The 123,855-nt window shown below is 33.7% G+C and overlaps 4 protein-coding genes across 11 annotated transcripts in view; 2 read left to right on the top strand and 2 right to left on the bottom strand.

Annotated features, from left to right (window-relative positions):
• Positions 1–37,406, top strand: part of CTNNAL1 (catenin alpha like 1) — a 96,327-nt gene extending 58,921 nt beyond the window's left edge. For 6 of the 7 annotated variants that reach the window (XM_051966923.1, XM_051966945.1, XM_051966908.1 and 3 more), the window contains 13 exons: positions 919–1,119; positions 5,935–6,021; positions 9,505–9,663; positions 9,977–10,069; positions 12,997–13,147; positions 19,459–19,496; positions 21,182–21,232; positions 21,329–21,483; positions 27,618–27,666; positions 35,096–35,152; positions 35,277–35,390; positions 35,953–36,036; positions 36,788–37,406. In XM_051966923.1, coding sequence (XP_051822883.1) covers positions 919–1,119; positions 5,935–6,021; positions 9,505–9,663; positions 9,977–10,069; positions 12,997–13,147; positions 19,459–19,496; positions 21,182–21,232; positions 21,329–21,483; positions 27,618–27,666; positions 35,096–35,152; positions 35,277–35,390; positions 35,953–36,036; positions 36,788–36,952 — 1,404 coding nt within the window. In that variant the 3' untranslated portion in view covers positions 36,953–37,406. The remainder of the gene's footprint in view (positions 1–918; positions 1,120–5,934; positions 6,022–9,504; positions 9,664–9,976; positions 10,070–12,996; positions 13,148–19,458; positions 19,497–21,181; positions 21,233–21,328; positions 21,484–27,617; positions 27,667–35,095; positions 35,153–35,276; positions 35,391–35,952; positions 36,037–36,787) is intronic. The other variant, XM_051966930.1, reaches the window with a different exon arrangement.
• A 505-nt stretch (positions 37,407–37,911) lies between these two features.
• On the bottom strand, positions 37,912–47,470 carry ABITRAM (actin binding transcription modulator). Its single transcript, XM_051966956.1, has 6 exons — positions 47,298–47,470; positions 45,968–46,019; positions 41,762–41,891; positions 39,080–39,156; positions 38,924–38,993; positions 37,912–38,843 (listed from the first exon to the last, which is right to left on the bottom strand). Exons 1-6 carry the CDS (start codon positions 47,374–47,376, stop codon positions 38,706–38,708), a joined length of 546 nt encoding a protein of 181 aa, XP_051822916.1. The 5' UTR covers positions 47,377–47,470; the 3' UTR covers positions 37,912–38,705.
• A 10,260-nt stretch (positions 47,471–57,730) lies between these two features.
• On the top strand, positions 57,731–123,631 carry ELP1 (elongator acetyltransferase complex subunit 1). 2 transcript variants are annotated; one of them, XM_051966881.1, is made up of 38 exons: positions 57,731–58,109; positions 59,639–59,801; positions 62,300–62,452; positions 63,793–63,874; positions 64,827–64,907; positions 65,778–65,863; positions 67,773–67,872; positions 69,044–69,134; positions 69,763–69,886; positions 71,899–71,992; positions 74,326–74,556; positions 78,934–79,104; positions 80,031–80,130; positions 82,902–83,084; positions 84,451–84,557; positions 85,204–85,307; positions 86,266–86,319; positions 86,418–86,523; positions 90,228–90,343; positions 90,701–90,774; positions 91,155–91,233; positions 91,896–91,975; positions 92,505–92,642; positions 94,848–94,933; positions 95,425–95,573; positions 97,677–97,800; positions 101,170–101,267; positions 101,537–101,738; positions 104,162–104,223; positions 107,102–107,164; positions 107,563–107,623; positions 108,497–108,610; positions 108,923–109,034; positions 110,137–110,264; positions 110,806–110,960; positions 113,005–113,083; positions 113,728–113,824; positions 122,860–123,631. In XM_051966881.1, exons 2-37 carry the CDS (start codon positions 59,652–59,654, stop codon positions 113,793–113,795), a joined length of 4,005 nt encoding a protein of 1,334 aa, XP_051822841.1. In that variant the 5' UTR covers positions 57,731–58,109; positions 59,639–59,651; the 3' UTR covers positions 113,796–113,824; positions 122,860–123,631. The 2 variants fall into 2 exon arrangements, with proteins under 2 accessions (XP_051822841.1, XP_051822833.1); XM_051966873.1 differs by lacking the exon at positions 122,860–123,631 and adding an exon at positions 115,402–116,771.
• ACTL7A (actin like 7A) lies at positions 121,347–122,916 on the bottom strand. Its single transcript, XM_051966891.1, has one exon. It carries the CDS (start codon positions 122,819–122,821, stop codon positions 121,487–121,489), a length of 1,335 nt encoding a protein of 444 aa, XP_051822851.1. The 5' UTR covers positions 122,822–122,916; the 3' UTR covers positions 121,347–121,486.
• Positions 123,632–123,855: the final 224 nt, after the last annotated feature.

Here is a 123,855-nt window from a genome sequence, read left to right as displayed (position 1 = left end):
TATCAGGGCAGCCTCCTAACCAAGGTGACATTAAGTTGGGTTATGAGAATTATGAGTAATGATTCAACAAGTAATGAGAGGGAAGAAGGAAATTATAGACATAATTCTCTATGAGAACATTTTGGTTAGATACTACTTTGCAGGGGAATAATACAAAATAAAGCTGGAGCAGTAGGAAAGTACCAGTTTCTGGTCTTGATTATTAAACAAAGGAGGATATGCTTTACTTTGGAAGATAATAGGATTATTGAATAGAGAAGAAATATGATTTTATCTATGCATAGAGAAGATTCTTTTGACAGCAGTATGAGGAATGAATTAGAAAACAGTGTAGAATGATACCAACGTACAGAGAAGTTAAATTATAGGTGAGGGTACATAGCTAGCAAGTAGTCTGAGATGAGATTAGAATTAGAAAGTCCAGAACCCTGTGATTGATTCAAAAAGGTACTTGATGATATGAAAGATGTCCTTATAATGACATGAAGAGTAGGTATGTTCACTTGGTTAGAAAAAGTATCACTTTTTCCCTCTGTGACTAGAAGAAAAAAAAAGGAATATTATATTCATACATATATATAATGAATTTATGAGAAGCTAGGAAAGCTTAAGAAGAAGCTAAATCTTTAGCGGAGAAGGTAGAATTGGGGTCTTGAATAGGAAAAAAGCTTGGAACATTTATTGGGAAGATATGATAGCTAATAAAAGGTTTTTCTATAATGCAGTGATAGTGCAGTTGAGATTAGATAGCAAAAATTTATGTTGGACTAATCAATATAATTTGATAATTTTTCAAGTATTGTTCAGTAATATAAATATAGAAATAAAAATGAACCTATTTTGTTTTGTGCCTGTGATTTATTTATATAAGTACAGATTTACATAAGGTTTATATAAACTACGAATTCTATTTTTCAGATGACTATTGAAGCCCTTCGAGAGAATCTTTATTTTCAGTCAAAGGAAAATCTTTCAACAATGTTGAAATTTATCTTGGAACATACAGAGGATTTTACTGATTCTGCCTACACTAGCCATGAACACAGAGAATGCATTTTGGAACTATCAAACCAAATTAAAATTGAATTGCAGCACCTGGTTTCTGTGTGGATGCAAGCAGTAAGAACTTTTTTATATTAAAATAAATTCTTTGTAACAGTTTTTCCCCACTAAGTGTTATGGCATATAGAAGTTAAACTTCATTAACAACAGAATTGAAACAAACCAGAGGAATTATATCCTTTTTAACCCATAGTGGTCTAGAAAATTAAGTTAATTTGGAATAGTCTGTATTTGATGAAGTTATGACAGGTTTTTAATAAACAATGTTTACTTTTCTATGTGCTCCTAACTATCCTTCATAATATATTCTAGAATGTTGCTAGAAATTTTAAAATAAAGGTAACATGCCTATAATTAGAATACTACAATCTCTTCTTTTTTTTGAAATTTGGAATCTTGGGGCAGCTAGGTTGCACAGTGGGTAGAGCACCAGCCCTGAAGTCAGGAGGACCAGATTTCAAATCTAACCTCAGACACTTAACACTTCCTAGCTGTGTGACCCTGGACAAGTCACTTAACCCCAATTGCCTCAGCCAAAAAAAGGAAAAAGAAAAGAAAGAAATTTGGAATCTTTGTTTTCCTCCAATTCTGTGGCACTTCTTTTTTGTAAGATCTTTCAGAATAACTCAGAACTAAAATTTCATTTCTTTCAGTACTATAGGATGTAATTCATTTGTGACTTAACACAAGAAAGATGAAATAGTGTCTCGGTTTCTCTTATTTTGGATTTCTACTTCCTCCTGGTTTTTCTTTCAAAGTCTGTGCAAGAGAAAATAAAGTTGAGTGCTTTAGTCTTATCATTGTCCATTACTATCATTCCATATATTTCAAGCAATGGTCCTATCCCTTTTTGATTCTTCCCTTGCTCCTAACATTGCTATTTTAAAAACTCCAAATTGTTATGTTGTAGTTTAGTATTCATTGGCAGCCTTAGCTCATTCTGGGCTTTAATAATCCGGACTTAACAGTGATCTATTCCTTTTTCTTGCATCCATCCTCAATTATTTCCCCTTGATTACATGTTCTATACTTATATTTTTAAAAATCTGAGTGGATCAATGAACTCTCTATGCAAGTACATTTAATTCTTTAAGGAATTCCTGCTTTTTCTCTTCATCATTCTTACCTTCACCATCTTATTCATGAAATGGCTTCCCATCCTTCTTGTACTGACTTACTCTGTAAAATATTGGACTGTTATTCCCTACCAATTCTTATTATTGATCCCTTTGAAAATGCTGCTTTCCCAAAATATAGGATATGTGCCAGAATTTGTTTGGATTCCTTATTTCCTCCTCTTATCATGAGCTAGGATGGAGTGATCACTTACCCCTTAGGTTTCTGTCATTTGTTTCAGCTATTAGTATCTCTTTGGTTAGTATCAGGTCCAGTATATCAGTTTTTCCAGTTATTTTTAAGGATAAAATTATCATTAGACAAGTAGATAAGAAATTTGTCAATAATTCTGCTTTTGTTAGGCAGTAGATGGCAGTAATAATTTAAGTCTTCCGTTGCTACAGTATTATATTTTCATGCCAGATCTGTAATGAGTTTACCAAAACCCTCATAACATTTACTCTTCTATCCAAGTGATTTATAGTGTACCTTATAACATCATCACTTCTTTCTTCCTCTATTGATCCTCAACCAGTTGCTCTCTACCAATAGAGGATCAATAGAGCTGGGTTTTTTTTCCCCCACCTTGGCTTCCTGAATTTCCTTAAAGTTAGTATATCTTTTTTAATAAATCATGCTACCTAACCTGTTCCCTTTTCTTTCTTCTATTCCTTTTGAATGAAATATACATTTAAAAAGTCCTAGGCTAGTCCTGAACCCTATCCCAAGTTTCATTAATACCTTTGAGGCTGAATTTTCCTCCCCATTTAGGATCTCAATTTCATTCTTTTTATTATCCATAATTTGTTCATTTCTATATAAAAATCTAATGTTAAAGGTTGCGTAATATTCAGCAGGGAAGGGTAAACCACTATACTTACATAAAAATCTAATGTTAAAGTTGGGTAATATTCAGCAGGGAAGGGTAAACCACTATACTTACATTTTTGTCCTCTGATAGTTACCTTTATCCTAATGGAACCTATGGATCCATATCCTTTTGTAGAGCACAGAAAGTTACTTTTTTTCCAAAGATGGTCCAGTTCATACTTCTACAAGATGAACCTCTTCCTATTATAAAGGTTCTTCATTTTTTCTGTGTCATGCAACTCTGCAGTTTGGTTAAGCCTATGAGCCTCTTCTCAGAATGTTTTAAAATGACAATAAATACATAAGACTATAAAGGAATCTAGTTATACTGAAATGCAATTATAAAAAATCCTTTAAAACATAATTTGTATGCCCAAAGGGTTATATAACTCTGCTAATTTTTTGACCTAGTAATACTACTACAGGTCTGTATCACAAAATAGATCAAAAAACAAAAAGGAAAAGGACTTAAATGTATAAAAATATTTATAGCAACTCTTTTCTAGGGGCAAAGAATTGGAAATTGAGGGGATGCCCATCAATTGGGGAATGGCTGAACAAATTGTGGTATGTGAATATGATGAAATACTATTGTGCTATAAGAAATGATGAGCAAGATGCTCTTAGAAAAACCTGGAAAGACTTATATGAATCTGATAAAAAGTGAAACATTGACTTAACAAGGAAAAATATTATCTATCTAAATACAGATTAAAATATACTTTTTTTAAACTTTATTTTTTTCATAGTTTTTTAAGGGTGTTGGTCTGTGTTTTTACAATTTGACCATACTGCATATTGAATTGCTTGCCTTCTCAGTGGAGAAAGAAGAGAATATAGAACTTAAAAATTTTTTAAATGATTATTTTAAAATGGTTTTTAAAAAAACTGCGGAAAAACAAAAGGAAAAAAATAACATGTTTAGAGTTGTCAGATTAAGAGTCCCTGTCCTGTTATGTAACTTCAAATATTCGGTAGTTTTTCTCTATGGCACCATTCTTGCATCATACAAAATGTGGAAATCCCACTGTCATTTCATTTTGTTTTTTATTTCCTCTACAAATTGCTTCTTCCATTCTTTTAAAGAACATTTCAGTCTTAGAAATGTGTTTTTTACACAAGGTTTTATGAAGGTGAATTTTGAAAACTATCTTTACATATATTTGGAAAGATAAAATACCATTAAAAATAAATAAAAAAGAAATATATTCTTCTAGCCCTTTCATTTTTTTTCCCTGTAAGTTAGAGGAAAATATTCATTTTGTAGACAGATTAGTTTTTGTTACTTGTAAAAACACAAATACAGATAGACATGTCACTATAAAATTCTCCTGGTCTTTAATACAGGGAAATCCAAAAATTTTAAGCTTGAAAACCTTTTCATATAAATATTGAAGCTCTTTGAGAGAATCTTTATTTTCATTCAAAGGAAAAATCTTTCAACAATGTTGAAATTGACTTGGAACATATAGAAGATTTTACTGGTTCTGCTCACAACAGCTATGAGCTCAGAACATCTTGGAGCTGTCAAACCTAATTAAAAATGAATTACAGCACTTGGTTTCAATGTGGATGCAAACAGCAAGAACCTTTTGTATTAAAATAAAGTCTGTATAATAAGTTTTTCTCTCTTAAATTATTATGGCATGTGGAAGTTAAACTTTATTGCCAGAACTGCAGGTTTGGACCCCATAGTAAAACTACAGGATTTATATCCTCAGGTGTGACCCTTGGTGGTCTACAGATTGAGGCTGATTTGACATATCTTGTCCTTAATGAAGTCATGGCAGGCTTTTAAACTGCTTTTTTTTTTTTTTTTTTCACTGCTCTTCATTTTTGCTTGCCTTTCATTTTCCTGTACTTATCAGTTTCTGTTAAACAGGTGTTTTTTGTTGTTGCTTGTTTTTAAATATTTGGGAGAGGTTGTTCTTTGCCATCTCACCTCCTAGTTTTCTGTACTTACCTGTCTCAGAACATATCATTCTGTGTCATGTGACTTTAGGTGAAAAACAGACAGACAGACTCACACACACACACACACACACACACACACACACACAGAAGTAGGGTTTTTTGTTTTTCTCATTAGCAGTAGGACTTGATATTTTCTACTTTGAAAGAACCAAAAACTTAAAATTTCATTAAGATTTTTGGAACACTCTATTCTTGCTTGAAGCTGTTACTGGAACCCAAGTCTCAACTCTTAAATCAATTCTCTTTTCACTGTATTGCAATGTTTAGGTAAAAAGTTTGGATTTAATATAATAGATAAATTTAAGTTAAAATGTAATCAGAAGAATAGTAGAACTTTAAGAAGATTAATATGCTAATAGTGGATTGGATGGATTAATGTAATTTGGGAAAAGATAGTAAATAGGGATATCAGTCAGGAGAGTATTACAAAAGTACAGGTAAAATATGAGGGCTAAAATTATGGAGGTGATAGAAGTAGAAAGGAAGAAATATATGTAACAGACATTGCAAGAAATATATGTAAGAGAGAAACGTAAAATTGGCAGAATTTGACAAGTGAGTCAATTTGGAAAGCCATAAAATGGAAAAAGTCAAATTATTTTGAAGTGTTAAGCTTGGTTGACAGAAATAATGGTGGATAGTGATGCCATTAATACAAAAGGAGCAATCAGGTGGAAAAACTAATTTCATAAGGAAGATGAGTTTGGTTTTCCACATTTTAAATTTTATTATTGAAAATTTGAAAAATAATAGATTTTAAATTTTTTTAATTTTCTGGATAGCAACTTTTGTAATATAACTCACTAAATTCTAACTTTTAAAAATTCCAATCTCAAATTATATTTCATAGAACTAGAATTATTATTGGTTTAGAGGGCTAATTAGGAATAAGAAATTTTTTTTCCATTTTAGCAAAGCAAGAAGACAAAGAATATCATGGAAGATCTGGAACTAGCTATATTAAAAATAAGCCAGAGCATAAATGAGTTTAAAAGAGAGGTAAGTACAATTTAAAATTTAACTCCTTCTAATTCTTCATTCATGTAAGTTATATGCTGAATACCAGATGTACTAAAAATTTAAGTGGCTTTTAAGCCTTTCTAACAAAAAATAATAATAAAACTAGAGAATCTCAGAAAGGACCTCTGAAGTCATCTAAGTCTATATTGTCTAACTCAAATAGATCCTTCCAGCATTCACAGTGACTTAGAAAACCATATTTTTAAAATTCTGTTAAAAATTTCCTAATCACATTTTGATCTGGTCCTTCTTTCTGAAGTTTTGGTCTGGCAAGTTTGACAGTTCTGAATGTTAGAACAATTCATATCTTAATAAGAATCTACTGTACAAATTTTCAGGGTTTTTTTTTCTGTAAAATGAGAATAATATAACACCTTCCATGTAGGATGTTGTAGGGATCAGTGAAATAATTATTTGTATAAAGTGATTTATATTTATAGTAGCTCTTTTCTTAGGGCAAAGAATTAGAAATTGAGAGGATATCCATCAATTGGGGAATGGCTGAACAAACTGTGTTATTTGACTATGAAGAAATATTATTGTTCTATAAGAAATGATGAGCAGGATGCTATCAGAAAAACCTGGAAAGTCCTTTATAAGCTCAAGCAAAGTGAAATGTACTATGTACTTAGTAATAGGAAAATTGTGGGATGATTAGCTATGAATGACTTTGCTATTCTTAGCAATACAATGATCCAAGACTATTCTGAAGGATTTATGAAAAATACTGTTTATATCCAGAGAAAGAATTGTGTCTGAATACAGACTGAAGCATATTTTTTTTTCTTGAGGCTGTTTTTTGGGAGGAAGGGAGAGATCTCTTTTCTTCTGCAACATGATTTTTATGTGTTTTACACAACTTCACATGGATCTTCTCAGTGGAAGGGGAGTGGAGTCTGTAGAGGAAGTGAGAGAATTTGAAACTCAAAATTAAAAAAAATAAAAATTATTTTATACATAACTGGGGAAAATAAAAATATTAAAAACATTTTCTGAAATTAATAACATATAGAATGATATATATTTTTTATTATAGCTTTTTATTTACAAGATATATGCATGGGTAATTTTTCAGCATTAACAATTGCAAAACCTTTTGTTCCAATTTTTCCCCTCCTTCCTCCTACCCCCTTCCCCAGATGGCAGGTTGACCAATTAATGTTAAAGATGTTAAAGTGTAAGTTAAATACAATATATGTATGCATGTCCTTACAGTTATTTTGCTGTACAAAAAGAATCGGACTTTGAAATAGTGTACAATTAGCCTGTGAAGAAAATCAAAAATGCAGGTGGACAAAAATAGAGGGATTGGGAATTCTATGTAGTGGTTCATATTCATTTCCCAGAGTTCTTTCTCTGGGTGTAGCTGGTTCAATTCATTACTGCTCTATTGTAACTGATTTGGTTCATCTCATTGCTGAAGATGGCAACGTACTTCAGAATTGATCATTATATAGTATTGTTGTTGAAGTATATAATGATATCCTGGTCCTGCTCATTTCTTTCAGCATCAGTTCATGTAAGTCTCTCCAGGCCTTTCTGAAATCATCCTGCTGGTCATTTCTTTCAGAACAATAATATTCCATAATATTCATATGCCACAATTTATTCAGCCATTCTCCAATTGATGGGCATCCACTCAGTTTCCAGTTTCTAGCTACTACAAAGAGGGCTGCCACAAATATAGAATGATATATATTGTATTAAAAATACACCATTTGGATTTGTCTTAACAGTTTATTGGGAGAAAGTCAGGAAAGGCCCAAGCTTATTAAATGAATATAATCTGTCTATAATGTGGCTGAGTTAATAGTTTACAAACAATCTCATAGGACACAAAATGCATTTACTTTCCTGAAAAACAATCTGCTGCATAGCACAGAAGAGATACTAGAAGAGAATGTAAAGTGTTAGATGAAAGGGGGGTCATAACAATACTTTGGAAAATTATCACCTTCATTACATTAGGCAGATCAAGTAATATTTGGGGGTTTTAGTTTTTTCATCTTTAAAATGGAAGGGTCATATTAGATGACCTCTCAGGCTACTTCCAGTTCTAAAACTTATGGTAAGTAACATTTATCTCACTTTTAAAGTATACCAGATAGCTAGATTTAAAAAAATAAGATTCTGATGAAGCCAATATGGTGAAGTAGGAAAGCATTGTCTAGCTACATTTAGCAAATATAAAATCCCCTGCAGATTCAATGTATTTACTATGACTTGAACCGAAACTTTTGACTCAAAGAAGATTTTTACTGGGCTAGTTGGTACTCAGTATTAGCTCTCTTTTGTATCTCTATCTTATTTATACAAAAGAAAAAATACTTTCTGGTGCACATAGGTTGAAAAAAGCTACAAGAAAAATTATAGCCATGTATGTGAATATCATGATTGTGTCTCTCCCATGATATTTTTATAAACAAAAGAAAATAATTTCCACCATCAAAGGAAAAGGTTTTCCCTTTCAAATATATATTACACCTAGCAGTCTCACTGTCTTTGGACACCAGAGATAGTGATTCTTTTTTTTTTTTTTAAATGAACAAATAATTTAAAGGCTTATTTTCAACTAAATAAACATCATGACAGTGCTAAAGGATTGGATGATGAATCAGAAAGAACAGGTTTCAAATCCTTCCTCTAACATAGAATGACTGTCATCTTGGACACTGCTCTCAAGAAACTAAGATTATAGGCAGAATATTTGCAGTTTTTTTGATAGTGAGAGTTTATACTTTCATGGGGGGAGGGGGCGTCCCATTGAAATGAAATCATAGGTCTGTTCCCTGAAAAAACTCATCTCAAGGGTCTAAATCAAAATGTCTCATTAACTTTCTTTGAGGAATGTTTCATTCATGCCTTATGTTTTTTAAACCATAGTCATTTCCCAATATATTATCCCCTCTTGTATTCTCATCCTTGCCTTTTTATTAATTGAACTATCCCTTATAATTCATGGTTTTCACTGTGAAAGAAGAGTTGAATAGGCCTCTGTCACTGGCAAAATGCTTTTCTTGAATCTTAAGGACAAAAATCAATTCTTCCAAAAGAAGCAAAAGAATCTGTGAACTCTCCTCTCCTTTAGCTCTCCTTAAATTGTGAAAAGGCTCCTGAGAGGCTTCTAGCCACTATTATTGTTTTCTTGTCTAAAATAAGTGCACCCTCCAGGACAGTTGACCATTCCTCTATACTTATGTTTTGGCTGAAAGGTGAACCATATAGACTAGCTCATTGGTAATAAAATGAAAAGATTTTGAAACAATTGTGGGCCATCAAACTATACTTAGTTATATAACACTTAGTTTGACCCTAAGATGCCACTGCACCAATTTTCTTCCACAGCTTCCCTGAAATGTAGATGGTACAAAGAAATACTAACATATTTGGTTTTTTAAAATATTAATGAGTGATCAGTAAGTCTTACTAATCTGTCTTTCACCGTTATTCCAACAAATGAAGCTCCACAGCGCAGCAACATTGCTTGCAACAGATCTTCTAAAGCACCATGCAGATCATGGGATTTTGAAAGCATTAAAAATTACTGGAGTAGAAGGAAACTTAGAAGCTTTGGCAGAATATGCCTGTAAGCTATCTGAACAGAAAGAACAGCTTATTGAGGTGAGTTCCAATATTACTATTTAAGAAACTTTATTATTTGTTAACATTGCTTTCTGCTATTTTGTCCTAGAGAATAGTAAATATTTTAAAATTCAGTATTGTGTATTACTTTGGCATTTCTGTCTTTTTGTTGTAAGAATTCAAGCAACCTCAACTATCTAGAACACAGCCATGAGCTTGCTTTTATAATGTTTTGTAAGTTTATATATGTGATTAAAAAAAAAAGTTTACTTCATTGAACCAGATCCTCACAGATCAGCTCTTGATTCTCATTTGAATTTATTAATTAAGTTATACAAATGTTTTTTTCCAGACTTGTCGATTGTTGAGACACATATCAGGGACAGAACCCCTTGAAATTACTTGTATGCATGCAGAAGAAACATTTCAGGTTACTGGGCAACAGGTATGACTGCCTTTAGATTTTTTTTCTCCTAAGTATCATTTTTTCTAGGAATCAAAAGTTTAGTCTTGAATTTTCATTCTAAACAAATTAAAAATATTTGCCTTAAGGAGGGAAAATTCAGGTGTTATCTTTACCACTTCAAAGTAATTGGAAAATATTTTACTTTCAAATATAAAAAGCATTAGATTTTACTATAGCAGTTTGCATGGGTATGGTTTTGACATGGTTGACCATGGTTAACTGTTGCTCATATCAAAATTTGAGATTGGTATTTTTAAATGAGGGCTTAATTTAAAAACACTTTCTGATTTTTTTCCAGTTACCTTAGACGCCCCTCCTCTCCATGGTGTTTGTTCTAAGCTTGTCATGGAATCTCATAATTTTCATGATTGTTTTGATGTAATATGATTAATCAGTTGAAGTTTAAATATTTAAGGACTTGAAGGACTTAAATTAAGGACTTACTCTAGGTCAGACACAGTGCTAAACCTTGGGAATGGAAAAAAAAGAAAAAATCAGCAAGTCATAAACCGATTCTTGGGTCACTAAAAGACTGCATGACATTCTGAGAAGCTGAAATGGCTTTGTAATTGTTAAGCTTTCATTGTAATGGCCTTTAAATCAGTAAGAAGTGTCTACTATGAGTTCCTAAATTTATATAATTTTACACTTTTTAAGGGTTTTGATTATTATTGCCACATTACTTTATTAGAAAGTTATTTCAGCTAGATGCCACCTTGAAAATAATCATCTGAGATATAGCTCTAATGTTTTATTAGGTTAAGGTGGGGAAAACAGGTGTTTCAACACGGTCAAAGAATATAACTTAGTCCCAGAATTCTACCACCTCTCCTTAGATTCACAGTAATATAAAGCCCCTGTGTTCTCTTCCTTAGCCATGACCCAAGGAAGATTTGTTTTTAAATCACATACTATAGTATATTAGCATAAATTGCTTTCAGCTCTTACATAAAACCACTTCTTATAGGCTGTGTGCAGAGTTGGGATGCAATGATATGTTTCAGTCTTCCTGGGCTGGAATTTTTTCTTAATGGACAAGCATCTTAAGACCCCAAATCCATTCTCAGGCAAAAGATGCTCACCACTTTTAATTAGCCCATTTAGACAATAACCTTTTTTAAAAAAAATTCATTATTATTTTAAATAGCAGTATTTCAAGATTGATGGCATTTCTAGGAGAGTATTGTTTGGACCTGAGTTCTTATTCATTCATGCCTACCTCAGTTGCTTCAGACAGTTCAGTCAGATTAAGCCTGAAAATATTCAATTCAGTTCCATAAACTTTTATTTAGTCTGTTTATGAAGCATCATGCTAGATGCTGGGGATATTAATTCAGATAGAAAAAAGTCCCTGTCCTCAAAAAGTATGTTATACTGAAAAGGATACACCATACACACAGATAAATCAATACAAGACAGGTTGAAAAGGGAGAAAGCAATAACAACTGAGAGGACTCAGTTTCAAAGAGAAGATACCAGATGAACTGAGTTGACACATTAAGGAAGATATGGATTTTGAAAGGTAGAGGTGAGGAAGAAGTATATTCCCAACATGGGGAATAGCCTATACAAAGATACAGCAGTGGGACATAGAAATCTAAGTTCAGAAAAGTACAGTTTAGCTAGAATATGGAGTATATGAAAAGGAGTACTGTGAAAAGAGGCTAAAAATGTAGATAGGAATCAGATTGTGGAATACCTTAAATATAAAGCTGGGGAATTTGTGTTTTATTCTAAAGGTTATAAAAAATCACTGAAAGTTTTTGAAGAGTAAAGTCATGTATTTAAACTAGTGCTTTAGGAAGATTATTTTGGCAGCCATGTAAAAGACAGATTGGAGAAGGAAAGACTGGATCTCAGGATGGTTAATTGGAAGGTCATCCCAGTGAGAAGAGATTATGGCTTGAACTACAGTAGGGACTATGTCAATGAAAGATGAATGTAAATGGATGTTATCTTGTGGAGGTAAAATTGAAATCATGGAAGTTAATGATATCAACAAGGAAGAAAGTATAAAATAAGAAAAATAAAATGCCCAGAATAGAACCTTGAAAAATATCTAAGGATGAAAGACAGAAAAGAAGGAGCAGTTATGCTGTTAGAAAGACCAAGAGAAATAGTATCAAGAAAATAATATTCTGGAATTGGGACTGGTTAGCAATGTCAAGAATTGCATTGGAGGTCAAAAAGAATGAGGACTGAAAGAAAGGCTATCAGATTTAGCAAATGAAAGACAATTAAAGCAGTCTTTAACACAACGACTTCCAATTTCCAAAGAGTGGTGGAGTAAGGAAGTTTGAAGTAGTATTTAAAAGACTGTCAACTTTCCAACAATGAAATGATTGAGGCCAGTTCCAGTGATCTTGTGATGAAAAGAGCCATCTACACCTAGAGAGGGGACTAAGTGTGGATCACAACATAGCATTTTCATTCTTTTTGTTGTTGTTCACTTACATTATTTTCTTTCTCATTTTTTTCCTTTTTGATCTGATTTTTCTAGTGCAGCAAGATTATTTTATAAATATGTATACATATATTGGATTTACTATATATTTTAACATGTTTAACATATTTTGGATTATTTGCCACCCGGGGAGGGGGTGAGGAGGAGGGAAAAATTTAGAACACAAAGTTTTGTAAGGATCAGTGTTGAAAAATTATCCATGCATATGTTTTGAAAAGAGAGAGAGAATTATACAGAAAAAAAAAAAAGACTGAGGCAAGAATTTTGGCAGTAAGAAGAGGGGGAAATAGGATTATACTTTGAGAGGCTAGCAGGATCAAATAAGGTTTTTGCAAGTTTGGGTCTCCTTAATCATATTTGTAGATAATTAAGGAGAGATTAAAGATGAGAAAGTGAGAGGAAATTTTTAAAAATTCATTTACATGTAGTATATATTCTTTAGATAATTTCAGCTGCTGAAACCTTGACATTACATCCATCCAGCAAGATTGCTAAAGAAAATCTAGATGTATTTTGTGAAGCTTGGGAATCTCAGATTAGTGACATGTCAACATTACTAAGAGAAATAAATGATGTATTTGAAGGAAAAAGAGGTAAGTCAGAATACTGGTCATATGTTTAATTTTCAACTATTAAGCTTATGATTTTTCTTTCAAATTTCAGTTATAAAATGAATTATCATTTGTCACTTAGGTTAGCTATTAAACTAAAATATGTAAATTTTCAGAAATTATAGATTAGAATTATTTTTTATCTTTACTAAATCAAATATGGTATGAATGATGAGACATGATGGAGTGACGTAGAATTTTTATTCACCTCAGTCATTATTTATCCTAGTCTTTAAACAGTTGAAATCTTCATAGGCATAATTAAATAGAAAATTTTATCACTTGACTAGTATTGTAGGGCTTGCCAAACTTAGTATTTCACTTTTATTATTAAGATTCAGTCTTAACCAATTTTCTCTTATAACTATCCTTTATTCTTGGAACCAATCCCATATTTTAGTTTGGATTCTAGACATTTTATAATGTAGTGAATATAGCTATTTGATTTTTGAACTGCTATCCTTCCTCTTGGATGGAATCTCTTTCCCTGATGACTACACAACCTTAGAATATTTCCTGTGGTTGGTAAGTTTATTGGTATTTTTACCATATACAAAATAGCATCGTAAGAAATAAAATAAGAAATTGTTTTGATTCTTCATTTTAATTTCACCTGAAAGTTTATTTTTCATTTCTAGTATGTTACATTTGCTATCAGAAAAAAAATCTCACTGTAGTTTTACTCATATTTTTCTTAGGGAAAAACCTGTTTAGATAACCTAATTATATCACTTATTAGAAGAATATTATTATAAAAGGTCATTTAAAACCATGATCTCACTAAATTAGTGTTTATTCACTATATGCAACTATTACATGTTTTTAAATAATTACACAGTGAACAGTATGTTGTTATTCGGTTATATTTGACTCTTTATGACCACATTTGGAGTTTTCTTAGCAAAGTTACTAGAGTAGTTACTAGTTACTACTAAAGTTACTAAAGTTACTAGTTACTACTAAGTTACTAAAATAGTTTGCCAATTTGTTCTCCACTTCATTTTACAGATGAGGAAATGAGGCAAAAAGAATTAAATGACTTGCTCAAGGTCACATGACTACTAAGTGTCTGAGGTCAGATTTAAAGTCAGGAAGATGAGTCTTTTTTTTTTTTTTAATTTTCAGTTTTCCATAGGTATTTCCTATCATTTTCCTTCACACATTCTGCATTCCAGCCAAACTATTTCTAGCTTTTCCTTCAGATCAGCCTGTTACCTCCTATCTCTGTTTGTTCACATTCTTAATGTCTGGAATGCTCTTCCTCCTGATTTCAACCTTGTAGTGTCCTGTTTTTCTTTCTTCAACTTAAGTAACAATTCTCCCTACATATGTAGTCTTACCTGATCTCCATCCCCTGCCCATCTGATTGAAATCCTCACATCTTCCCATTGCTCATTCTTCAGATTTAATTGTTCCTGTCACTCTCTACCTTGTATTGTAATTATGAGAATAGTTGTCATATCTCTCCACCACATCCCTCATCCTAGGAACTATTTCATTTTTAATCTTTGTGTCTCCAACTCCTAAAAAAATTTTTTTATATGTAGTCTCTTAATAAAATAGGCATTTAACAGATGTTATTGGTTTTGATTTCTTTGCATTTTTAAAAAATGAATCTGTTCTGTAGAGGAAGAGAGTTTAAGCAAAAGTGCAGAGTTGAAAAAGGGCAGGTCATAAGGGAAGGGCAATGAGTAGTTTTTATATAGCACAGAAAACACAAAGAGAACTAGTGTGAAATGAAACTGGAGGGTAGTATGGACATGCATTATCATGGACTTCAGAATGCTTGGCTAAGGAGGTTTTTTTTTTTTAATTTTGTAAGAAATGAGAACCCAGTAAAGGCTTTTGAATAGAGATGTGACATGATTACAGTATATTGGAAGTGGAAAGAAGGGGACAAATTCAAGAAGATGGAAAGATTTTGGGGGTTGATGTACATGATTTGGTTTGGTTTAGCTTTTTGTCCAAACCTGTGTTTTAATTAAAATAGGGAAATCCCACTTCAATAGAAACTTCTCTCCACCAATACAGAATGGTAGTTCACCTGTAACTTTTAGTCTTAGAGAGTTGCTGCATTATTTAGAGTTTAAGTGATTTTTTTCACACAACTAGTATGTGTCAGAGTCAAGACTTAGGATCAGATCTTCCTTACTCCAAGGCCAGGTCTCTATTCACTTCCCCATAATGTCAGCCTAAGAGGTTTGCATTATGGCTTGACTTTTCCACAAGAAAAAAAAAGATGCTAAGCATACAGAAAAATTTCTTGCAAGGTTTTATGGAAAATACAAAGATTCAGTATGACAAAAAACACAAATAATCACAATACACTACTATGAAGATGCTTGCCACAAGAGACAGTCAGTCATTAAACACTTCTTAGGTGCCTGCTATGTGCCAGACACTATGGTAAGTACTGGGAATACAAAAAGAGACAAAAGAACGGTCCCTTCTTTCAAACATCTAATAAGCAAACAAATGTGTAAAAACAAGCTGCATACAGGAAAATAGGATATAATTAAGAAATGAAAGGCATTTGAATTAAGAGGAATTGAAAAGGGCTTTCTATAAAAGATAAGGATTTTAGTGGGGCCTAAACAAATCCAGTAGGCAAAGAGGAAATGTGAAGAAGAGGATAGGGGATAGAAGAGCTTAAGTTCAGATCTTGTCTCTGACACTAGCCATGTGACTCTAAGCAAGCTACTTGACCATCATCAGTTTTCATTTGACTGATCTTTACAATGAGTTAGTTCGACCAGATGGCCTCTAAGTTCTCTTCTAGCAATAAATCTATGATTTTATATGAAATATCCTGTATTGCCTTTTGGTTCCTATTGTTAACTCATAGCAGAGAATATTACTAATAGGACATATAATAATAAGAATTATAGTATCTTAATCTTGAATAATTAAAGAGTTGTCTCTAAATTCCCAGTTTTCTTTATATCAAGTATACTTCAGTGAATCCTGCAGTGTTTTCAAACTACATACTTCAAATAATCTCTTACTTTTTCCTCTGTAATTATACACTTAAGGATCCAAGTTTGCCCACACTTGGGTCATACAAAAGAGAGCAAATGGGAACTAATCTTTTTCTTGTGATCATAATTCATTGCATGTTTCTTCTTGCTTATAGTGTTGCCTAAAGCTACATGATTTCTTAAGACTAGTGTCTGCCCTGCCTTGATCTTTGGCTTGAACTAGATCTGTTTACTACTTTGAATTTTAACACTGCTCCAGTCTTTCTAAATTTGTTTAGCACTTTGGACTTGAGCCATTGATTTAGAGATTTTGCTTTGATTTAGAGATTAGTAATCCCTTATTTTGTGTTGGAGTCCAGAGATTCCCAGTCCTAGATTAGTCAGTCTAGTGATCTTCACTGCACTCCATGTCCCAGCATGGGTTCCAATTTTGGTTTTAAGTTAAGCAACAGAATTAGTTAAACAGATTCCCTGAGAGCATAGGCACATAGGTAGTATGCTTATACTTAGATATATCTATTCATATAAATAGTATGCTTATCAAGTTTGCAAAATTGAGAAAAACAGATGATTCATCTGATGATGGAATTGGGATGCCTGAATATCTCAAAAGATTGGAATGATGATTTAGATCTAATAAGTTGAAATTTAATAAATATAAATGTAAAGTACTTAATGTGAGTTTAAAAATCAAACATACATATATACATACATATATGTATATATATGGGGAAACATGGCTAGACAATGGTTAAAATGTTAAAGTTTAAAATGGTTAAAAGTCGTGAATAGTTTTTTCATATACTGCAAGCTCAACGAGTGTTAGTCCCCTTCTTCAAATGAATAAGTTACATCAAATAATTATAGTGTTTAGTATCAGAGAGTTCAAATCACATATGGATTTTTTTAAAGCGGATATTTATGAGCCTAAAAATAGGATACAAAGATTACAGAAGGACTCAAAATCATGATTACTATAAGTCCTTAACAAGTGCTTGTTGACTAAGTTAAGGGAACTGAGTTGTTTACAAATATTTGAAAGATGTCCATGTGGGAGAAGTGTTATTCTTTTTTTGTTGTTGTTGGCCTGACCTGGAAGTAGCAGAACTAAGACTAATGAATAGAAGTTATAGGAAAACATTTATATAAACATATTTAGAGATAGACAGACAGAGAGACATACATTTCCTAACAATCAAGAGTTGCTCAGAAGTAGAATGGTTTGCCTCATGAGGTTATAAGTTCTCTATTATTAGAGGTCTTCTGTTGTTAGAGGAATTACTATTGATTCATATATAAGTTGTTCTAGATTACTTCTGAGCTTCATTCTTACCCTGAGATTTATAGAATATTAAGGTATTGTTGTCAGTGATAAAGAAAAGCAAGGAATGAATCCAAGAAATACCACAAAGGAAGAAACCGATCATAGATATAAGGGATGAATTAGTAGTAGAATTGAAAATAGCTTCCAGATTTTGATCCTTCGTGATAGGAAGAAAAGTGAGACAATTGACAGAAATGGGAAAATTGGGAAGGGCAAATAGTTTACAAAAGAAAATAAAGATTTGTGTGTTGAGACTTGAGGACAGGACATCCAAATGGAAGTTCTCTAAACACAGTTTGAAGTATAAAATTATAAATAAGAATTGAAAATATAAATTAGGGACTCGATATAGATAAAATAGTTCAAAGATGACAATTGTGACTAATTTAAAAGTTAAAAAGAGAAGAACTAAAGGATCAAAGTAGGAACATTAAGTTAGATCCACAATTAGGTGTATGAGAAATAAGAAAAGGCAAAGAATCAGTGGTAGAGACATAATAAGAGAACCAAAACAGTGTCATAAAGCTGTGGAAATTTTTCTATACAGAGGGATAAATTAATAGCCAAAAGTAATAAAGACAGACGGGATCATTGGATCTGGCAAGAATTTTTACACTGACAATATAGTGTTTCAATATAGTGACAGGACTCAGATTACTTGGAAAGGACTAACTAGGTGATAAAAAGGTAGAACCACTGAGTCCAAAATATTAATCCATCATTTATTAGAATACTTGTGTACTAAGTTTTATACTAAGTTTTTATTGTACTATGTACTGTGAAGGATACAAAATAAATAATCCCTGATAAACCTATCTTATCAGGAAAACAAAATGTTATATAAATGATGAAAATGACTTAAAATGTTTTTTAAATACTCACATTTCCATATCTTATACAAACTGCCTTCTACATGAAGCTGAGGGGTAAGTAGGAAACATATTTTGAGAATCATCTGTATATTGGTAGTAGTTGAAATGACAAGAAGAAATATATAGGAGAAGCAGAATTACTAAAAATGCTTTGGAAAATAACAAAAAATAATAAATTGACAAAAGGATATTGATGAAGATTAATTAGGAAATCTCACATGCTTATTTATATATACTAATAGCAGCTCAACAACTATTTTATCTAAAGGAATACTTTTCATTGATAGGGTCAAAATGGTACTATATTGTCAGCACAAGAACTCAGATGATGGTAGGAAAAGCCAGACTTTATAAGGTCAAGACCAGAAATCTAAGCAAGTCCACAGGATTAAGGAAAATCTTATGGGAGTAGGGAAAGAGGGTTATTTTACAAATATGTGAGTTTTTAGGTAAGTCATAAATAGGCATAAAGAGAAGTGGGGGATAGGTGCTATTACCAAGATCAGAATATCAACATTACCTTTATGATGCTGAACTAGTAGCATAAATCTACCCTCCTCATACATAATTCTTTTATGTTCCCTCTTTCTAGGACAAGTATTAGTGCTCAAATCTGAGGAAATGCTGAACTGACAGCTGGTAGTTAAGTTCAGCTACTGTGATTGGGAGGATATGGAGTCAGGCAAACTATTACAACTTTCAGTATAGCCAGTGTAAGATTGTGATTGAAAATACTTGGACTTTGATGACGCATCTACATTTTCTTCTTTTAAGGGTAATCATCTGTTTTAGTTTCAGCTTTGGTCAAATTTTATTTAAGTAATGTAAGCTGTTTAAAGGTTGAGATTAAATATTTGATATATTTTATTTCTTCCCTCAGAGATACATTTTAAGAAATTAGCTCAGATGATTTAATATGAAATAATGCAACTTTTCAATTAACAGGTTCATAAATTAAAGAATTTTGTTTCTAAATGCATGTGATACAGTATAGCATTACTAACTAAGCATTTCTTAGTAGTTTATATAATAACATTTAAGTTATAATGAAAAGCATAATAGTAAGAAATATTACATTTATGAAATAATTTTGTTTACTAATACATATATTGATTGTAGGAGAGAAGCGTGCCTACCTTTCACTTCCAAAGCCAGTGGTAAGTGTTGGAAAGTGGTTTTGCATTATTTGAGCCCTTTTGCTGCAGTCTCTGATGGAATTAATTGCCTTTTAATATCTCAGTATAGAGAGTCAGTCTTGAAGTCCCCACTCTAACACACATTGGCTATGTGATCCTAGGCCAATCACTTAATATTATCTATACATAACTATGTCAGTGGGCAAACCATTCTTTCTCAGACACATTCTTTTTGTCTGTAGCCAAATGGTAGAAAAATGCAGTCTTTTAGCTTCTCTTCCTTATAATAGAATCACAGACATATAAACTAGAAGTTACCATAAAGATCAACTAGCCCAACTCCCTTGTTTTATAAAAACTAAGAGTCAGAGAGACTAAAGTACTTACTCAAAGATGTAACCCCGAAGTCAACCTGAGACTTTTAAATGCTTCTGAAGTTCTGTATCAAGAATTCTCCATCCCCTGAACACCCAGGTCATAGATGCCACCACCAGTGGTTTGGAAATAAGTGAATCCTTGTTCCCATTACCTAGAACCCAGCTTCTTAAAAACTATGGGTTATATCTCCATCTGAAGTCTCATGACTGTGGGGATTGCAAAATTATGATTTATTGTCAGCAAATGTTTGATTTACATACATATTTTATATGCCTATATACCTGGGGTCCATTTTAAAATTTCTCAGGTGAAAAGGGATCATGATTGGAAAAAGTTTAAGAAGCTCTAACATAAAAGATAGTTATCTTTGAGAAGATAGTAGGTTCCTAGTAATTAAAGATGGAATTCTTCATTCATTTTCTCCTAGAAACATTTTGCTATATAGTAATTAATTTCTATAGATCTTTATATTTCAGAAACTTCAGTGTCTCCAAAATATTTAATATCAGTAGTGTAGGAATTTGCTTTACTAACATAAGTAACAAACTTCTTATAGTTAGTAAATTATCTTCAAGAGTTGCTGTAGCAAAAAAAAAAAAAATCAGTCTAGTAATATCTTTTTGAAGCTAGATAAGTTGGTTCCAACAAAATGAGCCTACAGTACTTTAATCACTGGACCTATACTTGAAGCTTTTCAATTTATTAGGCAAAGCATATGATCTGTTAATATAACCTTCAAGAACACCTTCTCTCCACAATAAGGCTTCAAAACAAAATTTTTAGGGAGGCCAAAATGTATTTCAGATACACTGTGGGTTAAGTAGACTCTTGTAAGATGGCTAGAATTTTCATCATTACTTGTTGTAAGAAATGTACATTTTAAATTCCAAATAATTCACTTAAAAATGGGTTTTTAGAATATCATATTCATAAATTTGCATATTACTTTAATTTCCATTTAAATTCAATATTAGAAAATTAGAGTTACACAATACAAATGTAATCCTTTTAAAAATTTAAAAGATAAGATTAGGAAGAGTATCTCATTGAAATTTGACTTATTAATAAAGATAAACTCTTGGGTTTGGAAAAATATTTAATAAAATGAATTCCAAATTTGTAACAGTTAGGAATACATGAATTGTATATAAAATGTCATAGGTGTGACTAATTTCATAATAGCAATCATTTCATAGTATTAGTTCAAATATTAATATCTTATTGCAAATACCTTGTTTTAGGGAATTATGTTTTTATTGACTATTATATTTCTTTGTGATCAAGTGTACCATTTTAAAAATTACCTTAAATTTTTTTTATTACAACAGAAGAATAATACAAACTTGAAGCCATTTAAGCCAACCAAACTTGATTCTGAGGTGAGACCATTTTTTATTGAATTGTGTTGTATTTTATACTCCTTAAAAATTTTTTTAAAGGCAGTAATGACCAAAAAGTTAAAATTTAATTTATAGGAACAAGCAAAAATAGCAAAACTGGGACTTAAGCTTCGTTTACTTACATCAGATGTAAACTGTGAAATTGAAAAATGGAAGAACCAGGAGAACGAAATTGTTCGACATGGGCAGAACATGTCCAGCATGGCCTATTCCATATACTTATTTACTAGGTAAATACAATATCATTTTGATGTCATCAGTCCAACCAATATCTTCCATGTTAAGAAAAATAATTAACTGCTGATGATTAAATCTGTTAAACAAAAGTCATTATCAAGATCCAATAATTAAAATTTATCTAAATGAAAGAGAAAACTTTTAAGTGTTCTATGAATATAATCATCATTAAGTAGGAATATATTAAGACTGGTGAAGTGAATGTCATCCAGTATTCTAACTGTTATCCAATTACTCCAGTGAATATTATCCAAAATTCATTTTTCAATTGTGGTGAAATAAAGTTAGTGAATATGTGTAATTATAAGTCTTAAATTTCTAGGGTTTTATATTTCTGAAATGTAATGATTACTATATCTCCCTTGCATTTCCTTTCTGCTTACCTACTTTTTTGCAAATGCTGTTATACTAATAGCGCATTCTGGAATTTCCCTTGGGACCTAGATTAAGAAATACCTTTCTTTTCCTTCTTCGACATTTAGGAAAAATGAATTCATTTTAGTCATCTGGTACCTCTTCATGATTACTCAAAAATTATCCACAGTGGTTTTTACATCATATCTTACATATCTATAAGTTTTTATAGCACTCTAAGATGTAATTAACCTGGACCTAAAAACGAATTCATTTTTTAGAAAAAGGTATTCTATTACCATCTCTCCATTATGTTAGGTTTCAAGCCATTCTTCATATTTGTTATCTCCTTTTTACTTTCAACATCCTTCTTCTCTGTGGAGAAAACTAATATGAGTTATAGTGTTCTTTGTAGGGATTTCATTCTTTGTATTTCCAGTGCTTAGTGTACAACAGATACTTAATAAATACTTGTTGATTGATTGTTAAAGTCATACCATTATCCCTTAGGTGGTTCTTCCCAGCCTCGCCCATTGTTTTCTTCTTACTCTGGATACTACTTTTAGAAAGACTTGTCTTTAGCTTTTGTTATAAGATTTTCTGACTGGTTCTTACTATTCTTTTTGTATTTGTCTTTGGTTATGTCTTCTCGGCTCATGCATATTTTAAAAAATAATTTCATCAGAGAGCTTCATGTTCAACCATATTGGTTTCTTTAGATGTTTCTCTCTCTCTTTTTTTAAATCACATTTATTCACAATTCTGTGAACAGAATTTTGTCCTTAAGGATATTGGCCCCATCTTTGGTATTCCCTTTTAGAGTCTTTACCTGTGACGTCATCATATCTGTCTTTTCATCTTAAGGCAACTTTCTTAATTCTAATGTGCAGGTTGGACTGTGCCTAAGTTTCTTTCTTTTGTATACAAACACAATGACAAGGGCATTCGCTTCTATGATTTTTCAATTTCTACATAATCAGTGTTTCATTTTGGTCAAAATTAAGAAGCAAGAGTTTCCCCAACAGTTTCCTTTGCCTTCCAAAAAAATGAAATCAGCAGAGTAAATCTACTGCTCTGCTTTTAGAGCAAACAAAATCTTCTATCAAGACTTTTTTGCCTGTTTTAGTTTCATAATTTTTAGGAAAATCTCTTTCCTGCTCTCCATCCAGATGAATTGTTTACAGTGTATTTTCACAATTCTCTCTGCTTCAGCTGTTCAGATTTATTGGTTCTCATAATCAAGCCATGAACAAGTTGGATTGTCCATAAATTCTTGTTATGTGTTAGGCCCTAGAGATGGAAATACAAAAATGAATACTTCTACTTTTATTTGCATTTGGCTGGGGGAGATGATCAGGATATATTTAAATATATAAAAAATAAATAAATACTAGGTAATTTGAGGTGAGGGTAACATTAGTAGCTGAGAGGAATAGGAAAGGGATCAGAGCAGAGAAAGCATTTGAAACAAAGGAGCTTTGAAACAGACTAGAAATTTTATGAGGAAGAAGTGAAGAATGAGTGCATTTAGGGCATCAAGTGCAGCCTGTCCACAAGCAAAGAAGGAAGATGGACTACATTGTGTTAGGAACAAAAAAGCCAGTTTGACTAGACTTAAGAATATGTGAAGAGATATAAAATAATAAGGTTGAAAAGATTAGAGCCATATGGTAAAGGACTTTGTATTTTTATATTCATATGCCTATTTAACTTGGAATGCTGTTTCCCTTACCTGGTAGATATATTTATTTTGAAATACAAAGTTATATTTGTTCAAAGTAATATATTCCATATTGTAGTAGAGAGTCTTCCCCTCCCCACTAAGTGTCAAGTGATTCTTCTATAAAGTCTTAGTTACCTTCTTGTGTTAAAATTTCATTTGGTATCCTTGAGATATAACAATGCATAAGCATCCAATGTCATAGTAATTTTTCCCAAACCAATTTCCTGGTACATGACCTTCATCTTATAAAGTGTTTCTTTCTGTGTCATATTTGTGGGCCTTTATTTGTTTTTCAATTTTCTCTTGGCATTTTTCTTCTTCAGATTTTAATATAAAGTCCTCTTGGCTATATAACCATTATTCCTAGCCTATTCTCTCTTTCTCAGAAGACCATCATTCCACATTTGGTGCAGTAAAATTAAATTCTATTCAACACTGTCTTTATAACCATTTTTTTCCCCTCAGAGACATGACTTGGATTTCAAGGTATTAGAGATATATTAAAGAGAGTTTTTTTCTTTTGTTTGTTTTGTTTCTTTTTTCCTGTAGGTATCATTCATTCCCATATGAAACAACAGAAATGAATAGCAGTTAGTGAATTTGATGAGTCTTAAAAGGCTTTCTTTTATGCCTTTGATACTATATACCAGGAAAACACTCAATTTTTCTTAGTAGAAAAGTTGTTTACCATCATAAAGATATTTCCTCTTGGGTACAGGAACAGGATTCTTTTTATCTGATGCTGCCCCAGCATTCTCCTTGGTATATAAAATATAGAATATTTTCTATAACTCTCCAGAAAAGGAATTTCAAATTTCTTTTATATTTCCGGTAGTGTGGAACTTATTTTTTATCAGTTCCCTTCATTTTCTTCTTGGCAACCTTTTGATATTGAATTTGATTCTACCTCTCTCTCAGATCCGTAGATCAGTAGAATATACTATGACAAAATTTGGGAATAGATTAACTGTACAGATTGAACAGATAGTTCTAAATGGAATAATGTAGGAGGGGGGGGAGTGCCTTACATACAGAGCTAATGAATTGATAAACATGAGGTTATGAGCAATTGCTGAAGTTTTTTGAAGAGAGAACTCAGATTTGTACCTTAGGAAGATTATTTTGGCAGCTGTGTGCAGGATGGATTAAGAAAGGAAGATGCTGGAAGACTATTATAATAATTTTGGCAAAAGGTAAATGTACTAGTGTGGTGAGGGGCAGTTAGATGTGAGAAGAGAGATTCAACAACTGATCAGATGTAGAATGTAGGAGAGGAGAGTCAAAGATGACTGAGATTTTGATCTCTGACAAAAAATTATACTGCCATTAAGAGAAATAGGGACGTTAAAAGGAAGAATAAATTTTTGCAAATGATTACCAGCATTAAATGGTTGAAAAGAATGAAGTCAAAGAAATGATTTTTGGATTTGAGAATTATAAAATAATCTTCAAGAGATCTATATCAGTAAACAGAGGGGATAAAAAACAATTTACAGAAGACGGATTGAATGATGAGGCATTAGATGCAGTAAATATAAATTATTTCCTAGAAGCTTAATCTGAAGGAAAGACAGACACACAATGATAATTCAAGGTAATAGGAATACATATATAGTGTCAATTTTTGTTAGCTAAGTCCTGGAGGATCACACTCATACAACAGGCTAATAATATCTTGAAACTGTAGGTAGAAAATTTCCTATATCTTCATAGTTTTGCTCAGGCTTGTTTGACTACAAAATCTCACAGCTTCCAAGTTTCAGTTCCTTGTCTTTGTTAAGGCTTAGATAATGTCACTGGTGCACAAGTATTTCTTTCATGAAATTATTAGATTATTAGAGCCTGACATCACAAGTACCAGTTGGTAAAGGGGCTTTATCTGTCTTGCTTCTGTGCTTACCAGCTGGAATCTACAGATTCATATTCGCCTATTGCTCTTTAATTATCTAGCCATTCCAATGCTTCCCCAGCATTGTATATATATGAATATATATTCTTCATATACACTATGACAACCCCACCTTTTAATTTGGTCTGTTCTTTTTGAGTATTCTTCTCACAGAGTCATTTTTAGCCATGAATCTCATCCCAACAAAATAAAGTGATATCTTTGGGGCCAAATTTGTTTCTTTTGATTAGGATGTCTAATTTGCCCTTTTTGCTACCCAATGTCCATGTATTTATATATAGACATCTGAAATCATGAGTTATATTACTAGTTCTCTTTTTTAGATAATGACTTCTATGAATTACTGGTCCTCTCTTCGAAAGTTATTCTTATATTATACCCAATATTCTTTATGATATCTAAATTGGCAAATATATATAGACAGTTTTCTTCCTCCCCCATATTTTCAATTTTTTTCCCCCCTTGATCATATTTGCAAGACTGGGAAAATACATTTTTATTGGCTCTTATTAAATACACTATATTCTTGGACAAGAGCTCATCTTGTATTTTTAGATGGTTTAAAACTGAAATCCTATTTTCTCATGCTAACTTTTTAATCTGCATTTTACTTCCCAAGGGTTGCCTTTCTATTCTGAACTAGTACCTTCAACCGTCAGTGGTGCCAGAAATAACATCTGTGCCTTCAAGACCTTCAGGTTTTTTTACCCAGACACATTTTCTGGGAAAACAACAAATCTCTCTTGTTTCATCAGTGTTCCTTAGTAGGAAGTTAATAGCCACTATCACTTTTATTCTTCTCTTTCTTTCCCCCTTCTCATCAGCTCATTCCTTGAAGCACAAAAAATTGTTTCCTTCTAGCAGGATTTGGATACTTCTAATAAAAGAGTTTTATGTCTTATATTTAGATCTAAATTAAGGGCTTTTCTTTCCTTCCTTTTATGTATCATATTCTTTTTATCTAACCACAACCTAATATGAATAACAATTCTTTTTTTTTCTTTTGTTCCCATCTCAAAGCTTTTCTTTCACTCTTTAAAGGAAGATTTAACTCCATGATAATTTAAAGTGCACAGATACATTTATCCAGTTTCAACATGAAAAAAAAGAAGACCAATTTGTACTTTGTACATGTTATTTCGTATTCAAAGAAATACAAAACCTTTCATGACCTTAGTTTCCTCAAATGGAAAATTATGTGGTAGTACCAGATAACCAAAATAAGGTCCCATCTAAATCTGAAATCTATAAGCACATATATTGCAAAATTACCTGTTCTCTAAACTTCCTTGAAGCAAGAGCTTTAGCCTTATTCTTTGGCAATTTTCATGACTAATTACTTTGATAAACTGTCTGGATACTATCTACACCTGTTTAATTTGTCAGAGATTCACAAACAGGGCAACTAAACAAGTATTAAGGTAGGTTTCCTACCTTTTCTTGCTTTACAAGACTCAGATTTCTTTTGCAGTTAAGCTGCCAGGTTCTAAGAGAAAAAAAAATTGTTCTCTATGTTATGTGGATGAGATTCTTAAACAGTAGTTTAGTTAACTAAAGATTCCATGTAATTTCTTGTTCATTTATCTTCTCACTTTCTTGCTTTTCTGGATCTTTCTCACTTTTTTTTTCCTTAAGATTGTCTTAATGTATGATTGGCTTTCTACCTTTCCTTGCCCTTGACAACTAACTCTTTAGTATCAATACTCCTAAGTTCCAAGGAAAGGAGAAACTGCCCTGAATTTAAATCTGTTTAGAGTTTTCAACAGGAATTTATTTATCATGAAAGTCCTAATTACTGACAGCTCTCCTCTGCAAAGAGGAGATACTACTATTCTGGTACTATATATACTATAGTTAGTTTTTATTGCTGTAGTTGTTGTTTTAATAAAGGCATATAAGTGTTTGAAAGGCATAGGTATGACATGTAAAACTCAGATATAATTTTAGTTTATGACTAACTTTTCCTTGTAAAATGTACACTTAACTTTATGATTAATAGTATAATGGAATAATTAAACCCAAGAATTCTGTTGTTCAATTCATTAAGTTTTTAATAAATTAGAGGTAATAATGTATAAAATAGACCAATCTCCATACTGTAATTTTTCTTTTAAAAAAAAAATTAATGTTGTTTATTTCAGGGGGGAAGGGCTGTTGAAGAGTACTCAGGATTTAATTTATCAAATAGAGGTATGCTATGTTCTAGTTTATATTACTACATAATATTTTATGCTAAGAATATGTAACATCTATGTTCTCACCAATGACTTCCTGTTCTCTTGTCACTTCAGGGGATAATTTAGGATTAGCATATGGCAGCAGTCTTCTGTGAAGCATTTTTTAAGCAACATATTTGATGAAAATTCCTAGGAATAACAGAAACAAAACTTAGTGGGTTTTGCCAATTAAAACAAGATATCTTTAGTTTCTGGATTTCAAAGATGGATTAAAAATTCTTCCCAAAATTCTCCTTTCAAGTATCCACTTTAGCCAGAATTTCAGACAGTTTGGTCTCTATCACATGATATGGGCAACATTTATTCACAGTGGGGAAGTATTAATACTATAATGCTTTTTTCTCCTCCTTTTTCTGTTCCCTAGGACCAGAGCTGAACCTCAGCTATCTACCTTGCCACAGGGTCTCTTCTATTTCTATTATTCAGTGATATTTAGAATATTTAGAAAATTTTACAATGTCAGAGATGTTAACTTCCTTAGAACCAGTGGACCACTCTACTTTCCATTCCAAAACCCTTTTAATTTAAAAACAGGAATTATCTTTCAACTTGGAAATTCCCTTTAATCAAGAAGTACATAGTCATTGCTTCACATCCAAACTTCTTTGGAAAAGACGACATTCTTAGGTGGGATGAAGCAGGACAATTAATGACAATCAGAAGAATGAAAGTAAATCCCCTTTTAGACTTGATTTTTTAAATCGTCTGTATAAGAATTGTTTCAATTGAACTAAACCAAATTCTCTATTGGTTCTGAAGTTTTGGACTGGGGTACAGGCACTGTACTTCTACAAAGCATCGCCTGTCTATTCCTCATGCTAAATGATTAACTGTAGTATGCCAATTAATCAAAGGACACTTGCCAGTTGGCTTCTTGCATCTGTGACAAATATTAATCTGTCCATTTCTAATGCCAATTTTTTTTATTGTGACCTCATGACAAGAGGACTTTATCACTAAAAAGCCTTTTAAATTTCTATGCCCATATTCATGCTCCTAACACCTTGATATTAATAGCTGGGATTTTATTAGATGAGCTTCAAACATTTAGAACTCAAGTTTTTATCATGTACTTGATTTAGTAGCAGGTACAAATGATTCTTCAAGCAAACTGTAAGCTCTCAAATATTCCAGCAGGTACTAGATGAGTGAAGAACCCCCACTTTATCCAACTACAGTTGAATTTCATGTGGGCTTCTTTTAAGGAGAATTATAAAAACTTCTTCACTTCTGTTTGATACCCATTGGCAAAGTAATTGCTCAATTGCCCTACCATCTGACTTTATTGTTTGATCTGCCCTAACAGAGCTTGAGCTCTTCCTCTTTCTCTAATGCTGTTCAACATTCTGACCAAAAATCAGAGAAAAGAAATTAGTTTTCTTAGCTTTAAGAGCAAATTTGTCCTCATCTGGCCCAAATGAGCAGTTTCTCACAGTTTTGGCCTTATTTTTCATCAACTCATAATTTTAGAAATGGAGGTCCTTATTTTATAGTAGAGTGGCTTGCCCATTGACACACACCTTATTAGAGGCAAGCATAATTTTGTGAAGAACACTTTAGTCAAAAGATCTGAATTTGAGTTACAGATGACTTTTTCATATCTGTGCATTTTTGAGCAAGTATCCACTGAGTCTCAATTTCTACTTCTTCAAAATGGGCATATTATTGATTTATGTCATAGCATTATTCATATGGATTTTAGTAGCAAAGCTCAAAAAAAGACCACCTAGTCTTTTCATTCTTCCATATTGCCTTCCAGGATATCCTTCTCTTCAATTTGATCAACCCTACCTCTTTTACATAAATAAATTGCTTCACTATTTCCTCTAAACTAGTAACCCTCAAAAATCTCCAGTTCTCAGAGTTGGCTCTGGTTGTTTTTTGGTGGTGGTGGTGGTTGTTTTTGCCAAATTCTAATATTATAAATCTAACATTTCTACCAAAAATGTCCTCCTGTCATTTCAAATCCAACTTATCCAAAACTAAATTCATTAATTTTCCTCTGTTCCTCAAAAAAAGTCCCCTTCCTTGGACTTCTCTTGTTTTCTGTCATATTATCTTAAAATTTCCAGGCAATCTTGATCCATCTCTCTCCTTTTGTTCCCCATAACAGATTAATTTTCAGATCCTATTCATTCTTTCTTGTAATATCTTCTTTCCATACCTTTGTATCCCTGCTGCTATAACCCTGGTTCACCTCATGCCTAGACTATATAGCAAATTTCATTCCTTTAGTCTTTAATGTTTATTTTACCACTGCCAATTTATTTATAAATGTGGCCCTAACCCACCCTATCCCACTTTATTTCTGACTAAAATACTTCTCATTTTGAATCTCTTATTAAAGGCCAACATCATAATTATTAATTATTGGTTCTTCTACCCCAGTCATTTTGTGTTTATTTATTTGCATATGAATCCCCTAAAAGAATGCAAAAATTCCTGTTAGCTGGAGCTGTTTCCTAGCATAGTGTGTAGCACAAAATAGGCATTTAGTGCACCATAGTGATGCACCAAATTGATTGAAATTGCTTCAATCAGACCAATCTACCCACTATTTCCCAAAGACATGGCTTATTTTACACATGTCAATTTACATCTTCTCCCATCAAGAATACCTTCTCCTTTCCACCTCCTTCATGAAACTACATGACCATTCTGTCACAATTATCTTTCCCTTCTCATATCCTGAAGCATGTGCCTATCTATGCGCCTTGTCATTTAGAATCCTAAGTACAGGCAAACCCCCAGTTTACAAATAAGTTCCAAGAGCTTATTTGTAAGACAGTTTTGGAATTTAGGGTATATTTTTCAATAGAAACTATATTCTTGGGTGTAGAACATAGGATATAGATAATCATTTTGTATCTAATTCATAATATTAATATTGGCCTAAATTCTAAGGCAGGGGCCTTCAGTTACCTTCCAGATGTTTATTTTTTCATACAAGAGAATACTTTTAAACACATACTAATTGGTAGATATTCAGGCAGCATAATAAAGTGAAAAAAGCAGCAATGGGAAGATATTTATGGGGAGGGAGAATGGTGAGAACTGAGGCTGCCACAGAAGCAAGCCAGCACTGCTACATTCCCATTCTGGCCAGGGCCCATTTATCTAAATCAGGCAGTAATTAAATTTTGATGGGAACAAAAAATTTACAACTTAATTTCAATCCAATTGGTTTCCCTTGTAGTCCTGTATATCTTATCTTATGCATTTAAAAAATCATTCTTAGAAAGGATCTTTAAACATCCAGCACACAAAGCTAAGCACACTTGTTCCAAAATTGTTTTGCTTTTCACAACTTCTTATCTTTCTCTATTTTTAAACCCACAAGTTCCCTAAAAATTCCAAATTTTTCACAATAGTAAATGTTACTATGACCTATCACTATGGGGCAATGCAAAGATCCTTAATTCAAATCTCAGCCCAAATATTTACCTGCCTGTGTAACTAGGCTCATCACTTAAAGTCCCTGGCCGTAATCTCATCTATGAAATGAGAGTTGAATTAGATGATTTCTGAGGCCTTTTCTGATCCTCAATCCATGATATACCTAAGTGGGAGCAGCTAATTATATGAATTTGTCATTTTTGCCCCTTTGAACTACCCATATTGTTATACTGTATCTGTCATTGTGAGGTGAGGAGCTTTTCATAAGCTTTTTCAAGAGCAAGTATTTTACTTCCTTCTTTGTACAGCCCATACCACATTCCTCATTAAACATTTTATAGATTGATCTATCTCAAAGTGGAGATCCTGAGATTATCAATATTTCCAAGTAGTCAGTAGGATCTTTAAAAAAACAAAAATGAAAAATCCCAACAACAGAAATATCTACCAAGACTTCACCAATTGTAACATATTGTCTGATACATTAATTAGTACTAATAAATCCAAAATAGTATTGTGCTGGTCTTTGGAGATGTTTATGGATTAGAATAATTGAGACAGTCCCTTCTTGGGGGAGGTAGGAATTCAGATAAACTTGTAGAATGAGTAGATCTTGAATATTTTAAGGAATAAATAGGGGTAGCTAGGTGGTGCAGTGGATACCCAGCTGTGTGACCCTGGGAATGTTACTTAACCCCAATTGCCTCAGCCAAAAAAAAAAAAAAAAAAAAAAAAAAAGGAGAGAGAGAGAGAGAGAGAGAGAGAGAGAGAGAGAGAGAGAGAAAGAGAGAAATAAAGAGAGAAATAAAGAGTATGAGGAAAGACTCAGAGAATTGGAACAAAAAAGAAACGAGCCTGAGGTTGTGCATTTGGGGAGCAATGAAAAATAAATCTGGATAGGCATATACTGTTTTAATTAATAAGGCTGTCCTGGCAACAGCAAGTAAAATGGATTAGAATGGGCAGAAAAGAGAATCAAAAAGTCAGCCTGTTGAACTCATCTAAGTGTCAAGTGGTGAAGTAGCGATAGCAGGAATGGAGATGGGCAAAAAATATAGTCTTTGAAAGGAATTATTAGAGAGGACTGAATGACAGATTAGACCAGAGGAAGGTTAACATTAAAGCTCTTCTAAAATCCTTAATGGTCCTCTTGTCATTTGACTGTCCTGGCCTTAAGGTTTAATAAAGCTTTTGGATTGCCATTTCAAACTTCTATGTCCTAAACAACTAAAAATTAACCTATTAGCCAACAGAGAGATGGAGAGAGTTGAATTGTTAAAAGATGTTCAAATTAATCCAACAGTCTTCTCCCTTCTCTTTGCACCAGACTGCCACCTTAAGTTAAAGGCCTCATCTAGTTGGTTTTATCATAGCTATGCACCCTTCAGCACTTTACATGGAAGGGATTCTACTCATCAAAAGGACTAGCAAACTTGACATAGGAACTGTGTTTTAGAAGGTCCTAAAGGAGAAAAACTTAATTGGTTTTCATATTTTCTTTCTCCTTTAGAAATTCTTTCTCTCCTAGGGATATTGTCCGCCATTCTCAACTGAGATCACAATGACCATAGTTCATAAGATATTCCTTATTCAAAATGGAGTAGCCATTGGGCTAAATTCCTCCAAATTTAATAGTTATTTATTATTAAACAACTCTTGGCAAGTATATATTACTAAGACACAACCATCATTATTAAAGAGTTTATACCCTAGGATCACATTCAACTGAGATGATCAGGAAAGATTTATGGAGATAGTTTATGAACTATATCTTAGAGAATTGGTGAGATTTTAATAGGTTGAGATAGAAGTGAGGACATTCGAGGAGGAGGAGTCATTAACAAAGGCACAGAAATGTACTTTGTGGCAACAAGTCTATTTTAACTAGAAAATAAGGTTCATTCATTCAGGGGAGTAGGGAAAAATAAGACCAGAAAGTAAAATTATGAGGCTCCCTAAGTACTAGGATAAAGAGTTAAAGGGTTCTGAATAAACAAGTGACATCAAAACAGTCCTTTGGGGAAATTAATATGATAGCAGTGAACAGGGTAAACAAAATACAAGTAAGAGGAAAACCAGAGTAGCATAAAACAAGGGAGATTTCAGAGGGAAGGTAAATCAAAGGACCTTAGATACTCAGTCTATAGCCTCAATGACACAGACATAAAGAAAAATGATGAAAAGCCCACAAAGTACTATGGTTTTTTTTGGTTATTTTACAGTGTCCAAACTATCCTTAAATTATCTTGTCATACATATTTAATATGTATAGGACTGCTTGCCATCTGGGGAAGGGGATGGAGGGAGGAAGGGAAGGGAAAAATCGGAACAGAAGTGAGTGCAAGGGATAATGTTGTAAAAAATTACCCTGGTATAGATTCTGTCAATAAAAAGTTATTTTAAAAAAATTATCTTGTCATAATCCAGAGCTATAATCAACATATTTTACCATCTGGCAGGGATTATCCTGACCTACATTTAGGAGTTACTCAATTTAATAAGTGAGACCCAATTTAACAAGTGAGTTTGTTTTCTCTGAACAAGTTATGTATTACCTTTGACAGAAAGTAGAGCTTTTCTTCTTCTCCATGGTCACTAAATCCTCAGTCTTCCCTGTCCTTATCCTTCAGTTGGTAACAGGAACTGACATCCACATGGAGCCCTTAGATAGTCATTTCAGTGAAGCAGGGGAAAGCGATCCTCCCTGCAAATATTTCTTTTGAAGAACTCAACGGTAAAGATCACTTTCAAATTCTACACATTGAGAAAGAAAAAACATAATGTACCAGCAACTATGAATATTTCTTCTTGCTAACTTAGGATTTCCTACAACCTACAACTATTGGTCAAAGTTCATCCTTATTCTGGGTAGGCCAAGTCTAACTCAGGCAAATTAAGTGTTCAACTAGGGTTTGGAAGGAAACATGGAGGACCTTATGACATTTAATAAACAATTTTGTTAATAATAAAATGATCCAGTGAGAATACAGTATTGAGATGGGATGCAAATACCCTCTGCAATCACACTATCACAGAAGCAGTCTTCAAAAAATGTGTTGACAATAGGGGTTCTGATAGGAATAAGACTTTTTAAATTGGGCCTTTTCTGATTCAGGTAATCAGGAAACCTCATCAACCACATGAAACCCATTTCCCTGAGCCAATTATGTTAAGAACCATTTCCCTGTTTTTTAAAGATGACACTAACTTAACCCAAGTGAAACAAATGTTGCTCCTACCAGAGCAACACATTAATTTCATATTAGTCCAAATACAAGTGTATATAGAATTTTATACTCTAAGTCATATGTTGTAAATGAAGCTGAGTCTGATCTTCATATAGTTCAGGTAGCTCTTTCATGCCTATGCATTGTTCATCCTTTTTATAATTTGCCACAGGAATGTGGAAGGGCAATACATACCTCTCCATTATGACAAATAATCTCAGATTATATGCCCCCTTCTTACAGATCAATAATGTTGGGTGGGAGGGTTATAAATAAATAGGACAATATAGAGGCTTACCTTACCATTAAGGTTATGTCTGAAAATATCAGGCAAAACAATGTTACTGGAAACCAGTTAAGCATCATTGCTATCCATATTTTTTGTGTTGATCAGTTAAATGGACATTATTTATTCCAGAATTTTGTGACATTATGGTAAGATTTAGTTACACCACATAATGTTTAATGATGTTTTTTGTGAAATATATGCCTGTATTGCTGTAGATTTTGAATATGAAATTGATAACCCACATTTTGTTCATAAGTTGTTAGAAAAATAATAGTCTAATTTATAATAAAATTCACCTTTCTTTGCTGCTTATTATCTATCTTAATGGTAAAGATATTAGAATCCAATCACTTGCAACTTTTAAGCTTACTTGAGACGATAAAAATTAAATATTATAACATATTTACTATAAAATATCATTAAATACATTTTTAAGATCTAAAATAAACCCTTTTTCTCCCTTTTATCAGGTTTTTGCTACAGAGGGCTTAAAACTTGCTTCAGTTCTGCAAGGTTTCTCAAAACAGGTAATACATGTTTGCTGAAGAGTAAAGTAATTTATAGCTCATTTTTTAAAAGGATATAGCATTAGGTATAAAAACTGAAGCCATTATTTTGGGGGTTATTATAATTTCCTAATTTGCATTTCAGCTGAAAGATGATGACAAGCTTTTACTTTTACTGGAAATAAACAAGCTGATTCCTCTGTGCCAGCAGCTCCAACTGACAGCTAAGGCCCCTATTCAGAATAAAATATTTACAAAGGTAAAAGGGATGCATTATTCAGCTATAAAAATAAAATGCTTGATTCTTCTGCTTGTATTAGTACAAAGTTCATTCTTTGTGTTATTAAATGGGAGGCCAATTCCTGTCTCTTTGGGGACGTTCAGCTGCCAAAATAATTTTTCTCTTAATTATAATTAATGACAAAAAGCTACAGCAGATTGACTCTAATTAATAAGTAATTTCTCTAATTTAACCAAAAATGACTGCCGGTTTACAAATTATCCTCATAATGTCATTTACCCAACCAAAGCTAGGAGCAAGACCCTGAAGAGATTTCAAAAGAGAAGTCTCTTAATAGCCCAATGAGGAGAGAGCTTTGCTCTCATGGAAGAACTGTTTCATTCATATAGGCAATGGAGCTGCCCCATGGCTCTTCTGAATCCAGAATTTTGTAACAAAGTGCTTAGGATATTCAAATTATTTATCTAGTCAAATACCTTCATCCCATTTCCTTTACCTGCCTTAGATGTTTCTTGATTTCCTTAACGTAAAAGAGTCTAATGAATCTGGAGTTTAAATTGACAGTCTTTCTGTAATATAGGTTGACAAATGTATTCTAAAAACAAGATTTGTCCTGACGACATTGACCCAGCTTCTCCCAGTCTGCTATAAATTGATGCATAAGGTGAGTAAGTTCTTCCCTAAGTCTTTTATCTTTGTACACAGAGAAAGAATATACAGTCAGCTCTGGTGTAAAGTGAGTTTCCCTAAAAATCACCATGCTATGCAAAAAAAAAAAAAAAAAAAAAAAGACATGAAAACCACAGGACATTTAAGAAAAATGGGATAAAGCAAACAATATCCCAAAACCTCATCAGTGACACATTAAAAATAGAAAAACAACTGTTGTATACATTTTAAAAGGTCAAAAACATAAGTACTAAAATAGTGAAAGCATCTGTGACCTTAGGCTACTCTGCAGCCTGCACTGAGTTCACATAGGGTTCAGGACTACCAAAGTTGCCATTTGTGGTTGAGAGGATGACCTCATTGTATCATCACTCCAGGACCTGGAGCTCTGGCTATGGAGGACGCAGGGAACAGGAATAGGATGTGATTCTGGTGCTGCATTTACAACAGATTACCAAATGTGGTACTTTACCTTAAAAAAGATCTGAAAGTTTGCCTGTGTAAATAAATGAGTGCAGGAAGGGCTGTAACTTGTGAGCTGTTGTGAGTTGTAGTTTTTGAGTTCTTACCATTTCTCAAAGTTGAAACTACACATAAGCAAACTTGCAGACTGGGTTGTGTTCAAAATTTCCCCTAATTTATCAATTGCACTGATCACAAATTTAAGTTTTCAAAAGAAGTGTTTTGGCATAACTGATTGTACCCCCCCAAATGTCTCATTTAACTTTTTAAAATTACTTTTACAGTGCAAATCAGAAAATGATTGTATAAATTCTCTTCAACCCTGGATGGAAAGCAGATGGCAAACAGTTACAACTAAAGACAATATGGATGAAAAAACTGTAGAAGCTTTTGGGGTCAGATCTCTGGAACATAACATAGCAAACCTGACATTTTTAGAAAGCAAATAATCTGGATTCTTTCCTTAATTAAGCGTTTTTCTTCTTCCTATTAAGATTTCATATTGTTAAATTCATTGTGACAATTCTTAGCATTTAATAAATGCCATGGTAGTTTTCAAAACTTTTAAACTGCAGTGTGATTTTATAATGGGCATGTGTATAATACTTATTTAAAAACCAGAACCATTTATCCAGAATGTCTTAATGAATCTTCGAATCCAAAGAAACAGCTATGAAAATGTTCTTGAGAACCTCTAACATATGTTGGTTATGTTCTGCTTACATGTTTGCAGTTTTTAGTACCATAGTAAATGTTTTTGAAGCAGTTTCATTTCCAAAAAATTTCTCATTGCTTTGTAGTATCTTAAATCTCTACAAATCCTTTATTTTGGAATATGTCTATCTGATTATTAAATCAATGTTTACGGGTATCATTTAATGGAATAAATGTGTTTCAACTGAATTTGTTGTTAAGCGAAATGTTTTCCTATAGCCCGAGTTCCTCATTTTACAGCTGGAGATACATTTCCATCGAGAAAATCCATTAATAAAATTAAATTAATGCATTTGGCTACTAATAGGAAAAGATATGGGAGTCAGATCTGTGATCTTGTGGATTATAGAGAGTTGGCTTCAAAGTCTCAGCTACAACAAATACAGGCTTTTTATAACTCTGGTCAACTCACTTGGACTTTCAGGGCCCTTAGCAACTTTTAATCCTCTGAGCTGCAGGACAGTTGCCAGATATGCACTTGTAAAGAGAGTTTCTTCAACCAACAGCAGGAGTCAAGACCCCCAAAAAAAGAATAATCATCAAACATTACATATTGGATACCATTTTATACTTTCATAATGCATTAATAAATTAGTAATTTCATATCACTAAAACTTATTTGCTATCAACTTTAGTGTGAATTGAATCTCAGTGTCTCAGCTCTAGGCCAAGATGAAGGAGAACATCCCAGAAACAAGGGAACAACAATAAGCTTTAATGAAGATCAGATGACAAGGGAAACAGCATGATGAGAGTTGGCCTTAGAGGCAGAATGACCTGGCTTCAAGTCCTGCCTTTGACAAGATAATTTTACCCTAGGTATTTCCCTAATCTCAGAATACTCCAACAGCTTCTTGGGCCCTTTACTTTACTTTCTTTACTAAAGAACATGTGGCTATCTGCAATGGAAAAGGGAGATTCTCACCAAGAGCTTCCCACATTGATAAAATAATAGGTCTAGTCAAAAAAATAAGTAAATAAAGATAAAACAATTTAATTTCTATCTCCTTTCATTCCCAATCTTTGCTCTTCCAGATCAGGCAGTCAAGAAGTATCCTTGAGCAAAATATCTTCCCTGTCTAAAAGTTCTAGTGAAACTGGTGAAGGAAGCAGCCTGAAGGGTGTCTTTTTGTTTGTTTCACCAAAGTGAACCAAAAATAAAAACAGTATTTGGGAAACCGTGTTTGCAGCTTCCAAAATGTTTCATGTTGTGTTTGAACAAGTAAAAAGAACTAGAGAGAAACTGAGCATTCTTGGACAGAGCTGATCTAAGAGGAAGGGGAAAATGACACAAGCAGAATAAATCAAGATGGATTGACCAAAGATCATCGTACTGAAGTGGCCAGGTACTGAAGCAGAGCCATCCCACAGTATGGAGAGGATTTTTCTACCACTACTTTATTATTCAGTCATATGCTCTTCTATATTACTTAGTCCTTTAACATGTGTAGATTTTGAGGAGGAAGGGGGAGAGTTATTTCATTGTCTTCATGATGTTTCTGGTCTGTTATTAACTCTTTTCACCACGATTTCTTCATATTCTTTTTGTGTCAATAATCCCTCAGTAATGCTCTTGCTTTCTTCAAATTTGGGTAGCACAACAGCAATATATCCCTCAGTGGATGGCTAGAAAACAAATCCAAAATCTGACATAGCCAAAATGACAAAAATCCAACAAAAAGGTCTGAATAAGATTTTTTTTTTACCTTTTCCTGCAAAATGGATGGTTTATCTAGGATATTTTCATTTACTTCCATTAACCGTCCTCTCACACAGCTGTTAAAAAAAAGTTTGTTTGTTTTTTTTAAATCATTTCAAGAGAAAACTGCTCCCACCCAAGTTCTGTTTCAAAAGCAACTGACCTTGACACAGTATATTCTTCTCCATCTGAACAGGATATTCTACAAAGAGGTGCAAGCTCTGTTAGAAATTGTGCTCCCTGCATATAAAAGAAATAAAAAATTTCATTTATATTTTAATATTTCTTTAACATATAAGCAGTTCTTATATTAACTAAGAATTACTACAAAATATATTAGATTATATAAATGTTAACTATTCATATTATAAAATATATAAATATTATTTATTTGTGACTAGTTACATTCCTGAAAATTTTTTATGAAAATAAGTGAAAATCATTCAATTTAATAAACCTTTATTGATCTTATTCTATGTGCAAGACACTATAGTAGGCACCAGAAACACAAAGATGAAATTTTAAAGAATCTCTATACTCAAAAGAGTTGATACACAATTGTAGCGTAGGAAAGCCATTTTGAATCTGGCCTCTGCTAATTATGTGAACATTGGCAAGTTAGCTTAAATCTCTGTAAGCTTCGGTTTTGTTATCTGTCAAATGAAGGGAGTTAGATTAGGTGACTTCAAAGATTCCTTTTAGATAACATATAATTTTATGCTATGTTGACTACTAACACAAGTTAGGAATTCAATTCAATCAGAGAAAGGACATAACAATATCATTTTAAAAAATCTAAAGAGCAAGAAGCTATAGTGTTTTAAGACATCATGGAGGAAGTAACAGTTGAAGCTGGCCTTGAAAAAATGGATTTCTAAAGAAAAGACCAGAAGAAGAGACAACCCACTACATAGAAGTGGGGAAAATCAGGATAAGAATCAAGAAATGGTGAATGATCCTGTTTAGCTGGAGTGTACTATGTATGAAAGAGTCCCTGGGAAATAAGGTTGGAGACAAAGGAATAATCTTAGACTCCTTGACAAGGAGTTTCTACTTGAGATAAAAGAAAAATACTCAAGGTCTTTAAGCTGGGAACAAAAGTTAAATCTTATTTTCATTTCAAAAAAATGTCTAAACAGGGACAGCTAGGTGACACAATGGATAGAGCATCAGCCCTGAAGTCAGGAGGACCTGAGTTCAAATGTGACCTCAGATACTTAACACCCCCTGACTATGTGACCCTGGACAAGTCATTTAATCCCAACTGCCTTGCAAAAAAAAAAAAGAAAGAAAGAAAGAAAAAGAAAAAATGTCATAAATAAAGGGTTAAATTTATGACCAAGGGCATGATACTCACTTTTAAATGACCAAACTCAGCACACTTAATCATCTATTTTTTTCATCTTTTTGTCCTAGCACTTAGCATAGTACTTTCTAAGAAATACTTAATATTAGCTGAACTGAACTGTAATACTACAGTCTATTTTCTAAGATAACTTTCTAAAGTGTACAAAAATCAAAGCTGCTGTGTGATATTGAAATTTACATGTTGGGTTTTATACCACTATACAATTTTTAAAATTTTGCTTCCTAATTTCAGTTTTTTCCTTACTAAAACAAATCAGAAATAAAGAATATAACATCCACTAAATTTAGAAGGGTTTCCTCAACAGATTTTTTTTTTTTTGCTTAGGCAGTTGGGGTTAAGTGACTTGCCCAGAATCACATAGCTAGGGAGTATTAAGTATCTGAAACCAGATTTGAACTCAGGTCCTCCTGACTTAAGGGCTAATGCTCTATCTACTACACCACCTACTGCTCCCTCAAGAGACTTTTCAGACTTTAGGAAAAACATAATAGTCACATAGACCTTTTGAGAAATACATCCATGTATGTGTGCTTGTCATCCTTAAAAAAAATTTTGTTTAATTAAAAGCATTAAAAATTGTTTTAAAATGAACACTGAAATATCACATGAAACATAACTAATATATTAAGATACTTCAATGTACCATGAAGCAATCCTTTGTGTTTTAATATCCTTCATTTCTTTATGGGAATTTTTCACCAGGGATATGAAAGTTAAGGTAGTTGTAAAACAGTAAAGTGGCTGAGGTATGGATACTTGAATATATAAAATATAGTTGGAAATAAAAGATACTAGATTCACAGGTGGTTGGACTGGTAGGTGAATAGTAGAGAGATGAAGATGGGTAATTTGCTTCTCATTGTGCCTCACCTAAGTTCACAAATATGTCAAAATAAAAGTTTGATAAATACTTTCAAAATGTAGTAAGAAAAACTTGGAAACAAAGAAATCTACTTCAGTCAGGTTATAAAATGCTCCCAAAGTAAAGGCTGCCTAAATCTTGCAAAAAATTGGTTTTCATGGTACAAGAGGTCTTATAAGTTTGAGATTTAAGCTTCTTAAATAAGAAAAGCAATGATAACAATCTGCCTATTCCAGCAAGACTTGAAGACATTGGTTAGCACTTTTTAAGTCATAACACCCTCTCCATTGTGTAGCACTAAAAGCATTCAACCCTCTAATCATAAAAGATGATATGGGGAAAAAAAGGAACACTAAGACTAGCCATGACTAGGGATGTGCTCTCCAATCCCAATACCCCATACTCCACCCCATTTGCTTCCAAGTCAAAAGCCATTCCACTTACTTATTAATTACAAGGCATCAATTTTTTGTGTTTTTACCTTTACCAAAAAAAAAAAAAAAAATTGTGCTAGATACGGACAATACTCTCAAGAATTTGACACTAGTACAATTGTTTTTATATTACTATTAATGGTAAAGATGTAAACAGATAAAAAGAATGAAAATCCATACCCGTTTAAACTTCCCAGAAACCTTGTTCTGAAGTCTGCTACAGTTGGCACTGATTTGGTAGTTGATACTTTTAATTGTTTTTCCATTTTGAAGAAGTGGATGAGATTCTGCCAATGTGATTACACAAATTCTATAAAAAACAAAACATTCATTTAAAAAAAAAAATCTCACCCATGACCTACTATCTCAGGTACAATTTCACTGAGTTAACATTGTACTAAACACTTGGTCCAGAAATGATCATTTTTATTACCCTGTGGCTATTTCTGGGTGTAGAAAAAGAAGGAAGAATTAAAATGCTTCATATAAGATTGAAAACTGATGGTCTTAAGACAATGCAAAAATATCAGAAAACAGATTCAATCTCAATAGCTAATAGAATGGGACCAGAGATGACAGGGTTATTACTAAGAGATGGAAGGGAAAAAACAGAATAACAGTTGCTATATATAAGTAATTTTAAGCTTTACAAATTCCCTTACAGTTATCTTCTCTGTTCCTAATAAAACTAGGATAGATATATCTGCTTACGACAAATGAGAATCATACACACACATAAACACACACTCAGATATACATATACGAGTTACTCATCTAGAATGACTTTTATTAGTTTTTGTAACAGATCTCTATATAAGATATTCCCATCTGAAAGGGACTAACTACTTGAAGGTAACCTGATGAACTACTTTTCTCTTCTAAACCTGAAATCCTATTTCCAATATCATCATTCAATTGCAACTGCTCTTTCCTGAGTTCTCATTGAGATTTTAATTGCTAAATTTAGTGGCCTTTTCTCAATTCTGATACCTCTTGACCTCTTTAACATTTGACACTGTCAGTAATTTCAACCAAGCTTTCAGGGTTATACATTTCAGGGTTAAACTGGTCTATATTATATAAAACTTGTTTTTCTTTTTAAGTATATAATTTTGCTTTCAAACCTATCTTTTTTCCCTGATCCTCTTTTCCTTTCTATCTTTATTTGAGGGGAAAAAAATAGCTCAAGGGCTCCCTCCTCCCCATCCTCTTTCCTTGCATTTCTATCCCTCAACCCTCCAAATTGAGGAAGTAAAGAGTGAAACCCTTGTATAATAGTCAAACACAACAAATTTCAGTATTAGCTTGTCTAAAAATGTATAAAACCTGAGTAACAAGTATCTTCATCAACTATCTTCTAAAATCATAGTCATTGACTGGACTTCTCAAGTTTTTCCAAAGAATTCTGCAGCAGTTCATAAAAGTCTTCCCAGGTTCTCTGAAACAATCCTCTTAATTTCTTAAGAGGATTTAATGTCTTAAAGCACAATAATATTACATTATACTTATATGCAGTAATTTGTTTAGCCATTCTACAGTAGATGAGCACCCCCTTAGTTTCTAGTTCTTTGATTCTATAAAAAGAGTTGCTATATGAGGTGATTCAGGCCACTTCCAATGATTTTATGATGAAGAGAATCATCTGCACCCATAGAGAACAATGGGATCACAATACAGAATTTTCACTTTTGTTTGTTGTTGTTGGGCATAGTTCCAAACTAATTCATAGTTTTATGAAAAGAACATTTATATGCCTATTTCCTCATAGCTTCTTCAAAAATTGTCACTTTTTTGTAATCTTTGCCAATTTCATGGAGTAAGGCAGAACCACAGAGATAATTTAAATTTGCAGGTCTCTAATTATTTGGGATTTAGAATATTTTTTTCCAATTTTGTTGATAACTTGAATTTCTTCCTTTGAAAATTATCTGTTTATAGCCTTTGATGTAAACTTGGCTACTGGGACATGATTCTTAGCTATATAAATTTCAATCAATCCTTTTATACATGATATAAATATCTTGATATGATCTTTTTATCAGAGAAACCTGCTGCAAAGATTTTTCCCTCATTATGTTACACTTCTGATTTTAACTAAATTGGGTAAATATCTGCTCACTACCAAAGAAAAAAATATTTGATACTGTAGATGAACTTTTCCCTCCTGGACACTTTCCTTTTTGAGTTTTCCTGTTTCTTTCCTGTTTCTCCTCCACTGAGTCCACTCTTTAGTCCATCTTACTGACTCATTGTCTGGGTTATACCCACTAAATCTGGGTGTAGCCCAAAGATCAATCCTCCATCCTTTTCTGTGTGATTTCCCATGGGTTCAATTATCATTTTAATTGAGGAGATTCCCAGATCTATAGAGCTAGCTTCAGTTTTTCTCCTGAGCTCCAGTTCCACATGACTATTGGACATTTCAAATGACTGATCTACAAGTATTTCAAACTTAACATGTCTATAACATAATTTTTTTATCTTTCTCTTTAAACTCACTTCTCTGCCAAATTTCCCTAAAACTACTAAGAATACCATTATCCTTTCAGTCACCCAGGTTCAAAAACTCAGTATTACCCTCAATTTCTCATTTTCACTTCTCCTACCCTTATCCAATAAGTTGCTAAATTCTTATCTCTCTTTATTTACTTTTATGTCCCATTCTGTCTATTCACACAGCCTCTACTTGAAGTTTTTATCACTTCTCCCTTAAAACTACTAAAAGAGCCTATTAACTGGTCTTGATGTTTCGAGTCTCTACATCCTCCTCTACATCCATCCTCCCACAACTGTTATAATGATTTTCTTATATCTTTGTGCCTTGACAATGACTGTCCCCCATCCCTCCTTACCTTCTTTTAGAATCTATTTTTCTTTAAGACTCAACTCAACCACCACTTTCTACATAAGTTTTTTCTGATTCTTCCATATACCAGTGCAGTTCTTTACCAAACTGTACACTTATATTATGTGTATATCTCCTACATTAAGAAGTATGTTCTTCTATCCCCAAAGAGCTATAAAACTGTACATAGCCTTTGATCTAACAATGTCTCTACTGGGTCTGTAAAGAAATCTATAAAAGAAGAAAAAGGGCCCACATGTGCAGAAATGTTTGTAGCAGCCCTTTTTGTAGTGGCAAGGAAACGGAAACCGAATGGAGCTGATCAGTTGAGGAATGAATAAGTTAAGGTATATGAATGTAATGGAATATTATTCTATAAGAAATGATGAGCAGGCTACTTTTAGAAAAGTCTGGAAAGACATATGAATTGATGCTAAGTGGAGTGAGCAGAAGCAATAGAACATAGTACATAGCAACAAGATTATGTGATGATTAATTGTGATGGGCTTGGCTCTTTTCAACAATGACGTGATTCGAGGTGATTCCAATAGTCTTGTGATAGAAAGTGACATCCACATCTAGAGAGAAAACAATGGAGACTGAATGTGGATCAAAGTATAGTATTTTAACTTTTTTTTTTGGTGGTGTTAGTTTACTTGTTTTATTTTTTTTATCATATTTTTTATTTTTCTTTTGATCAGACTTCTAGCATAGCATGACAAGTATGAAAATATGTTTAGATGAATTGCACAACTTCAACCTATATTGGATTGCTTGAAGTTGTGGGGAGGGAAGTGAGAGGAAAGAGAAAAATTTAGAACATAAGGGTTTGCATAGCTAAATGCTGAAAACTATCTTTGCATGTATTTGGAAAAATAAAATACTATTTAAAAAAAGAAGGGTGGGAAGAACTTGGGGAGACTAATGGAAAACTAAATAATTTGGGAATTTTCAAGTTGGACATGTCATAGAAGTGATAATCATCCAAGAGAGAAGATCAAAGTGTAATTAAAGAATGGCTTTATTAATCTATTCAACATATTTAAGCACACACAAAAAAGTAAGTTCTTTGAGGTAGCTTCTGGTTTATCTATTCTTACTTAGCACAATCCTTGGCAAAAAGTGTAATAAATACTTGCTGATTAAGTGAATTTTGGATGAACTAATTTTTACCTTTCCCAAGAAAGTAAATTTTGTAAACCCAAAATGAATTGCTTGAAAGCTTTTATAACAATTTAGGGATTTAAGGAGCAACTATTTCTTTAAAACCTTCAAGCTGGATGAGGTATTATTAATGAATGACGCTACATGTAGATAAAATTATCACAATCATATCAAGACTCCCAATTTTTAACTACATAATCTGTATGTCACTTGATCTTTCTCAGCTATAAAATGGAAATTCTATAATTACATTATTTGCCTCTTAAAGTTTTTTGAGAAAAACAGTAAATCTTAAAAGAACATACAAATGCAAGTTACATAATTTTTTCAAATAACATAATTTTTTTCAATAATTAAAATAATTTAAACTCACTTGCCTGTTAGAATGTTGCAATATACAATGATCTTCACACGGCTTTCCCTTCACATCTGAGAAATGCAGAAGAATAAGAATATCACAGTTGCTAAATTAATACTTGCTATAATATTAAGTCTACTTAAAGAAAAGATTTATCATATCATTTCAGTGATTATTTTGACAGGCCATCTAAGAACACAGAAAACAGAACGGACAGGTTTTACCATCCAATTAAATTTCCTATACTGCATAGTTTCTTATAAAGTACTAAACTCCCATAACACAACAATAAAAAATAAAACTTAAATATTAAAAACTAAATATTTCTTCTTCTTTTTCTTTTTTTTGCTGAGGCATTTGGGGTTAAGTGACTTGCCCAGCGTCACACAGCTAGGCAGGGTTAAGCGTCTAAAGCCATATTTGCACTCGGGTCCTCCTAACTTCAGAGCTGGTGCTCTATTCACTGCACCACCTAGCTGCCCCAAACTAAATATTTCTAAAAGAGCATTTGAAGGGCTCAGGGAGGAAGCATCCTTCCATTCTCCCCACAATGTGGCTGACTGCCCCTTCTGTCAGAAGAGGACTGCCCCTAACTATTAGCAGTTCTGGACTAGAGGAGAATCCAGGATGACAGTTCTCTTATCTAGGTGGAAGCCTGACAACAGTAACTTCATGTTGACACATGAGACCTACTGAAGACCTTAGCTTTAAAAGGCATAGGTCTCCCATTGTATTCAGGGCCATCTTCAGTTGTCTTGATCTATATCTGGCCCCTGGACCCAGATGGCTCCAGAGAGGAAAGTGAGCAGGTGATCTTGCACGGCCCTCTCTTTATATACAATTCAATGCATGTCATGGCATCTCCTCCTTCCTTCCAGAATAAAGGACACGTGACATCCTATAGGAGAGTATCTCCGGCTCGATAACACCATCTTTCCACCACCAACGGAAAAGCAGAGACTGAATGAAAAGCCCGCAGCTTCCAGCAACCCCAAGCTTACCTGGCCGCAAAACCGGGCAAGAAAAAGCAAATACCAGCCGCTGGGCCCGACTCAGTCAGGGGCTTCCCGGTGACATTTGCCATTTATAACTTTAATAAATAAGGAAATCCCTCTTGGTGCCTGTCTTTGACTCAACGTCCCGCGTGTGGGATACTAGTTTCTCCTCCGGAGAGGGACTCGGCCCTGACCTTTCTCGGTATCCAGAGCACTGCGCTGGGCACACAGTACACGCTTCATACATGCTTGCTGCCTGGCACGATCGGCGTTCCGCGGCTCTCTGCCCTGGGCTTCCTCTGTCCCAGGGCCGGAGCAACCGCTGCCACACCAGCCCTACCGCCTTCCACCTACCGGCTTTGTACCAGCGGGTGAAGTATCGGTCCACCAGCGACGGGGCTGCAGAAGAAATGCCTCCGACCTCGGCTGCCATAGCGAGCAGATGCAAAGATCCCCGATCCAGGAGGCCGCGACTCCTCCGAGAAATCACCGCACACTTCCGCCTTCCCCCGCCGAGCGCGGGCCGGCGCGCGCACCCAGCCTCCTGTGCACGCTAGCGCCCCGTTCTGGCTGCCGAAGGCGGGCGCAGCTGTATCGCCCCGAGATAGCTTCCAATTAATGCGCGATACTTCTTCACTCAGCTATTCTCCAAGCGTTGTCTCAATAGTTATTGAGGTGAGGAGGGAGATCGAGGGGTTGCAATGAAAAAAAGTCCAGAGAACATGACCCGCTCCTTTAAAGGTGAAATTCCCCGTCACTCCTGCTATTATACTATGTTATATAGCATAATATACTATATTATATGAGCTATACACATAGTTTCAGGGTTTCCCATCTCCCTTTTTAAAATAATCTATCTTCTTCAGTGCCTTCTAGGATAAAATAATTGCTTCTCACCCTTACATTTAAGGGACTAACAATATAGCTTCTGCCAGACGTAATTCAAACAACTACTCCCCTCCACAAATGCTTACCCTCCAGCCAAACGATAGCTGTTCCCAGAACTCAACACACAATCTCCTCAACCCATACCTAGAACTAATTGTCTCATCTCTGCCTCCCAAGTGGCCCCTCTTCCTCGAAGCCTCAGTTTTTAAGTCACTTGCCTGGGATCCTACTACTAATAAATCCCTAGGATGAATTCAAACCTTCTGACTCTACATTGAATTCTCTGTGCCCATTAAAAAACATTAAACAAAATTCTAGCAATAGAATCACTGAATCAAAAGATATGATTAGTTTTCCACCTAATGAATGACATCAATATGAGTTTCAATGCAACTTTAAAATATTTAATAAAATAAAATTTGCCTTTCAACAGAGAGAAAGCAATCATACATTTCTATAATAGCAAAAGTACTAGGAGACGTACTTAGAAAGATGACATCTCTCAGATTCCAAAATATATTTCTTTACAAACACGTAAAAACCTTTATGAAGGTATAAAATATGGCTTACTTTTCCAAAAGAAATAAAGGTTAAGCTGCCAAACTCTACTGTAAAAGAGGGAGGATAGAGTCTATTTTTCTTCTTATACAGAAGATATATCATCTCTGCTAAGGGCTCAAGCAAAACACTGTCCAGAGAATATGTACAAAGTGAAATCACTGGGAGCTGCCTTTTTATGCATGTGCCATAATCACATGTGTATCTCTCATGTCTATGTCCTTTCATGGATGTACCCAAACATATCCAATATGTATGCTCCTTCCATTTATGTTCTCAAGGTGTTTCTACCCTTCCCATTGACAATAGGTATATTCTTGGAAAAGTGAGAGTAGAAGTTAACTCACAGGATACTTTGAACTTGGTTTAGCTTTTCTGGGGAGTGACCTAAATGGAGTGAAAGGATACTTCCAACTGCCACACTTATGTGGACACTTATGTAACAGTTTATCAGTTTTCAAATTGCTTCTTCCCATGCAATATTGATTTGTACAGCCTAAAATATATTTCAGTTAAGGAAAAAACTTCATTTCACAATAAAGACAAAATGAGTGAAATATAAATGACTCTGGAAGAGGGAACAAACTGATATGATTACACCAAAATATAATGATCGATGGCAGATTCTGCCTGGACATCATTCATTCATCAAAAATATTGGTTATGGTGTTTCTTCTGCCAGAAACTCCTCCCCTCCTCATCTTGTCAGCTGACATTCTTCAAGATCTAGGACAAATATAAAATAGAACAAAGGTTCTTACCATTAGAAGGAGTTATTTAATATAACTCCTTGGTTTTTTTTTTTTTTTCATTACTTAGCATTTTATTTTTCCCCAGTTACATAGAAAATAATTTTAAACATGTGTTTTTAAAACTTTGAGTTCCACATTTCTAAAATATATAGAGAATTGACGCAAATTTATAAGAATTCAAGCCATTCTCCAATTGATAAATGATCAAAGGATATGAACATTTTTCAGATGAAGAAATTGAAACTATTTCTAGTTATATGAAAAGATTCTCTAAATCACTATTGATCAGGGAAATGCAAATTAAGACAACTCTGAGATACTATTACACACCTCTCAGATTGACTAATATGACAGGAAAAGATAATGACTAATGTTGGAGGGGATGTGGGTAGACTGGGACACTGATACATTGTTGATGGAACTGTGAACCCATCCAACCATTCTGGAGAACAATTTGGAACTATGCCTGTAATGGGCTGAGGCTCGAGTTGATGCATTGAGGTCCCAAGCACGTGAGGCTAAATAGTAATTGGACCATACTCTATTAATATATATACTTGGAGAAAGAATGGCCCCGCCCACTCTTTGTGCAAGTCCTGATGTGTTGTATAGGAAATGACAATTTTGGTAGGTGGAGGCAGGGGAGTGGAAAGGGAAGCGGAAAGAGAAACTGCTGGCTGGTTTCGTGACACAGCTACTCGCATTGCTATCGAGACCCCCCCCCTTCACTTCCGATTCCTCCTTCACCTACAATCCCCCTTCTCCTCTGCTGGCTGTGTTCCTGTTGCAGCTGCCCATATTGCTATCACAATCCCCCTTCACCTCAAAAAGAATAAAGATTGAAGATTTTTCCCTTAACCTGAATTCCTGACTCTGGCTGATTTTAAATATGCGGTCATCACATATGCCCAAACAGCTATCAAACTGTACATAACCCTTTGACCCAGCAATACTTCTACTGAGCTTGTATCCCAAAGAGATCTTAAAGGAGGGAAAGGGACCCTGTATGTGCATAAAAAATGTTTGTAGCAGCCCTTTTTATAGTGACTAGAAACTGTAAATTGAAAGAATTCCCATCAGTTGGAGAATGACTGAATCAGTTATAGTTAATGAATCTTAAGGACTATTATTGTTCTGGAAGAAACAACTAGCAGGATGATTTCAGAGAGGTCTGGAGAGATTTACATAAACTGATGTTAAGTGAAATGAGCAGAACCAGGAGATCATTATGCATGGCAACCAGAAGACTATACAATGATCAATTCTGATGGATGTGGCTCTCTTCAACAATGAGATGATTCAGGCTAGTTCCATTTGTTCAGTGATAAAGAAAGCCATCTTCACTCAGAGAGAGAGGACTGTGGGAACTGAGGGTGGTTCACAACATAGCATTTTCACTCTTTTTGTTGTTGTTTGTTTGCATTTTGTTTTGCTTCTCTTTTTTTTTTTTTTTTTTTACTGGCTTGATTTGATTTTTCTTATGCAGCACAATAATTGTGTAAATATTTATGCATATATTGGATTTAACATATATTTCTACCATATTTAACATGTAATGAACTATTTGCCATCTAGGGAAGGGCATGGGGGAAGGGGAGGGAACTGGAACATAAGGTTTTGCAAGGGCTAATGCTGAAGAATTATCCATGCACGTGTTTTGAAAAATAAAAAGCTTTAATAAAGAAAACACAACAAAACCTTTGAATTCCATATTCTCTTCCTTCCTCCCAATCCTTCCCCCTCCAATGAGAAGACACATGTGAAGTCACGCAAAATGTTTCCATAAAAATCATGTTGTAAAAGAAAACATAGATGTCCTCCCCCTCAAAAAAAAATGCTCAAGAAAAAAAAAGTTTAAAAAGTATGCTTCAATCTGTATTCAGGTACAATTCCTTCTCTGGGAATAAACAGTATTTTTCATCATAAATCCTTCAGAGTTGTCTGAGATCACTGAACTGCTGAGAATGGCCAAGTCATTCACAGCTGATCATCTCACAATATTGCTATTATTTTGTACTTAGTACATTTCACTTTGCATGAGGTCATGGAAGTCTTTCCAGGTTTTTCTGAGAGCGTTCTGCTCACCATTTCTTATAGCACAATTCTAATTTCTAACTAAAGTATAAATCCTCTCTGCCAAAAATTGGTCCATCCAATCTCTACTTAAAGACCTCTAGTAAAAGGGAGGTTATTTTTTACTTTTGAAAGATCTAATTGTTAGGAAGTTTTTACTGAGTGGAAAATGTCTCCTTATAACTTCTATTCATTGCCTGTGTTCTCTTCAGTACTAAGCAGGACTAATCAATCTTTTTCTATAGGGCAACTCTTAAACTATTTGATGGCAACAATCTGGTTGTCTTCAAGTCTCTTTTTCATTTAAAAAAAAAAAAAAAAACATCCCGAGGTCAAGAATTTCAAGGGAACTAATAGAAAAAAAAATCAATGAAGGTGGCCTAGCTGTATCAGATCTAAAATTATATTATAAAGCAGTAGTTACCAAAACCATTTGATATTGGCTAAGAAATAGACTAGTTGATCAGTGGAATAGGTTAGGTTCAAAGGACAAAATAGTCAATAACTCTAATAATCTAGTGTTTGACAAACCCCAAAACCCCAGCTTTTGGGATAAGAACTTACTGTTTGATAAAAAACTGCTGGGAAAACTGGAAATTAGTATGGCAGAAACTAGGCACTGACCCACACTTAACACTGTACACCAAAATAAGGTCAAAATGGGTTCATGACCTAGGCATAATGAATGAGATTATAAATAAATTAGAAGAACATAGAATAGTTTATCTCTCAGACTTGTGGAAGAGGAAGGAATTATGACCAAAGAGGAACTAGAGATCATTATTGATCACAAAATAGAAAATTTTTATTATATCAAATTGAAAAGTTTTTGTACAAACAAAACTAATTCAGACAAGATTAGAAGGGAAGCAATAAACTGGAAAAACATTTTTACAGTCAAAGGTTCTGATAAAGACTTCATTTCCAAAATATATAGAGAATTGACTCTAATTTCTAAGAAATCAAGCCATTCTCCAATTGATAAATGGACAAAGGATATGAACAGACAATTCTCAGATGAAGAAATTGAAACTATTTCTGACCATATGAAAAGATGCTCCAAGTCATTATTAATCAGAGAAATGCAGATTAAGACAACTCTGAGATACCACTACATACCTCTCAGATGGGCTAGAATGACAGGGGAAAATAATGTGGAATGTTGGAGGGGATGTGGGAAAACTGGAACACTGATACATTGTTGGTAGAATTATGAATACATCCAGCCATTCTGGAGAGCGATTTGGAACTATGCTCAAAAAGTTATCAAACTGTGCATAGCCTTTGATCCAGCAGTGTTACTACTGGGCTTATATCCCAAAGAGATCTTAAAGAAGGGAAAGGGAGCTGTATTTGTGGGAGCCCTCTTTGTAGTGGCCAGAAACTGGAAACTGAGTGGATGTCCATCAATTGGAGAATGGCTGAATAAATTGTGGTATATGAATATTATGTAATATTATTATTCTGTAAGAAATGACCAGCAGGATGATTTCAGAAAGGCCTGGAGAGACTTACATGAACTGATGCTGAATGAAATGAGCAGGACCAGGAGATCATTATATACTTCAACAACAATACTATATGATGTTCAATTCTGATGGACATGGCCATCTTCAACAATGAGATGAACCAAATCAGTTCCAATACAGCAGTAATGAATTGAACCTGTTACACCCAGCGAAAGAACTCTGGGAAATGAGTATGAACCACTACATAGAATTCCCAATCCCTCTATTTTTGTCCTCCTGCATTTTTTATTTCCTTCACTGGTTAATTGTACATTATTTCAAAGTCCAATTTTTTTTGTAAAAATAACTGGGTGGACATGTATACATATATTGTATTTAAATTATACATATTTAACATGTTTACCATATTTAACATGTATTGGTCAACCTGCCATATGAGGGAGGGAGTAGGGGGAAAGAGGGGGAAAATTGTTAATGTTAAAAAATTACCCTTACATATATATCTTGTAAATAAAAAGCTATTAAAAATAAATTAATTCATTCATTTTAAAAAAGAAAAAGAAAACATCCTGAGTTTCTTCAACTGATTCTTGTTTGATACAGTTTCTATTTCTTTCACTGTTCTGGACATTTGCCTCAGAATATCAGAAAAATAACTAAGACAGAATGACTGGCACTTTATCTGACAGCATCAAAATTTAGAGAATGTAAAAATATTGCTATTCTTGATTGTACTTGTATTATACTTGATTGTACCAATACTTAATGATATCAACTATTACTGTAGCCTAAGGTCACTTTAGCTTTTCTGGCTGCCCAGTAACACAAGTGACTCAATGCATTTACTATTGTCAACTATATTCTTGAGGCTTTTCATACGAGTGTCTTATTTGGCTGGGACTCCCTCAACTTGTGTTAGATAGATCTTTATATATTAAACCTAGTTGAGGAGTTCACATTAATGCTTTTAAAATTCTTTCTTTTTACATTTAGCCAACTTTGAGCTTCAGATTTATTACAGGAAGTTATGTTCTCTTGGGAAACTAATTCTGCTATCTAGCATATTATCCATCTCTCTTTGAAATGTCTTTCTCTCTCTGCCTAGGAGACAGCAGCTGTAGTGGAAAGAGGGCTGAGTCTGGAAAAGTCAGAGAATCTGGGTTCAAATCCATCTCCTGCTACTTACTTATCTGTTTGACCAAATAACTTAATATCACTAGGCCTCAGTTTTATGATGGCCTGTGCAAATTTATAGCAGGAGAGTTGATGCTCCAAATCACAAGAACAAATCAAAAACAACAACAACAAAACAACATTGTTTCCTTTGTTTCAGGACAAATGAGAAATGGAAGCCCAAGAGAGGTCATACATAACTGGGTAAGCATAGAACTAGAGTTAAAAGCAGCCTTAGAAACCATAATCGTTCTAAAGATGAAGAATTTAAGATTCAAGGAAGGGAAGTGACTTGTCCTTGGTGCAGAGGTAGGAAAGGGTAAAACCAGGATTTGGACCCAGGTTCACATCTCCCTTTGTCCTTTCAATTACTCGTGATGTTCCAAGATTTGCAACATCATTACACCATCCTAGGAGAATGATTATGTTGAAAACATGAGGCTTTCCTGGAGGAAACAATTTGATGTAATTAAGAATCCTGTATGATTTTCTGAATGCAATCTTGTTCACTCTCCTTTCTCATTCAATTCTGTTCTCAATTCACTGTCTACCTATAGTCTGCCCCAAATATATGCTATAATCAACAACTCAATGGCCTGTCCAGCCAGTCTCATTTTGATGATACAGCATCATCTCAAAAGGGACCTGGGAATTTTTTTTCAGGGGGTACTACTCTCCTCACCACCACAGGACCTATATGAACTGATATAAAGTGAAGTGAAAAGAACCAGGAGATCATTGTGCATAGTAATAGCAATGTTGTATGATATGATCAATTGTGAAAGACTTGGCTACTGTGATCAGTACAGTGATACAAGACAAATACAAAGAATGATGATGAAAAAGTGCTATCTACCTCCAAGAGAGAACTGATTAACTCTGAGTACAAATCGATATGTAATTTTCTCACTTAAATTTTTTTAAATTATAGAAATGTTTTGTATGATTTCACATGTATAGTTTGATATTATGTTTCTTGCCTTTTCAATGAGTGGGAGAAGGTAGAAGGAAGAGAATTTGGAACTTAAAATTTGAAAAGAATGTTATAATACATTTTAACAGGAAAAAAAAAATTAGATCTTCCTATAAATGCAGAACTGACTATATCACACTCTCCCTTATTCAATACACTCCAGCGATTCCCCAGTCTCCAGCACATATATAAGATCTTGTTTGGCATTCAAAGCCATTTAACTTACACCTCTGCCCCTTTCCAATCTTACATCTTACTCCCCTCCATGTATAGTGTGATTGAGTGGCAAGGGTCTCCTGGATGTTTCTTGCTCAATCTAAAACTCAGTTTCCTGAATCCACTCATTTTCATAAGCTACTCCCTATGCCTGGAATACTCTTCCTCCTCAATTCTACTTCAAGGCTTCTCTGACTTCCTTCAAGTCTTGGCTAAAATCACACTTTCTTGCAAGAATTCTTCTTGCTGGAACTATTCCCAACTTATCTTATATAAAATTTTATTTAATTACATATTTTTGTTGCACTAAAATATTAGTTGACTGACTCAAGAAAATTATTATTTAGTAGGAAAGGTAAAGGTATGTTCACTAATTACTGAACAATTGCCACTAATGGGCATAAGCACAATCCCATCACTACCATTTCTGCTTATAACCCAAACCTTGCAGCCATCATCCAAAGAATCAACTCCAGTGGAAATGCCAACATCTTCACTGATTCCTGACCAAATGCCATCTCTAGGCCAGCCAAGGCTGAAGCAGGAAGCTACCATGAAGGAGGGACAGCCACATTAAACAAATCTAGCCTATCATGGACACTCAGACTTCAGAACACTGAGCCCAAGAACTCTAGGAATAACAGTATATACCACACTTCCTGCCCTGCTTTGAGCCCAGTCTCCACAGTTATTATCCAGAAAAGTCACTGCTGTTCATATAGTTCAAAATCAAAAACTGATATGGTTTTTATCAATGAAAATGACATTAAATCTGCTTTGCAATTGCATCCAGCTGAAACTTCCAGATGTATGTTGTCTCTCCTCATAAAATGTGAGTGAATTTCTTGAGGGCAGGAAGTGTTTCTTTTTATATTTATATTCCCAATGCTTAGCATAGAGTTTTGCACATAAATGTCTTTTAATTCATTTATAAGTCCAAAAAAATAAAGAGAGACGCAAAAAATTCACAAGTCAAAAAAAAAAAAAAAAAGATATAAATTGCTCTCAAAGTCCAGAGATGGCAAAGATTCTTTCTAAATAGGGTTAACAGGGAATGGAACATTTGAGCTGACTCTGAAAGGATTTCAATAGGTGGAGGGATTAAAGGGGAAAATGGGCATAGGAGTAGTGTGAGATATTATTGGAAAAATAGGTTGGAATTACACTATAAAGGAAATTCAATAATAATAACCAACATTTATATAATCTCTTTGCAAATATCATTTTATCCTAACAACAAACCTTGGAGGTTATTATTATTCTCATTTTACAAATGAAACACAAATGACTTTACCAGGGACACACAGCTAAAATGCCTGAAGCCAAATTTGAATTATTTAAATTTGTTGTGCTAATTTTCAGTAAGCAATAGGGAGCTGCTTTTTTTTTTTTTTTTTTTTTAAAGCAGTAGTGGGTGACATCCCAGATTCTTCTAGTTATCATGAAACGTTGAATTAGGTAGCTCGGTGTTGCCTAGACTTAGAGTTAGGAAGATTTTGCTTGAATTCAGTTATGTGTAGAGATAAAGTGAAGAACTTCCAAGAATGTTTAAATTCCTTTTCTGTATTTAATTTTCTCTAGGTCTCTGTGACCTGCATAAGTATGAGCATTAACCAATATTTACTTAGATTTTAGATATATGTACTTAACCTAAAATGATGACATTTATCACTGTTCTTAGACTACTAGTTGAAAGCTCTTAGCCTGATAATCTGAACTTGAAGGTCTGATAGTATGGTTCCTCCCTGAACCAGGGAATCTGCTGTTTTTGGGACGTATAATGTTCTGTTGTGGGGGAGAGGGCAACTATTTCTGAATGTTCCCCAACTATGATGTAATCCTTTGTAACTAAAACCTATAAAAACTGTGTATCTTTTCTAATTCTTTAGCCCTTTTACCGTGAGCTCTCTCTCTTTCCCTCCTCACAGTGGAATTGCTCATTCTCATGAGAATTTATTCAATAAACAACTTTTCTGCTTTTTTACTTCGAGAAGTCTCTGAGTAGTCATTTTTGGATAGGATTTTCTATCCCTCACAAGTATTTACTAACTTTGTAACTCGGGGCAAGTCACTTGACCCCTTTTTGCCCCGCTTCCTCCTCTGTAAAATGGAGACCCATTGGAGAAGAAAATGGCAAATCACTTCAATATCTTTGTTAAGAAAATCTCATAATTTGTCCCTATCGGACAGGGCAGATCAACTGTTGAGTTTTGTGTAAGAGCAACTGGCAAGATAGTGAGCAGGATGATGAGTGATAATGGGGACTTGAAAGACTGGAAGCAGGGAAACCTTATTAAGCTATTATGGTAAGAGTTCACGGGAAAATGTTTGATAATGTCGAACTGCCTTAGATTACTGAAATGGACCTGGGAGTGCGGGAGAGAGAGGTTTGCCATAGTGTTACGATCCGGAGGCTTGTAACAAACTTCTGAGCCCGCACATGCGTGGGAGATGATGGCCAGAAGACACGTACAAAAGAGGATGCATGCGGGGGAGAGGGAAGGGGGAAGTTAGTTTCATGGGTAGTTGTCCTGTGGCTGGTCCTTCGTCCCCACCCCAGGAGCTCGCTTCTTCCCTTCTCAGCTGCAATCTGGACACACCCTTCTTTTTAACTCTCCCGCGCTTTCCCTGGAAGCCACCACGTGTCTGGGCCACAGTCACGAGGTTGTGTTGTTGTCACGTGTACTTCCCCGTGGCCACGCTAGACTCGGGCTGGCGCACCGATCTCGGTCTTCACCACCACCCTAACTCTCTACACGGCTCTAACCGCGGCTTCTCGCGGCCAGGTCCGGGTGGCCCAAGAAACAGCGTAGACCTGGTGCGTATGCTTGTTAGCCGGAAACCAAGAGACTGAAAAATCCTAGGAAGCGCGCGCGCGCGCGCGAAGTGAGGGTGCCGCAAGCTCCGGCGCCTGCGTATTAAGGTTCGAGGCCGACGAAGCTCGGTGAAGCCCGTGGCTCGTCTGGATTCGCAGCGGAGAGCGTGCGCAGGGAAGAAAGGCTTGCGCGTGGCTAGGGTTAGGCCACCAACCTTGCCGGACTCCCCGTAGAGAGGGCAGCAGCAGGTAAAATGCATGCGCGGTTATTTCGGGGGATGGGAAGCTGGCCACTTGGATGCATTCCTGAGAATGTGGGGGCATGGATGCGTAGGCACCCCCATTGCCGACGTGCGCATTGTACCCCATCCCCTTCGATTCCGGTGAGCGGCTTTGCGCGTGCCCGCTGCTCTGGTTTCTCGGGGATCTGGAGGTTCCCCTGAATTCCACCAATTCCACTCCTCGGAATAACCTTTAAATGATATTTTGCCTCCTTGCCTCCGTGGTGTGCTACCCCCGGGAGGAGGCGGAAGAAGAGGCCACTCCAATTCATTGACTCCATGCTGCACTTGATGCAGGGAGCGAGGCGTGGTCAGGGACGCTGTCGGGGCTGGCAGGCAGGCCCCCAGCCTTCCTGGAGGGGCAGTAAGACAAGTACCAACAGCAGGCGGAGCAGGCACCGGAGGGGCACCCAGTGTAGTGTAAACTCAGGGAACGAAGAGATTCCGTATGCCCTGGGATTAGTATTCCTTCCGACCTTTCTAGCACCCTTTTAGTCTCAACTAAAATCAATTCTCCTACGGGAAGCCTGGCCCAGCTTCTCAATTTCAGTGCCTTCCCTCTGTTAGTCATTTCATTTTATAGTATCAGGTATATAGCTTGCTTCGCACAAATTTATTTGCATATTGTCTCCTTCATTAAATTGTATGCTTAAAGGCAAGAACATTCTTTTGCTTCATTTTGTATCCCCAGCGTGTAGCACGCGTGGGGCACTTAATAAATGTTTATGGGGAAAGTCAGTAGAGAGGCGAATGAGTGGGGGGGAGGGGAAGAAGATTATTATGAAACCTATATGGGGTAAGTAAGGGGGAATAATGGGGCAGTGTGTTTCCACTATAGTGAAAAGAGTATACTGACTCCAGAATCCAATTCCATATTTGACACTTATTCTTTAACCTTAGGCCTTACTTAAATCTCCCCAAACTTCAGTTTTCTTATCCAATCCCAAAGTCGTTTTCCATTAATAAGCATGTTGTCAAGCATTCACCATATGCTTGGCACTGTACCAATGCTAGATCTGGAGTTCAAGTAGGAAGATGGAACTGGAAACACTTGGGAGGTATTCGTCACATTAAGTGTGTTGAGTGAATGAATGATAAAGTATCCCCTTCTTTCTTCATAGTCAGTGCATCCATGAGGTCAGAAGAATTTCAATGGATATGTATTGACAGTGTTTGAGTTTTTTTTGTTGTTGTTTTAGTGGGTGGGGGAGGATGTTTGTTTTTGGTTAAGAAGTTTGGCAGTGACAGGGATGGAATGATCAATTTCTGGTTTAACATAGAGATTTGCTGATTTTAAATGGCCAAGCTAGAAATAGATTTCTGTTTCTGTGTGAATATGTATCTGTGCAATATGGTAGTTGCCTGATTTTCTTTTCTAATCCTTTTTTCTTATGCCCATTTATTCATAAATATAAAAAACTTATTGTGACTTAAGCTTTTCGTTTTCCTTTTTTGATTGAATGCAACTTAAGTTTGAAACTTTATTTCTCCCAACAGTTCTTTATTCACCATGCGCAACTTAAAGTTACTTCGGACCTTGGAATTCAAGGACATTAAGCTTCTTGGGAAACCCCAGTGCTTTTCCCTCCGGACTGAACAGGGGACACTGCTTATTGGCTCAGGATATGGACTTATAGAAGTGGATCCTGTTGCAAGAGAAGTGAGTCACTGGGAAAATTTTGTTATCTTGTCATAGACATTGTCTAGTTCTTCTAAACTTTCTCCAAGTATGTTCTAGTGGCATCAGTTTAATTATATGGTTTTCATTCTCCCTTTAATGAAAAATCCCTGCTGTTTTACATGTATCATAAGGTGTAGTTATTTTAAGTCATGATCTATTTCCATTCTTTGTAGAGTAGTTGGTAGAAGTTTAATCTCATTCAGGAGATATATAAATAAATGTTATATGTATAATACACACACAAACACACCATTATTCTGTTTCCACTGAACAAATTCTCATTTATGGTACATGTTCTTAATGTGTTTTGAGTAGTTACATTATTTCTTTTGTTCCACATCCCATAGGTTTTTAATGGTGGTGAGAGGGAGGAGACCACTTTCACCATTCTGGTCCCTTTTACTAGACATTTTCTGGCTTATCCGTTCCTGAAACTGAAATGCTTTTCATTTATTCAGATATATTCTAAATGTGTTCAGAGCAGTCTTAGAGTAGATGATTCACCTTCTTTGTATTAGATATCATATTTCTATTAATGTAGTCTAAAATCATATCAGGTTTTTTTTTTTTTTAAATCTGCTATATCACACTTAAATTGAGTTTGAAGTCTACTAACATCCCCAGATCCTTTTCACATCAATTCTTCCCTAGCTATATTACTTCTGTTCAATACTATACAATTAATTTTTAAAAATCCAAGTGATAGGACTTTATATTTATCCCTATCTTTTTTTTTTTTTTAACTTTAAATTAAGCTTATTTTAGTCGTATAAAATCTTTTGGGATTCCAATTCTATCATATGTACCATAATTATCCCTCTAGGTTTTGGGCCCTTGGTTGATCTGAATACTGATGAAAATTTGGAAGAGAAAATAACCAATAAAATCCTATGACAGACCTCTCTTTAGGTTTACAGAAATCCATTAGTCACTATATTTTGGGGTCAGTTTGGGGTTTATTTAATTGTAAGTATACTCAGAGTATATAGCACATTTTTTTCCCCTTCAAGTACAGTATTAAGTACCTTGTTACATTTATGCTGAAGTTCATATTTACTATACTTTAGAAAAGGGACATTTGCCCATCTTGAGATCTCATGTTTATCATAGGTTTTTTTGGTTGGGTTTATGTATTTATTTTTTAATTGAGCTGGGATGTAATTTTCCTGGGCCTAGTGATTTAAACTGACTGAAAACATTTGAGTACTCAGAATGCACATTCTGCCTAGGACAAACAGAATTGGTTTGAAATAGTGGGAGTTCTTTTATTTTTCATTATTTTTTTTAATAGCTTTTTATTTACAAGTTATATGCATGGGTAATTTTACAGCATTGACAATTGCCAAACCTTTCATTCCAATTTTTCCCCTTCTTCCCCCCACCCCCTCCCCTAGATGGCAGGATGACCAATACATGTTAAATATATTAAAGTATAAATTAAATACAAAATAAGTATACATGTCCAAATCGTTATTTTACTGTACAAAAAGAATCGGACTCTGAAATACTGTACAGTTAGCCTGTGAAGGAAATAAAAAATTCAGGCAGGCAAAAATATAGGGATTAGAAATTCAATGTAATGGTTCTTAGTCATCTCCCAGAGTTCTTTCACTGAGTGTAGCTGATTCAGTTCATTCCTGCTCCATTGAAACTGATTTGGTTCACCTCATTGCTGAAGATGGCCAGGCCCATCAGAATTGATCATCATATAATATTGTTGAAGTATATAATGATCTCCTGGTCCTGCTCATTTCATTCAGCATCAGTTCATGTAAGTCTCTCCAGGCTTTTCTGAAATCATTCTGTTGGTCATTTCTTACCGAACAATAATATTCCATAATATTCATATGCCACAGTTTATTCAGCCATTCTCCAATTGATGGGCATCCACTAAGCTTCCAGTTTCTGGCCACTACAAAGAGGGCTGCCACAAACATTCTTGCATATACAGGTCCCTTTCCCTTCTTTAAAATCTCTTTGGGATATAAGCCCAGTAGAAACACTGCTGGATCAAAGGGTATGCACAGTTTAATAACTTTTTGAGCATAGTTCCAAATTGCTCTCCAGAATGGCTGGATGTGTTCACAATTCCACCAACAATTAATGTCCCTGTTTTCCCACATCCTCTCTAGCATTCCGCATTATCTTTGTGGGAGTTCTTTTAACTGAGTTCTCTGTTCCCATCATCCCACTTTCTGCCTTTCAGTAGATGAACATTTTAGTCTTTATACTCTTTCAGCTTTTACCCAGTTTGAAAACAACTTATTATTCTTAGTTTGCCATCCCTCTACATAGTTCTCACTAACCCTTTACTGGTTATAATCTTTCCCTCAGCAGAACTTTAAATTTTCCCTAGTTGAAGGCATTTTATGAAATTAATATACCTGTAAATCTATTATACGTCCTTTTATGAGTTGGTGTTCTGTGCTGTTTTAAGAGCCTTGGCTTTCTCATCTGTGATTTTCTTTGGGTGAAAGGTAACCTGTGAGATCCCCTTGATGTCGGAAGGTTTTCTTCCAGAAGACGGCAGTGGCTGCATTGTGGGTGTCCAGGACCTGCTAGATCAGGAGTCGGTGTGTGTGGCCACAGCTGCAGGAGATGTTCTTCTCTGTAATCTCAGCACTAGCCAGGTAAAAGGAAGTTGGAATAGTGTCTGCACTGCATGAAAAGTGGCCTAATGTTTCCTGTGTTTAGAGTAAAGACTTGATTTGAATTGGTTACAGGATTCTTGGGAGCATGTTTTTTAGAAGTTAAATGTCACTGTATTCCATTTTGTCACTTCATAGTTAATAAAGTTGCTGTCCTAACTCTGGCAGTGTCTAGAGGGTTTTCCTCTATTAGAACAATACAGAGAATTTATATTGTCTTTTATTGACAATAATAGAATTTTTCAAAAGAGAATATTAACAATATTGATGAGAGCTATGCCTTGTGCTTTTAAAAGTTTTTGACCATTTTCAGAAAATGTGATCCTGACTTGAAAGTTTTAAAAGGTCTGAATTTATGCATTTTTTAAAAAAATACCAGATATGGCTTTTGTTTTTTTTTTTTTGGTCATAAATGCATCAGTATTATACAGTATTAAGACTAATGGAGTAAAGTTACTTCTAAACACAGATTGTTGAGGCAGTAAACTTTTTTTTAGGTACGTATATTCTACCCCTCTTTGTTTTACATTGGTAAAATCTAGTGTTTCCAAATTAGTGACTTGGCTTTTCCTAGTTCTTTTTAAGTCTGGTCTTTCCATCTCTTAGGTTAACTATAAATTATTCATTATATATATCTTAGGTCATTTTATGATCAAAAGTGTATTGGATTACAAGTTTTGTATAACTCATTTCAGTAAGCACTTATTTGGAGCCTGTCAGACATTTGTGCTAATAATACAAAGACAAAAATAAAAGAGTCCTCATCTTCAAGGAATTTGTATTATTTTGGGGGGATGGGGATGGGGTGGGGAAGAATTGAGGGATTAACATGCACTTAAATTAACAAATACAAAATATAATTGGTGTTAGTAAACAATCCAAACAGTTGGGGATGGGGTAGAACTAGGAAAAGTCTCCTGTAAGAGGTGTCATTTGAGCCAAGCCTTGTATTGATCTAGGGATTTCAAGAGATTGAAATGAGGAATGGAACATCATGGGAATAAAGGACACTCTCTACAAAAGGCAGGAGGAGTGATACTGTCTGTAAGGTACAAATAGCTAGACCTGTTGAGCTATAATTTAGAGCTTTTGGAATCAGCTCAGAAAGCTAGATTAGAACCAATTTCTACAGCTTGTATTATTTGTTCCTTTATTTAAAAAAAAAAGACAAAAATTAGATTATGATACTTAAGGACTTTTTGAGGGGAGGAGGATTGTTATTTTGATTCAGGGCTAGGAAACTTAAATAAGTCCTCAATTGTTCTAGTTCCTGGTCATCTGAACTTCAGCATTTCACTTTTCTTTTCCCCTATGTGTTTCAGCTGGAGTGTGTTGGGAATGTTGCCAGTGGTTTGTCTGTTATGAGTTGGAGTCCAGACCAGGAACTTGTTCTTCTTGTTACAGGTTGAGTTGTCACAGCTTATTTACCCTGTTCATAAAGTACTCTAACTCAATCTGTTTGATCTCCAAGTTTTTTCTTTTAAAAATATCAAAAGGAAGACTTTGGGGGGAAAAAAACATAGCATCACAGTCTAGGGAAAATTTCGTTTGTATCCTTAGAGCTGCTAAAACCTTATTTTCTTAATTTGTAGAAAATGAAAGCAAGTTCATAAAATATTTGAGTAGGTGAGAATGCAGTATATTGTTCTAGTAGAATCACTTAATAAATCTCAAGATGCTGTTTGTTCTAAATAGGTTTGAGGCTTAATCCTATATTACCCAGTTTAGTATTTCAGATCTAAGAATTTTGAGAAGCCAGGGTAAAAGATACTTTTATCAACAAATTTTTTAAGAAATTCTATTTTTCACTTTCATTTTCTTTGGGATCCCCTATGTAATTATGTCTGTAAACAGACTACTTTTATTAGTGTGTTACCAGCTTTCTAAGTATTCTTTGATGAATAGTAGTAGTAAGTATTCATGGAACAGAATTGTGGTTCCTAATGGAATTATAGGCATAAAGGGGCATGTTTGTACATTTAAGTGGGCATGGGAGCACTAGCACTGATATGCTAATGAATGAAAGGAAAGAGAATATATTTTAATTTCTGAGAAAGCATAAGTTAGTATAATGGATAGAGAGCCAGCCTGAAAACCAGAAAGAACTGGCTTCAAATCTCACCTCAGATATTTGCTGGTTTGGTCTCTATATGCTGTAATTATATCTTTTAAAATATCAATTAACATCTGTTAGTAGAGAGATTCTCTCCACTTGGGAGTGATATATTTCAATATGAAATCACAGATCTAGTTTCTTATCCTTTTGAGTACTAAATATTTTTTGGGGGAATAAATATTGTTTTTAAAATAGTAGAAACTTGGGAAACAAAACAGTTTTTTTTCTTTTTTCTCACAGGCCAGCAGACCTTAATTTTGATGACCAAAGACTTTGAACCTATCATGGAGAAGCAAATCCATCAAGATGATTTTGGAGAAAGTGAGTACAAGTCTAACTTTGAAATGTAATTTCATCTAATGCTTTTAATTTTTAAAGTTGGGTTCTAATGATTTTGCTTTATTGTAAACAGATAACTGTGTGTGGGACATGAATATCAAATTGATGATTAGGAATATGTGAACAGATATTAGTGAATGACTTGGAGACAGATTCCCTTTTTGAAAATTTATCTCCTCATTCATCCTTGCCCAGGAGAAGGCTGAGAATTGGTTTCTTGAACAGAAGCCCAAGAGAGGGAGAGAATTTGGAAGTGAAAATAAAATTGAATTTTAAGTTTAAAAAAAAAATCAAAGGGATACCTAGGTGGATAGTGGATAGAGCACCAGCCCTGAAGTCAGGAGGACCTGAGTTCAAATCTGGCCTCAGATACTGAATATTTCCTAGCTGTGTGACCCTGGCCAGTCACTTAACCCTAATTGTCTCGGGGGGGAAGGGAATCAAGAAAATTGAATAGTAGCTGATAAGCTGAAAGCTTGGAAAACATAAATTTCATTTTTGTCTTTTCCAGTAGTTTGCTTTTTGTTCGTGAATACATCATTTGAAAAAAATGCTCACTTGTGGCATGAGATTATTGACCTACCTTACCAGGAAGATTATTAAATGAATCTCTAAAATATTTTTAAAGAATAGGGAAATAAAAAGTGCTTCTTTAAATTCTTCATAGTAATAGGTGTGCATGTTAAAAAAACAAGGTATTTCAAATAAATAACTTTGGGTTCAATTAAATGAGAATTCTAAAAGCTCAAGTAATTGCTGATTAATATCTTAGGCAGGAAATAACAGAAGTTTTTATTATAATTTATTTGGTATAATTGTCTTAACTTTCATGTTTCCAAATTTAATTTCTAGGCAAATTTATCACTGTTGGATGGGGTAAAAAGGAGACTCAGTTCCACGGATCAGAAGGCAAACAAGCTGCATATCTCAAGCAAATGGTAATGCCATTGTGTATGATAACAGTTCTCAGTTAAGTGGGGGACAATTATGAACATGCAAAGATGATTTCTAAGTTAATCTAAGTGTGCTAGTCAGCTCCAAAAACATGGATTCCTGGAAGTGCCAGGCATATGGTGGTAACAGATATAATTAACAAATGTAAAAATGTAGAAACCAGCTAATCATGGTAAATTATTTGGTCTTTATGTAATATAATAAATCTTCAATTTTCTGGATCTATCAGAACGCCTGAGAAGAAAATAATGAGGTTTAAGGACCAGAGTTTTAATAGGGTGTGTGTAGCTAAGTGGCATGGAGCAGGGATCTTGGCATCTTGAACATAAATACTACTCTCTCATTTGTATCAAATTTGTTGACAAAACTATACCTCTTCATGTTAAGAATTTGTATTAAATTTAGCCTGCTCCAAAGCCTAGAAAGTGTTCACCATTAAAAGCATATGGAAGGGAAAAGAGCAAGAGACTGAGTCAAGAGAGTTGGCTTCTAATTTTGAGTCTGTTACCAACCCACTGTGTGAGTTTGGGTGGCTCATTTAACTTCTGAGGACCTCAGTTTGCTTCTTTGCAAAATGAGGTTTTACTATATAATTTCTAGTTGCTTTTTAAAGTTCTAGCAGTCTCTGGTGGTTCTTCTGATTATGTTTGCCACTCCCAGACCATCTTTTTTGTAACCATTATGAGATTTTTTTGACTTTGAACAGGATTCCAACACTAAAAAACTATCTTTCATATTAAAAAAGAGATCTAGCATTTATTAAGTATTTTAACCATGTACTAAATACATGCATGCAAAATAATCCCTGATTTCAAGGCACTTACATTACAATGGGGAAAGATAATATATAAAGGAGTGCTGAAAGGAGGCAATCTCTACAACTGCTGGAAACCTGAGATACTTCAAAATAAAATGAAAGCTCATTTGTCACCAGAGTGGATGAAATCAGGTCAGAATCCAGATTTCAGAGGGAAGGAAAGAAGATAATGGTTTAAGAGCAAAGTTTTGGTTCAACTTTCTCTTGAAATCCTGTTTGTATTAATTTCGTGTTGTGAATAACAACTTGTTTTATGAATCATTAAGATAATATTGAAGGGCAGAAAGGTAAGTAAAAAATATTTCTAGAAATAATCTTCTTTAGAATGAAATCTTTATCTAGCAACTTGCTTATTTGCTTCAAGTAAGTCCATGGTCCTAAAATGCTCTTTCACTAAAAATAAATGAAGCAGCTAAAAACAGTTTGACTATCTGTGCATTAATTGATCAATAGACACAGGTAAATATATAATGCTTTAATACTGTGGTAGTGAAATTTTTTGAATTATATTTTGTGTATCAGCTCAGGCAAAAGCATTCTGCTTAAATGTGAGACACACGTGATTTACTAATTCCTCCCTGGGTAAAAATAGAGAAGTTTTACAAGTCATTTAACCTCTCAATCTATTCCTTCTTTGGTAAAATGAAGATAATTATAGCACCTACTTCATAGGATTATTATGAGAAACAAATGAGACATATGTAAAATGGTTTTTCATAAAATGCCACATAAGTGTTACTAAATATTATGACTCATTGAATATAATCTTCAATTCTAAGAGTCTTCCCACTCATGATCCATTATTATTATATGTTTAGGGTACTGGTTCATTGCCAAAGAAATAGCCTGGGGTTCTGTTTGTTTACTTTAATAGGGACCACTTCTGAATATATACTAATTATGGAAGTCTGAAGATTCAAGAAGAATTTTTAGTAGTTTATTTCTAGTCAAGATTTTATTCTACATACAAAATACTTTATTTTTTAATAACCAGAAACTTTTATGGGAGAGGACATACATTGTTTTGGGATATCTGGTTGGCATTTTTTGTTATTCTTCTTATCTTCCCTCCTCAGAATGAGCAGCCTGCTTTGCCTTGGGATGATCATAGACCTCAAGTTACCTGGAGAGGGGATGGACAGTTTTTTGCTGTGAGTGCTATTTGCCCGGAGACAGGTATGGAGATGAACTGCATCTACAAGTATTCTTTTTAAAATTTAATTTTATTAGTAAGTTCAAGAAATTGTCATTTTATTTTGGGATAATTTTTTCCAATTACAAACTTCAGGGATGCATTTGTAAATGCTAAAGAATTATAGCATCTAATTGATGAACAGAGAATCAAGAAATCATTTCATCCAGCCTTAATTCCTTTCTATAGCACCTCTAATTTTGGACACATAAATTCCCATTGATTATTTCCAGTATTAGGAGCTAACTTTTTTTTCAGGACTGCCTGTTCTGTTTTTAGGCATGTCTGATTAATTATTAGAGAATGCTTCCTAAAAATGAATGCAAAACCTTTCCTCTGTATTCTACTCACTGAATTTAGTTTTTCCCTCTGGAGATAATAGTGTCTGATCTCTGTGCCATATGATCTCCCCTTCATTTATTTGAAGAGTTATCACCTCTCCCCCAACTCTTCTCTATTCCAAGCTAAATAGTGACTGAATCACTCAACAATTATTTATTGAGCAGCTGTATAAATTATTATGTGTAAAACACTACTTGGCACTGAGGGATATAGACGAATAAAATAACACTATGGCTCTCGAGAGTTTTCCTTGAACTGTATTTTACATAACATGGTGTCAAAGCTGCCTTCCCTATTCATTATTTTGTCAGAGACCCTCATAAAAGTGTGGTGACTCAGAAAAGCAAGTACTTTTTTCCCTAACTCTGACTTGAGTTACTAATAGGTAGATTTTAGTTTCTCAATAAATAATATTAATTGTTTCCTCTCTCTTTCTAATGAGTGTTTTAAAGACATTGTCCTCTTTGAGAGATTATTCTTATGAAAATTTTGCTCTTTTTTCAGTTGTTTTTTTTTTTTTTTTTTTTTGAATTCGGAATTTGAATTTGTCCTATTGAGAAACAGAAGTGATCCAACATAGAATACACTTCAAATTCTAGAAGGCTTACTAATCTAGCAGAGAACCATAAATCTGTGTGTAAGCTTATTTATGGCAGTTAATTTTGGACTTTTCCTTTATGAAGGAATTCTTCAAAAAAGTTGCTTAAATTGACACTAATTTCTAGCTTCCCTTCATTTCCTTGGTCCTCCCCTTCCTATGTTCCATTTTTCTTTAAATATTGATTAACATAATTCAAACCATTTACTTTACAGGAGCTCGGAAAATCAGAGTTTGGAACAGAGAGCTTGTTTTACAGTCAACCAGCGAGCCAGTTGCAGGACTAGGGCGAGCACTGGCATGGAAGTAAGTGGAGAAAAAATACTGCTTTGTTTGCTAGCTCATACTTACTTCAAAACCTTGACATTTCTTATTAAAATTCTGATGAGGTAGTCATATAGAATTGCAATGCTGATGCTTTTATGTATTTGTTATATTTGATGAGGTCCAACTTTACTGCTACTTGTAGATATTTGGGTAAAGATAAAAGACTTGCTTTTAATTTTTAGTTCTCCATAAGAAATTTGTCTTGAAAAAGATATTCATCTTTGCTATTTCATCTCTTTGTGAATTTTAATCTCTTTTATATATATTCTCTAACCAATCCCAGTCAATTGAAATAATATACAGAGTGTTCCAGAAATGTTAAGTGTGGTTTTAAGTTTTTATATTTTTTCTTGAGTATTTGTTATATTTTACAGTATTTACAATAAAAATATATATATGTAATATATATTTTATATTAAAAAATTTATATTTTAAAGTATATATTTTTATATATATATACATTTGGTATATCTTACAGTGAAATAACATTTCATTATATTCATATACTACAATTTATTCAGCAGTTCCCCAATAAATGGGTACTCTTTTCTTTGCTATTGAAAAAAAAATTCAGCCTTATTTTAATACTCTTTTGGTTTGCTTTAAGGCCTTCTGGTAGTTTGATTGCATCTACACAGAATAAACCTAACCAGCATGATGTTGTGTTTTTTGAAAAAAATGGACTTCTTCATGGAGATTTTATACTTCCTTTCCAGAAAGATCAGGTAAAGGTAAGTTAGTAGGTACATGATAAATCAGTATTTTTAGCTTACCATATTAAGCATACTTTTATAACTGTAGGAAAGCTTTGGGCTTGTTTTTGGTATAAAAGGAGAAATCTTAGTAACTGATGATAATTATATTAATTGTTAATTAAAAACATGAATCTTAATAAGGAAAATATTATAGCTGACATTTCATTTAGCAACTATTAAGCACTTTATGTAATTCACTATCATTTTTTAAAAATGAGCAATGGTTTTTACAAATTAAATTTTAAAAACAAAATGTCATTTTTTTCTTGACTGTGTTGAGAAGAATGTTTAATTTTTGCTTTTTAATGGGCTTGATAGCATGGCTTGGTAGATAGACTTGGTTTTGGAATTCATTTGGATGTCTATTATTTGTTGAATTTTCAGAATCTTTTCCCTTGAATATTATGAACTTTTTCTCATAAAAAGAACCATGCTTATAGCTGATGGGATAGCTATAGACTGCATAACAAGTATAGCTGCTCTTTTGTCCATTACTTACATTTCTTCATCTCAGGACTTGGTTGTTGTTAAACTATTTGGTATACCTGGAACAAGTTAAGTCGATAAAGATTTAGTTAAGGTCCTGAGCTAAGGGTGAAGTGCTCTTCCTCCTTAAAATCTCTTCTTATGGCAAAGCTCTCAGGTAGTCTCTTCTTCATAAAGCCTTTCCTGATCCCCCTAATAACTTGGGCTCCTTTCTTCTTTCCAGACTACTTCATACCTAATTGCTTTGTATATATTTGTATTTGTTCATTTTATATTTATGATTGTTTTCTCCCCAATTAGAATATAAGCTCCTTGAAGTAGGAATTGTTTTATTCCTTGTTCTTCAGTGCCTGATTCATGTTTGTTGTTATTCTGACATGTCTAACTCTGTGACCCTGTGGACCAACCCGTGAAGGGTTTTCTTGGCAAAGATACTGTTTCCTTCCATTAATCCTTCTCTAATCTTATGTAGGCAGGGGTTGTGATTTAATCCAGGATCATGCAGTTAGTGTCTGAGGTCAGAGTTGAACTCTGGCCTTTCTGACTCCAAACTCGGGGCTCTACCCACTGTACCATCGGGTTGTCCCATCTGCCACAGTGCATGCCTAAAGAACTCTTACTAATGGTTAAAATACAGATTTTATGAACAAGCAAGTGCTCAGTTAGTTGACTTCTCTTGAGAATTAATCTTGAAGTCGATCTTGTTCAAAATTATTTGGTTTAAACATATTTTAAGAATTTAGCTTGCGAAATACATGGGACTATATTTGGGATGCAATCCCTTGATCTGAAGCTCTGTGTTTTATTCTTTAAAAAAATATGGATACAGATTTATACATTCTTTTCTCTGAACTCAACATAATTTGTTTACTGTTTCTAGCAATTCAAAGTTTTGAAAACCATTAATATGATCTTATTCTCTTCTTTTATGTGGGGAATGTTCATTGATTTTGCCAAGTTTATAAACTTCTTTTTTAAAAAGAAGCTTATCTGCATCTCTACTATGACTGCCTATCTTTAAAAACATGATTCTCATTGAACATAGACATTGAATAAATAACAAATTGAATAAATTTGTTTGAATTGATTTCTTCTCCTTTGGATGTTAATGGTTTTGCTACTCTGGCAAACAGAGAAAGGTCATTGAAATAGGATACATGCTCTATTTCCTGTCACCCCCAAGTTTCCTTGAAATAAAACTATATTAGAAATGAATGAATGGTACTAAAGAGAAAAATTTTTTCTTTTGTTGTTAATTTTATAAGATAATCACCTCATTACCAAAGCTAATCTCCAATTGAAAATCAAAAACCACCTTTTTAAAGCCACCTAGTATTATTTGAGATTCTGTCAACTAAGCAATTTAATGAGATTCTTGGAACATTTGATTTGTACAAAGGAGCAAAGATATTTCCAATGTCAGTGAGTCTTTGGTTTTGGGAAACTTGAATGAAAAGTCAATAACAGTTAAAGTAAAATAACAATAGAATCTTCCTTACCAGGTAAATGAACTACTTTGGAATTCAGATTCTACAGTTCTTGCCCTTTGGCTTGAAGACATTAATTGTGAAAAGAAAACAGAGTCAACATCCTATGGTAAGAAGGTATAGAGTCATAACTTTACCTGTCCTGAGTAGGTAATAATGTTAGGGTGGAAGGAAAGTCAGGCGATTTCTTTTTTTTCAGGAACTTCTTGGTGTCCTTATTTTCTTTTACCATTAATTCAGTTTTGTTTGTTTTTAATAATTATGCATGTAAACAAGAGAACTGTACGGTTCTGCACACATATATTGTATCTAGGATATACTATAACATATTTAACCATGTGTAAGACTGCTTGCCATCTAGGGAAGAGGGTGGAGGGAGGGAGGGAGGGGAAAAGTCGGCACTGAAGTGAGTGCAAGGGATAATGTTGTAAAAAAAATTACTCAGGCATATGTTCTGTCAATAAAAAGTTATAATTAACAAATAAATAATTGAAGGAATAAATAAATAAATATGCATGTAGACATTTCTCACTTTACAAACTGTTGTGCAGATCCCTATGTAAAGTGATTTTTATGTGATAAGATTTTTGTGGACATGGGGAAGGGAGACATGTAGGAATTCAGAAAAGGGACTGAGCCATAGAGGTGGGAGAGGCAGTGACATAAAAAACACTTGGGAGGCAGACACATGAGACAGGACAGTGACATACCAGGGAGAGCTGGACACTGAAATCTTGATCGCTGATGAACGGAAGACAACCACATGTAGGCAGGCGGGTGAAGTGGGGCAAAGGCCTTCTTTCTCAACACATAGGTCTCAAACCTGCCCCCAGTCAACAGCTGGGGGCTGGCTCTCTGCTCTTCCCTTCTGCTTTCACTTGGAGATTTTTCTTGGGGTAGCTTTTTTGTTTTTTGTTTTTGTTTTTGGTGGGGTAGTGGAAGGCTGTGGAGTGCCAGGCTGAGAGGCAGGAGAGGAGTGAGAGTATGGCACTGAACAATAATGTTAATTAAGGTTGGGAGTTTTTTGGATTATGGATTTCTTTCAGAATTTTTTATATGTAATTGAATTCTTTATATGTAATTCTTTGTATGTAATTGAATTTGCATAACGTGAATTTATGTAAAGAACTGTTTACATAACAAATTGAATCTATAAATATGTAAGAATAAGAGCAAATGATAAAGAAAATGACTTTAGAAAAACCTGGAAATTTTTTTTGAACTTTGGTAAAGTGAAATGAGCAGAACAGGGCAATAGTATAGCAGCAACAGTGTAAAAATAATCAATTTTGAAAGACTGATTAACTTATTAACACAGTGACTAAAGACAATTCAAAAAGGACTCATGATGAAGGATCTCCATCTTCAAGTAGAGCGATGATGGTAGAGAACAGACTGAAACTTTTATTCCTTTCTCCTTCCCTCCTTTTCTCCTTTCCTTTTTTTCTTCCTTCCTTTTTTTTCTTCCTTTTTTCATGCCACATTTGTAATGGGTTTTATTTTTCTTGTCATCTCAGTGGGGAGGGGAGGAAAAGAATTTGGAACTGGAAATAAAATGCAGAATAACTTGAAGAAATGCTTATTACCTCTCCTTTTCCCAAGATCACATAACTTCTATGTGTCAGGTGCATGATCTGAGTGAGCTCAGGTCGTCTTAATTTTGAGGCTGGCTTTTTTGTTTTTCCTACTATGCCAAGTTGTCTCTTGTTCTTTAACATGACTTAACCTGGTGAATCATTTAATATGTAAATTTTTTTCCTCAAAGAATTCTTATTGTTAATCTGTGTTTCTCAGAAAGCTGAGAACTGAGTATAAGAATTTGATAAAATTATTATATGTTGGCAGTGTATCTTGATTTCAGGATAAGTACTTAGAGAGAAAAAAAAACTCTTTGATGCTAAACTTCAAAATCTAAATATATAATGATAATAAGTTCACAGTTATTTCAAGGTTGGAAATTTTTGTTAGTTATTTTTAATAGCCATGTGCAGAATCTTGCCAAGATAGCTTCTGTATCTTTTACTCTAGGAATAATCCTATTTTGAGAAAGAACATATTTTTGGTTGGGATTATTTCTTTTCTTTTTTTTTTTCTGAATCCCAATTACTCTGAAATCCAAATCCAGAATAAAAATAAGCATCTTTGTAATTCACCTTACTGGTATTTGATATTTTCCTTCCATAAGAACCAATCTTTTAAATAAATTGTCATCTCATTTCTCTTTTCCCCCACTGAACCTTCCCTTTTAAACAAAATAGTAATAAGTAAAACTATTAGCATTGTTACATATTCTAAACTAGTCGTCAATTTCTTGCTTTATAGGTCAAACATTTAAAGAGCTGTTGCTGTCCACATTTTCATATTTTAGCAAACAATTAAGAAGTTTGGTCTTTCTGATCAAGTCTGTATAGCTTATAACAATGCTGTTATTTTCTCCCATAGTTCAGCTGTGGACAGTTGGAAACTATCACTGGTACCTTAAACAAAATCTGCATTTTAATAATTGCAAAAAGAGCAAGATTGCTACCCTGACGTGGGACCCAGTGATTCCATACAGATTACATATACTTTGTCAAGGATGGCATTACCTTTGCTATGATTGGCATTGGAATACTGATCGGAGTTCAGGAGAGAATGCACGTGACCTAGCAAATGTGGCTGTCATTGATGGAAGTAAGTTAAAATTTGGTATTCTTTCTAAACTGCTGTACAGAGCGGGAAAAAGGATTAATGATTAAAACAATAGAAATCTTGAGACTTCACTTCTTGTTCTTGTGACTCTGTTTCCTCATGCATAATGTATGCAATTTAGCCACCAGTGCTTATTATAAGATTTGTATTGGTTTCCAAAGCATGTTGAATGAGTCCTGTTAGCAAAAGAATTGGATTTGAATAGATAACTTGTGAACTGTTACAAGGAAGAAAGAAGGAAATGGGTTCTTATTCCTTATTAAGATAATATATAATGTGAGATAGTGAGTTAATTTATGATATAGTTGTCTATATTACAGAAAATTTTGATTATAATTGCTATTAGGGTTTAAGAATTATACTTAACCTAAAGATTTTCGTTGTTATAATGAAAAAAATGTACTGTTTTAGTAACATGTACATAAAAAAATTGTGGTATAATAATAATAGCATTTATGTAGTGCTTTAAAGTTTACAAAATATCTCATTTGATTCAGGATTGACAGCAATCCTGAGAGGCAGGTGTTGTCATGATCCCCATTTTACAGATAAAGAAACTGGAGCAAAGGAAGTTAGTTAAGTGACTTGCTTGGAGTTATACAGTAAGTGACTGAGGATTTGAACTCTGGTTTTCTTGACTCCCAAGTCCAATACTCTATACACATAGTTCAGATATAAAGAAATGCTTCATAATGGAGCATTCACAAATGTTCTACACAAATACAGCATATTAGAGAAATGCTTTATAATGGAGTTTTACTGTACTTTAAGATTTATATGTGTTACTCTGAGTGTAGACCATAATTTGAGTAACTTGATCAATGGCACATGAGACTTTAAGGCTAAGTATGGTTGAGAGGTGAACTTATTTATTTTTATTATTATACTTGACTTTTATTCTAAACATGCAAAAAGAAAATTAATGCATTTTTATAAGCATGAATTTAAAGCAAAGTAATGTAAGCTTTCTTTAAATGAAAAAAGTAATTCATCAATAAGAAGTGAGAGGTGAATTTAGATCCACTCCTGGATCTAAAAGATGATTTACAGATTATAGCTCCTGCTAACAAGATTAATTTTTATAGGGGTAGCTATGATGCCTATTACTCAAATTAAACAATTATATAAGTATAGAATGGAGGAAATCTAGTGCTATTAGCTAGTGCTACATCACAGGTTTGCAAGGAAGGAAGGTAGGAAACAAGTATTTATTAAGGGCTTCCTATGTGTCATGCCTCAATTACTGAAGATACAAATATAAGCAAAATAAAAAAGACCATCCCCTAGTCTAATAGGGAGGGTAGGAATGGATGAAAGCCTCTAGCACAAGAACACAGTTCTGAAGACTAGAAAGGCATTAGTAAGGCCAAGAGGGGAATGAAATCTGGCTGTCCTGATTCCCTCCATAAAGTGAGGCCTGAGAAGGAGTTTGCCTAAGAGAGAAGGGGACCAGCCTGACAAACAAGTATTCCAAGGTGAGAAGGCTGCCAGGTTGGTTGATGTTCCAGGACAGAGTTTGGAAATTCAGGAGCAGAGGCAGAAGGGAGTTGTAAGCTTCTAAGGAAACAACATTGACAAACATCTTTCTTTCTCTTCTCACTCCATACTTGTTACATATATTCACTCTCTTGCTCTTCTCTTTTCCTCCTCATCTTTTCCCATTCTTCTACTTCTCTCTTCCAAATTTGATAAACATATCATCTATCACTTTAAAAACTAAATGGCATATAGCTAAGTTAAGCACATGTTTCTAAAAACAGTTCTACTAGGTTTCCTTCCAAATTGACTTGGAATCATTAATGATTACTCTGTGGGTCCCATCATTCAAAAAGTATCAGATTCATTGAACTGTATGATCATTTCTCCATCCACGAGACTGACATGAAAGTCAAATGCTTTTGCTAAGATTTGGATGTATGACATACAGCTTTCTTTTGATTTTCCAGTCTATTTTACCCTATCCAAAAAAAGGAAATTAATCTGTTAGTCAGCAAACATTTATTAAGGAATTCATATGTGCTAAGTGCTGGATATACAAAGAAAGGCAAATAAAGCTCCTGTCCTTAAGGACATAGTTTAATAGTTTAATCAGAGAGAGCAGATATACAAAGATAAATTGGAAATAATCTCAGAAGGAAGGCATTGGTGGGAAGGAGGTCTGAAAAGGAATTCTTGCAGAAGCTCTCATGCTGTAAACTCAAAGAATCTACTTTGGATCTTTGTGATCATTGTTATCTTAGATGTTTCCTTTATTAAGAGCCATCTTTTTCCTAATATATTCGAGAGCTGTGGTATTATATATACACTGGGCTGTCAGATCAGTAATTGGGAAATATTTAATGAAATAAATAAAATAGACTATAGATAATGTTAATGGGATATTTTTAAAAGCTCAGTATGGCATTTTTTAACAGAAACTAGAAATAGATTATTATTTTACACCATTTACCAAGATAAAATCAAAATGGATTTAGGACCTAGGTATAGGGGAGATACCATAAATAAATTATAAGAAGATGGAATGTATTTCTGTCAGACTTATAGATAGGAGAATAATTAATGAATAAACAAGAGATAGAGAGCATTGTGAGATATAAAAAGGCTAATTTTGGTCATATTAAATTAAAAAGGGTTAGTACACAGTTTCTTGGGTAAAGCTCTCATATCATATGTAGAACTTTGTCAAATTTATAAGAATATGAATCATTCTCCAATTAATAAATGGTCACAGGAAAAGAACTGGTATTAATTTGATGAATAAATCAAAGTGATAAGTAGTCTTATGAAAAAATGCTCTAAATCACTATTGGTTAGAGAAATGCAAATGAAAACAACTTTGAGACACACTTGTCAGATTGACTAAAATGATAAAAGGGGGAAAAGACATATGTTGGAGAGGATGTGGAAAAATTGGGATACTAAAATGCTATTTTTTTTGTTTTGGTGAGACAATTGCTGTTAAGTGACTTGCCCCGGGTCACACAGCTACTAGTGTTAAGTGTCTGAGGCTGGATTTGAACTCAGTTCCTCCTGACTTAAGGGATAGTGCTTTATAAACTCTGTAACCTAACTGCCTTCACACTAATAAACTATTGGTGGAACTGTGAATGATCCATCTGTTTTAGAGAGCAATAGGGAATTATGACTAAAGGGATTATAAAACTACATATGCCCATTTACCCAGAAATGCCCCTTTTGGAGTCTGTTTCCCAAGATGATCAAGGAAAAAGAAACAATCTATATGTTTTAAATTATTGATAGCAACTCTCTTTGTGGTCTCAGAAAACTGGAAATTGAGATGATACCCATCTTTTGGGAAAAATAGCTAAACAAATTATGATATATAATTGTGATGGAATACTATTATGTCAGAAATGATTACCTGGTTGATTTTAGAAAAAAACATGAAAAGATTTGCATTAAATAAATAATGTAATAAATAGAACTAAGAGAACATTGTGTATAATAACAACAATATTGTTTGAAAAATAACTGAATAACTTAGCTTTTCTGACTATTATAAAGTCTATATACTTTATTACATTATATATGTATGTGTATATATATATATATATATATATAGTTTACATATATACTATATAGACTTTATAATAATATTCAGATCAGCTATAAAGGACCTATGAAGAAAGATGCTATCCACCTCCAAAAAAATAATAAATAAATAGATAAACATGCACAGTATTTTTTACAGATAGGTAAACTAGATAGATGGATAGATAGCTATCTGCATCAATTGATAACCTTCTCCAATGTGGGAGGGAGGGAAACATTTCTGAATGTAAAATGTAACAAGATAAATTTTTTAAAATGAAGTTGATATGTTTTCCATGTTAACATCCTTTCTATTTGAGTTTGATATCACTGTTCTAGAATTTTGCCACTAATTGAAAGTAAATCCAATGGTAAATGTAAATGGTTAATTTACAGACATTAAACCTTCCTCCCTTTGCAAATTGGGCCATTTCCCCATTTCTGCTCCTGATTTTTGTGTCCTTTTCTCCACAGTCTTTTAGATATCACTGAACACCTCAGCAGTTCTTGGCCCTCTTTGGGGAAAGAGAAACCCTCCCAATATAAACAGTATATATTTAGGTGCCCTTTTTCTTACCTTATCTGGAAAAGCATAGGCCATAACCAATAAGCTTATTATAATTTTCTTTAATTTTATATTTGTTTGTTGCAGAGACAGAAAAAAAGATAGCTTTTAAAGGAAAATTAATGGAAATACATTACTGCTATCTATTTAGTTATGCCATATTATATAAATGCCTCCTTTTTAAAGAAAACATCATTGTAGCTAACCCTTTATATACTGTTTTTTTTTTTTCCCAATTGAAGACAAGGTATTGGTGACAGCTTTTCAACATTCTGTGGTGCCTCCACCTCTCTGTACCTATGAGTTGCATCTTCAGCATCCTGTGAACCAAGTTGTGTTCTGTGCACATCCTAAAAAAAGCAATAACCTTGCTATTCTTGATGCCAGTAATCACATTTCTGTCTATAAATCTGGTATGAGTGTTTGCTTTTTTTGTTTTAAATATATATGCTTTTTTTTCTTTTTTAATTCTGATATAGATATCTTGGCCTTCATCCTCCTCCTCCTCCCTCAAAAAAAATCTAATGTTGTATTTTAGTATTTTGAAAAATTTAATATTGTCTTTGTAATATCTTTTGATATTAAATTGGACTAAGGGTTACTTCAACTTTTTGTTGGCTTATAAATTCTTATGTAGTATCTTGAGCTTAAAGAGTTGGTATCTAAGGGGGGTATGGTTGGATCTAGAGGCATATACAACAACTATGAGATTTCCTGTTTATTAAAACCAAAATATAAATCTTATACCATCCTTGTATTCTGAGCTACAGACATGATTAGGCAATTTTGCTTAAATTGGAGAGGAATTATATTTTGTGAGCGTGTTAAGTGTTGGAAAGTATTTGCTGTGTCACAACATTATCAATAAGTAAAATTTGATGCTTTCTAATAGATTAAATTTTGAATTTGTTTGTGATTTAAATACTTTACAAAAGCCTTGACTCTAAGGACTATTTTTGGCTGTAAGGATTAATTTTCTTAAAGTGAAAAACCCTTACTAGTCATTCTCTTAGCTAATGCTTTCTATCCTTCCCCCTGCCTAACCCCAGTCCTCTATCTCCTTAGTATTTGTTTCAGAAATAATGAGAAAGAGTCACATTTCTTCAGTTAAATTAAGAAAACCATGATCTCCACTTTAGTCTGCTTTTAGAGAATGTAGCTTAATATCAGTTATTTAAAAAATAATCAAATAAGACATTCTGTTCTAGATCAGTATCTGAGTTTTTTACTACACTGTGCAATAATGCATTTATCAAGTAGGTTGGTACTGAAGAAAATATTATAGAGTTATGTTGTCTTGTGTATGTGTGTGATAACAATAGTTACATTTGTTTTCTAGATGGTACTACAAATTCAGACCCCACAGTGAAAATAGGAGCTGTCGGAGGAAATGGATTTAAGGTTTCTTTTACAACACCCCACCTGGAAAAAATATACAAGTAGGCAATTTTTTCAATGTTATGATGCTATTATGTGGAGAAGGGTGGAACCTGACATTGTCACCTTGGATAAAGATAAATGTTTGTTAATTGTTATAAATATTTCTTGATCCAGGCCATTGCCCTTTATCTCTGTTTTCCTCTTTTTGATGATATGAATCTCCTCTTCCCCCCAGCTGTGGGTTCTTTTTACTTAGATTCTTGAAAGAGAATAAAAGGCTATAAATTGAATACTTGAGTGTTGAAAATGAAATACTTTAAGCACTCAAGAATTCGATCTACTTTGTTTTACTCTTTGTTAAAATTTGTTTTAAAACTTGTTTCCAAGTTATTTCAAATATGCAAAATAAGATAATGTATATTAAAGTGTTATAAAATACAACGTATTATATTTATAATTTGTATATATTCTCAGCTACACTTCTACCAGCTGAACTAAAGGTTCACTTAAATGAAGTACAGAAATTATAAAAGAAATATGTATCTAACTAAGTTGAACAATATATACTTCATTTTATGATAGCAGTTTACCTGGGATTTGAGAACTTTTTTAAAAAAGTATATTTTGATAACTGTGTTTAAGTATAATTGGTTCTTTTGTAATTCGGTGTATTCTGTACTATGCATTTAAAAACATTATTGTGAGAAGGTGTCTGTGACACAAAAAATTAGGTGTTGTGTAAAAGAAATTAACTCAGGCTCCTCTTCACATATAAATGCCTTTTTAATATATAGGTTGCTTTTCTGCCAAATTTTTATTTTAAAATCATGCGTGTTCTTATCCATAATAAATATGAAACTTAGGATATAATTCAAATATTAAATTTATTGCTGATCTGTAATTGAAACTCAACTTAGTAGTTAGGTTTTTAATTAATTAAAATAATTTTTAAAATTAATTAAAACAACCTTTTAAAAAATTATAGCCTTTTATTTTTAAGATATATACATGGGTAATTTTTGACATTCACCCCTACAAAACCCTCTGTTGTAATTTTTTTTCATCCTCTCTCCCAGTCAGCAAGTGATCCAATATATGTTAAATATGTTCAATTTTTCTATATGTAATTCCACAAATATCATGCTGCACAAGAAAAATCAGATCCAAAAGGAAAAAAAAAAGAGAAAGAAAACAAAATGCAAGCAAACAACAAAAAGAGTGAAAATACTATGTTGTAGTCCAGTAACCTTGTTGTAATTGAAGGATAATGAATTACTTTAAGACAAAAGTAGTGCATTGCAGAAGTGTCTAATTCTAAGTCTCTCCTGAGTGCTATCCACCAGATTAAAATATAAATGGAAAATGTTTAACAAAATAAATAAAAAATATATTACAATATAGGTAATGTTCATTGTGGCTTTCACATCACTGGCATGTTAGGGAAAGGCCCAGACATTGATCCAGAAAGGCTTGCTTCTGACATGTGCTAGCTTTAAAACCATAATCAAATTATTTGACCTTTGAAGTTCCCAGATTGACATAAAGGTGGACATTTCCACGTCAGGGTCTCCTTGTATAGATGAAATCACAAGTTCAAACCAAAACAAAAGATACTAATTTGCGGATTAAATTTTCTTTTGGGGAGATTGGTCATGATTAATTTTTTATCATGATGATTATGATTATTTTTTTAATTCATTTTTATTTATTTTTTTTTCTGAGGCAATTGGGATTAAGTGATTTGCCCAGGATCACTCAGCTAAGAAATATTAAATGTCTGAGGGCAGATTTGAACTCGTGTCCTCCTGACTTCAGGACTGGTGCTCTACTGTACCATCTAGCTGCCCCCGTGATTATTTTTATGTTAGAATAATAATAACAGTAACTAGAATTTATTTAGCATTTTAAGGTTTGTGAATAGCTTTACAAATATCTCGTTTTATTCTCACAATGCCATTGGAAAGTAAGTGCTGTTTTCCCTTTTTTTACAGTTGTGGAAATTGAGGCAAATTTGAGTTTAGTGACTTGTCCAAGGCTATATATCTGGTAACTGTCTGAGGTCAGATTTGAACTCAGGTCTTCCTTAGTTCAGGTCCAGAAATCTCTTCACTGGACTCATATATAAATCAAAAATGTAATTGCCAAAAAACTGATTAGTTTTTTCCTATTGCCCATTATCATCATTTGTATAAATTGTCTATTCCATTGCACATTTTGCCTTTAGATTTTTGTTGGCAAAATTAAATGGTAAAATATGTTGTAGAAAAAATCTTATTTGCTTTTATTTTCATCTAGCCAGCAGCTCAGCAGAAGCCAGTTGTCATATTTCTCTATCATAAGTTAGAGCAGGTGGAAACCCAGAGCATAATAGTCTAAGAAATGACCATTTGTTTTAGGCTGATCATGAAATTAATAGCAAGAAATTCTGAGCAAGAAAATAGGGTTACAAGTTTTTTTTTACCTCCTAAATAATGTATTTACAGTAGGACATCAATTTTTTTTATAGTGTCTTGACTTCTAAGAATATAATATATACTCTTGTACAAATGAAAATACATTCTGAATCTAAATATAAAATTATTAATAGATTAATAGTCATTTTGCATTATCATGTGATTGTTGCTTCAAATTTTTGAGAGATGACTTATAAAAGTCATTATCTATTCAGAACATAAAATATTTTAATAACAATATTAGTTTAAAATTTTAAAGATTACTTTAAATTTATATGGATCAATTAAAATTGCAAAAATGGTTTATGGATTACATTTTAAAAATTCATCTTTTAAAACTTTATTCATGTCTTGAATTTCTTGAATATTTCAAACAGAATTCAGTTTGAAAATAGAGAAGATCAGGAAGTAAATCCCCTGAACTTGTGCCTTCTCACTTGGATCCAAAAAGCTATTTTCTTGGCTGTCAGTCATTGTCAAACTAGTCCAAGCTCTGTTGTTCACCATTTGACTGTGGCCCCTTCTGAGACAGAGAACAAAAGTGGATGTCTAAATATCAGGTATTAGAAACTTTTGGATGCTTTTGATTCATTGATGATAAAATGGAATGATGGTGTTTGAATGTTGAATTGATTGTCACTTGGTAATTCATTGGTAGTAGAGAGTTCAGTGGTATTTGCTTGAAAATCTGATAGGAAAACTAAGACAGGAACATATATACTAAGCAGAGCCTGATAAATATATGAGAAGAATAAAAAAGAAAGTTGTAAGATTTTAGAAGAAAGGAGAACTCAGTTCCCTTTCTAGAAATGAGAGAAAACAAAATACTCCAGTTGACTCTGGCTTTGAAAGATGAGTAAGATTTAAACAGGTAAATTTTGGAAATGGGAGTAAGAAAATAATTAGCATCCCCCTTCAGGCAGAGGGATGGATGAGTATAGGTTTTTGAGGCAGAAAAGGACAAGTTGAATTCAGAAAATGACAGGCTAGTTTTACTACCTAAGTAGTAAATCTGATCTACGATGGGAAAAGGTGATTAGAGGCAGATCATTGACTATTTTGGGGCTAAAGAACTTAAAATTTTATTCTTTTGGAAGTTTTTGAGTTGAGTGATTTGATCAGAAGTGCCATATGTCAGATGAATTAGATTGGAGTGGTCAGAGGTCTGAGTCAAAAGACTGATAGGATAAAGGTGGTCAGGAAGTAAATCTCCTGAATTTGTGCCTTCTCATTCGACCCAAGGTGGTACTTTCTTGTCTGTCAGGCATGATCAGGCCGGCCCATTCTCTATTCACCATTTGACAGAAATGGACATCTGAATATCGGGTATTAGAAGTTTTGGGGGGTATTTTTATTTTGTTAATAACAAAATGGTCAGGTGAATAGTAAAGAAATTCTATAAAAGGAATGGAAGGAAGATAGATAAATCTTAGATTCGGTTATCATGGATTTTCTACATTGAACAAGTAGGGCTTTTGCCTGTGTTCTAGCACAGAGTTTTTCCAACAGAAAAAGTCAATCTTTCTATGTTTATGTACTGACAAAAGTTTTTGTGATCAAGAAAGTAATATACTACTACAAAAAACATAGTCCTCATTCAGTGTGTAATATTACATCAGATGGAATTAAATATTTTTAGGTAGAGCTGTCAAAAACGTCATTTTATTTCAGATTTCAGGTTATCCCATATAGATACATAGAAAGCAAGACATATAGTAACAGTAATAGTAAAATACACTGTTTACATAGCACTTTACAAAGTATTTCCCTCACAACTGTCATATACCATTTGTATTTAACTGGTGAGGAAATCAAGATCCAGAGAAGCTATTATGGAAATAGAAGTCATGCCATATGGAAACTGACTCTTACATTCCTTCCTTTGCTATAACAGAATGTCATTTATTCCTCTCTAATTTCTCTTAGCTCATCAGTGACTGTGGATGGAGTTGTGATCAGCCTGTGTTATAATCCCCAAACTAAGTCAGTAGCACTTCAATTAGCTGATGGACAGATTCTCAAATATCTTTGGGGTAAATATCAAAGTTCTTACTGAAGTATAAGTTTTATAAATTTTCCTTATAAATTTAAATGAAAGAGTTTAGTTCTTGATCTTTTTAGTGTGTGCCAATAAAAAATCAAATGCTGCATTATTTGTAACCATGGATTGGAACTTCCATCTGCTTTATCATTTTTGTTAGTCTTTTAGACTTTTAGAAAAGTGTAACATATTTCATTGCATCTTTCTCAGGGTTTGAATTCTTGCCTTTTAAAATGTTGTTTATATTGTTACATGTAGCTTTGCTCTTTTTGTGTGTTCTGGAGGTTATAAATTACTTTATCTACTATTTTAATATCATTCCACATCACCTTAATGTCAAGTGCCTTAAAACTTGTGCTATTGTGCCATTTGCATACAGAGAACTATAGAAGTAGAAACTGAATGCAGATCAAAGCTTATTGTTTTCATTTTTTATTTCCTTGTTTTTTTCTTTGTGCTTTTTCCCTTTTGTTCTAATTTTTTTTTATCCCAACATGACTCATGATAATGTGTAAAAAATGAGTGTACATGTGAAACCTAAATAAAAAAGAAAAAAAATGAAAGAAAAAAACCCTTTTGCTATTGTTTCTTTAAAAGAAAAAAAAAATCCAAAAAGTAATGTTCCTGTGTGTTTGTAGAAGCTCCAACTCCTGCTGTTGAAACATGGAAGGATCGTAGTGGTTTTGCTGTCCAGTTTCCCTATCCGTGCACACAGACTACACTGGCTGTGATAGGTGGTGAAGTAAGTGATCCCTGGGAAAGGATTTCTCTAAGAAAGAATGAGGTGCTAGAAACAAATCACTATATGCAACTGACTTTTTTGTATTTGGCATAGATATGGAAAGAATTTAATAAATTTTTTTTATTCAGTCATTAAGTGAATCAAGATGGAATCTAAAACTTACTGTGCAAGTACACATATCTATTGCACCAACAAAATTTCAGAGTAGATTTATTGGGTACTCACATTTGGGGTTCTATAGAATTGGATGGAAAGATAAAAAGTGTTCAGAAAGCACAGATTAGAAAAAGCAGGTCATATAACATGTATATATCCTTTATGGAATGTTTTAGTAACCAGAACAAAAATTTAGATCCTTCATATAGAGTGGTATTACTGTGTATTTGAATGTACTTCAATCAATTATTGCTCTTATCAATGTGGATATTTCTTTTCATGGTGCATATTGCCATCCAGCTACACTTTCTCAGCCATTGTGCATATTGCCTCATGTTTTTTCAATAAATTCCCCCTAGACTTTTCACCCAATATTTTGGGAGCTTTCCTCCATGTTTTTTTAAAACATGTGAATACCATTGCAACACCTAGATTAGTTTAACTTTTCTTAACATATCTTTTAAAAATCCTATTTTTACTTTCAGTTGATTTGTACCTCTTCAATTGTTATAATCAAACCTTTGGAGAAATTTTTTCTCATGGCAAGCAACGCACCCCTATTTTTGTATCAAAATTGAGGTAGGAGGGTACATATGAAGAGAAGTTGCATTTCACATTGGCTCAGCAAAGTTCTTTTTTTGTACAAAAAAAAATGGACATTGGGAAGAGTTTGATATTTTTTTAAGGTGTGAAAATATCCAAGTGAGCTCTTTAGTAAAGATGGTATTCTTGATACTTTCTGTACTCATTGGTGAAAAATTAAGGTGGACATGTCAATTTACATATTCTTTTCTTTTTGTAGGAATGCATCCTAGGACTGACCGACAGGTGTCGCTTTTTCATTAATGATATTGAGGTATCTAGGCTAACTTTTTAAATTGATCCATTGATCATAGCTTTGAGCATAGATAAAATGCTGACTTTCTCTCCCTTGCTTTACTCTCCACTTTGTAGGTTGCATCAAATATCATGTCATTTGCAATATATGACGAATTTTTGCTGCTGACAACCCACTCTCATACCTGCCAGTGTCTCTACTTAAGAGATACTTCTTTTAAAGGTAAGCTTTCAGATAGGAACCATAATCAATTATGATATAAATTCTCTGCGTCCTTCTAAAGACTTGGGTGATTTTATATTCTTATTTTTTTAATTTTAATTTTAAAAATATGAAATCCTGGGAGTATTAGGATTCTTGAGGTGTAATTTAGTCACTTCACTTATTTGTAGGTGGGTTAATTAAGCCTTCTAAACCATTTAGAGTCTGTCCCATGTCCCATTTGCAAAGTCCCTCAGAAGATAAGATTTTACAACTCTCCTTAATATTCCCATTAGTAACTCATGCAAATGTTCAGTTGTCTTGTCAATAAATTTTATCATATATCTAACCTCCTAAATGTATCATTTTACAAACTATTTTTTTGTATTTTGTTTGCAGTAGCAATAAGAAAGTATTTCTTAACTAACATATTTTTCTTTATCAGCTTTACCCTTATTTTATCCACTATCTGAAGGATCAGTCGTATTTTAGTTTGCTAAAAGAAAAGGTCCTTTCTTTTTCCTCTGTTTTCTTCCATATTTTAAAGGTTACTAATTTTAACTTATCCTGATATATTACATTTAATTTAATAATGCCTCTCACTACCACCCCTTTCCATTTATCATTAACTCTTGGAGTCTTTTCTTTTTTTTAATATGATTGCATTAGACCATTTTGTTTGAAATTTGAAAAGCTGTCTATAAATTATTTTATTTTTCCTTTTTTAAAAAAAAAACTTTAAGAGGGTTCTAATCTATATTAGGGAAATAAACTTACTGGCAAAAATAAATATTCTCAGTTTTGCTCGAGGAGCAGAATATCCTGAGTGGCAGAGTTCCCTAGTTATCTTTCTCCATCTCTAAAATAAGAATCATTCTGAACATAAGGCCTTTTGTTATCTCACTCTTTATAAAAAGGGTAGGATGGATATTATTAAGTAGAAAGATATTTCAGCTTATATTTGATGTTTCCAAGGCACTACAGAGCAGAAATTGATGGTTAATAAATTCTGTAGTTCCCATTCTTTATTCCTCTTTATTGAAAGTCTGGGTGTCATGAGACAGAGATAGCACCTTCCACCCAACTTCGATGATAAAGCCTCCCAAGAGAAATAGACACTTCAAACATAACACACAACAACATCTTCTCTGTTAGCAGTGGCCTTTCACTTACTATATCAGATCATAAGACTGCTGGTAATTCAATTCTTGGGAGCTGATGAGTTCATTAGAGGACTCAGGACAAAACCCTGAAGGATATCTTTAGAGGAGGATGTGATCTAGAAGAGAATCCAACAAAGGGGACAGAGGAGTAGTCAGATAGGTAGGGAAGAGCCAGAATCTAGAGAGAAAAGTATATCAAGGAGGAGTGAGTGCTTGACACTGACAAACTGAAGAGAGGCCTAGGAGAATGAGTGAGAAAGGGCATTATATTCGACAACTAAGAGATCATTAGAAACTCTGGAGAGAAATTTCAGTGGAATAAAGTTGGAAATCAGATTTTAAAGGGTTAAGAATTGGATGGGAAGAGAGAAGAGATCCCTATTGTATACAGGCAGCCTTTTAAGGTCAGAAGAGAAATGGGATGGTAGTTATCAGGGATGGCAGGATCAAGTAAAGACTTGAATTTTTCTGAATCTACTTTCTTTATTCAGCTATTAAAGTGGTTTTCCTAAAGTACAAGTTTGACCCTGTTCCTCTCCTCTTCACTAAATTCCACTGTCTCTATATTAACCTGCAGGATCAAATATCAAATTATATTTGACATTTAAAGTCTTTTACAACCTGGCCCCTTCTTACCTTTTCAATTTTCTTGTACTTTGCTTCCCTCTGCTCTCACCACGATCCAGCTACAGATGCCTGCTCACTGATCCTCATATAGGACACTCAGTCTCAAGACTATACCTTGGGCAGCAGTTTGGTTAGTTATAGGAAGCATGTTGAAACAGTGGGGAAAAGCTGGACAAGGAATCGGGAAGCCTGGGTCAGAATCCTAACACTTACTAGTTATGACCGTGGTCAAGTTATATAAATTTTCTTGAGTGTCAATTTTCTTATAATACATATTATTACCTTTATTTCAAAGAGAGTATTACATAAATCTCAAAGTGCTATGTAATAGAAAGTTATTATGATCACACAAGATTTTAATAGGAATTATAAATTTTTTTTTGAGGAAGAAACAGGAATAAACATAACATTGCATTAGATTTTTTCATCTTTTAATCAGTATTTTTAATCTTCAAATTTTTTGTTATTCTAAACTTAATAAATGAATTGAATATGAAATCTCATTACATGACTTGACTATGTTTTCATTTTGTTACAACAGTTTCAAAGCTGTTTCACGTGCCTATTGATTTATGAAACTCCTGATCTCTTCTGCATTTTCTTAAAATATATTATTCATTTTTATTCCTTTTTTTATTGATTTCTAATACTAGCTTCTCTCTCATAGCCCTATAGCTCCTTGGTCCAAAGAACATATTCCCTAACTAGTTAATTAGTCAGTAAGATAAATTCACATGTCCAAAAAAAGTGTATTTCGTTTATCATCTCTAGTCTATCACCTTTCTGTCAAAAGATTGGAAGCATGATTCATTATCAGACTTCTAACATTGCAGTTGTTCATCATTTAACCAGAGCTCTCAAGTCTTTAGTAGTTTTTATTTAGTAGTCATTATATAAATTGTTTCCTAGTTCTGTTCATTTTTTCAGGTCCCTCTGAATCCCTTCCTATTGGCATTTTTTTTTTAATAATAATATTCAGTTACGTTGATATACCATAATTTGTTCAGCCATTCCCAATCAGTATACATCTCCTCAGTTTCCAGTTCTTTACTACCACAAGAAATAGCTGCTATAAATATTTTCCTACTTATGGGTCTTTTCCCTCTTTCTGTCTCTTAAAAAAAATTTTATTTCTCTCTCTTTTTTAACTTTTTGGGGTTCATGCTTAGTAGTGGTATTGCTGGGACAAAGAATATTCAGAATTTAATTACATTTTGGGTATAGTTTCATATTGTTCGAAAGAATGGTTAGTTCAGTTTCCACTTCCATCAGCAATCTGTGGACCTGTTTTCTTGCAATGTCTCCAACAATAGTCATTTTCTCATTTTTGTTGTCTGCTGATCTCATGGGTATGAGGGGCACTCTCGAGAGTTTTTTTAAATGTACATTTCTCTTGTTAGTCATCTGAAGCATTTTTTCAAATGATTTTTGATAACTTTTTTTGAGAACTACCTTTTCATATCCTTTCATCTTTTATCTATTGGGGGAAATGGCTCTTGTTCTTATATATTTGAATCAGCTTTGTATTTATCTTTGATATTAGTCCTTTATCAGAGAAAAGATTTTTTTTTTACCCCATTAAGGTTTTTTTTTTTTTTGTTACATTGTTGTAGTCATTGTATATGTTATTTTTCTGATATTATATACCTCACTCTAAATTATTTAATATATATTAACTTGTCCTTTACATTTCTGAATTTTTCATATTTGTTGTTTCTTGTGACATAGTAATTCTTTGTTGTATTCATGGATGTTGATTGCATGTGATTATGTCTTATAAATTGATTGTCTTCTTAATCTTCTATTTGATTCTGAGTACAATTTTGTGAAGTTCGTATAATATGTCTGCATCCTTTTTCTGTCCAGACTTTTGCTACATATAGTTGGGTGATTATGGTAATTTTTCAGCTTGTTTTAACATTGTGGTGTTTTCAGCTTTCCAAGCAGGTTTGACTAACAGTACTGCCTCTAATGAGGAAACTCTACGGAAAGTGGAAAGAGGCTCCCGCATTGTCACTGTTGTGCCACAGGATACAAAGCTCGTACTACAGGTCAGCTTATTTTCTTTGGTAATTTTTAGTACATAATTACACCAGAATTGAAAATATGTCCATAGCATTAATTAAAAGTCTATCTTTGTGTCATCTCTGACCAACATAGACAAAAGTCCTGCCCTCTAGGAACTTTGTTGGAGTCTCTTCTTTCACTGATAGCAAAGCAAGAGAGGGTAGAGACACATCTCAAAGATAGTTTAATGTTGAGCCTTTTACTTTGTTTACAAGTCTGTGCTAATAAGTGTGCAGTTTTCTTACCCCCATCTCTCTTTGGACTGGGAAGCTATTATCTGTCTGTCTTTTTTAAAAAAAAAACATAAAATGTAATACACTATTTACATAATTGTGTTAAAGATGCCGAGAGGAAACTTAGAAGTTGTCTATCATCGAGCTCTGGTTTTAGCTCAAATTCGGAAGTGGTTAGACAGGTGAGTACCATATATGGTTTTATCATTTAAAATATTTTATTACAATGACTATGGGATTTTTTAACGGCATTAGGAAAATTTTAGAGCCTGAAAGAAAAATTGCCTTTGAACAGCCTTGTGAATTCTTTCTGTCTATGATTCCTGTCCCTATAATATCTAATAAGAAGTCCAATGAATTCTGGCACTTTATTCTTAATTTGTGATCTTGCAAGTAGAAATCCATGACTACATATTCTTGTGATAGGAATTCTTATTTTTTTGCATATGGGAGATAACCTACTTGTAAATTTTTCATTATAGTAAAAAACATTTTGGTTCTAGTAAAATGAATTTTTCTGAAAAAAATAACTTTCATCCATTTTTTTTTCATCTTACCACAGACTTATGTTTAAAGAAGCATTCGAATGTATGAGAAAACTGAGAATTAATCTAAATTTAATTCATGACCATAACCCACAGGTAGATGTTTAAATCTCTAATATTTTCAAATATACATTCCTCAGATACATAAAGGAATAACAGTTAACTTCAGTTGTACAGTTAAATGTCTCTTTTGAAAAGAAATATTTTTTTTACATTGAATTGTCATTTCTCTTATATTGGCTTTGCCTGTCCATGAATAATTAATATTTAAATCTGACTGTATAAAAAGTATTTTATAATTATGTTCCATTTAATTCCTGGGTTTGCCTTTTAAGAAAAATTCAGTAGTGTTTTTCTGATTAAACATTCCCATATTAATCATGTTCTAAAAGAAAAATCCAAGAGGAGCAAAAAGTAAACCCAAAAAAAAAAAGTGAAAACAGTATGTTTTATTCTATATTCAGTCTCCATAGTTCTCTTCCTGGATGCAGATGGTATTTTGAGAAGAAATAATTAGGGCTGAAATTAGAGAAAGAAAAGGATAAGGAAAAATTTCAAAGAACTGAAACTGACCAAGAATGCTTTAATTATTGAATTAGGATGAGAGAGTATACATAAAAATGTTTTAAAATTATACATTATACAATATTATGGAGTCATTTTAGGGCAGAAGTTCATTAAATATAAACATGTCTTTTGTTTACCATCTTTCTGTGTTTTTTAATAAACTGAAATCTTTTTTTTTGGCTTTTTGTCAGGCATTTCTTGAAAATGTGGAAACCTTTGTAAAGCAGATTGATTCTGTAAATCATATCAACCTGTTTTTCACAGAATTGAAGTAAGTGTCTGGAGATTTCTTTTTGACCCTTCTCCCTTCAAACTTTTTATTAATTTAGAACTTGTGGACTATATATCATGTGAAATATTTGAACAAAAGCTAATAGAGATAATAGAGGGGTTATCTGTTAGGTGGGAGTTCGTAAAGAGTGATTTTTATTGTTCCCTATAGGATCTGTAAGAGCCTATGATACTTTATGAACAGTATTTCTTAATTTTGAAATTTTGAATGACTTCTTTTGGGATTATGAGTAAAATGTAAAATTTACATCTGGACTTTTTTATAGAGACAAATCCCAGCTTTTGTATTCTTTAAAACTGTATTGTTGGTCTTTGCAACATTTTTTGTTTATTTAGGCACATTTTGGTGTAAATTAGTAACTGGATTCACATGGTGGGGTTCAGTTAGTGATATTTCATATCTATACACATATACACATATGTGTACATATATATTTTATTCACGTGTGTGTGTGTATGTGTGTGTGTGTGTGTATATATGTAGACACATACTTTTTTTTTTTTTTAAGGGAAGAAGACATTACAAAGACTATGTATCCTTCTCCAGTTGCCAAAAGTATCCAAATGACCAGAGGTCCTGATGGTAAAAAAGTAGACCTTATCTGTGATGCCATGAGAGTAGCCATGCAGAACATAAATCCTCACAAGTATGTATACTATATAGTAAGAGAAATGATGAAATAGTAGTAGTATAGAATTACGCTTACATTCTTTTGATGTTCATTAAAATGGGACGTTACTATTGTGTTTTGTGTGTACAGACAGTTCTCACTTTTTTGTAAGTCTTTGTTATACAAATTTGAGACCCTATTACAAACCTCACATTAGGAGTCCTCTGTGCTCCGGGCATTAACATTGTTCTGGCTCTGGGAAAGATGCACCAGGCACTGAAGCTGAGCTGTAGAGCCCCATGAAGCTCTGAGACAGGAAGGGAAGGAAAGGTATACAAAAAGTGAGAACCTTATACCCAAGAATCTAGTTCAAAGTTTATTATAGTTTACCATAAGAGTAAGAATAATAATTGTAGAAAGATCCTTTGGCTTGTGATCAGAAGACCAGGTTCAGATCTTGAGTCTGAATCTTAATATCCAATACTAACCCTCTCAGGGTCTGGGTATTCTGATTTGGAGAATGGGGAGAAAAATACATTATCTTATCCACTCTTTTTTTTATACTTTTCAGTAGTATTTTATTTGTCTGATTATATTTAAAAATACTTTTCAGCATTCATTTTGGTAAGATTTGGAGTTCAATTTTTTCTCGTTCTCTCCCTTTATTTCCCCATTCAAGACAGCAAGCAATCTGGATATAGTTATACATGTACAATCATTTTAAACATAGTCCCATATTAGTGATGTTGTTGCACCGTTTATCTCAAAATATTGTTATATTGCTTTTGCAAACTTTAGAACATTGTATGAACGTGAGATGATTTTTTTCACCATGGAGAATATTGTCATGACTTTATCTTTAAGACAAGATAGTGAACTCAAATGCAAATTTAAATAATAAGAATTGGCATATTTATCAACTTCATGTTGGTCTTGAAATCTCAAAGGAAAGGCAATAAAACAATCATTTATTTTGGGAGGGGAGAATTTTTTTGATCTGAACAAATCCTTTACAGTTAGCAAATGTCTATTGAGTAATTCTTACTTGTTGGATTGCATAGCAAATACAGAGAAAAACAAATCCAGATATTTGCAAATTTAATTGTGAGGCAAGATCAACTTAAGAACAGTTGAATAATGATAAAAGGCAATAGTACAAGGCATATTACTAGACTGCATATGATTAATTGCCAAAGAGTGACAGAGACAACAAATCCTAAAAGATCTTTATGTTATTGAGTGGCCCAGAAAGGTGTCACAGGAAGGATAGATCTTGACCTGGACCTTGAAAGAAATAAAGAACTTGGATAAACAAAGAGGAAGACTTTCTTGAAAAAGGGACGTATGAGCAAAGAGATGGATGGTCAAGAAACTGGTAGACTTCTTGAGTAAACCAGCAGAAGTACATAAGGGATATAGGAAAATAGTGGAACAAAAAGTGTAAATAGATAAGTTGAGGTAAGTTTAAAGAAGACTACTGGTTAGGGAGTTTGGACTTCATCTTGCATTTGTGGGGGAAAATAGAAAGTATATAAACAGTTGAGAGGCTAATACAAAATAGTATTTTAGGGTGTTCATTATGGTAATAGTTGTTCAAGATGAACTAAAGAAGGAATAATGTGGAGGCAGGAAGAATTATTTCATCAGAGTAACATGAAAGTTTACAACATACTATTGTTTCTCATGAAAGTAAACAAAAAAATTAACATCAGGAATTTATTCCTAAAAGCAATTTCCAGAATCTGTAATGCAGTACATACCCAGAGCCACTCCATTCTATTGTTTTTAACATTTGACAGTATTAGACAATGTTATTTTACGTTTATAATGGTAACTAATTCAATGAAAGATTCTAAAGTTTCTTTTGAATCTCAAAAAAAAAAAAGAGATTTCAATTATTTTTGTGGTTTAACGTCAATCATATTTTAGTATAGCCTAATTTTTTTTAAATTGGAGGTCTTGCATATGACATATATTTCAGTTAATTAAAAGACCCTAGTCACTCAAATAATAAATTAAGCTTTACAAGATGTGTCTAAGACACTCTAATCTGTCTTGAATATAGATAAATATGATTTTACTGTAGGCAGACTTTTAGTACTAATATTGCAATTTTTACCTGAAAAAGGAGGATCAGAAATGAAAACTTTCTACATAAAAAGTCAAATGAAGTCTCTAGTAATACTAATTAACTTCATGAAGAAATGCTTTTCATTATTTTTTTTCCTTTTTTCATCTTAGGTACTGCCTATGTATACTGACTTCTCACATAAAAAAGACTAAACCAGAACTGGAAATTGTCCTGCAGAAGGTCCATGAGCTTCAAGGTACAATAATAATGTGTTAATGTTACTTTTTAATGCATCCTTAATTTCCTACAAATCTTTCTGTGTAGATGTTCCATTGGCATTAGAAAATAATTAAATTATTTTTTAATAACAGTAAATCATCATAGTAATGCATGCATATGGGAAAATATTGGGTAGGAAAGGGGGAAGGCAGAGGTAGTTTTGCATGTTGTCCACAAAAGATGAGGAAAATTTATATTCAGATAATGTCAACCCTGTCAAAATCTGAATATTCTTTTACAGTTTAAACTACAGGCTACTGTTTTCTCCAGATCTGTCGTAAAATCTAGTGTGATTGATATTTTTGTTGCTTTTCTGGGTGTACTTGTATACATTTTTTTTCTTTAGTGAGATTTCTTTTTAAAACGATGGTTAGTGTAGTAGCATATTAGCATAACACTTAGTGCTAAACCCAACATAGTTATTATTGTCTTTTGCATTCTTGACTTGTGGTTTTTAAATAATTATAGGAAATACTCCATCTTCTCCTGATGCTGTGAGTGCAGAGGAAGCCTTAAAATACTTATTGCTTTTGGTGGATGTCAATGAATTATATGACCATTCTTTAGGGACGTATGATTTTGACTTGGTGCTTATGGTAGCTCAGAAGTCACAGAAGGTATGAATAATATTCATAATTTTTATCCCTGTAATATTGATAGTGGCAGTTGAAGTTTTATTCCAAAAAAAATTGATAGAAATGATGAAATTAAAGAACTTTTTTCAAAATATTAGGTTAAATAGTTGATGCTAAGTAAGCATAAGTATACTATATATGCCATTCTGAAAAATGGAAAGGATTGTTTCTTACTAGTCCCAAATTTTACTTAGATTAAATTGTGGTTTCTTGTAAAGCTAATGTTACTGATGCTGAGGTACTTTTTGCATTTGCATATGAGTCAAAGATCCTGAGGGTAAAATTTACCCACATCTTTCTAATTTCTTCAAGGCAAATATAATGGATATACCCTACTTTTTTTTTTCCTAAAAATTAAATATGAACAGCCTATTTATATTAAGTCTGCTCTTCCAGAGAGGATTTAAATGAATTGCCCAGTAGCTCAGAGTGCTGTAGTGACATCACAGAATCTAAGAGTTGGAAGGGAAACTTTAAGGATTGACAAATTAAACCCATGACTTCCAAGAACTGATTTTAAAGGCTTTCTGTAAAGATGCCTCATTCTCCCCATCCCCTACCCACCCTGTAGCAGCTCAGTCCATTGGATGGCTCTCTGCAACTACTAGTCATTGGTTTCTCTTAATGCTTCCAAAGACAGCAGAAATGTTTCAGTTAAGCAGCAGAGTGGATGAAGCTCAGGATTTGGAGTCAAGGGTCTGAGTTGAGCTTCTGCTCCAAATATTTGCTCATTTTGTGATCCTAGGCAAGTTTGCGAGGATTCAAATGAGTTAACTTTTGCAAAGTGTTTTGAAAACTTTAAAAAGTACCACATAAATATCAACCATTAATCATTATCATTATTTACTACCATGTCATACTGTTGCCTCATGTTGAGCTACTAAAATCTTTAAATCTTTTTCACACAAACTATTGTTTAACTTTGCTTCTATCCCCATCCTACTTTTGTAAAGCTGGAGTTTTCAACCCAAATAGAAAACTTTAGATTTATCCAAGTTGAATTTCTTCAGCTCATTATCATATAGAGATTTTTTGGCTCCAGTGTTTGCCATCTAATTAGCTGTCTCTCCAAACTACACATCCTCTTCAAATTTCATCAGTTTTCTATCTGTGCCTTCATCTGAGTCATGAATTAAAAAAATGTTGCCCAGGATTGGACCAAGCATAAATTCTTTGGGCATTCCACTAGTTGCCCCACTTAAAGTTATCAGTGACCCATTAGTGACACCTCTTTGGTTCTTGTCATCCACCCAACTGAGATTATGTTGAGAAGGACCATATAGCTTCGTCATATTAAGAGCTGGTGTAGAGACTTTACAAGTTATTTTATCTAACCCCCTCATTTTGTGTATGAGGAAACTGAGGATAAGATTGAATTAATTTAGAGAAGATCATACAACTGATAAGAAGCAGAGCCAAGATTTTAATCCATATCCTAAGTGGAATTTTGGACTTGGAGTCAGGGAGACCTGGATTTGAATCTTATAGAAAATAAGGCATAGGCATTTATTTTAGCCTTAGTTTCTTTATCTGCAAATTATGAGTAAAAATAGCACTTAACTTATGAGTAATTGTGAGAATCAAACTATATATAAAGCACTTTGCAAACCTTTAAGGACTCTTTTTATTGTTATTTTTTTACACTAAAATCAGTGCTCTTTCCATTAAACCATATTGTTTCCCTCTTGTCTTCTGTTTTGTGTAAATCATCTATAGCTCCATGGGGTTTTGAAGATTGGCACTCAGTAAATACTTGATTAATAAGTTCTAAGACTTGTTTATTAATGTGATCTTGGCATAAATTCAATTTATTTCATAATTAGAAATAAACATTTGAAAACAAAAGGAATATAGTGAGAAATCCAATGCAATTTATCTTTTAAGTGGGAACCTTGATTTTTATCAGAGCTACAAAGTACAGCATGAGAATGAGGTGATGACATGAAATTTTAGTAAATATTAAAATATATTATTCTGCATAAGAAGTAAATATTATTTACACTTTTGAAAAATTTAGGCTAAGTTGACATGTATTATTTGATATTCAAGAAAAAGGAATATAGCAATCTTTGTTTGGTTCTTTAGGATCCCAAAGAATATCTTCCATTTCTAAACACACTTAAAAAGATGGAAACCAATTATCAACGGTACACAATAGATAAGCATTTGAAACGGTATGAAAAAGCCATTGGCCATCTCAGCAAATGTGGTAAGTCTATGACAATATTGGCTTTGTTGCTTTACTGTTAAATTTTTAAAAAGATAACATTGATAAGAAAGTCACGCAAAATAGATTATAATTTCTGTCTAAAACCTGTATTATGTATTGTAACTGCATACATTACTTTAACCAGCTAAACATATTATTAAAATGTAGCACATAATTCAGAATTTTAAAAATTGAATCATTTAAATTTAATTAAGGGATATGGAGACTTAAATTTTTTAACTATAAACTTAATCATCATTAATAAAGAGTAAAATAAACATATAATTTAAGAAATAAAGTCATACACAAAGTCTATCATTACATTCTTTCAAATAAGCAAAACAAAAAATCACTAACAAATTAAATGTATTTTCTGTTTTCTTCCTTCTTAAACACTGTAGCTATTTGTCTTTTAAAAATGTAATTACAGTTTGACATCAAAAAAATCATATCATTTTATATCTAAGACCTGGTCATTAAAAAAATTATTTGTAATGAGGCCTGCAACAGAATGGTATAAGTGTCCAAGGAAATGTTACAGTGGTAGAAACAATAGAACCTAGCATACATATTGGATTCTTGTTTAAAACAAATTATATAAATTAGTAAGCATAAACAAACTATCAAATACACATGAAAAGTATGGCATTAAAAACCACTTAATTAGCAGTACAAAAACAGAAAACAGATAATAGAAACAAGATAACAGAAAATGTGTTCATTCTTAGTCCCTTCCAATTCTGTCCAAAGTTTCACTGCCTTTGGCTTTCTTCTTTTGTATATATTTGTATCTACATGTATGTGAATATATACTTGTGTATACAAAAATATACACATGTATGTATATGTAGTGTGTAATTAATGTATAGTCACTTCAGTTCCACTTATTTTGCTTTGCAATGTCTTTGCAGTTTTTCTTGTAGTCATATTTCTTCTCCCCTTTTAAAAACAACATTCATGATAACCCTAATTAATAAAGCCATTTTCTAATTGTTATGCATATTAGACTGTTTGCAATTTTAAAACTTATTATAATTTAGCTAATGAATATTTTTGTATAGTGATGGATACTTTTTTTTTTCCTATTGATAAGTGCATTTTATAGTATTTTTAGAAGGTCCTAGTACAGTAATTAGAGGATAGAAAGAAAGAATTAAGATTCTTATATTTTGCTGGATTGCTTCCTAAAATATTTATATGAGTTTTATAAGTTTTCTTTTTTCTTCTTCTAATGTTTTGATTTGCATTTCTATGACTATTAAGAAATTTGAGCTTTGTTTCCTGTGGCTGTTGATGTATTTGTATTGCCTCCTTCATAAATTGTCCACATACATCCTTTGAGTTCATTGAAAGTTTATTATTAGTCTAAAAAGAGATGTTTTAATTAAACTTCATGTTCTTTATAACAGATTTTCCTAACAAAGGACACTGCATCATTTCATTGTTTGACTTCTTGAAATATTTATGATTTAAAAGCTTCAATTTGTTTATTCTTAAAGATTGAATTTAATTTAAAATCATACCCAAGAGCCACTAGTAGAAACTGTATTTTTTCATTTAATGAAAAAAGTTTTTCTCTCAATTTTGAATGTTTTTAACAGAAAAACATTACTTTTATTAGCTTTTGGAAAATCTAAAATAACAGTGCTGCTGCACTATTGAATAATCTCTGAAACACCTTTAAGAGATTTGAGCAAAATGATGCTGAATTCTAGATCTTCTAGTTCAGAAATTCTTAACCTGGGTCTGGAATTTGTATTTTGTTTTGTTTTTTAAATTGTATTTCAATATAATTGTTTCCTTTCAGTATAATAATTCAGTAATAATTGTATATATTACTTTACTCATTTAAAAGAATCATTCTGATAATCATTTTCTTTACCAATCTCCCAATAATTATATATGTAATTACATATAACAAGTCTGCCATAATACAAAAAAATGAGAGTCCCTGTTCTAAAATTTAAGCCAGTAGCCTTATTTAGTAGTCAGGACTAATGTGGAGGTTTTTATAAAAGTGTTCAGTAAAAATGTAAGTACAACTTAATTTTATTCTAGTCTTCTAATATGTTATGTGCTAGAAACCCCAGTACAACATTAATTGTTCAGTTGCAATTGAAGTATAATGCCATGAGCTTTAAAGCAAACATTAGCGCCTGACCTACTTAGAAGGAGGTTTCAGAAGTTTGCCAAGTTTATAGAGAAAAAAATCACTCCCACCTTTGACAGGTTGTGATTCCTCATTGCCTCTCTCCATGCATCCCTCTTCCTTTCTTAGTTCTTTCCTTCCCCCATTGGGGAAAAGCAAGGAGTATGGCAGTAGGCCACAATGACCAACTGACCCCTGGCTGAGGCTCCAAGAGCTTCTTATATATGTTCTCTTAAAGGTGTGAACTCAAAGATTGACTTCTCCTCCGAGAATGGGATTGTGGGAGCTGCGACTTGTGAATTTCCTCCACTGAACTTGTGAATTTCACACTGAATCCTGACTTGTGAATCTCAAATGCTAATGTGTGAACTAATGTGTGAATTCTTAAAGGTGTGAACTCTGAAGTAGAGAACTGCTAAGCACGATGCTAAAATTAGACAACTGACTTATCATTTTGTAAGAATCCTAACAGTATATGAGAAATTTTACTTAGAAAAGCTTCCCACCACTTTAATCGTACCCTGAAACAGCCGAACCTGAAGCTTTCAGATGTGACCGTTGTAAGAAACCCTCATGTTTGTTCCCAGTTGCTGTATCTGAAGCAGTTCACTTGGAGGCTCACCTATAATGTATCTGTGTTTCATTTCTAGAGTAACTTCTGTGGTTTTAAGGGTGAGGCCTCATTCTTCCCTTTATCTAACTTGAGCCTAATTCATGGAAAAGCCAATTTTATTTTTCATTAATTTATTTAGTAAACATTAATCAAAGGTATGATTAATGAGTACTTGTTAGAGCACAAGTTTTAATAGCTTAACTGCACTATTAGGATACTGTGTGTATGTGTGACACATATCTGTGCTTATATAATATACAAGTATGTGATATTCATACTATCAACATTCATATGTTTGAAATTGAATCTACATTCAGCATACTACCTTGATATCTTATGGTAGATGAGCCATTTGAAGTGAGCTGTTTTACTCCAGTAAAATGAGTAAATCACCAAATGGCAAATCAGTTCAATATAAGGAGAATGACCTATTAAAAAGTTTTCCACCAAGCTTCCCTTGAAGATAGTGAGATCTGTAAACAGATGATAACCATTTATTTCTCAGGGTTGTTCTAAATGATATTACTAGTTGGGCATTTGAACTAGATGATGTCTTATATCCCTTCTAATTCTAAATTCTTTATTTTAATCAATTCTATTTCCATAGGACCTGAGTATTTTCCAGAATGTTTAAACCTGATAAAGGACAAAAACTTATATAATGAAGCTCTGAAATTGTATCCATCGAGTTCTCAACAATACAAGGTCAGTGATGTGTTATTCCAAAGTTTTGTTGAGTTTGCAGTAGGATTATTTGGACTAGTATTATACCCAGTAACTCTGGGTTACCTAGGTAACAGTTCTTGACTTTGAGGTTTATCTTTAAGCTGTTTAGACATATTATCATCCTAAATAAGTGGTATTATATATTACATCACACACACACACACACATATGACCAAACCTGTCTGTATTGGGGTTATTTTATTGATACGGAATTTTTGTAGTCTCATTTACCCTTAAATTTGCTTTAGGATATCAGTAGTGTGTATGGGGAACACCTGAAGCAAAAGAATCTTTTTGAACAAGCAGGACTGGTATTTGCCCGCTCTGGTGCTTATGAGAAAGCTTTGGATGCTTTTGTGACCAGTGGCAGCTGGCAGCAAGCCTTCTGTATGGCAGCTCAACTAAACTATACCAATGACCAATTGGCTAGTCTGGGTAGAACTCTGTCAGGTAAGACTTGGTATTTATTTCACCTGTTCTACATAATCCTTTTGTTTTTGTTATTTCTTTGATCCATTTGTACATTCTTAATTTACTGTATCACATTTTAAGATAATTTACACAGCTCTCAATTAAATTGTGAATAGTAGACTATAAATCCAATATGATTTCAGACAAAACTAGTTTTTAATTTTGGAGATAAGAAGATTGTAGATTGTGGAGTAAATGGAGAAATGACTCATAATAAACAAGTTTTAAGAAGTGGTTTATTCATAATGCATAAATGAGGGAAGAATAATACATAAATGGATCTAGGTGCTCCAGGGAAACTGTTTTACCATAACATAACAAGGAGATCATTTCCACTCACTGTTTTGTTCATAACACTCTGGTTAGGAAGCACTGTTACAGTCATATACTGTAACAGTCATACAGTAAACAGATACTTGAATAGCAAAGAAATAGTGTTCCACTTGTATCTTGTAGTTCCCTTTCTGCCAAATTCATCCTGCTTATCGCCCTCACTTTGTCTATTCAGTCCCTATTTTAGACTTCTTTCCTATCCATTTATTCACTTTTTATCATTCATTGGTTTTGTATTCTCTCATCTCCATGTATATATATATGTGAGTCACTGAGTCTGTGGATAGTATAACAACTGTCAAGTGCAGTAATTCAGCATCCTAATCTATAAGTCACATATTTGGCTACAAAAATAAAATTTCTCTCGGTCTTATTAGTAGTATACACACACACACACACACACACAAAATCAATATATGAAAGAATTCTTGGTAGTATAGAATTGCAAGCCAACAAAGGCCAACAAATGTAGAATTCTAGGGCCAAATGGCTTATGTGTTCTTCAATTTTTGCCATATCTTATTGTTGTCATACCTGGAGGTAAATACATAGTAAAGAGATGGCTTGCAAGCACCATGGAGGCATGTAGATGTAAGAAGAGACAGTGTTAAAATACAGCTTTAACATTTCTGGAAGTAACCAGTAATCTTTTGTACATGCTAAAGTTTCTTTGTAGAAGTAGTTAGAGACACTGAAATTTGCTTGTTTTTTGACCGTATAATAGAGCAATAAGACTTCCCTTTTCCTGCTGACAATTCCTGTGTTCTTCCAGTGGCCTCAGGCATTCTAAAGATCTCCTTCTGCTTTTAATTTTCTTCTGCTGAGCCATAGAGCTCAACTTGAGCCACTAAGGTCATCTTAACCTGAGCCTTACGTTAAAACAGCCCCAGGTTATCAGAATTTAAATATTCCTCTGCCAGCTTCTCCTTGGGATCCTGGCAGCCTGTTTTATTCCTAGATACAAGAAATTCTTTTTCACATGAAGCAAGAAGATGAAATTTTTAGCCATGTAGGAATTTAGATAGAAAGATATTTCCTAAATTTTCCAAAAATGTTTTGCATGTCTAAGCTGCTGAGTGATTTAGAAATATTTCCTGCAGAGTTTGTCTTTCACATTTTTAGCACTTTCTCATTCTTCATGAATGTTGGATTTCTTCTGTCCAGATTTACTATCCTCTGTTCATTTTCTCTCCTGTGTAACTTTTAATTAGGCTCTGAAGCCATCTAGGGGAGGGGGTGGAGGGAGAGAGGGGAAAAATCGGAACAGAAACGAGTGCAAGGGATAATGTTTTTAAAAAATTACCCTGGCATGGATTCTGTCAATATAAAGTAATTATTAAGTAAAATTTAAAAAAAAATAATTAGGCTCTGAAATTGATTCAGGCATTGTGTTTTATATTCCTTTTTCTGGTTTTTTCTCTCATATTGGTTGAGAGAAGTAATCATAATGGAAACACAAACTGCAGGTTAATGTCTCAATTTGGACAAACTGCAAAGTTTAACTTGGTTCTCTGTTTTGTCACTTAGATCTTTTTCTGCTAAAATAATAGGTAAATATGCTACAGGGGAACCATTCTCATTGTTTGGGAAAGCTCTAAACATTTGAGTACAATTCATTTGCTGATTCTTTATATATAAAAAATTTTTTCTTCAGAAAATGTGTTAATCTATTCAAATACAAAATTCCTTCTATTTTTTTCTTGCTTTGATTCAATGAGTCTCCATGTTTTAAGAAGTAAAGTTGCCCTTAATTAAATTAACTGTGTTTAGAATATTTTTCTCATTTTTCTCCAGATTCGCTATTTTTTAATATTGCTTAGGATTGTCCTTAGATTCATAAGACTTTGACAAAACACCATCCTAAAGAGGTATTCTTCTGCACATTTTCATGATTCAACTTCAGTTGGTTGAAGATTAAAATATCTCTTTTCCAACATTAAAGCAAGTATGAATTAAATGCTTACTATTAAAAGTATTCTGAAGGAGTTTTTAGGATTCTCTTGACAAATCTGTTATTGACATCCTTTTCCTACAGGAAAACTGCTGTTATTGACATCCTTTTCTTACAGGAAAATTAGCAGAGCAGAAGAAACTCAGTGATGCAGCCCAAGTTTTAGAGCAGTATGCCCAGGTAAAATCTCTTTTCTTTCTTTCATGTTAACTTCTTTCACCAAAAAAGGATTAAAAACATCCAATCATACAAGTCCTAGTTAACAATGTGAAAGATTAGTATGTGCAAATTTGTAAAGTTAGTAGTATACTTTTTCTTTGGGGGAGTAGGAATGGGGTGGTGTTGTAGTACTTCTCTTTAATATGCTAAACATGAAAGGCAATGTTTGAGAACTCCAGAATTTAGTATAATTTATTTTCATTATTGAAAATGTTTTATAGTACTTGTTAGAACACAGGTTTGCTTTCAAAAATGCTTTAATATCTTGTTTGCTCAAGAGTATCATTTTTTACTTCAGTAGTTATGTTTTTAATAATCATTTATTGACTAGGAATTAAAGGGGAGAGTAAAATGTTATACAGGTAAATACTGCTGAAAATATATGATTTCACTACAAAAACCAAACTTGTGTTGTTTCCTCTGTTTTTTGTATAACCCTGAGTTACATGTAATATACAGACCAGATCAGGAAGTCATAGCTTGTGTTTAAATAAGAATCTTGCTTTTAAGTGATCTCTTTAGTTTAATTTCAGCAAGTCATTTAACCCTATTTGCCTCAGTTTCCTCATCTGTAAAATGAGCTAGAGAAATAAATGGCAAGAAAACCCTAAACTGGATTGTGAAGCTTTGGACACAATTAAGATGACTGAATAACAATAAAAGTTGCTCTGATTATTTCTTTTAATTAGGTCTGTTTTTGCTTTTGATTTATCTGAGATTATTATTGTTATCCTTCCTTTTTAAAAATTTTTTTAAATTTTAACTTCATCTGAAGCATAATAGATTCTGTTCCATCTCCTTATTTTAACTGTCTGTGTTTTTTTCTGTATCAAATGTATCTCTTGTGAAAAAAAAAAGTTTACATACATACATAGTGAGAGTTGGATTCCGGTTTCTTATCTTTTGTTTACCACTTTCATTTTATAGATAAATTCATTCCATTCACATTTACAGTTATGATTATTACCTATGTATTTCCTGCCATCCTATTTTAATTTTATTTTTCTTTTTTTATCCTGTCTCTTCTCAAAAGTCTGTTTTGCTTCTAACTACTGCCTCCTTTAATCCATCCTCCCTTTTATCACCTCCCCCTGGCTCACACACATACTCCTTTCTATTATCTCTCTTTTCTCCTAAAGTCATTGATGATGTGAAGAGATTATAAAGTAGCAGCTATCAAAACCATTTGGTTAAAAAATTAAGAAGTAGTTCAGTGGAATATAGTAAACAAGGAAGAAGCAGAAACAGTAGAATTCCAGATCCCAGTGTTCAATAAACCCAAAAATATGAATTACCTAAGGAAAAAAACTCCCTATTTGATGAAAACTTAATGAGAAAATTGGAAAGCAATCTGACAGAAATTGGCCTTATTCCAGCTCTTATTATTCCACAATTCCAAAAAATACTTAACCTTAATATTAAAGGTCATACTTAAAAAAAAAAAATTAGGAGAGAGACAGGTTTCCCAGCTGTAGGCAGATATATTCTTAGAAATAAGAGATAATTACAAAAAATAATAAAGATGCAGATTTTAATTACATAAAATTGGAAAGGTTTTACACAAAGAAATTTATTGTGTGTAGGTTGAACAGAGGAGTAGCCCAGTGAGGGGAAAAAAATCAAGTTTCTCAGATAAGGATTTGGTATCAAGATATATGGACAATTTAGATACACATAGATATACATAGGCATATCTATATCAAATGTCCCAAAAATCTTAATACGTCATAAGAAAGTATTTTTTAAATGTAAAAACAAAAGTTATCAATAAGAAAGTGGTTTTTTAAATAAAAATAGGGCATCTTGCTGGTCAGTTGATAGACAAAAGAGATAGAAAGAAGTTTATATAAATGAATACTATCCTTTTAAAAAGAGGGAAAGGTATTGATATAGTGTAGAACTGTGGATCAAGTTTACATGAATATATTTACAGCTCTCTTTTCTGGAATGCATCCATAATTTTCGGGTACATCTGTAACATGTCAACTTTGCTGAAGAAGTTGGAAAAGTGCACAGGATTTAGAATCACAAGATCTGGATTCAAATCCTTCCTCAGATGTAATGGATGACCTTCTCCTTGCCTGGATTTCCTCAAGCTGAAATGACGAAATTAACTTGGTCATTTTAACAGCCTCATATGCTAATATTCTGTGATTCTAGCTTCTAAAGATCAGTACAATTGTTAGGATAACATGAGGTATACATAACTTGGATTTTTTTCCCTAAAATGTCTAACATGGTATAGCAGAAAGAACATTAAATTTTGAACCAAGAAATGTAGATTGTAATCCTGGCCCTACTGACTAATAGTTATGTGATTTTTAACTATTTCATTTAATCTCTCTTGACTATAAAATGAGGGCAGTGATACTTGCATTATCTTCTTCATCAGATTTAAGGACATAAAATGCTTTATAAACTATAAATGTTACCTGTTATAATTATTGCTTTCACATAACATTTATCATTTATCCTTACTGTTGCTGGAGCAAATGGTAGTAAATCCAGTTGTATAGTTAGAGAAGTGTGAATTAAATCAGTGTGAGCCAGTGGGTGATCTGGAAGTGAAGCCCAGTACTACTGCTTCCTAATGCCATGCTGACTCCCAATCCAGTGTTTTCTGTTGAGGAATAGAAAACAATTTAAATAATATTTAAGATAATAAAAAGCAATTAAGAACCCTAGTTTATGTTGCTTTTCAAATGAAGGTAAAGGCTGATCTGACTTGATTATTAAATTTTGTTTATTTCTTGATTTCACTTATTTTAACATTTTTGAAAACTATTAAATATTGAGGATTTTACATGAATGATTACCTTATCTTTTATTTCCTTGTCAGGATTATGAAGAAGCTATACTGTTGCTATTAGAAGGAGCTGCTTGGGAAGAAGCACTAAGATTGGTAAGAGCATTTTCAGATTGATTTTTGATGGACATTGAGTTAAGGTAGTGAAAGTGGCAAGAAAGTCATCTGAAATCTTTTATCTACTAATGGCAATAGTAAGTTCATGCTCTTTGAGAGTTTGAGGAAATAGATTTAGATATGGCTCATTTTTTTTCTTTCATTATAAATACTGAAATGAGCTCAGCTCTAATGTAATATATATTTACATTTGGTCTGAAGTTAGTAAATTTTACTTTTCTTAACTTTTTTTGAACCTAGTACATGAAGCTGCCATTTAGTAAGTCACTGTAAAAGAAGTTCACTTTCTAAAATGAGCTATTCCTAAATATTTATTTATCCTTGGAGGAGGCCTGTTCACATTGTTCCTGTTATTATTGTTGAGTTTTTGCTTTTAGGTTCACAAATACAACCGACTTGACATCATAGAGACTAATATTAAACCTTCCATTTTAGAAGGTGAGTATTTGATTTTGTTAAATTTGGATTCATGCTTTAAAATGTTTAATTTGAAACAAAGAGGAAAGGGCCTGAGAGGTCCTGACCATTGTCTTTTCCAGTGTATCACACTGGAGAGTGGAGCACAACAGAGCCACTGGACCTTGAGTTAGGAACACCCAAGTTCAAGTTCAAATCTGGCACCAGACACTTGTTAGATGTGTGACCTTGGGCAAGTCACTTATCCTTGTTTGCCTCAGTCTGCTCCTCAGTAGAATTACTCCCTACCTCCCAGGGTTGATAGGAAAATAAAATGACTTAATATTTGTAAAGCACTGGGTCAGTCTTAAAGCACTATATAGAATGTTTCAAAACTCTTAGTTGTAGTTTTAAGCTATTAAAGTTTTAAGTCACTATTTTATGTCCCAGTCTTAGAAATTTCATGAATTTTTTCAGTCTCTTTTTTTCCATCATTTAGCATTATTGGTCCTCCTTTTCCCTTTATTTTCAAGATACCATATTCTACTAGTTCTCCCATCTTGGATGCCTTTCTTCTGTTCATTTTGATTAATTCTCTTATTGACACCCTAAGAAAAGTTTTCTCCCCAAGATTGGTTGGATTATGAAATTATCTTTTTTAAAATTTCTATATCGATTTTGGTGCTTTTAATGACTCGCAGACTGGAGGCTGAAACTTCACATTCCTTTTTTTCTGACTAAATTATAAGATGGTGTATTATGTTAGTGAGAATTCTTCTATCTTGGTTAGAAAACTTGAAACCCTTGTTTCTTCCTGGGTTCTAGTTGTTGTTGTTGTTGTTTAAAACCTTTACTTGTGCCTCTTTGCCTTTAAAGTCATCCTAAAACTTTTTTTTTCCCCATTTTACCACACAGCCCAAAAAAACTACATGGTACTTATGGATTCTCAGACAGCCATTTTCACTCGCCATAGAAAGCGTTTCCTGGTTGTTCGAGAACTAAAGGAACAAGCACAACAAGGGAATCTGGGTAGGTGCTAAATGACTTAATTTGTATGATAAGGGTAACCCAAAGCAGAATAAGCAAAAGCTTATTCTGTCATTGAATCACATTATAATGTTAGAAAAATAACAAGTTATAGTGAATCTTTTATGGTCTTATTTAATTTTAAAGTGAACTTTTATGATTTTTCTTATTTTTCCATTTCCTATCAAGTTTACCATAATCATCTTATCTTGTTAAATTAATATGTTTGGAAGGGAGACTCAGAAGTTAATGTATGCTTTTGTACATCTTTAACTCTGAATAAAAAAGATTTTGTTTATCCTTCTTCTCTTACAGATGATGATATGCCAAATGGCCAGGAGTCAGACCTCTTCTCTGAAACTAGCAGTATCATGAGTGGTAGTGACATGAGTGGCAGATATTCTCATAGTAACTCCAGGATATCTGCGTGTGTATACTGATTATTAAATAATTTGCTATATTCTTAGCACTATGGTCTTCATACTATAAAATGCAAATATTTGGTATTTTTAGGACAGAGGTTACAATATGCAGTAGTGGAAAGAGCCCCTCATATGATATCCTTAGTTACTGTCTTGGTATTTAATTTCCCATTAGTTTTTCCCCTATGTTTAGTTGTTTGAAGATAATTTTATGAGTGGGGGGAGCAAAATTATATTTAGTTCTGTTTTTTCTTCATTCCTATTATTGTCATCCACCCAAAGATTACTTTGTTCTTCCAGTAGAGATAAAAAAAACACTTTAAAAAGTCTTTAGAATTCACTTAAAGCTGCTGTTGGAAGAATTTAAATATTCTGATAGTATTTTATGGGATCTTTATTCTTTTACATTCATCCATAGTTATCTGACTTTGCATCAATTTATTTGATCAATAAATGCCTCCCTGTTCAGAAACTTTAGTCCTTTAGTCATTTCCCCCTTGTGGGCCATATTGGAATCTTATTTGTTTGTCTCAACAGAATTTCTTTCTTGAGAATATCTCATCTCTTTGAAACTAACTTCCCTTTTAGAATCATAGGCTTTGAGATAGGACCTGTTTTGTGAAAGCTGCTCTCCCTGAGCCTAAGATTTGGGTTGGACTTTGCCTCCTTTTATCTATTTATCCTCCTTTTATCTATTACACAGATAATACAATTATGTAGCCACTTCTCCCTCCAGAGTTTCATCATTTCTAGTTTTGCAACTCTTGATGTACACACACTTGTGTGTCAAGGGACAGGGAGGCAGCAAGATGCACAGGACCTAAATCTGAATTTGCCGTATTATATATTCTTACATAGTTTGGGGGAAAACACTAAATTTCTGTTGGCCTCAATTTTATCATCTCAAAAAAAGAATCTGGCTAGACAACTTAAAAGTCTTTTCCAATTCTAAATCTCCATATTTAAATATCCTTTAGGCAATTTCTTCCTTAATAGTAGTTCTCAGTCATTTATAGATTGATCAGTACCATCCCACCCTACTCAAGTTCTCTGATTCTCCATTGAGAAGTTCTCCTTTTTGAAAATAATTCTCAAATCTCCTAATAGGAGGTCCTCCAAGAATCGCCGAAAAGCAGAAAGAAAGAAGCACAGCCTGAAAGAGGGGAGTCCCCTTGAAGACCTAGCCCTTTTGGAAGCCCTGAGTGAAGTGGTAAACAGCATTGAAAAATTGAAAGGTATACTCTTGATGCTTATGTGCCAAATACATTGGTTCATGTAGTAACTACTCCTTCAGAGGAAAGTACTTAGTTTTATTGAACAGACTTATAGGCTGACAAGAAACTAGTAATGGGCATGATGTCCCAGCCATAAGAAACAGGTTTTCAACAAAGGAGGAGCCATTTCTGATACCCTCGTGAAATGGCCCTGCCTTTGAAGTCAACATAGTTCAGAGGAGATGCACACTCCAAAGCAATAAAGACTTCACCCTGGATTCCACAAATAGTAATCAAACTTTTTGATTGATCCAAATTATGAATTCTTAACACTACCACTGAATTAAAGAAAACTAGTAGAAGGGTAGAGAGTAAGCCATAGTATAACTTATTTCCCATGAAATAGAAACACTAAAAATTGCAGTTTGTTTTTTGGAGGAGAGGAATATATAAGGATTGATTTATGTTCCTTTTGGGAAAAAAATAGCCTTTTCAGTAGTATTAAAGGAATTGAGGATGCAAATCTTAGATCCTGATAATGTCTCAAATTTATTCTCCCTAGATGACATTTACCAGCTTTTAAAAGTACTCTTTCTCTTTGAGTATGATGAACAAGCAAGAGAGTTACAGAAAATGTTTGAGAATACTCTGCATCTGATGGAAAGTTCAATCCCAGAAATTTGGACACCTTCCCGCCAGCAGAATCTAACTATTCCTGTAAGTTTTCACTAAATTGCATTGTTTTGTATTTAAACTTCCATTTTATAAGTAAGGGAATTACCAAAAATAAATTTGCTTGGATTTTTTTTTTTTTTTGGATTAGTAAACTGATGAATAAGCAAATTAAAATACAAGAAAATTTCACTAAGGCAACTCAATAAAAAGGGACAGAGTAATGAATGCCCTCACCTTTAAAAAGAAGGTTCCACAACAAACAAAAAATGGGGTGCATGAATACTGTAACCCCTGAGACTTAAGAAATTTTTGGTTTTCTAACATTTTGATATATTTTACTTCATTTGATCCTCACATAGATACACCTTTTTAGGTTGGTAGGATAAGAACCTTATGAATAAGAAATATAGGACCTTATAAATTAGAAAACTGAGGCTAAATGACCTACCTGGAACATATAGTGAATTACAAATTTAATAGACATCAGCCTGAACATTTCCAAAAAGGAAAAAAAAAGATTGTATATGACTCAAAAGATTTATCATACTTTTCCACAGAATTTGATAGTTGAAAGGGATCATCTTTTCTCACTCTTAGCCAAAAAGAATATCCCTTACATACACACATGGCATGTGGTCATCTAGCCCCAACCTGAAGACCTCCATAATAGAGGAACATGCCAACTTTTGAAGCATACTCAATTTTTTGAAAAGTTCTAATATTATTAGAAAGTCTTTCCTGACATTAAAGCATAATTTGTTTTTTTGCAACTCTTTTGGAGCCTAACAGTAAGTTTAATGCTTCTTCCATATGACAACCCTTTAGTTTTTTAGCACAATTAGGACATCCTGATTCTTTTTTCAGGCTAAAGTTCTCCAGATCCTTCAACATGGTATACAGAGGGTCCCAAAAATTTTAGTGCAGTTTGAAGCTAAGCATAGCTTAAAGCTAAACTTAGAACCTTACTAATTCTTGTGGAACCCTCTCATTTAATGAATGATCCCGCTTGCCATCCTATAGACAAATATTGTACTCACCATTGTACTTCAACCGTAATGCCCAGAGCTGAACCCATTAATCCAGAGGAGGAGGTCTGAAGAAGGCCTCTTGACTTTAGATATCTTTTTACATTGCTATTAGTCATTGGTACATATGCTCTTGATTTTACTTTACTCATCCTGCATTAGGTCATATAAGTATTCCATATATCTCTAAATTCTTTGTGTTCATCATTCCATGGTACAGATTGGGATAGGGGGTAATCCAGACCAATAATCTTTGGTGGTGCAACTGATCCATGATTTTGGGTTTTATGGAATTGCTTGGGGGTATTCAGAGGCTAAGTGATTTGCCCCTGGTCACGTAGCAAATATGTGTCCAAGGTGAACATATATGATTTTTCCTTATTCGAAGACCAGCTTTTTATCCAGTTTGCTTTGCTGTTTCACTAGGCCAAAAATCTTTTGCAATTCAGTTTTGAGTTTTTGTTTGCTGTTAGATTTCAACTCAATTTCTTTTTTTCTTAAGTTGTTCGTATGTTTGAATACCTACTTAGACTTGTCACCTAATGAAAGCCAAAATAAAATTATATATGTATGTATTTTAAGTGATCAACTTCACTGAGATTGCAACTTTGGGGGTAAATAAACCTTCTGGAAGTTTATAGGGTCTCTTTTTTTCCCCCCTCATAGTTTTACTGAACTGATCTTCTTAGACACCAATCCAAATCTTTGCAATTCTAGAGGAAACAACCACACACTTATTTTTTATAATAAGCTCAAGTGTTGCGTCAATTGGCGAATTTTCAGCAAATATTTTTTGCATACATGTATACATACATAACAGGATTCAGATATCCTCAAAATCAAAGCTTTTCCCCCTAATGTCAGGTGTCTAAATAAGACCATTGGTACAAATTCACAAATTCTTATTCTTTTGAGAGTTGTGTGGCTATGCTAGCAAAGTGTATTGGAGAGGCCCTGTCCTTATTCATCTGGCAGATCCTTTGAATGTTGTAGACATTTTGCACCTAAAACAAAAAAAAAATTATCAATGAATGTATTGACAATAATATTTTTCTCCTTAGGTTCTAGGTCCCAATTCAACTGCAAACAGCATCATGGCTTCCTATCGACAGCAAAAGGCTTCAGCTCCTGTATTCCAGGGTTAGTTCTTCAAAAAAATATGGATATGTTAGTAAACTGAAGAAAAAACTTTGTCATTCTAAGTTTCTGGTCACTTCTCATAAGTTCTTAATTTTAAATTGATAGACATGTGTATTTAACATTCAAGTCAAATTCCACTGTAGCAGTCTTGAGGATCATTAAGAGTATTCATATTCCTATTAGAATTTGATGTATTAAATTTGACAGAGCGTAAGCTATTAGCTGAAAACCTCATTAAATCAAGATTTTACATGGAATCTAATCAAAATGATGTCAGTGACCCTAGCATTATATTGCCTCCTGAAGTTGGATACAGTGACAGGAAACTGGAAAAATAACCCTAAATGAGCAGGATAGAAAGAGAACAAAATCTCAGTCCCACTACCAATTTTCTACGTGTTGAATCACTTAAATGAGTATTTTATTTCCTTTGTGTATATGTAAGGGAAGTAATGTGTAGTTACCAAGAGCAAAGTGTAACAACTTCTGATAATAGAAAAAAAAGATCACAATTCTTTGTTTTCTGTTAATATAACAAATGTGGAATTTCAAGGATCTTGGGTTCATTTTAACATATAATTGTACCTTCTTCCACTATAGATGTTTTCTTATCAAGATTTTTTTCCATTTTCTTTTTTTTCCAGATGCAGAACTTTTTATACCTCCAAAGATCAATAAAACTATCCAGTGGAAACTGAACCTTCTAGAATAATATTGCTGCTATTTGGAAGTGCTTTAAGGGTGAATAACATTATTTTAAATTCATCTCAGTGTTTTCCTATACCAATCTTGAGATCTTAATATTTGAACCTTGGAGAATATGAGAGGAATATCCTCTGAAATTACAATTGCTTTTTGGGTCAGACCTTGGTTAACACCTTAAAATTTTTTTCAGAGTACTCATCTCTTCATTGTCTTATGCTAAGTTCTCATTTTTAAAACAGACTTCAGTCTGTATATAGTATCAGTTACAAGTACCTCACTCTTAAAAAGTTAATGAATACTATTTAATGCAGAAGCTAGTCTTAACTCCTCTTCTCGCTGCACTTTAATACACAGTGGCAAATTACTTAAGCCTTTGTATGTAATTTTCTCATCTTTAAAATGAGAATGATTCCTGTCTTCCCCCCTCACAAGTGTGCTGTGAGGGCAAATGACTTCATGCCAATCATATGCTTTAAGTTCTTGGCAAAAGGGAATATATATATGAAAAATAAGCTATTAGTAGTCATACCACCAAATTACTAAAGCATAATAAGTTTTATCGTTCCATTGAATTTTTAAATTTTCCTATTTATCAATTTTCACTTAGTTTGCTTGCAGTTGTTACTTTGATGAAAATTACAGGTTATACCTCAACAAATCATGAGCTTCTGAGTGTTGAGTTTTTTCTACTATAGTTGGTTGTGAACTATGTGAACTATTTTTACTGCCTTGATACTTAATGCTAATGAGATAGCAGTGTTAGACAATTAACTCAAATTGAAATGCCTATAAAATACTGTTATATTTAGAACAGAATTTAGCAGAATGTCTACGTGGCGTAGATAATGTAACTCCTGGTTTCCCCAAGATTTTTTGTTAATATGTTAGGTAGAGTTTCAGATACTACTTTGTTTTGATTATTGGTGTTCTGATTTCCATTCCATTCTTTTTGACAAATAGATTTTTAAGGATGATTTTCTTCCCTGTTCTGAGGAAAGAAGTTAAAATTAAAAGAAAGATAGAGTATATGGATATAAATCTTGAGCTTGCAGCCCAGTTCATTCTCATTACTACTCCATGACTGAAATGTCTTATTCAGAACTTCCATGAACTGCCCTTTATATGAAATGAAACCACAAAATAGCTCCTATACAGATTTTACTGATTACAGAATGTAAACCACTAAGAAATTTTATTTTTATTACTCTGGATATAAAATAGTGATATAAGAATTTTTACACCTTTGCTTGCCTTTGGTAACTTTCTGATATATGTAGTCAAATTTGTCATATTTGATATTGATTTAAATAAATTATAAGATGCAAACTTTGAGCTAGGAATAGGAATAAAAATATTTGCAGAATTATGCTTCCTGCAAGCCCTGTAATAATTAAGGTCATACTATTTAAGAATTGAAGCAGATTAGAATCTGGGCTCTGTAACAATTTGGCATTCAATAAGTCTTTATTAAACACATAAAAATATGTCCAAAAGTCAAAAATTAAGAAGAGCTCCTTCATTTGAGTTTACATTTTACTGGAATCCCAAAGAAGGGTTTGTTTTTTTTTTTTTAAACTGTCCAGAGCATTAGCAAGAATATCATATCTCTTTAGAAAAATGCTGAGACTACATCATTTGAAGAATGACTCAACAAACTCTGGTTTATGATGTAATGGAATATTATGCTGTGTAGAAGACAGAGAACTCTGGGGGAAAGGTGAAATAACTTGCTAAATCTGGAAAAATGTATATGCACAATGATTTCAACAGTGTACATGGAAAGGATTTTTTAGAAAATCTATTATGATGAATAAACTTGTACCTGCAAAAGAGATGTGAAAATATATACCCCATCTCCACCTCACCCCTCTTTGCAGAGAATATCCATAGGTGTGAAACCCTGCATGTACTTGGGGGTTAGAGATATTTTGAGAAATTAAAGTGATATGAAAATAAAAGATCTCAATAAAAAATGTTTTAAGTTGAATCAAAAAATACACACATACACACACAACACAAATAATCCAACTCTTTTCTAAAAAAATACATTAATAGTACCTATGTGAATTCTTGAACTATCTGCTATTTTCATCTATTAAATAGTTAGAGGACTAATGCTTAAGTATCAGAAATGAGGTTGAATTTGTGTTTTGCTAAGCTGTCGACCTTTATTACATGATAAACATTGAGTATCTAAAAAAAGTCTTTGTTATGAAATATTAAAAGTAGGAAAGATTTTTGTAGATTTGTATATAAATCATATGTGTAAATATGTAGTTTAACTATTTAGTTCCCCCTGTTATTGACCACTATAGTAGTTCATAATAAGTCCATAGTTCAATAATTTTTCTATCATGTTACAAATATGATATCTCTGCTCAGTGGCAAGCTCAGGGAAGCAGGAAGAAACAATTCAGTTTTGGGAAGTCACAAATATTAATAAGAAATGTAGAATCTTAAAGCCAAACCCAGAAAGAGCTTCAGGGACCATGGGGGTCCTTTACAAATGAGGAAACTGAAACGAAGGAAATATTAACTTATCAAAGGCAGGTTTTGAAATTAATTGTTCTGATCCCAAAGCCAATAATTTCCCCTCTATATCCCTCTGCCTCTACTCCATTTACAACTCTACACTCTAAGGTTTATAAAGCACTTTCCTCACGATTAAATGAGAATAAACAGGAAAAGCAGAATTCTATAAGTTAGTGGGTGCTCAGTCTGCAAACACCAGTCTTTAAAATAATGGGAAGCAAATAGCTAAAGCTCTTGCTATCTACTTTCCCAGCAGAGTCTAACAAGCTGAAGATTTATAATGGCAAGGAGTGATGGTACTGAGAATAGATCTCAATCATTCTTCACTCTTTCCTTTGTTCCCACATTGGGTCACTGTGGCCTTGCATGAGAAACATGAAAAGGAAATTGTCAGTATCTTGTCAATTCTCAAAGCTTGTTTTAAAACACAATTAAAAAAAAAAAAACCTTTACTATGTTATAAAGATATGTCCAACTTAATTTAAATATATAGTTCCCTAAATAAGTAATTTGTAAATTTAATTTGAGGAATGATAAATTCTTCATTCTGATATCAAAAAAGGAAGTTTGGGGGGGGGGGGTCTTTAAACTTGTGTCTAATCATTAGCTCCTTCTTGTTCTTTATCTGAAAAACAAAGAGAACCAAGTTAAATAAAAACATAATAGTAAACCTGTGTTAACCTCTTTTTCTCCCTTTTTAATTTTTGTTCTTTAAATATAGCCAATCCTGAAGAACATTAGGATGGCTGGTTAACATAATAGGTACTTAAAAACTTGTTTGTTGATTGATGAAGATAGGGAGAAAGTTCTTGAAAGCAAGATCGGTGATTGGGGAATGAAGACAAAACAGGATTTAAAAGAAAGCATCAGAATCTGTGTAGGTAGTAAGAATATTGGGCATTGAATGATTTTAGAACTTGAGAAGGAGCCATAAGAGAGCTACATTTAACTATTATTTAAACACCAGAACATACAGAAATAAAGATGGAGCACATTCTGACTTCAAGGAACTGACATTCTATCAAGAGATACAATGAATTAATAGGAAATTATTTAATATTTTACAATATGTAAAACTACCAGGAAGTCTGGAGTTTTTTGGCATGTTAGGTTTTGAGCTTCAAATCTATTTTTCTTCCAGGCTCATCTTGATGCCTACCTGCAGGAAGCCTTTCCCTGTCTTGCCAGTATTAGCTCCTCCTTCCCCGCCTCCCCCCCCCCCCACCTGTCCTGCTCCCTCATTCCTTTCATTCTGCCTTTCCCCAATCCAAAAACATTGTCACCTTTTCGTTTTAGGACATAAGCTCCTCGAGGGCAGACGGTTCGTTTTTGTGTTTTTAGCCTGGGACATAGTTGACACATAGTTCTTCATTAAGTGGTTTGAATATAAACAAATAGGAAGAGAGATTGGCTAGGCTAGGATAAGGTATGCTGAGTTTTTTATAGCCCAACCAACCCAAGAAAGCAGCTAACTTTAAGCCCAGCAATGACTCCTTATTGCCTATTGAATTGTTCAAATGCTTCCATATTGGCTCCAAACTATCTCACTCTCTAATAGTTTTTCTCATCATATATTCTACATCAGAACTGGATCCCTCTTTCTCTTTCAAATAGTTCCCATACTTACTCATGTATCTTTTCCTAGTTCCTGCTTGTCTATTAATGTACAAGTATACAAATTAATATACAAATTTTCATCTTTGCTCTGATACGTTACCCTCCTTCCAGACCAGTATAATGCTACCTTTTCCATGAAGCCTTTCCTAACACTCCTAATTTGAAATGAACTCTCCCTCATCTCAACACTTTTTTCCTCATTAAGTATCACAATTTAATTTTAGTTATATGTATCTGTGTACATTTCATTACTGCTACTAGATGTAAATTCTTGGAGAGCATGAGAAATGTAGCTTATTTTTGCATTTCTAGAATCTACTACAGTAGATTGCACATATGGTTATTTAATATTTGTTATATTACCTTGTAAGAGGATCAGTGAAACCAGGAAAAAAAAATGTGCAAGGAAACATCACCTTAATTTTGTTAGGATCATGTCTAAATCATGAAAGGGCCCACAGGAAATGGTGTTCAAGGAAATGTCCATTGAACAAGTCACAAATACCAGGATACAAAAGCAAGACTAAAATGTTTCCTGCCCTCCAGCAACTCACATCCTATCTGAGGAGAAAACCTATGTAAATTAGCATAGATAGGATATACACAAAATACATACAAGGTGATTTTGCAAGGGTGGGTTATAGGACCTGGGAGAATCAGGAAACCTTCTTGTAGAAGGTAGTAGTTGAGGTTAGATTTGAAAGAAACGGGATTTTATGAGGCAAGAGTAAGGGAACATGTACTCTGCTGTAAGGAACAAGGCAAATTTGGTTACATCATAAGAATGCTAAGAGGGAAATGGTGTACAATTAACTTAGAAAGGTAGGTTGGAGCCAAGTTAGGGAGGCACTTAGATGTCAAACAAAAAGTAGTTTTTATTTGATCCTAGAGCCAAAAGGAAGCTTTCAGACTTTACACAGCAGACTTAATTTGGGCATCTGTGGAGAATGGATTAGAACCGGGAAAGACTAAACAAGGAGAACAATTAGGATACTACTGCAACAATATATAGGTGAGAGGGTTTTGAACTGGAATGATAATGGGAGTGGAGAAAAGGGGATAAAAAAGATGGAGAAGATGATGTGGCTAATTGGATATGTGGTGTGCAAGAGTGAAGAACTAAGGTAGTAAACCTAGGTGATGTATGGAGTGTTCTTGACAGAAATAGGGAAATACACAGAAGGGAAAAAATGAGATGAGCAATGAAGATGGTACCCTATCCATGCCCATCCATCTGTGTGACAGTTGATCTTTACCAGCACTTTCAGTGCACCTGCCACAGCCAGTGCTTTGGAGCAGGGTGTGGATACAGGAGATGAGGAAGAGTTCTTTGCAGTGGCCCCCATACAGTAGACGTGGATCACTGAGTTGTAACCACTTGAGGAAGTGACACTTGGAACTGGAAGGAAACATAAGGAACTTGTACCATGGTGAAAGCAGGGGAGTGGTGGGTATTAATAAGCCAAGAGAAAGTGAGATGGTGTTGGAGACAAGCGTTCAATTGGCTCTTATTCATGGTGGTCATGATGATCTTGGAAATGGGAAACCACTCACTCTCTCCCACTGGCTGGTCATGAGCCCTTCCCTCCCCCATCAATTCCCTTTGGGGGAATAGTACTTCCTACATTGGAAACCACTACCAGAGGTGACCCTGACCAGTAGCAAATACTCTATTTTTCCTTTGAATTCCAGATACATGAGAGACAGAGACAGAAGTTTTCCACACAGGTCTACTTTTCTGTTAAAAGTTCATGAATTTGTTCTTTTATTTAATGGAGGATGAGGAGGAGAAAGAGAAGGGTTACAACCAAATAGGGATTCTAGACCAAGGATCAAATACACAGGTGACTTTGCTCAGCTTAGGTCATATTTATTCCCACTGAATGTTTCATTACCCTGAAACTCCTAAGAACACTTCCAGACTTGGGTGAAAAATAGACCGTAGAAGTGCTACAGTTTTTGGCCCTCTACTTACAACAGCAATACTAGTACAATTATTTCTGTGTATGTCACCAACTTTAATGAGTTCAAAGTACTATGAACACAAGGCCCCTGCTGGTATAGGACTTAGTCAGTACCTTAAGCACATTCATTCACCTAGGTGTCACAGAACTTTCAATTTTAAGGACACATGTTCAATAGTCTAATTTTGCAGATAACAAAATTAGAAGCTTAGAATATAACTTGCCTATGGTTAGGTACAGATAGCAGGGATTGTGTCATGTACAAAATCAAAAATCACAGATTTAGTACTAGAAGAACTTTAGAAGTCTATTCTGGCCGAGGGAATTGAGACTTGGAGAAGATTGATTCATTAGTGACATTAGGATCTCAGAGAGAAACCTGACTCCAAATCTAGCAGTCTTTCTACTGTATCAGACTTTCTCTCTCCCATGAGAAATAGATATTTAATGTGTATTTATAAGTATTTAGTATGGATACTTAAGTACCTATTCTGGATATACTTATATACAAAGGTATTTAGTATATATTTATACAATTAATAATAAGTATCTTAGGTTTAGAAGTAGAAGATAACTTAAGGCCATCTAATCTAATTGATTTTGCAGATGAGGAAATAGGCCTAGGGAATTTAAGGTTGACAGTTGTTGACAAAGGGACTTTTACCACTATCTTAACTTTGTTTCTTGGAGAAATAAAAATTATTAGATCTGTGACTCATTAGGAATGCAATTCTTAGTACAGTATTTAGCATACAATAATTGCTTAAATGCTTGTTGATCATGTATTTCTATGATTGACCCATTGCTATAGTCATCCTACTTGACAAATACAACCTATTAATTCTAGTCTCAGTTTGGGAGGGTATGAAATGATCCACACCCATAATTTTTTTAATCTTATAGTATAAGATTATTGATGGCCATGTTCTGAGAATAATTTCATATTTCTTTGATAGATATGGCCCTGAGTGGAAAATATAAATTTGTATTTCTCTATAAATAGCCTATGGAGGGTTATGAACTTGAGTCCATGTGGCTTTTACTAAATTGCTGATTTCTTTGATTATGTCTATACTTTGCTGAGTCTTGCCTGCCCACTTCGAAATAGAGTATTTACACAGATGATTGGCCTTTTCTTATTATCTTGAACATTTTTCCTCTTGGATAGTTTTACTTCAATTTTGAGGAGAAAATAAGCATTTAAAAAAATCTCCCCTGGTAAGCTATAGTCAGCATGACAAGTAATAAACCCTCTGACTTTCCCCAGTTCTGATTATAAAATTGCACTAAATCAGCATTGCATGTAAGTAAATAAACCAGGCTTTTTCCTCTAAAGGAAAAATAAGGTTTTTTTAGGTTAAATCCTTTCATTTTGGCAAATACCTAAGTCAGATGACATCTTTGTGATGTCTGCCATTCCTGTGAAATCAAGCAACAGAAGATCATTTACACTGTGAATTGGAACATGGTAATTATTGAATAGAACATGAGTTACGGTATTTTAGATATATCTTGGGCCACTGTCCTGAGAGGCAGCAGAGTTAATTGAGTCACAAGCACATGTTCCAGCAGACATGCTTTGGCTTCAGAAACATCTCCTGTATAAGAAGAAAGGCCCATGTTCCTGGTATTCTGACCGCTGGACCCAGAGGGACTGAAATCCCTGAAGGGAGGCCAGGATGGACCCCCCCGTCCACACCGAAGTGTCCCTTTCAGGTAACACACTCACTGTGGGGGTGTCATTCGGGCATATCTTAGACAGCTCCTTCTGAAAACGGGCGGGAAAGCCATTCAACATGGTCGTGCCCCCGCACAACAGAATGTTGTTCATGAGGTCCCTTTTGAGGGCAACGTCACACTTGTTGAGGCAGGTCATGGTCTGGGTATGAAGGCCCAGCTGCATGGATTTGATAAGGGAAGGCTTGAAGAACATCTCAGAACACAGGAAACGTTCTTGGCCAAGAATAATCTCTTCTCCATCTGGAAGCTGGTAGATAATTGCGTCATCTTTCACAGAGGAGCTCTCTGGGACAGGATCAGGAGCCATAAAGCAGTGTTTCTTCTTGATGTCTTCCACAATGTTCGTTTGGTCTTCTGAAAATTGCTTACCAGATTGATTCATCAGCGTCATCAGGTAGGTGGTGAGGTCAGAGCCAGCGTAGTCCAGCCTGCCTGTGATGCTCGGCAAAGGATACCCCTCAAAGATGGGGACCACGTAGGAAACACCATGGCCGACTTCTACGACCAGACCTGATGTCTTTCCATAAGAGTACATGGACAGTCGAGATTGATAGGCTATGTGCATTGCTGGAGTGTTGAAGGTTTCAAAGAGCATCTCTGCATACTTCTCCCTGTTGGTATACGGGCCTAGGGGAGGATCTGACACCAAAACAGCATGTTCCTCGGTAGGGATCTTCATCTCGTGCAGAAAAAGATATTCCCAGATATCCTGCACCGAATCCCAGTCCACAATGATGCCATGTCTCAGGGGATTGACTAATTTAAGGCGGATATCGGGGTAGAGGAGCTCGTGACCAATAAACGTTTCTTTTCGGTTGTCTCCGGTTTTGGCGGTCTCCATGTAAGGTTTCCCTACTGTAGTTGAAATTATATGACTAGGCCTGGGCTCTCCAGCGTAGCCACATTTACAGTAGCCCGTGCCGATGTCAACAACCACTGCTTTAGTTTTTTTGACTCTTTTGGGTTTCTCCTTAACTAATGTAGAAAGGGCATTTTCTTCGGGTTTCTTCTTGTTGTTGATAAGCAGTGCCTTTTTTGCGGGACCTTCTGTCAAGGAGGCAACCTGGAAAGATTCGGGTTCCTTTGAAAATTGTTCAGTTGCTTTAACAAGTAGAGCTCTCTTTGCTGGACCTTCCCCTATAATCGCTACCTGTGGAGCCCATGTCCTTGTAAATGCCATATTTTTTCCCCTCCTCTCATGGATGTCTCTTTCCTTAGGCTCGATTGGCGTAATACAGAGGAAGAGGCCAAAATCAAAATGGTGACTTCAGAATCTTCCTGACAATGACATCACTGATTATGACATAAGGCAACTGTTGGGATAGCCTGGTGGAATAATGATTTTCAGTCACTGAGAAGTTTGCCCTGCTCTAGGATAAATCTTGGATTAAAAAAAAAAAGTTGTTCATTTCTGGGTGCTTTTTTCCCAGAACTAATTATTTTTAAGTCTCTCAAACCTTTTGCTTCCCTTTCTGTACCACTTGCCATAGAACACTTTGTGGGTGGTTTCTTTTTCCTTATCCCTGCCTCTGAGTGGTTCTCAGCCTTTTTAATGAAAGATTACAGTGGGAAAAATTATTGTGGACCAATCTATTTCACCTGTTCCCACTTACCACTCCCCTCCAATTGTGTATATAATTTATATCCCTGAGAAAATGATACTAAATGGCATTTTAAAAATTAAATATAAAAATAATTAATGCCAGAAATAAAAGCATATTGCTTTTTCTTTCCTATAATGACAATTCTCAAGGAGACTTGTTTGTTGGCCCCCCTAGAAATCACAACTTAGTAACTAAGCTGCCTAGAAGCATTCTCTATACCACATCCTTACTAGCAAACAAACACCACTGCCTGGTGGGACTAAAAGTATTACCCAGCTTTATGGGTCTATTCATTCTGCAAAACTACAGTGGAGACATGGCTTCTTAAAATAATGTTAGGTAGATGCTATTATAAATATAAAATATTTATACAACAACACAAGAAATTTTTCAAGAATGTTTTATTTAAAAAAAAGCTTTATGTATTTTCTGTTTTTCTTAAAATGCAATGTGCTTGCAAGTTTCATTGGCATGAGGAAATTTTCTCTAGGTATATTAGTACTTTTTCTGCAGCTTAAGTCTTAAATCAAGCTGTTCCCAAACTTTTTGATATCAGGACTCTTTTACACTCTCAAAAACTGAGTAGTAAAAAGAGCTCTTGTTTATGTGT

Source organism: Antechinus flavipes, chromosome 1, assembly GCF_016432865.1.
Source record: "Antechinus flavipes isolate AdamAnt ecotype Samford, QLD, Australia chromosome 1, AdamAnt_v2, whole genome shotgun sequence".
Taxonomy (NCBI): domain Eukaryota; kingdom Metazoa; phylum Chordata; class Mammalia; order Dasyuromorphia; family Dasyuridae; genus Antechinus; species Antechinus flavipes.
Note: the sequence above shows the minus strand (reverse complement) of the source record. Positions and strands in the feature narration are given on the sequence as shown.

What these genes read in the sequence shown, in the direction of transcription:
- ABITRAM (XM_051966956.1), bottom strand. Translation starts at nt 47,376, where the DNA reads ATGGCAGCCGAGGTCGGAGGCATTTCTTCTGCAGCCCCGTCGCTGGTG. An exon ending in ATATTGCAACATTCTAACAG is followed by an intron (nt 41,892 to 45,967) that starts GCAAGTGAGTTT and finishes TGTTTTTTATAG; the next exon opens with AATTTGTGTAATCACATTGG. An exon ending in CATCCATTTTGCAGGAAAAG is followed by an intron (nt 38,844 to 38,923) that starts GTAAAAAAAAAA and finishes TTTGTTTTCTAG; the next exon opens with CCATCCACTGAGGGATATAT.
- ELP1 (XM_051966881.1), top strand. Translation starts at nt 59,652, where the DNA reads ATGCGCAACTTAAAGTTACTTCGGACCTTGGAATTCAAGGACATTAAG. An exon ending in TGGATCCTGTTGCAAGAGAA is followed by an intron (nt 59,802 to 62,299) that starts GTGAGTCACTGG and finishes TTTGGGTGAAAG; the next exon opens with GTAACCTGTGAGATCCCCTT. An exon ending in TAAACCTTCCATTTTAGAAG is followed by an intron (nt 107,624 to 108,496) that starts GTGAGTATTTGA and finishes TTTACCACACAG; the next exon opens with CCCAAAAAAACTACATGGTA.
- ACTL7A (XM_051966891.1), bottom strand. Translation starts at nt 122,821, where the DNA reads ATGGCATTTACAAGGACATGGGCTCCACAGGTAGCGATTATAGGGGAA.